We start from the raw sequence: 144,179 nt of genomic DNA, 5'->3' as shown, positions 1-144,179 counted from the left end.
TTTGCCTGAGGACCAGGCCATCTGCTGCCTGTTGGTGCAGCCAGGCATTCTGACTGGAGTCGGCACAGACCAGTCTGAACAGCGGAAAGCAGCTCGTTCTGTGCATCGCCTGGTTTTAACCACAGATTCAGGCTGCTTTTTCCCTTTAGCCAAACACTTTGCATTTGGAATACACTCTGCAGCCGCCACCGAGTTGTAAATAAAATGATCCGATCAAAACACAAACCGTACAGCAGCAGCAACACCCGTTTCCCTGAGCGCTCCAGCCTCTTTTTCGCACAGAGGGGGAGGAGAACGCTGGGGATTGAGAAGCAACGCTGAAAAGTTGTCAGAGAAAATTAGAGGAGGTTCCTGAACCGTGGACCCACTGACTGGAAAACAGGAACAGGATGAGAGACCCCAGACTTTCAGTCTAGTCATGTGTGAAAAGAAAAGAATCTCTCTCCTCCTTAAGCTTTCTGGCCACCCCCGCCCTCACCCTCGCCCTCACCCGCTCCACCACTCCCCCTCAAGTCCCTGAGTGCCAGTGACTTACAGAGCAGGCTGGAAGTGAAAGAAGCCTAAAAGTGCCAAGTCAACAGCAGCCTTGCCTGGCCTTAATGTATGCAGAGTTTATTGCTAACCCCTTGCTTCAGTCTGTTTCCAGGGCTCGCCTCCTTTGTACCTGACGCCCTCCACCATGCTGCCTCTGTGGCTTTCTGTGGAGAACCGTGGCTGGTCATTGGGGCCCCGTTCTGGACCACCCCTCATCTATCAGTGACACTACTGGCTGACAGAGCACTTATTCACATTCACTCATGAATATTCAATTTACTCCTGCTTCCTTCAAGGGTACAAAAGATACACCATATCTAAATACAGGAGAGAGAAAAGTGGCATCTCTTAGTTTGCCCCTCCCCCTTCTCTTCCTCTTCGTCAGTCTTTATACATCTACATCCTAAAGATCAGCAGGCAACACGCAGGCCTTAATTTCATTTCCCTGTTTCATCAGAGGTGTCGACCAGGAGAATCCCCCCTCCACCCCCTCACCACTTTGAACAAGCTAACACAATCCTGCACCGTTTGCGCGAAAGAAAAATCCCATTTGTCCTTTGTCAGCACAAACACTTTAATTTGAGGCTTTCACTCCTGAGTAAGCAGCAGATCTTCTCAGAAGCCCAGAGAGACGGAGGAAACACATGTGGGTCCTTCAATCTCACCCTCATCAGCAGAGGCACAGCTCGTTCGGCGTGGCCTCCATGTTTTTGTCAGTCAGCGAGGGCATGCATAAGTCAGGAGGGGAGGAGAGGGGTCTGGGCGCGTCAGCGGATAAACAGCCGCCAGGACCAACAGTCACATTTCTGTTGCAAAGTCTTGTAAGGCTGCTTGATGTGGCAGACTTTCTGGGTGGTTTGGAGCTGTGCTGTGCACGGTCAGAAGCGCACAGTGAAACTGTAACAGCTAGGCTTCTTCCTGTGGTGGCACAGGGACAGAGAAGACGGCAGTGGGAACTGAGCAAAATGACAATGAAGTGCTTGAACAGCATTGTCTCATTTCTCGTAATGAATAACTGACAGTGCGCAGCATCATCCCAATCACATTTTAGGGAAATGCAAAGACACGTAAATGTGCAACTCAGGTCTTATGGTGGTTTAATGTTAAACACACGGTGACCCTTAGCCTGCAACTGTAACAGAGACTTTAGGAAAAAAAATTCTGACTCTTTTGTGAAGCATTCTTTGTAAAATGGCATAAACGCCCAAACTCTACTGTACATAGTGTTCTCCAGGATTTTTCTCCTGATCAAACTACATGGAGGCCCTGTGATGGACAGTGAATCTGTTCAGTGGCCTGCTTAGTCATTGGCTGCAACACAGGTATCAGCGAGACCCTTCAAATTTTAATAAGTAGGTAAGAAAAAGGAATGAAGGTTAAAACATCATGCGATCAAATACGGCAACATGCTCAGTTCCATTTCTCTATCAGTTAATGAACACAAGTCCAGTTAGAGCCTCCATGCTTGTTTTAAATATGACCTGGATGTAAGTGGATATGTTGTTTTCATTACTATAAAATGTGTAAATTTCTGAAATTGTGCATGAAGAAAGCAACAGGAGATTGCTGCTATTGATGCTGTTTTTATTATGTTAGATGCGAAATTTAGACCTCAGAATAACCAGACTTATTTTATCCTGAGAAAATGAAAGCCATTAGAATGTTTTTGACACCTCTTAAAACTTTATTAAAAATGGATCAGGCATAAAACTAATCACAGTGGGTTAGCAATGAATGTTTGGCTTATTTGTGCTGGCTGGATTTAGATATATGGCACTTGCATATCCTCCCACTTAACTAGTAGCCTTGTGAATAACTGGCAACCCTGTCTTGGCGGCACTGTATTAACAGTGACTGTGGTTTGATTGGAATCTACCACACACTGTTTGTGACCAATGTTACCGCAAATATTGTGCCAGCAAGTTGGAAAGAGAAGCTCTGCGGCTGTTGAGGAGCACTCAGCATTAAACCATCCAGCTGCAGAAGAAAAAAAGAATCATTCTGCTTCATCTGACCTTCTGCTCTGCTGAAAAGGAATTAAATTACACCCAGATGATTTGATAGTGATAAATATCCAATCAACCGGATTTACATATTTGCATGTTGAGATGCAAATATCTAAATGGATGTTTATTTAATTTATGTTTATTTACCGGTCACCATTCCAATGATCACATAGCAACAGTTATAATAATTGTGGTCCCTTAAAGGCCTCCAGTCTATCAGTCTATTACCAGCATTTATCCAATTTACTAACTACAATGGAAGGTGATGCTTTTCCTGCCAGATAACTGAATCATGTTTGCAGTGATCAGAGCTCACAGCTCTCTCTGTGTGATGAGGACTTAATTAACTTAGTAAATTTGGCTGCAGCAGATCGCATTGTGAATTTTACCATGGAAGCTGGGGCAATGAGCAGGCTAAGTGCAAACCTCTGTTCTCATAATTGCACATCTGTTTTCCGTTGCTTGCTTGTGTAATTACCTCCTCCTCAGTCATCCCAGCGGAGGCCGGCTGCAGGTGACTGCAGGTAAAACGGGACCGGGAAACCTGTGTGCTCCCTGATAAGCACAGATGTACAGGAACAACAGGGATGGATGTTGTGACAGCTTCTCCTGGGCACGCATGCACATAAACACACACACAGGTTTAATTTTCAGCCATTACACCACAGCACCATCCAGTGGATGATGAGGAAGCTGCAGCCCAACGTGGTTATCCAAGTTATCAGCGCAGCTGAACTCACACACACGCGCGCGCACACGCACACACACACACACACACACACACACACACACACACACACACACACACACTCGTTTGTTTTGCTATCTTTGTGGGGACTTTCCAATGGAAATGAACTTCCATTCATTTCTACTCATTTCTACAGCCTAAACCTTACCTTTACCCTTTTCCTAACCCTAACCATCACATACCTAACCCTAACCCTATCCAAAACTCAATTCATACCTTAGCCCTAACTCTGACCCCTGACCCAAAAACAGGGTTTCCCCTCGTGGGGACCAGGCTCAGGTCCCCACGAGGAGCGACTGATCCCCACAACGTAGCATATGTCAGGAAAATCGTCCCCACAAGGTATTACAAACAAACGCACACACACACACACACACACACACACACACACACACACACACACACACACAACACACACAGTGTGGCCAAGCGCAGCTGTTTTTATTTATTTATTTATTTATTTTTGTCTCGTCGAATGTTTCTGAAAAGATAACTCTTCTTCAAAAAATGTTAATTATGGTGAGGATTCGTCCATCAGTTCAATGTAATAATGGGTTGATGACTCACAGAGGAAAATACAGTATCTGTCTTTTGAGGTACTGAGCTTGATAGAAACTGTATCATACGTTAAATCAAATTTGCACTAAACTGACAAAAGCAGTTAGAAGTTTATTTACACTCATGAATTAAATTTTTATTAATGTAGGACTTTTAAACCAGATACACCAAATATTATTTTGAAAATGTATTAGAACACTCAAAATATAGCTGTTTCACATGACAAATTTGTAAGTGTATATAGCTGCATCATTACATTGATGAATTATAGATGATTCACAGTGGAAAAATTTCAAATTCTAATCATAATATACATTTTTTCTAAATAACATTTAGATGAATATGAAAAGTAATACTTTTCTAATGATCATCAAACGAACAACTTCAGTTATTTTTATAAACAAAAATTTGATGCACAACTTTCAACTTACTATAGATCATTTTTAAATGAATACTGGCCTATAAATATTTAAGCTGGTTATGAGATGCTCTGCTTGATTTACCCAAATAGCAAATCAGCCAATCACATGGTAGTAACTTGTTGCATTTGGGCATTGAAGCTGCTGCATCCTCTAATATAAACAGAGAGGAAGGAATATTATAGGGTGCCGTTTCGAATAAGAAAAATTTTAAAAATTCAAAGTATGGAGAAGGAAAAAGAGAGAAAGGAAGAACATGGAAGAAAAGAAGAAAGAATGCAGTATCAGTCGTGTTTTTAATAGTAAATATTAAATCATTTTCTACTAGGTGTAGAACACTGTGGTGGGAACTCTTAAGAAATGGTTTTGTCCCAGACCAGCCAATGTTGTCAGGCATCCTGGTTGTTGGTGTTTAGCAGCCCTGAATATTTTAGAAACTGATAATCATCTTGGATGACCATTTCAACAGATTACAGTAGGGGTTCAAGTGATCAATTAACGTTGATTCATGTTACCAATCAACTAATTGATATGGCCATTTTCTTAAAAACTACAGTTTTCTCTTGTATCAGGTAACATACATTTTTCACAAAGAAAAAAATTAATTATTTTTTTGTGTCAGCTGCATTATTTAAAGAAGATTTAAAGAAAAAGGAAAAAAAGAGGAAAATTCATTGAGAAGCAGTTGTGTGTATAAAACACACACACACACACACACACACACCCCCCCCCCCACACACACACACACACACACACACACACACACACACACACACACACGTTTGTGTTGCTATCTTTGTGGGGACTTTCCATTAACTTCCATTCATTTCTACAGCCTAAACCTTACCTTTACCCTTTTCCTAACCCTAACCATCACATACCTAACCCTAACCAAAACTCAATTCATACCTTAGCCCTAACTCTGACCCCTGACCCAAAAACAGGGTTTCCCCTCGTGGGGACCAGGCTCCGGTCCCCACAAGGAGCGATTGGTTCCCACAACGTAGCATATGTCAGGAAAATCGTCCCCACCAGGTATTACAAACAAACGCGCGGGCGCACACGCGCACACACACACACACACGCACGCGCACGCACGCACGCACACACACACACACACACACACACACACACACACACACACACCCCCTTGTCTGTATACACTACTGGGGACTAAAGACAAGACCATGCTTTCTGGGAACCCCCCTTTCTGAAAGTAGCACAGCTCTGCAAAAAATCAAGTAGCATGCTAGAGGGGCAGTGAACAAACATATCACTTAAAATTTGCAATAAGACTAACTAGAGTTCTCAACATGATAAGAACGTGGCTCTTGGGGACTTGTCAGGTTTTTAGTAATGTGTGGGGAAATAAATACACACTAATTCGTTTTTATTACATTCTTAGTACCTGTAGCACAGTTTCAGGTTCAAAATGCTTAGAGAGCCACTGCAATGCACAATGAAATCTACAATTTGGAATCAAGCAAAAAATAAATTGAGTGGGCACTCAAACTATGTTAAAATCTAGTATTGAGCAGCATACTGGAACCGCTTTGTTACATTTATTCTTTTAAAGAAGTTACATAAAAGGATTAAAATGATGCATACATTTCTACAGAATTTTTTTTTTCTTGCAAATTAGATCACAATTTTGTGTTCTTCTGATTGACTGTAAATCTCTTATCCAGGAACAACCTGTGATGATGAGAACTGTGAGGAGATGGGTTACAGGCAGCTGAAGAAGCCTTGTGTAATTGTTTTCAGGCCATCAACAGGAATGCACTCTGAGAACGTCAATCTTACCACGTTCTCAGAGTGCATTCCTCAGAATGGGAAAGACTAAATACATTTTTGCTTAAATAGAACCTCAAGAGAGCACTGAGATACATGCTCCTCCAGAGTCAGTGAGGACAAAAAATTAGTCAAGATTGTCAGAAGCAACTCAAAGTCAAGATTAAAGACTGTAAGAAGGCATAAAGGAGCACACTTGACACCAAGGTCCAGCAGAACAATAAATCAGAAATGAAAGAAATAAATAAATCACAAGCAGGAGGATCGAATAAACGAAAGTCTGGACAGAGCAATGACCTCAAGACATACTTCAAGAGGTTGAGTTCAATACCAGTTTTTAAGAGTAAAAAAAAAATATCATACATTAAATGAGTGGTCAGCAACACACAGGAAAACCGCATTGGACTTCACTCTTCTGATTGTTTTCCACTCTGTGCAGGGCAAGTCCCACTGCTGTCATTTTCAGGATACTGAGATAGTATGCAGTTGTTTTAAACACTTATCACAGTCTGCTTTCCCTTGAACTCAACAGGTGTTGATGAATTCCATCAAGATTTTTTTGACTGCAAGGACCTCTCTTTCATCTGAAGTTCCCTTCTTGCATGGTTGGCGACCTTTAAAACCAAAATAAATAACACATGTATAACAAATACAGCCCTGAAGTAATACAAGTAATTAAAGACGATGAAATGAAATTACCAAACCAAATCATACTTAGTGTTTAGTAAAATTGCAAAATACAATCATGACTAATTAGACCCATCATGCTAAAAAAAGATAAATACAACACCTAAACCAGTATCATTACAGAATTTTACTCATCATGGAAAGCTATTTTCTCAACAAAGCCAAAAAGAAACATTTGGAAACATTTAAAGTAATTATTAAAGTTGACAGAGCTAAGTTTCAAAATACATGAAGAATAATTCTTCATGAAAACAAATTGATACACAAAATACAACATTCTTGTTAAGTTCAAAGTTTATAGAGCATTTGAAGAAAATATTACATTTCTTCCAATATAACTGTACTGACAAATCTCTGAGACATCTCAGTTAAGACTAGAAGACCAATGACAAGAAGTTCTGACATAAATACCTTTTCCTTAGAGGACTTGGACTTGGGTGGAACTTGATCCAATGAGCCAACATGGTCAGCACCGACACCCTCAGTCATAATTGGTTCTTTGACAACCTTAGGAAAAGAAGAAAAGTGATTCTTAATACTGTAAAAAGACTGGCTTACATTTGGGCAAATCCAATGACCACCTAAACAACAACATATAAAACCATTGACTAATCAAAAGAAATGCAGCTGTTGATTAGCATGGTACATTGTTGATGAATCTTAGCTGTAATGTTCAACTAAGAAACCATTTCTGGTTCAGTTTATCAGCGATCCTTCATCAAAATGTCTAAAATTTCTGTACCAATTTGACCGGTTCAAATGTTTACCTAAGATGACATCACATAATTGGCCTGTAAACATGTCTGCATTGTATTTTCTGATTTGAAACATACATGTTGTCTTAAGCCAGGTATGAGCAATGCTACTGAGGGCAGACTAGATCTGTAGTTACACAAACAGAGTTAAAATATTTGACCTAAAGAAACCTCAAACGGGGTCCCCACTTGTACTGTATACCAGAAATGTGTGCATGGCCCCAAACAGCCAGTCCATGGAAACAAATACTTCAGCTGCTAAAGACCCCACAATGTAATCAAACCAGACTAGTGTGTGTTACCAGGACTACTCAAAGAAACCTGTTAAATTCAGAGCATTTGAGGAAAATATTGCATTTCTTCCAATATAACTGTACTGACAAATCTCTGAGACATCTCAGTTAAGACTAGAAGACCAATGACAAGAAGTTCTGACATAAATACCTTTTCCTTAGAGGACTTGGACTTGGGTGGAACTTGATCCAATGAGCCAACATGCTCAGCACCGACACCCTCAGTCATAATTGGTTCTTTGACAACCTTAGGAAAAGAAGAAAAGTGATTCTTAATACTGTAAAAAGACTGGCTTACATTTGGGCAAATCCAATGACCACCTAAACAACAACATATAAAACCATTGACTAATCAAAAGAAATGCAGCTGTTGATTAGCATGGTACATTGTTGATGAATCTTAGCTGTAATGTTCAACTAAGAAACCATTTCTGGTTCAGTTTATCAGCGATCCTTCATCAAAATGTCTAAAATTTCTGTACCAATTTGACCGGTTCAAATGTTTACCTAAGATGACATCACATAATTGGCCTGTAAACATGTCTGCATTGTATTTTCTGATTTGAAACATACATGTTGTCTTAAGCCAGGTATGAGCAATGCTACTGAGGGCAGACTAGATCTGTAGTTACACAAACAGAGTTAAAATATTTGACCTAAAGAAACCTCAAACGGGGTCCCCACTTGTACTGTATACCAGAAATGTGTGCATGGCCCCAAACAGCCAGTCCATGGAAACAAATACTTCAGCTGCTAAAGACCCCACAATGTAATCAAACCAGACTAGTGTGTGTTACCAGGACTACTCAAAGAAACCTGTTAAATTCAGAGCATTTGAGGAAAATATTGTATTTCTTCCAATATAACTGTACTGACAAATCTCTGAGACATCTCAGTTAAGACTAGAAGACCAATGACAAGAAGTTCTGACATAAATACCTTTTCCTTAGAGGACTTGGACTTGGGTGGAACTTGATCCAATGAGCCAACATGCTCAGCACCGACACCCTCAGTCATAATTGGTTCTTTGACAACCTTAGGAAAAGAAGAAAAGTGATTCTTAATACTGTAAAAAGACTGGCTTACATTTGGGCAAATCCAATGACCACCTAAACAACAACATATAAAACCATTGACTAATCAAAAGAAATGCAGCTGTTGATTAGCATGGTACATTGTTGATGAATCTTAGCTGTAATGTTCAACTAAGAAACCATTTCTGGTTCAGTTTATCAGCGATCCTTCATCAAAATGTCTAAAATTTCTGTACCAATTTGACCGGTTCAAATGTTTACCTAAGATGACATCACATAATTGGCCTGTAAACATGTCTGCATTGTATTTTCTGATTTGAAACATACATGTTGTCTTAAGCCAGGTATGAGCAATGCTACTGAGGGCAGACTAGATCTGTAGTTACACAAACAGAGTTAAAATATTTGACCTAAAGAAACCTCAAACGGGGTCCCCACTTGTACTGTATACCAGAAATGTGTGCATGGCCCCAAACAGCCAGTCCATGGAAACAAATACTTCAGCTGCTAAAGACCCCACAATGTAATCAAACCAGACTAGTGTGTGTTACCAGGACTACTCAACGAAACCTGTTAAATTCAGAGCATTTGAGGAAAATATTGCATTTCTTCCAATATAACTGTACTGACAAATCTTTGAGACATCTCAGTTAAGACTAGAAGACCAATGACAAGAAGTTCTGACATAAATACCTTTTCCTTAGAGGACTTGGACTTGGGTGGAACTTGATCCAATGAGCCAACATGCTCAGCACCGACACCCTCAGTCATAATTGGTTCTTTGGCAACCTTAGGAAAAGAAGAAAAGTGATTCTTAATACTGTAAAAAGACTGGCTTACATTTGGGCAAATCCAATGACCACCTAAACAACAACATATAAAACCATTGACTAATCAAAAGAAATGCAGCTGTTGATTAGCATGGTACATTGTTGATGAATCTTAGCTGTAATGTTCAACTAAGAAACCATTTCTGGTTAAGTTTATCAGCGATCCTTCATCAAAATGTCTAAAATTTCTGTACCAATTTGACCGGTTCAAATGTTTACCTAAGATGACATCACATAATTGGCCTGTAAACATGTCTGCATTGTATTTTCTGATTTGAAACATACATGTTGTCTTAAGCCAGGTATGAGCAATGCTACTGAGGGCAAACAAGATCTGTAGTTACACAAACAGAGTTAAAATATTTGACCTAAAGAAACCTCAAACGGGGTCCCCACTTGTACTGTATACCAGAAATGTGTGCATGGCCCCAAACAGCCATCCCTGGAAACAAATACTTCAGCTGCTAAAGACCCCACAATGTAATCAAACCAGACTAGTGTGTGTTACCAGGACTACTCAAAGAAACCTGTTAAATTCAGAGCATTTGAGGAAAATATTGCATTTCTTCCAATATAACTGTACTGACAAATCTTTGAGACATCTCAGTTAAGACTAGAAGACCAATGACAAGAAGTTCTGACATAAATACCTTTTCCTTAGAGGACTTGGACTTGGGTGGAACTTGATCCAATGAGCCAACATGGTCAGCACCGACACCCTCAGTCATAATTGGTTCTTTGACAACCTTAGGAAAAGAAGAAAAGTGATTCTTAATACTGTAAAAAGACTGGCTTACATTTGGGCAAATCCAATGACCACCTAAACAACAACATATAAAACCATTGACTAATCAAAAGAAATGCAGCTGTTGATTAGCATGGTACATTGTTGATGAATCTTAGCTGTAATGTTCAACTAAGAAACCATTTCTGGTTCAGTTTATCAGCGATCCTTCATCAAAATGTCTAAAATTTCTGTACCAATTTGACCGGTTCAAATGTTTACCTAAGATGACATCACATAATTGGCCTGTAAACATGTCTGCATTGTATTTTCTGATTTGAAACATACATGTTGTCTTAAGCCAGGTATGAGCAATGCTACTGAGGGCAAACAAGATCTGTAGTTACACAAACAGAGTTAAAATATTTGACCTAAAGAAACCTCAAACGGGGTCCCCACTTGTACTGTATACCAGAAATGTGTGCATGGCCCCAAACAGCCATCCCTGGAAACAAATACTTCAGCTGCTAAAGACCCCACAATGTAATCAAACCAGACTAGTGTGTGTTACCAGGACTACTCAAAGAAACCTGTTAAATTCAGAGCATTTGAGGAAAATATTGCATTTCTTCCAATATAACTGTACTGACAAATCTTTGAGACATCTCAGTTAAGACTAGAAGACCAATGACAAGAAGTTCTGACATAAATACCTTTTCCTTAGAGGACTTGGACTTGGGTGGAACTTGATCCAATGAGCCAACATGCTCAGCACCGACACCCTCAGTCATAATTGGTTCTTTGACAACCTTAGGAAAAGAAGAAAAGTGATTCTTAATACTGTAAAAAGACTGGCTTACATTTGGGCAAATCCAATGACCACCTAAACAACAACATATAAAACCATTGACTAATCAAAAGAAATGCAGCTGTTGATTAGCATGGTACATTGTTGATGAATCTTAGCTGTAATGTTCAACTAAGAAACCATTTCTGGTTCAGTTTATCAGCGATCCTTCATCAAAATGTCTAAAATTTCTGTACCAATTTGACCGGTTCAAATGTTTACCTAAGATGACATCACATAATTGGCCTGTAAACATGTCTGCATTGTATTTTCTGATTTGAAACATACATGTTGTCTTAAGCCAGGTATGAGCAATGCTACTGAGGGCAAACAAGATCTGTAGTTACACAAACCGAGTTAAAATATTTGACCTAAAGAAACCTCAAACGGGGTCCCCACTTGTACTGTATACCAGAAATGTGTGCATGGCCCCAAACAGCCATCCCTGGAAACAAATACTTCAGCTGCTAAAGACCCCACAATGTAATCAAACCAGACTAGTGTGTGTTACCAGGACTACTCAAAGAAACCTGTTAAATTCAGAGCATTTGAGGAAAATATTGCATTTCTTCCAATATAACTGTACTGACAAATCTTTGAGACATCTCAGTTAAGACTAGAAGACCAATGACAAGAAGTTCTGACATAAATACCTTTTCCTTAGAGGACTTGGACTTGGGTGGAACTTGATCCAATGAGCCAACATGGTCAGCACCGACACCCTCAGTCATAATTGGTTCTTTGACAACCTTAGGAAAAGAAGAAAAGTGATTCTTAATACTGTAAAAAGACTGGCTTACATTTGGGCAAATCCAATGACCACCTAAACAACAACATATAAAACCATTGACTAATCAAAAGAAATGCAGCTGTTGATTAGCATGGTACATTGTTGATGAATCTTAGCTGTAATGTTCAACTAAGAAACCATTTCTGGTTCAGTTTATCAGCGATCCTTCATCAAAATGTCTAAAATTTCTGTACCAATTTGACCGGTTCAAATGTTTACCTAAGATGACATCACATAATTGGCCTGTAAACATGTCTGCATTGTATTTTCTGATTTGAAACATACATGTTGTCTTAAGCCAGGTATGAGCAATGCTACTGAGGGCAAACAAGATCTGTAGTTACACAAACAGAGTTAAAATATTTGACCTAAAGAAACCTCAAACGGGGTCCCCACTTGTACTGTATACCAGAAATGTGTGCATGGCCCCAAACAGCCATCCCTGGAAACAAATACTTCAGCTGCTAAAGACCCCACAATGTAATCAAACCAGACTAGTGTGTGTTACCAGGACTACTCAAAGAAACCTGTTAAATTCAGAGCATTTGAGGAAAATATTGCATTTCTTCCAATATAACTGTACTGACAAATCTTTGAGACATCTCAGTTAAGACTAGAAGACCAATGACAAGAAGTTCTGACATAAATACCTTTTCCTTAGAGGACTTGGACTTGGGTGGAACTTGATCCAATGAGCCAACATGCTCAGCACCGACACCCTCAGTCATAATTGGTTCTTTGACAACCTTAGGAAAAGAAGAAAAGTGATTCTTAATACTGTAAAAAGACTGGCTTACATTTGGGCAAATCCAATGACCACCTAAACAACAACATATAAAACCATTGACTAATCAAAAGAAATGCAGCTGTTGATTAGCATGGTACATTGTTGATGAATCTTAGCTGTAATGTTCAACTAAGAAACCATTTCTGGTTCAGTTTATCAGCGATCCTTCATCAAAATGTCTAAAATTTCTGTACCAATTTGACCGGTTCAAATGTTTACCTAAGATGACATCACATAATTGGCCTGTAAACATGTCTGCATTGTATTTTCTGATTTGAAACATACATGTTGTCTTAAGCCAGGTATGAGCAATGCTACTGAGGGCAAACAAGATCTGTAGTTACACAAACAGAGTTAAAATATTTGACCTAAAGAAACCTCAAACGGGGTCCCCACTTGTACTGTATACCAGAAATGTGTGCATGGCCCCAAACAGCCATCCCTGGAAACAAATACTTCAGCTGCTAAAGACCCCACAATGTACCGGGTAATCAAACCAGACTAGTGTGTGTTACCAGGACTACTCAAAGAAACCTGTTAAATTCAGAGCATTTGAAGAAAATATTACAATTCTTCTAATATAACTGTACTGACAAATCTCTGAGACATCTCAGTTAAGACTAGAAGACCAATGACAAGAAGTTCTGACATAAATACCTTTTCCTTAGAGGACTTGGACTTGGGTGGAACTTGATCCAATGAGCCAACATGGTCAGCACCGACACCCTCAGTCATAATTGGTTCTTTGACAACCTTAGGAAAAGAAGAAAAGTGATTCTTAATACTGTAAAAAGACTGGCTTACATTTGGGCAAATCCAATGACCACCTAAACAACAACATATAAAACCATTGACTAATCAAAAGAAATGCAGCTGTTGATTAGCATGGTACATTGTTGATGAATCTTAGCTGTAATGTTCAACTAAGAAACCATTTCTGGTTCAGTTTATCAGCGATCCTTCATCAAAATGTCTAAAATTTCTGTACCAATTTGACCGGTTCAAATGTTTACCTAAGATGACATCACATAATTGGCCTGTAAACATGTCTGCATTGTATTTTCTGATTTGAAACATACATGTTGTCTTAAGCCAGGTATGAGCAATGCTACTGAGGGCAGACTAGATCTGTAGTTACACAAACAGAGTTAAAATATTTGACCTAAAGAAACCTCAAACGGGGTCCCCACTTGTACTGTATACCAGAAATGTGTGCATGGCCCCAAACAGCCAGTCCATGGAAACAAATACTTCAGCTGCTAAAGACCCCACAATGTAATCAAACCAGACTAGTGTGTGTTACCAGGACTACTCAAAGAAACCTGTTAAATTCAGAGCATTTGAGGAAAATATTGTATTTCTTCCAATATAACTGTACTGACAAATCTCTGAGACATCTCAGTTAAGACTAGAAGACCAATGACAAGAAGTTCTGACATAAATACCTTTTCCTTAGAGGACTTGGACTTGGGTGGAACTTGATCCAATGAGCCAACATGCTCAGCACCGACACCCTCAGTCATAATTGGTTCTTTGACAACCTTAGGAAAAGAAGAAAAGTGACTCTTAATACTGTAAAAAGACTGGCTTACAATTGGGCAAATCCAATGACCACCTAAACAACAACATATAAAACCATTGACTAATCAAAAGAAATGCAGCTGTTGATTAGCATGGTACATTGTTGATGAATCTTAGCTGTAATGTTCAACTAAGAAACCATTTCTGGTTCAGTTTATTAGCGATCCTTCATCAAAATGTCTAAAATTTCTGTACCAATTTGACCGGTTCAAATGTTTACCTAAGATGACATCACATAATTGGCCTGTAAACATGTCTGCATTGTATTTTCTGATTTGAAACATACATGTTGTCTTAAGCCAGGTATGAGCAATGCTACTGAGGGCAGACAAGATCTGTAGTTACACAAACAGAGTTAAAATATTTGACCTAAAGAAACCTCAAACGGGGTCCCCACTTGTACTGTATATCAGAAATGTGTGCATGGCCCCAAACAGCCAGTCCATGGAAACAAATACTTCAGCTGCTAAAGACCCCACAATGTAATCAAACCAGACTAGTGTGTGTTACCAGGACTACTCAACGAAACCTGTTAAATTCAGAGCATTTGAGGAAAATATTGCATTTCTTCCAATATAACTGTACTGACAAATCTTTGAGACATCTCAGTTAAGACTAGAAGACCAATGACAAGAAGTTCTGACATAAATACCTTTTCCTTAGAGGACTTGGACTTGGGTGGAACTTGATCCAATGAGCCAACATGGTCAGCACCGACACCCTCAGTCATAATTGGTTCTTTGACAACCTTAGGAAAAGAAGAAAAGTGATTCTTAATACTGTAAAAAGACTGGCTTACATTTGGGCAAATCCAATGACCACCTAAACAACAACATATAAAACCATTGACTAATCAAAAGAAATGCAGCTGTTGATTAGCATGGTACATTGTTGATGAATCTTAGCTGTAATGTTCAACTAAGAAACCATTTCTGGTTCAGTTTATCAGCGATCCTTCATCAAAATGTCTAAAATTTCTGTACCAATTTGACCGGTTCAAATGTTTACCTAAGATGACATCACATAATTGGCCTGTAAACATGTCTGCATTGTATTTTCTGATTTGAAACATACATGTTGTCTTAAGCCAGGTATGAGCAATGCTACTGAGGGCAAACAAGATCTGTAGTTACACAAACAGAGTTAAAATATTTGACCTAAAGAAACCTCAAACGGGGTCCCCACTTGTACTGTATACCAGAAATGTGTGCATGGCCCCAAACAGCCATCCCTGGAAACAAATACTTCAGCTGCTAAAGACCCCACAATGTACCGGGTAATCAAACCAGACTAGTGTGTGTTACCAGGACTACTCAAAGAAACCTGTTAAATTCAGAGCATTTGAAGAAAATATTACAATTCTTCTAATATAACTGTACTGACAAATCTCTGAGACATCTCAGTTAAGACTAGAAGACCAATGACAAGAAGTTCTGACATAAATACCTTTTCCTTAGAGGACTTGGACTTGGGTGTAACTTGATCCATTGAGCCAACATGCTCAGCACCGACACCCTCAGTCATAATTGGTTCTTTGACAACCTTAGGAAAAGAAGAAAAGTAACTCTTAATACTGTAACAAGACTGGCTTACATTTGGGCAAATCCAATGACCACCTAAACAACATTAAACAAGCCATTCACTATTCAAAAGAAATGCAGCTGTCGATTAGCATGGTACATTGTTGATGAATCACAGCTGTAATTTTCGACAAAGAAACCATTTCTGGTTCGGTGTGGCAGTGATCCTTCATCAAAAAGTTTCAAATTTATCTTACTTAAACCTAGAACTCTACGTCGGGACACAAGGAAAACAGCTTGCATGACAGGTAGCTAACGCCATCTTGTTAACATAAACTGAAGTAAATCTTCAATTTACTTCTGTTGTATGCCTTTGTTTCGCCTTACAGATTTTTAAAAAGAAGCTCGGCTAGTCTCACCATCCATTAAATCTTTTAACTAAACCGGTACATTAAAATACATTTAAAATAAGAGTAATTACTTACCCTTCTGGGTGGTGAGCTGCTTTGCCCAGGGCTCTTTGTGAGTTCATTTAAAAGTGCGCTTCTTTTGTCACTCAGCGCGGCCCGGGTGGAGACAAGTAAAACACAAACTACGAGCTTCCACCCGTCCGGTATGTCTTGGTCTTTAAATCCAAATGATTCAATTATAAAGTAATTTAAAAGGACTGAGCGTTTGACTTGATGGATTGGACAATAATTAACTATTTACGGTTTTAAAAGTAATTTGTTTTAAAAGCAGTTGGAATGCAAAGAATTGTAAATTTGTAATTGGTAAGTGAGGATTTTTTTCCTCCTGTCTTGTTTCGGCCTCCTTAAGTTTCTGTTATGTGTTTACATGTAATAGGTACAATCTGTTTCAAAGTTATTAGTTATTAGTTTTCACAAAGCACATATTTTTTTCCCAATTTCTTTGTTTGATTTTAAATAAATTATATCAATTGGTACATTGCTGCAAATGACTATATCTGAAGAAGTGTGGTGGATTAAACTCGGCTTACTTAAGTGCTTGTACCCCTGCTCTCAACATTGATGAAGCATGTTGTACCAAACATGTGTTAGCCATAGCATACATTTACATGGTATATTAAATTAAATTTTATTCAGTTTAAAATACTTTAATTAAATATAAATGAATTAACTATTTTTTAAATACAATTAAGTTTTTTATGTGCCACTTGCACCTATGTATGAATCATTGAAACATTGTCCATTATTAATTTACTAACTACTGAATGACATCAAACTAGGAATTATAGAGCCCGCTCATTCTGCCCCAGATGTCCACATTGTTGGTTACTATATTTATTGCTGAAAGATTAAATTTCTTTTCTCCCAAACCAATAGTCTCATTCAGATCAAGAGGAAGGGTTGATCTTTCCAACTGCTATTTTCTCTTTCTGGTACACTTGTGGCTTTCTGTAGAGTTGGTTTTATGTTCATCTTTTGGTATCGATTCTGCCTTCGAGCAAATGGTTTTCTGAGTGTAAATGTCTGGTTACCTGATTCTTTAGATATTTTGTATTTCTTAACTATTTCATCAGTCCATCAATCAAGTTTATTTGTATAGCACATTTCAGCAACAAGGCAGTTCAAAGTGGTTTATGTAATTAAAACACAAAATACAAATTCATAGAACACACAGTCTACAATGAAAACTTTTTAACTATTTTTAAGATTCTGAGGATTCAGGTCAGAGTCCTTCACTACTCTCAGATTTAGGACTTGATCTCTAGTTTCTACCTGTAATAACTGAAGCTGTGTGCTGACTCTAGGTCATTCCTTTTTATGTCCAAGGATAACTTCAGTTTTGTTTCTGTTCAGCTGGATAAAGTTTTGACACATCCAGCCATTTTTTCTAAGCATCTTTTCAGTGCTTGAATGGGTTCTGAGTCACCTAATGACATTGTAATGTAGAGCTGTCTATCATCTGGCATAGGTTTATAATCTCTTCTAAGCTTTTGTAGTTTAGTGTATGCATCCTAGTAATGCCAGGATGCATACTAGGATGCATACCTAGGATGCATACCTAGTAGTAGATCTTAGATCTTGCCAAGATCTAAGATCTTGGCAAGATCTTAGATCTTGCCAAGATCTAAGATCAGGACCACCCTCTACTGTCAGATCCACCAATGTTATCTGAGGTGAAAAATTGTTATTCTGACAAAATATGTTCCTCAGAATGCCCCATGTCTTAATAGTATTAGTAATTAGAAAGTTATCTTTGACAATGAGTGGGAATTCTCGGTTTTGTTTAACATATTTATAGGGTGACAAGGTTTACAAACACTTTCCTCGATCTCAAGCCATTACAGTGTTTTTGGGTAGCCCACACTGAAATAATTCTTACATGTAAAGACAGTACATAGTTTTCAACCCTGGGCAGGCCCTATCAACTCAAGGTTTAGGGAAGTTGTAAGACTTTAGTTTTAATTTTAAATTTTCTACCTGAACAAATAAATTCTGATATTGCTTTATTGATTCCAGCTAAATCTTTAGAGTCAATAAACAAAAACAACATAGACATTGGATAAATTAAATTAGGGTGAATTATCACCTTAATAAGGCTAACTCCCCCCAGAAAGGATAAGGGGAGCTTCTTCCATCTCACCAACTTATCCTTAATATGAATAATTGTAGGACTGATGTTTTCGGAGTACAGCTGACTAATTCTAGATCCAATTCGTTTTCCTAGATATTTTAATCTTGTAGGAGCCCATCAAAATGGCTTGATGAATACTGATTTTCCCTGGTCACAAGCATTTAAAGGCATTATTTCTGATTACTATAATTTACCTTATACCCAGATATTTTACCAAATTTTGTTGACACAATCAATTAGAGCCGAGGTAGATTTCACAGGGTCTGTCAAAGTTTAAATTATATCATCAGCGTATAATAATATTTTATATTTTATACAATTTTGTTCCTATTAATATACCTTTAATATTATTGCTTTGTCTAATTGCAATTGCAAGTGGCACTACATCCAAAGAGAAAAGTAGCAGAGAAAGACAGCTTCCTGCGCCGTCCCCATTTCCAGGCCACAGGGTGTTGACAAGAGGCTATTTGTCAAGATGGATACTGTGGGCTTTTTATAATGAAGTTTTATCCAGTTTATAAAATTTTCTCAAAGTCCAAATCTTCTAAGCAGTTCAAACATATACTCCAGTTTGACACAGTCAAAGGCATTCTCAGCATCCATTGAGACAATGATGCCTGGTATTTCTGTCTGATTTTTGGTCACTATAACTGGGTTTACTTTTAAATGATGAGGTCATAGCTCCATCTCCCTCTCTACCCTGAATGAGCCTTACTCTCACAAATAAACATGCTGCCATTCTGCAGTCTTGTCAGATCTGAAATGGAAAAACCCGCCAAACTAATTTTAGTGTTAAGGATATTAAAATAAATCTTATGAAAATCCTCAGTTTCCTGTCAGCTCTGGAACAAGTTGTTTGATTTAATTTTCCACATCTATGGTCCATAACAAAGTTATTATTTTCAAGTTATCTACCATTATACTGTTGATAGTTGCTCTTAGTCATTTTTTCTGAATAGTATGTAAAATTAGCCCAATGTATTTGTAGTCAGGCAAAAACAGTAAATGTATAGTTTGCTTGAAAATGTACATTTGTGTAGTTATTCAAGTTTTATTTCTTTTGACTTGGTTTTTAGACACTACTACAAAGGAAGGTCTTGTGGCAATAAACTACTGACTTTATTTAAACAACATGGGCAGAAATATTCAACTAAAATTACACAAAATTAAACAAAACATTTTAATGACGACATGAATGAAAAAAATGGGAGAGCTGTACATTTTCCATTCCCTTTGAACTGAATTAGTTCCTGATGTTACCACAAGTCAGAAGCAATCATTTAAAGAATCATTTAATATAATTTAAGACAATAAAGTTTTTACGTATCAGTAATTAATGATGGTCTGAAGAGACAATGGTATTTTGACAAGACTTTTACCCTACAGTTTCTGCATGTATAAAACTAAATTATGCTGGTATATGAAGATTATGGCGGTTTCAGTAATAAGCTACCATGTCCTAAAATACTTTTTTTTTTTTACAGATTTTTAAGAATATTTACTACATTAATGACATAAATGTCAATGTAACACTAAGCAAGTTAACAACCAATCTGCAATAACGCTAATGATTCCAAATGTGAAGGTTATAAATCAACAAATAGTAAATAAAACTATTTCAAGTCATTTAAAACAATCCGCAAAAGTAGATTTTTATTTGTCCCTTCAATGTCACTAAAGTCAGATTAGTGTGTATAGTGTGTGTAAGTGTGTGTTCCTGCAGTACCACAACCCACCACTAGAGGCCGATACTGAGTGACTATCGTATACACACTTATACACAAACAGTTGGTTTTTGTGAATTCTAAGGACTTGTCTGAAAATTTGACAGAGCATCCTCCTGACCTTCTTTTCATTGAATTCAATGCAAACTTTGTGGGGACCAGGTTTTTGGTCCCCACAAAAAATTTGGTCCCCACACCGTGAGTGTGCTGTCTTGCTTTGGTCCCCTCTATGTAGCAAAAACAAACACACACACACACACACACACACACACACACACACACACACACACACACACACACAGTTTGATATCTGATTTCAGAGAATCTGCAGACATGTTTGAGATAGCAATACTTTTTACAAAATACATGAAACACTGTCTCTGAACACACATGTAGAGATGTGGTTCTCTTTCAGAATAATGCACCATGTCACAAAATGACAATGCATTCCTATGACAGCATTTGGCCTTCCAGTAGGGTGCGCTCTGCCCCGCCAACAAGCCCAACCCGCCACCCCAGCCTCGGTGCTTGTTCTCTGTTTGTGTAAGGTGGGCCCACACAATCTACACAGGCGTTGCTGGAGGGTTACTATTCTTGGGAGAAAATGCATGAAAATTTTTGGAGGAGGAAGATGATACCTGAACAAACAAAGTGATGGTGAAAGTACTCAGGCCCGGTCGTTCGGGTAGGCAGACCTAAGACACTGTTGCAGTAATTAATGAGACTAAAGATAAACTCATGCAAGAGTTTTTTTAAGGATGTTCAAGGAAATTAGTCCAGGAAATGTTCTTCAGGTGACAGAAGACCAAGTTTGTATCTGTTTTTATGTGACTCTGCAGATTCAGGTTCAAGTACATCACAACATCCAGATTTTGGGCCCGAACTCTAGTTTTAAGCTATAATAGCAGAAACTGTGTCCTGAATCTAGACTGTTTGTCTTTTGATTCAAAAATCATTTTACTTCTATTAAACTCAATAAAAAAAAAGACAAAAAAAAAAAACAAACAAACATTGATTTGTTTTAAGAATCTGCTCAGTGGGTCCATAGTAATTCAAAAATGCAACTTCAACACTATGCATGGAAATAACTTGGAATTCCTTCCAAGTTATATTTTTTTCTGGTAAATGCTGTGGAAACACAGGGTAGTAATGACCTCAGAAATGCCCCCTTGTTCCTAGAAAAGACTCCTATAATGAAAACATACCAAAAGATTCTGTTGCTCTTCTCTGTTACTGTTATGATATTTGGTACTCCATTAAATCTGTAGTATATAGCTTTTATAAACAAGATATATTTTTACATATTTGTTTAAACTGTCACCTTTTCATGACAGTATAACATAAGAGGTAATCTGTGAAAAACTCCAGCTCTTTTCCTTCCCCTCTGTTCTCCTACAGCTGTCTGCAGAAATGCTCAGGACCCGGTCAGAAACAACCAATCAGAGCCAAGGGTGGGGTCTTAGCGCTGTCAATCACATTCCTGTATATGCTACAGCTCTGAAAATGGTAGAGAAGAAAACCTAGCGTTACTGGAAACATGATCCTGGCTCTGAAGGGTTGTTTCTTACTGAACAGTGTGTTCTGGAAACAGCTGCAGGGCCATGTGGAGGAGGCAGAGGAAATCCATCTATTCACAGAACTTTCTCACATCTGTCACAACATAGTGACAGTTTTAACAAATATGTAAGAAACAAATTGTTCATAAAGTTACATACTTTGGCTTTAGAGACTACATTTAGACTAAAACGTTCAATCTTCAAACGTTACAGTTTCTAACTGAAGAAGAGTTTTCATATTCAACAGGGTCAGACAGTAAATCTGAGAAATAATTAACAAAGAGGAGAAGCTGGTTGAGTGACAAAGTTTTATGTTTTGCATTTTGGTAAAAAAAAAAAACAGGATTAGATATTCAAAAGAACTAGAATAAAAATTTGGCTTCGGAATTATCAACAGATGATTGAAAGATACTTGCTAGTTTTCCTTCTTGTCCATCGTTCTATGAAATGGCAGCATTGTGTTTTCTGAATCCACTGTCATATATAATCTTCCAGATTATACTAAAAAATCATCATAGGTGCGACACGGCCAATATGGATCAGATACAGAAAAACAGCTGAACTGATTTAGAATGTTTTTTTTTTTGTTGTTGTTTTTTTTATTTAGCAGACATAAATGTACTGAATTATAAAGTTATTTGATAATCTGCATCACTACAGCACACTGGAACACACCAACTGCTTCACAAGCTTGGTCAAACATGTAAAAACATTGTTAATCTGTTCAGTCAGTGCAACAGGACAGTAAATGTAAAATAAATAATAAAAAAGAAATGAAACTGATGAAAACAATATGTTGAATGCTGTGGTCAAACATAAAAATAAACTGCAACAAACCTTTCAAATGGTTCAGAACATGAAACTAGGCATTCTAAATATAATGTAAAATAAATAATAAAGCATGACATTGGTCAACGCACAAAGCACAGAATTAAACTGAATAGATCTACCCTCATAGATTGGTCACAATGCCACCGATACCCAATCTAGAATTTGTTCAATAGGGGGACCAATTCTTGATCAATATTTGATCATTGCATCTCTAGTTGTAAATAACTTGATGTTGGGAAACTTAAACTGTGTGAAACTCAACTGGTTTATGACTTTATGAAGCCTCTCTGAAAAGAAGGCAGTTTACTCCGCCCAACATTGTCCCCCTCCAGTCAAAATCTGTCCAAAGGGCAAAAAACTAACCGTGGACCTTCGGCCCTCTCCCCCTCTCTCTCTTTTTCTTTGTGTCATGCCAGCACCATATATTGTTTATATGGGTGTTTTTAAAGCTAGTCTCCATGGTAATGGCATGACCCCTGCTGCTGTTCATCAGTTGCAGGCCTGATTGATGGTAACCAGGCAGCCATAAAGGCTATCTGCTCTCTCCAGATATGGCCAGACAAACATGGTCACTGATTGCTGACCTACCAGAGATGTTTGTTAACAAGGATGGATTCTACAAATGTCTGCCTATAAATATTGGGCTTTTGGGCTAACCAACTGATTTGTGCCGTTTAAGTATGTGGTTGGATTTGTCAGGTAGGTACCATCTTTGCTCTATGGCAAAACTATTACTGGGTCACGAAACAAGTGCAAAGCAGATTCTCTCAAGTAGATGCGTGTTTAAAAATACATCTGCTCTCCTCTCCCCTTTTATGTTACCAGTGTATGTTGAAGAATCTTAGTTTTATTTAAGGTCTCTTCTGCAACAGAGCAGCTGGCTGAGATTAAAAATAAGGAGCCGAGGGGGCTGTCACCACTTTCTCCCCTGTCCTCTCTTGCTGGGCTGGTTCTTCTGGGAAAAGCCTTCATCCTCGCTCCACATGTATGTCACTGGCCTTTTGTGAGCAACGAAGCACGCCCACAGAGTGTTTGACGTTTCCATACCTCCCTTACAATCCACAGGTTGTCATGGAAATGCGCTGGGTGGCAGTGGGTGCAGAGTTACAGTGAAGTAACAGCCAGGGAAAAAGGGAGGTCAATTAGTCCACTTCTCTTTTGCGAGTCTCTGCTTATTACGACCTGACCAGAAGAGTCTGGTCAGAACATTGTAGATTGCTCAAAATACTGGGAAAAACCCAGACAGTATTCTACCTCAAGGGGGCTTTGGTGTGAATTGGCTCCCCTGAAATGTGGTCCAAACACTGGAAGATTTATTTTTGTTTGCTTGCTGTGTTCAACCAGCCCCCACAAAAATGAATAGCCCTCTTCTGAATGTTAATCTTCTGAAGTTGAAACTTTCTTTTTTGTTTTTTGGCTCTAGCAAAAAGACTTTGAAATAGCTTTTCAGACAATGACAACGAGGCCCAGATCAGGAGGACAAAATCTTTTAAGACGCTTTAAAGCAGTTTTAAATGCATGATCTTGTTAGTATTATGCCTTAAAATACCATAAAAGTATCTATTAAGAAATCATAACTCTGTAAAAAACTTAATAAAGTTTATGTCATTTGAAGCAATGTATTGTTGCTCTGTAAAAAGAATGCCTCAACAACATACACTTAGACTTGGAATGTGCATTGTTGGTCTTTTTAACGATGGTCTCCTCTATTGTCACTGACTCAGGCCTTTATGTTTGTCAGGTTTACAAGGAATTTACTGCAATTTTCTGCCCTGGGGAAGGAAGAGGCAGAAAGAGGATAACTGGTTTGGGTGATGATTTTGCTTGAGGAGTGCAGTGGAGATTGAGTGTTGCAGGGTGAACAGACAGGTAGATGTGTGTTGGAGATCCAGAGAGGTTCAACAACAGAAGGTCTCCAATCTGAGGGAATTTTTCTGCCATAATCCAAGAGCATACATTTTCAGTCTGAAAGAAAAACGTAATGTCTTTAGTTCCCAAAACCTTTAGTACTTTTGCTTACATTTTTATTTTGAAAGCAGAACTTCATGTGGTTTTTCTCAAAACTTGTAATGCTTGTACTCAAAACTTCTCCTGGCACTCAGACATAAGCCATGTCCAAATTCAGGATCTGCATTCTTCGAATGACCCATCCTACATAGACTGGGTCCTTCGAAGACCGCGAATAAACAAAGACAGGAAGAGAAAAGATGTGAGGTCGGAAAATTTCTTGGTATTCTGAAATATTAATAATTCCTTCCACTGGAATTAAGCCCAGCTCCTCTGGACCAAACTGTACACACATTGCAGTCAGGCCAGTACTGTTCTCCCTGCAGCTTGTCTAGACATAAACCAATTTATGAAGCTCATTTAAGCTAATAGGTTGTTCTTTTTCACTCTGTAGAAAGAGGGATATCTCCTTAGTGTCTCACCTTCCCCTTCATGGATGAGTTGCTATTGTTGACAAATGCTTCCAGTTTGTTCTGATATCACAATCTCCTACCTGTAGAAGATTGAGTGGAGTAGAAGTTTCACAACTAGACTTACTGCAAAGGTGGAATCAGATCATGATACCAAGCTGAAATAAATGGAGCCCTCTAGAGTTACAGTATGCACAATGTTTTTAGGATTTTTTTTATATATACCTGTGGTCATGTAAGTGATTGGAAAAGCTAAATTCAGTGATCTGGAAAGGAGGCTTCAAATATGGTCAAACAGCTACAATATTTTTTTCAGCTGATATTTTTAACCCCTGACCCTTGAAATAAAATATATTGAAAAATATGAGATTCAAAGGCAACAATGACTTTTAAAACTGTCACCTTTATCTTGTCAAATGTTTGGTGCTGTTTAGTGATGACTGCCTTTTTCCCCAGTTGGTAAGAATGGAAAAAATTTTCCTGACAAAAATCAATTCAACAACAGACCTTCAAAAATAATAACTGTTTGAACACTTTAACAATGGAAAGAGGATCGGAGGGTTTTCCTCAGAGGTTTGAGTTCATACCAGTGGTTCTTATTCTTCAGATAACCTTCATTTTTGGGTGAACCTGTTTCAACTTAAACTGGACACATATGAATCTTTCAGTGTGAAACAAAGCTTAGTTGTAGTTGCCATCACACAAAGAGTTAATATGACTCATTTTATGTTGATTCACTGGCTCTAACACTGTATGTTCTAAAACATTGTCTAGATGTTCTTTACTTTTTTTGTCAGTATGCTTTCATTGTATCTATGAAAGAATAGATTTCTGGCTTTAATGTGGCCTAATTGTATTACTGGAGAAAAGAAGCGCCCTGGTAAGAGATTTGTTTGTTAAATTTCTTACATTACATATATGAATCCTAAAAGCCCCATCATGGTCGGGCAAAAAGTCTAGCTGTTGGTGAGCGGTCACATGGTTTTCAGATGTTTGTTTTCACACAGACCTTTCATGATCTACATCATGGTGCAAAGATATAGTTAAAATAGAGATTATGGTAGTGACAAACAAGGATGTAATAATCGATGGGCTGGAAAATCTCTTATGTTTTAAGTTATCAAAATGAAAAGAAGGAAAGGCATTGGTGAAACGTTCTCCTGCTGCATCAGACCAGAACTGAGCAGGGACTTTAATATTTCAGGACATTCTTCCTCACAGCCTCAAACAATCACTCCTCAAAATCTGGCCATAATCAGATAATGTTCTGACAATTGGTGCTACCCGATGACCCATTCCACCTTGCACAGACAGTCAGAACTGCAGATCATGGAAGTTTAGTAGTGTTGTTTTCTGCATAAATAAATTGCACACCAATCACACAAAAGGTTCAGATATGGAGAGTGGGTGAAAAGTTTGTCTCTGGTTTGTGACAAGAATGGATGGATGACATGAGGCTGAGAACAAAATGAGGTGATTTTTGTTACTGCTGTGACAGCTGACTTGGTAGTTGGGCTGGACCATGCAGAGTTTCCTGAAGAACATCAACAGCTGTTCAGTGCTGGATGACAGAATCATGATGTGTAGGTGTTGTGCTGTAGGAGGAACTTCACAAAACTGCAACTTGAGAACAGAATATTATGCCTTTAAAAAATCATTTTGTTAATGCTAACTGACCTAAAACAGGAATTCATTGATGTCAGGAAATGAGAGAGAAATCTGTGTTTTTGTAGTTTTAGATAATTTATTCAAACATTTGGTTTCAGCTGTACATTGAAGTACAATAATAACATGAAAAACTCAGATGATTTTGTGAAATAATTACAATGAACGCTTTACATTTTATAGAATGTACTAATTATTTTATTTTTTGCACAAAATGATTTTCTGAAAGCCTTTACAAAAAACATGAAGAGGTTTTATTAGTTAATAATATGAGTATTTTCAGCTTTACTGTCTATAAATTACAGTAATGGAACTGATGGGACCATTAACTTTGGAGTGGCCTGTTGAAAGCATAGATAAGGGCAAAGTGGTGGGTATGTGCAGCTTCCTGCTGCTGTTCATGAACTCTCTGTGCCAAAGGCTTGACACCGCTTGCGCAAGTGGAGTTCTTTTTAAAAAATGACCCTCTTTGCATGACAAAAGCAGATTGCTTTAGGGTGGCTGGACGAGAGGGAGGAAAGCAAGGAGGAGTGTTGAAGCAGGAAGGGGAGGCAGACGGGGACTTGGGCAGATGCACTGGGAGCACTGGTTCTTTCTCTCTGAGGAGACTGTACACACTGCAGGACATGGTTGACATTGACACAGAGGTACCGTATGAGGAGCCAGAGTTGGATTTATGTTTCGCTGTTTGGCAATTATCTCCAGAGTGACGTGAAATGAATGCGGTCTCTGAGTGCAGATGAATCTGGCAATACCTTTTTGCAATTTTTGAGAGTCAGAGCTTGGGGAGAGTCATTTTAAAACTCTGCATGCGTGTTTCTAGTGCTGTTATTGCCAGTGAATTTTGCATAGTGATGTTTTTAAAGCAATCATTAACTGATGGCACGTGGATACAGTGAAAATACATTTTTGTAGCTCAACTGATTAATTTCTTCTGTCTAGAAATGGCTGGGATCTTGCTTACAGGACTCGTGCTCCTCTTGTTGGAGGTAATAATGTTCACATTATATAATATACTGTGTAACGGAAGTCATATTTTTAGTCAGTCTTTTTTTTTTTTGTTCTCCAAAGGTCACAAAAAATTAAATTGAAATCATTGTGTCAAATGTATCATAAATAGCCATGATTCACACAAGTGTGAACACTGTGGAACATTCTCCATAAGAACGATGAACTTGGAATCTTTTCTCTGTAGGTGATATGTGATGGTGAGCCAACACATGCTGGGCCAGAAACAATGGAGCAGCCCCATGGTGAGGGAACAGAGTGTTCATTTATTCTGGCACTTTTCTCATTTAGAAATTGAAAAATGTGCCAACTGATAATAAGATTTCTAATCAACAATCTGTAATGTGCTCAATTTTGTGTCTCAGAGCAAGTCAAACTCGTCCATCCTACATCACAATGGGTGCTGAAGTTGTTTAACGACTCGCTGCCCTTTTCCAGAGCTGAGAGTTTCTGCAGGGGTCAGTTCAGCTCTCTGATCACCCTGGAACGGTCAGAGGACGAGAAGGAGACCGTTGAGTTCCTTCAGCAGGCTGGACTTCGCTCTCCAGTCTGGGTTAAAGATCACCCCAGAGCAGAATCCAAGCCTGTAGCTCTCTCCAGGCAATGTAAGTGGAATTAGGGATCTGCAAAACTGTAATCAAAAATTTCCCTGAACTAAAAGTTTTTTTTTTTTTTTCTGGTTTCAGATTTGGAGTTCTCAGTGCTAAAATTTCCAAAGGAATCCCATGAAGGCTTTGCTCGTGTCAGAGTGTCTTTTCCTGCCATGTCGTCTGTCAGCGTGTGTGTTCGAGTTCAGTGGGACACAGAGTGGACTGATGTATCAACAGTCTTCTCCTACGCTGCACCTGTCCTGACCAATGAGTTCCAACTGCGAGGCCGAGTGGACACGCAGGGTCGTATCCACCTGGCCCTCATAATCCATGGAAAACACTTTCCATACAAGGCATCCTTTGCAAATGATGGTGCATGGCATCACATCTGTGTTACATGGAGTCAGATGAACAATCACTGGGCTATCTATGTGGACGGAGACAGGAAAGACACGGGCTCTGGTACAGACATGGACAGGGATATACACGGGGATGGTATTCTTATCCTGGGTCAGGACCAAGACTCATTTGGAGGAAATTTCACAGAACCCTTTTTTGGGAACATCACTGACCTGAATGTATGGAACGTTTCCTTGGAAACGAGGCATGTCCGTGCCTTGAATTTGTGTTCGGCCACAATACGGGAAAAACTTTTCAGCTGGAACCTCAGCCTCATAGACAGCCATCATGTGGTCAAAGAGGTGAAGGCCCCGTTGTTCTGTCCAGGTAGGATAACAATCTAATTATAAAACCATAAGTTCACAAAACATGTTGGGTTTTTGTTTTTCACAGCCAATCAACCAGTTACAAATTTTTATAAAATTCTCTTGAAGTGACAGTAAAAACCGTGGTAACAGCTGCTTCACTTTGCTTGAACTCTCCTTCATTCAGTGAAACACATTAACAGATGAAGTTTAATTAGAATTGAGTTTGATTACATTAAAGTAGAATTTGTCTCTTATCTCTCTGCTGCTTTTGTAGTAAATGTGTATTAGGTCAATATACCAAACAGAGCCACAGTGCATTACCAATCTCTAATTAAAACAACATTTCTAAATGTATTTTGCCAGTGCATTTATAAATTATGAATAGACTGGATGTACTAGCAGATATAAAAAAAATTGAAAGTTGCATAAAAGTACAATGTTTCTTGCTAGTCATCTCTGAAGTGAAACAGTCATTTTTCATTACACATAGTGTAAATTATTTCAAGCTTTAATATTTTGCAATTTTAATGATCAATGTAGATAAAAAAAAATTAAGGAAATTCAATGCCACAAAGTTAGAATATCACATTAGATCAATCAAAAACTGCTATTTTAAGCACAAATATAAGGCTCTGAAAAGTATGTACATTTCTGTACACTCAATGCTTTTACAGGCTGTTTGACACAACATTTGCAGGCCATCATTACCTGTGATGGTATACATTTCCTATATTACCACAGCAAGTACTGTAGGAATTTCTGCCAAACATTAGAAAACGTTTTTTTCAAACGTTTTCATGAGAGTTTGTAAATTAAAGTGAAACTCACCACAAATCATTTTTATGGTGAACTGTCTAAACTGGTTGCTTAGGATTCTATATTTATAATTCTGTGTGAATGTTAACATTTTTGTATAATTCTTTTAGTTTGGTATTATTTGCCTGAAGCCATCTCTCTACTGGCCTCTTTGGTCAAATGGTTCTTAAGCAGTTGAATTTTCCTTTAGTGGTTTTGGTTGGTACAACTACATCACTTTGGGTATAAAAAACAAAGTTCAGAAACCCGGCGTGTAACATAGTTAGAGCTGAATGGCTAAAAAAACAAAATAAAAATTTTTGAAGTGTCCTAGTAAACGTCAGGAGTCTGGACTATGATTTGACTCAGATGCTGTTGCTTGATTTTCATGAGAAATATTAATGCCCAAAACCCTACAATGTCACTGAATTACAAAGTCTCTGCAAAGACGAGTTGTTACCATGAGGTGGCCAAAGTAGTTGGAAGTGTTTGTCTTTTCAGATTTTCTTAAAATATGTTCAATGATGATTTTTTTTTTTTTTTTGCAGCTGTGTAGGTGAAGAATTGAAGTACCTTTGCAGTGATTACCTCAGCACCACTGTTGAGTCTTTTATGTAAAACGTGTGTAAACTGTCTTGTTGCTCGTGGAGCAGTCAGTAAAGGACAGTGAAAGGTTAAGACATTTAGAACTGAGCAGTCTGGCAGTCAGCACCTCCTCTTTCTGCTCCCCATAATTGTGAACCGTAAACATTCTGGAAAAATTCAAACTTTGCCAAAATATGTTTCAGAATAATCTTATAGTTGAAAGCTGAAGCCATTATTCTGCTACTGTGTGTTACATATATGTGTGTGTGTGTGTGTCTGTGTGTGCATGTTTGTAACAATTTGAATGCATGAGCAGCAGCGCTCCAGCAGATGGAGCTCCAGGGCTGCAGGACGTTGCAGGGCAGGTCGGATCAGCTGCCATCCTTCAGCTGGACGGACTGCTCTGATCTTCTGCCTTTTATCTGCAGGAGCAGCCGAGGTGAGCCTCTACGGTGTTTTTCAGAATGATCCATGATTTTGAGGCCTGTGTGGTATTGTTGAATGAATACTGGGCCTATAAATACCCATCAGTGACTCTGTAGGAGAAGAGTTGATGTCTTTTAAAATTTAGAAAGCAATGTTGAACTGGTTGAAAACAAAATATCCATGCAGAGGTCCTGGCAGAAACCTGAACCCAGAACCTTCCCGATTAATGAAGTTTAAGACCTGGTGTACTCTGGAGCTCAGTGAGGTCTTACCTAGTTTGTTCTTATTCTGGTTTCAGCTAAAAAGGTTTTATACCTGAATTCTTCACTATCTTTACTGTCAACTTTCATGTCCAGATGGTTAACCACAGTTAAAATGCGTACTTGGTCTAATAACACTATTTAGATGTGTTATTGGGGTTGTCACAGAAACTGTGGATGGTATTAAATGTAGATTTTCTCTTATTTTTTTGTTGGATTTTAAAATAATGAGGAATTGCAACTTCTCCTGGTACACCTCATCCTACCACCATCTGATCTATCTATCTATCTATCTATCTATCTATCTATCTATCTATCTATCTATCTATCTATCTATCTATCTATCTATCTATCTATCTATCTATCTATCTATCTATCTATCTATCTATCTATCTATCTATCTATCTATCTATCTATCTATCTATCTATCTATCTATCTATCTATCTGATGGAAGTTAAGTTGGAAATGGGGTAGAGATTGTAGTTGTTAGGACCTGATCCATGTTTTTTCAGGACAACTTGAAATATTCTCGTCATATTACATAATCCTGCTTTAAATCTTTCCGTTGTGTTCCTTGATCTTCGCTATGCTGATGTTCACTAATGTTTTCCAACAACATCTGGGTTCATCCTGAAATCAGAATACACACAAATGAACTGTTGACACTGAGGTTTATTTTAGAGTGATCATTTAAAGAGATCTAAAAACAAATGTATGCCACAGATTTGTATTTGTAAAAATGTGGAGACAGTGTATCATTTCCCCTAAATCACAGTTATACACTACTTTATATTGGTTTATATAAGAAAACATATTGAATGTAGTACTGTAACATGAAAATACATCAATTATTTATTTATTTTATTTTGCCTTGCATTGTTAAATGTTTTTCCAACAACAAATAAAGCAAACTTCAATTCAGGTTTTAAATTGAGTTGTGTGTGTGTGTGTGTGTGTGTGTGTGTGTGTGTGTGTGTGTGTGTGTGTGTGTGTGTGTGTGTGCGTGTGTGTGCGTGTGTGTGTGTGCGTGTGTGTGTGTGTGTGTGTGTATATGTGTGTTACATTTTGTTGAATGAATCAGCGAGAAGTTAGATTTTTCTCTTTCAGTTTTGCTTTCTTTTTACGAGATGTTTCTATTTAGAAGCACAAACAGGAATTTGTCCAATTAAATCAGTCACTGTTCCTTCAGGTTTGTATAAGTTGGCATAAATGACCTGAAAAACAATAGTAATTTTAGCCAAGTTTTTATGTTTTCTTTAACGTTAATTTAATTTCCTTTTAAGATAAAGGAAGTATTGAGTTGAAAGAAATTTAATTAAGTTAACATTCAGCATTCAATGTTTCATAACAACACAAAGGTGCTTCTTAATTTGCTTTATTTGAACATCAGTTTAAAAATAACCAATTGTTGCCTCTGTGCTGGACACTGGGTTTGTACAGGCAACATCTGAAATGTAGTAATTAACTGCAAAAACCAAACAAATTAAAACAGCGTTTTTAAAACACAAGGTTAACACCGTCAATAGGAACACATGTAACACACCTCAGTCTACATGGACTGTTGTGTGCCAACCTCTGAACTACAACATTAAATATTTTATCTGTATTTTAAATTACTCTTTTGTCTATTTTTAGCTTTTAGGAAATGTTTTTGTTAAAAAGTAATAATTTAATTTAGTTCAGCACATACAAACTATTTTAGGTTTTATAATATAAAGCATTTGCTCTTCTCCAGGTTATAAAATTAATTAAATATGACCTCAGGTGAATAAAAACACACCACAGATTCCAGCATGTCATTAATTTTTTAAACAAAGCTAAAACCAAATTGAAAAAAGTTTGTCAAAAACTAAATTCATTGAGTGATTTTACTTTCTTTTTACTTCACCTCTGTAAGAGATCCATCCATCCATCCATCCATCCATCCATCCATCCATCCATCCATCCATCCATCCATCCATCCATCCATCCATCCATCCATCCATCCATCCATCCATCCATCCATCCATCCATCCATCCATCCATCCAGCCTGGACAGAATATTAGGTCATTATGCAACCAACACAGAGGGCAACAAGACAACTAAGCACACCTGACCACACATTGACTATCCAAAGTCCGACCCTGGTCAACACACACATGCAGGTGATTACATTCTAACCCACCACAGTAAAAGTCACTTGCAGCTTCATTCCAACATCATTTGCAGACAGCAAACCTCTTCTTCTCTTTGCTCCCTCTGCTTTGACAGCTATGGTGGGAGATGCAGTTTTAACATGCAGATAAACTATTATTATCTACTACAGCAGCAGGTTATTATTATTATTATTTTTTTACTGAGATTTAAAAATAGACATATATTGAAGATATATACATCAAAAATGATTTCTATATCATTTTTGGCTGAAAATGATTCTTTTTTGTTAACTATTGAAGGGAAAATAGAATTCCTACTTAGATTCTGATTAAAGCTACAGATTCAGCTATCCTCAAAAACAATTGGATGTAGTAAAAGGAAAAAGGGGAAAGCAAAGCCTGGCAACCCACCATGCTGATAACGAACTGATGGAAACCCTGCCATTATTGATAGTTAATGAAATGTGGTGTTATGAGATGACCAAATTCAATATAATACATTTTCAAATCCCCAGTGGAATACATGCAAAACAGGCTGCATATGCAGAACAACTTAGGTTTGATTGCTGTCTTCCTACATATCCATGTGTTGTAACAGATTTGTATCAAATTGAAGGTGATTTCCACAGCCAGGTAACTCTGATGACTAAAACAAAAATATCTTCGTCTAACTGAATTTAGCTATTTTTAATAATGTTTTAATAAATCCAGTTGGTGTGTGTTTTTTGATTGAATTGAACTTTTGTGTTTGCATTTATTTGCATATCTCTGACATGACCTTCTTGTTAAATAATTAATTGAATTACTGCAATGTAAATGAATTAAAGTAATCTACTGAGATCTGGTGACCAGTAGTATTTAGTAGAGATTCTTATCTAAGCTTTTAATGAAGAGTGTTTAGTTATAGGTACCTTTACCAATGATTGCTTAATGAGATCTTTTTCTTTTGTTTTGCTCATTAATATAGTGCATATTCTCCCATACAGATGTTTAATCAGCAATCGGTATTGTATTTGTACCTGATAAAAGCAAGAACATCTAGATGACTAATGTAACATGCAGGTGTTCCATAGCTGAGAAGGATTTTATTCAGGGTATATGGGCCTTCTGCTGTCACTGAGAGCAGATATAGTAACCTGTCATAATGAAGAGAAAAACAAATGTTTTTTTTTTTCTATCTTAGGATTTATAGTTCAATGGTCTGTTCTCCAATCTGTTCATAACTGAAACACATGAACTGTCCTCTGTGCTGCAGAGCGGTACCACAGGATGGAGCAGATCAGTAAGTCTCAGGGCAGCCAGCCCTCTGCCTTCATGAACCAGCTGATGAAGCTTTCCAACAAGAGCCAGGTAGGCCACGCCTGCATGCCGATCAAACACCTGCTGATTCCTGATATCAAACAGCCGCAGCTAAAAGTTCCCAGTGGGGATATGAACATCCCCACTGGGAAGGTGGTATTTTCAAACAAAATTACAAAAGCCATTACATCTGTATCCAAAATCAGATTAATTGAATTATCAACAATACAAAAAAAAAAACACAATGTTTTTAAGACTATTGTGCAGTGTTTCTACATAGACCTTAATGTGAAAGTAAAAAAAAAAAAAAAGCTGATTTTTTCCTTTTTTGCAGTAATGCTTGTCATAAAATAAATTAGCCTAATGTTTCACTGAATTCAGACTACACAGTGGCACAGTTGATAGTGTTGTTGTTTTACAGCAAGAAGGTCCTGGGTTCAAATCCTGGCCGGGTTCTTTCTGCATGTTCTCTCTATGCATGTGGAAAGAGGCACCAGCTCCCTGCCCAGCAAGGACATGCGTGTTTAAGATAATAAATGGATGGTTCATTAGATTGAAACAAAAAAAGAGCTGAATTATTTTTAATCCTACAATGAAATGCAGTGTAGATTTTCACAGAATCCACCATATTCTCTTTCAGTCTGAGCTGGTGCTGGTGCAGCAGCCATCAGGGCTGGACAGCCTGGCACAGGCTGCAGCCCTGCTCAACGCCTCCATCCAGGCCATGGAAGACACGCAGCAGGACGGCCTGCAGCCAGCCGACATGGTGACGCTCATCCAGCTGCTGACACTCACTGCTGACGTCTCCTCTGAACCATCAGTCAGCGCTGAAAACAGTAGCCGTGACAACATCCAGGAGCTCAGTCAGCACTTCATCAGTGTGGCTGACAGCATCATCAGTGAAGACAATGCAGACAAGTGGCAAGCTATCAAAGAGGTAGCATATGATATATGAAGTAGATTTACTAGAGACTTGCCATTATTGCTCTACTGAGCAATGTAAGTGCTTGAAATGTTTCTAAAGCCGCGTCATCCTTCCTGCTGACATCACAGAGAAATAATGGGAACCATCCTTCAACCTTGACCCCATCACTTCAGGTTAAATCATTGAATGAAAACGTTACTTACAAAAGCATAGATGTTGAAATTTACAGCAACGAATCGTGACAGATTCTAAATATGTTTTAAAGTCTTCTAACACTGTTAGGAACTAACTTACAGATAGTTCAGTCTAAATTTTACCATCTTGCCAATTTTCTAACTCTGTGAAATTAGGGACTCTGAATAGCAAAGCTGGAGTTGTTCATTATAAAAAGAATGTTGTTTTTTTATGAAAACCATATAAACCACCGTTGATGTACGTTGCATCTTAGCAATGTCTCCTGGAAGACATTAGTGGGTTCTTCATTGTCTGTGTTTACATGGACTATACATTTGTGCAAATTTGAATTCCAAAAACAAATGTGTTTAATGGAAACACAGCAATAAAAAAAAATGTTTTCTGATAATAAAAAAAAATTGCGCTAGGATGAGGTCTCTTTTCAGCCAAAATTAGCTTGTTTTGCAAAACTGCAATGGAAACACGTTTCTCAACAGCCAGATATTACTACTACTGTAAAAGTCAGAGATGACAACAGGAAGTGGTAGGAGGAAGATGGTGCGGAATGACTTACCACATTAAAAGACTTATTCACATGTGAGTTTAATTTAGTCTCTTATTTAATGGAAACATTGCAATTGTGAATTTGTGTCTTTTTGATAGTAGCGGAATACCAACAAAATTTTGTGCACATTTGTAATGGAAACGCAGCTTCTGTTTGTGACCGAGTCTGGCCTCCCTGAGTGATTAAAATATGGGCAGAACTTAGAGGGTTCCATGAATGGGGGTTGTGTGAAGTAGTGTTGTGGAAATGGCCAGATAGGTTTTGTGTCTAGACTATGACCTCATCCTGCCTGCATCTTGCTGAAAACATCACCGTAAAGAAAACAGCTGCTTTATGCTTTGCCTCTTTCCACCTCTCTGGTTTGAGCTGAGATGACCACATCCACGTTGATGTGTTGAATAATGGCAGCTTCAGCACATTAAAGCAGCAGGTGCAAAAGACCGAAGGTCCTCTTGCACCTGCCATTAAAATATTAACGGGACTGACATTAAAATAATTCTGACTCTATGCAGTGAATAAGATGACATTCAGAGATCCAGCACACCACAGTGAACATCCAGCAGAATTGAGCACAAAGGAGACAACTGGTCTGAACTGACATGTAGAGCTGTCAGTGTGATTAATCTAAAATTTTAAAGCCATAATATTAAATAATGGAGATTAATTGAGCTACCTTTGTTGACCTAAAAGCCTCTCTCCTGAGGAGGGATACGTAGTCCACAGCAGTGTGTTATTAGTTCGATACACAGTAAGAGACAAGAAAGATAAAAGTTGAACATTTTCAACTTTCTTGTGTTGCGTTGCTGGTCTTCGTGTGGACATCGACTATACCAGCTCAAAGTTACATTGAGCTGAGTGACTGGAAAGGAATGGAGGGGGACATTTCTAAATTAGCATTTAAAACAAAATGTTTTAAGCCTCCCTGAATAAAAAAACCTGGAAAACTGAGAATCTTCAGACATATTTGATTTGAGACAATAAAACATTTTTTGTAAATATTTTTTGAAAACGGGCACACAGACATATGGGCCACATGGGCAGTTTGCATCTGCTACACAAATTTAAAATGACCGTCTTACTTAATCGAGCTTCTGTGTCTTTTTGAAGCTCAACATTCCTGTCAAGTTCAAAGACAGAAGGGTTTTAAACTTAACATGGTTTATAATTAATGGGCTTCTGTTATCCCAGACTGTTGAAAGTGACGTATGTTTTAGCTAAAGCTAATTCTAATCCATTGCTTTAGTTTTGTTTAGCTAGTTGAAATTAACTGGAAGAATCAGTTATTGTTCTAAGTTTTTATTTTTTCTTTTGTTGTCTCTGAACAGAAGCAGGATCATGGGGGCAGTTGATCTATATTTTTTATTCTCCAGCTTTCTGTGTGTCAGAGAATCACAAAACTACGTTCTGCTTTGTCTGTAACAACAACTTTCTGTCACACCCTGCCTGGTGAGCGCTGTACTTTCTGCAACGAACAAACTAACCTTGAGACGAATTGGTGGATTGCATATTTATCTGTTGGTAAAACTGTAAAATATTGTGTCAAGGATATGTTTTCCTTAATGGAATGTGTTCTGCTGTAAAGGGAACAAGGACATGATGAATGAGTTGACAAAAATGTGTGACACAATGAAAGTCTAGATTTTAAAGGGCTGAGAATATCCAAATAAAAAGCAATATCAGTTCAGAGTTCCTGTCGCACTAACAGTGAAAATTATAAACACCAAAGCTCAATTCATCAAACAATCACCAGTTTGATTATTACATTTTCTATTCAGCTTCAGAATCTTAATGTGTATAAAACACATCATTATGGTGATCAGAATGAAACTGTATGAATAATATCTATACTTCTGGTTCTGTGGTAAAAATGAAGTTCCATGTGTTGTAGCCACAACTGTTGACCTTTATATTTAGTTTATTTATTTGATTTTCAAACTATAACCACCAAGGTTAATGCATTTTATGGGGATTTTATGCGATGGACCAACACAATGTGATGTACAAAATTGGAGGAAAATGGCTCATGGTAATCACAGCTTTTCACATGTACATATATGAGAGTTGTGCCCTGTAACACGGTTGGATCAACTCTCTTAACCTTAATGTCCTTACAGAAACTCCAGTGCAACCAAACACCTTTGAAAGTGACCTAACTTGTAATGTAACTGAATCTGGGTATAAATCCAGCTGTTCTGTGAAGCCCTCAGAGGTTTGTTGGGGACCACTAGGGAACAAAAACATGAAAAGACCAAGGAACACATCAGACTGGTCATGGAGGAAAAATGAAGTTATTAAACAATATCTGATCGGTCCATCATCTCAAAATGAAAAGAGAAAAAGAATCTTCAAATCTTTAAAGATGTAGTCATCCACCTAAACTCACATGTCGTAAAAGAAGAGTAATAATCCAAGGATGGGAACTCAGGAGGAGCAGCAGCGATTCACAGTTCATGTGGGAGAATCAGCCGCCAGTTAAATACAGTCCAATCCTGAAACAAAAGCTGTTGGAGAACTCAGAGGACTTGAGAATTGGGTGGAGGTTCACCTTTCATCAGGACAATGACCCCAAACATAGAGCCAGATGGAATAAAATGAAATGGCTTGGAATGAGGCAGATCTATGTAGCAATGGCCTAGTCAAATTCCAGACCTAAATTCAATTGTGAATAATTTGCAAGAAGATTTTCACGTTTTTCATCCTGTGTGACTGAGCAGGAGCTATCTCACTAAGATTTCCTCTCTAGAAGATGTTAGATTTAAACCTCACAAGAATGAGAGAAGGAGAAGAAAATGTTCTGAATTTTTAGAAAGTAAATAAATGGAGTTAAATTTGAGGGTGCAATGTGATAAAATTAAGAGCTCAATGTGGCAGATGAACGTCACTAACACATGTTTGGTTCTCAGGAGGCAGGAAATAGGAGAGATGAAATTAGGAGATAAAATGGTGCATCGTTGTTTGGTAGGACAGTGATTTACATAAACCTGCACAATCATACTCAGAACCGATCTACAGCCGAAAGCAAAGGCTTTGCACTGAAATGTGTTATGTTCTGTTCAAAACACTAGAGGACAGTGTGTTTCTGTAAATGCAACTAAAAATGCACCAAGATCAGCTAAAATGATGAACACCTGAGTAGATCATCTTAAAGTCTTCCTCAAACATAATGCTTAATCAGTCAGATTTTGCTCTATGTTTTGACTGGAAATGTCAGTCAAAGAGAAGGCACATTGCTTCCTCTTGTTTATTTATTTTTTATTTTATAATCCTTTTTTGTACTTCTGCACCAGTGTGTGCATTATATAGATCTTTGCAAGAACTGCTTTACGTGAAAAGCTGTATTTCTCTCAGCGCTTTCCATTCCTTCTACCTCACCGCGCACCCCCCCCCCCAAGCCTCTTAGCTCTCCAAGGCCACCTCAACGCATCCTCAATGGATGAGAAGCACTCTGAAAAACCGAGGCTGCACTCATCCACAAACCTCCCGCGCTCTGCTCCCAGCTCCGTCTCCAAGGCTCAGCTTTTAGATGGGCACACTGAAATCAGAATGCGGTGTTTGGAAACAGACAATGGCAAAATCTATGAGGCATGCATTATAGGCCTGTCTGCTGAGCTTTGTGTGTCCTCCTCGGCTAATCTGCAGACTCTTTCAAACTGTTAACGGCACTTAAAGTATTTTTCAATTGTGCTGCAATGAATGGTCATTTTGAAGAGTCCTTAGCTCTGATGAGTGTGTAGCTCTGGGCAGGGTGGGTGAGGGCTGTCGATGCCAACACACTGGTGCTCTGTGGGTTTCAGGTGGTGAACGGTCCCATGGATGTTGTGAAGAGCGTGGACCGGATGGTGACCCGCTTCAGCCCACGTTTGACAGCAGAGTCTGACCATGTGACCATTCACACTCCCAATATCAGTGAGTTACCCAAATTTCCATTTTTGTTACAATAACAGGATTTATGAAGTTATGAATTCACAGGTTGGAGTCGGGATCCAAGTCTATAATCAAAGACATTAATGAAAGCACAGAAATGCAATTATGTAACAGCAGACCTTCAAAAATGATTCAATAAATTCTAGGATGGAGACAGAAATGCAGCCCTAAAACAACAATAAAGGCACAAATTTACATGCTTTGTCAAAAAAAAAAAAAAAAAAAAAATCAGAGATTTTGAATGCAGATTTCATGTTGATTTTAATTTCAGAACAAAAGACGAACTGAATTTGGCATCTTTGTGTGGTGCTGGTTTAATGAGGCTGTTCATTATGTGATAGTTACTCTGAAGGAGCTGCTGGATTGTTCACAGATTATAATACAACAAGTACAGCGCTGGTCGCTGCTTGTAATCTGAAATGAACTTTCCGAACCCAACAGAAATCCTATGTGTGTGTGAGGGATGACTTGTGTTAAATATAAATACATGGTCATTTTTTCTTAAACAGAACACATGTTTATATAGTGACTACTATGTGCAAAAAAAAACAACATATTTGTGCTGCAGTTATTATTTTATTTAAACAATTGTTTTATGTAGAAACACACACAACAGAATGAGCAACAGAGCAACATTGTCCATGCTGAATGTTATGCAGTTTTAGATACTTCTGTTTAGTCAGTGTTAGACAAAATTTACATAGAGCAGATTTACATTCATAAGTTCATTTCTATATCCCCACAATTCAATTAAAAATCTACAAGAAACAAAAATAATTAATCATAAGAAAGTGAAAGAGAGAACAAAATTAAACTTTGGATATTGTAGTATAATATGAAAATGAACAATATGAATGAAATGGAATAGTTTTTAAAGTCAAAAAAGAAAGCTTAATGATAAATGTGATGGTACATTGTCATATTTGTTCTGTACTAACAGGTAGAAACAAAAGCTTGTTCATCTTATGTACTGTTGAACAGGATGTGTGTTGGTGAAAACACACGTGCATTTTTTCCTTCTCATAAACTTTAATGTGACATGATCAAGCAATCCTTGATTTTAGCCACTTGAATTTTATTAACCATGCTTTTTTATTTAAAAACATTAGTCCACTAGTAGATACAGATACTAAATATGCATAGGAGAATTTCCATCCCAGTTTAGGTGTTGTAAGAAAAAACACAAAACTAAACAAAATTAAGCCTCAAACAATAGGCAGAAATTATAATCTTAGCCCAAAATGTGGCAAAGCCTTTTTAATACAAAAAGTGATCAATACAACTTCAGAAAATTCTATACAGAAATATAAGGATATTCTGCTGATATTCTGCATAAAACCATTTTTAATGTCACACATTTAAAATGTTATCTGGATGGTTATGTTCTTTGTAGAAGTGGAGCTGCAGCAACAAAGACTGGGTGAAGGATCTAGAGTGGAGAGTTTCTGTGGGCCTGGGTCAGAGACGCTCAGCCTTCTAGACTGCATTTCTGTTCCACGTCAGAAGATACAGGATCTGCAGAACAATGGTAGAAAATTAATACAAATCCAATCCTCGATTCATTCTGTCAAATGTTTTTTATTTGGTGTTAAATTCTACAGGTGAAATCAAAGGTATCTTGCTCTTCCTGCACCACAATGTCAGATTTTGCAGCAAATGTTGATAGAAAATCATAAGCTAGTGATGAATTGGATTTCTTTTAGTTTTATTTTGAGCTATTTTGTCCTGCAAACTGAAGAAAAGCTTTTGTGTTGAATGTGCAGGCTTCTATAAGATTACCTTGGTCAACATGTGGTATGGCTCTCTGCGACCTCTTTTCAATCCAGAAGAGAACATCACCATGGAGCCTACGGTCACTGACGGCACACAAAGGTAGAATCAACTCCTTACTGCCAGAACCAATCTGCAGCTGACATTTCAAAATAGTACATTTAACATATTTAGGTATTATGAAAATTTGTTAAATTAAGTATATTTGGGACAAACTCAGACAACTTATTGGCAGCAAAATCTTTCCTCTATGATTTTTGGTATGCACTGAATATACATAGATAGCCATTAGGTGATGCAGCACCCTTTCTGAATTGTGCTTAGATTGTGGCACTTAATGTGGCAGCATATTGGAATATTGTTATATTCATTCTGGTTTATACTTTGAAACTTAAATTCCCCTTTTTCTGATTGAAATGTTGTTTTTGTGGATGAGGATCCTCTAGTTTTGGATGCCATGTAGCTGGAAGAATTTTTGCTGATATTCCTTTACTTTTGTACAGTTTTTGTGTAACCACGGCAACAAGAAGATCTTTACAACAAGGAACTCAAATAATACCTCACATACAGCCCCGAATATGAGATGACCTGAAAATGACACATCATCATCATCATCATCAAGCAAAATTGCAAACAGAACACAGAGCACAACAAACAAAATCATAAAGGAGAACGCTTAAATACAAAATAAATGATTACCAGATGACATATTAAGATTTAAAAGATCTTAAAAATTTTAAGAAAGGGGAAAGAAAAACCACTGGGCCACTTGTAAATTTTGTCCACCACCAGGATTAAACATATGCGAAGTGAGTAAGAAAGAGTCTGCTAGCTCAAAAAGACAAAATAGGGCTTCACTGGTCTACAATGTTCTGCTGATCTCTAGTCTGAACTTCTTGTTCTGCTCTATGTTTGCACATCCACAGTGAGCAACAGATACGTTGCCAGTAGAATACATATTTTGTTTCTTTAATCTCTTCCTTATGGCTGTATGTTACCTGTGCCTTGTTAACTTTTAGTCCTCCCTCGGTAACAATAGTTATAGTAGTAAAAAGTTCTGTTATGAAAATGAGTTTATTCATCCAGTTAGAGGTTTTTAGTTATTTATATTAATTGAATTTTTAAATTTTTACTTTTCTCTTTTGTGTTTTGAATATGACTTATGGAGACTTGAAAATACGATATGTGAATGGATATGTGATGTGTTCTCACTTTTTACCGTGTGTGTGTGCATGGGTATGTGTGTACCACTGAAAACCAAATCTATTTTTGGATAACAATAAATAAAGTAACCCAACCTAACCGTAGCTAACCTCACTCAGTGTGACCACCTTCTAATCAGGTGGTCACAGATCTCGGCTGACCAGGATGATTGATCATCAGTCCATTCTCAGCCCAAAGCTGGTGTTTGTAAAGATGTTCTAGTTCTGAAACGATGGAGCAAAGTTTGGTGAAAAACCATATTTTAGGTTGTGAAAACGAATAAATTAATGTATTGCCTTGACTTTACTTTTCATTCTCTTTCACAACAGAAGAAGGAAATGTGTCTTGTATTTAGCATCTTCATTGAAAATCCAATCAAAAATACACACTTATTTAAAAACACTCGATAAATGAATCGATCAAACAAGTTTATTTATGTATCACTCTTCAGCAGCAAGGCAGTTCAAAGTGCTTCACATAACAAAAACACAAAATTACAATGTTACAAATAAAACACCATACAGTCAACGATTGAGCAAACATTACAATTTCATGAGTGTCATCACCAAAATCATACACATCAGTCATCTTGGTCGATGTTTCATTCACTGTGGTTAAAGTCTTTGTTTGCCCACAGGTATCTGGGCACTGTGCTGGGCTCGGCTGTTATATCCTCCACTGTGCTGGGAGACGACCAGCCAATCAGCATGGCGGTTCACTTCCAGCTCCAGCACAAAGCGCAGGTTAACCAAACCTCTGCTTTATATCTGTACTGTAAAAGTACTGGCCTATTAGAATGACATATTTATCATCTGATATTTTTCCCAGAATTCCATTGATTCTGTGTATGATCCTGTGTGTGCATTCTGGGACTTTGATCTCACGTAAGTAGGAATGGTTATTTTTAGGAGAACTTGTTATTTAACTGACTTGTAAAATTTACAGTAACAAAATTAACTGTCTAAGTGGATCCTAAGCAGATGCTGTGTCATTTATGTCTAAGCAGTTCGGAGGCTGGTGGATGGTGGAATACAAGAGGCTGTGAGCTTGTGTCCAAACATTATGGATACACCGTGTGCTACTGCAATCACACCACCAATTTTGCTGTGCTGCTGCAGGTTTACGAAACTCAGGTAACATTTGTGTGTCTGGCAACGGCTGTGGATTTCTGTAGCATCCTCATCAATAGGATGTGCAGCTGTTTAAACAGCATATGCATTTTGTGTTGCTCTGCACCAGACAAGCCCAGAAAACGAAAAAGCTCTGCAGGTGTTGACGTTCATTGGCTGTGGAGTGTCTCTGTGTGGCCTCCTCTTCACCTTCATCCTCTTCATTGCTGTGGGGTGAGTCACAAACATCACAGAGTGCATCCTGAAAGCATCAAGGGTGAAAAGCATTTCATAAATCCCTGCCAGATTCACATCAATAAGAAAAAAGCTGAATATTGTGTGGATGTGTGAGCATCCCTACAGGAAAACATTTTTCAATAAACGTGGGAGAGCTTCTCTCGCACGTCGCGGCTCACACATGATGTTATGTGTGTGCATGTGTGTGTGTGACTTTTTTAGAGTCCCCAAATCAGACCGAACCACTGTCCATAAGAACCTGATAGCTGCTCTGGGCCTTGCTGAGCTTCTGCTGATGTGCAGCGACTGGGCCGCAGAAAATCAGGTGAGACACTTTGATTAATCATATAAAGTGTTATAAATTTTTTTCCACCATATTGTAAAACCATGTATTGATAATGCATTCAGTCCAGTGCAATATGACTTGGGCTGTCAAAGTTAACATGTGAAGATGAGATTAATCTGAAAATGTTAACGCGTTAATATTACTTAATGCTGATTAATCAAACTGCCTACTGTGACCTAAAGCCTCTCTCCTGTGGATGGTTGTGGAGTTCACAGCCGTTATCGGCTCAACACACAGTGAGCGACGAACGACAGAGAAAGGTCTGTGACTGCAGACAGAAACACAAATTTAACATTTTTAACTTTCTTATGTTGCGTCGCTGCTCTTCATGTGGACATGAATGAACTATGCTGGTCGTTCAGCTGGATGAGGACAAGCGACTGTGGCCTCATCACACAAGTTCCATAGGAAGTGAATTGAGAGGAAGGTTTCTAAACTAACATTTAAAACCTAGAAAACTGAGGATCTTCAGACAATAAAACATTTTCTTAATAATTTAAAAAAAAATAAACATTAAAAAAATAAACATTGGTGGTTTTTGATATGGGCTATATGGGCGGTTTCCCAGGGCAGCATCAGAAATTGATGGGGCACCAAAGAGCTAGAAAATAAAATAAATCTTATCTGTCATCTGTCCAAGTTTGCTACTACTTGTGCACTGGAGTAAGTTTCCTATAGTTGCTCTGGAGTACTGGGAGACTACATTACTTCCTTGCTGGTGCAAAAATTAAACAGAAAACATCTTGCATTTTAATTGGCTGGGATGTGGCAGAAGGAGGGGTTCACCCAGGACACCATACCTGCAAGAAACACAATATAGATTTCAAGTTTACAAACTCAGGCAAAGAGAGACTAATGATGATGAATCACAGTGGTAGAGTGTGGTTAATCCAATTACATTTTTTGGTAACACTTTATTTGAAGGGGGTGAATAAGACTGACATGAGACTTTCATAAACATGACAACACATGTCATGAACATGAATAAGTCTTCATAAATATTTATGACTGTTGTAATAAAGTGTCATTCAGTAAATTATGACACTTTTAATACAAAGTTGACATTATTCAAAATGTCTTTGTTATGACAACTTGACATTAACCAAGAAATCATTACTGTTTAAACTTTACCTTTAATAACATAAAGTTACCTAATTTTTAAAGTGCAATCAGTAATACTTTTATAACAAATTTATATCAGTAAAGATTTCTTGGTTAATGTCAAGTTGTCATAACAAAGACATTTTGAATAATGTCAACTTTGTATTAAAGTGTCATAATTTACCGAATGAGGCTTTATGACAACATTCATAAATATTCATGAAGACTTATTCATGTTCATGACAGGTGTTATGTCATGTTTATGAAAGTGTCATGTCAGTCTTATTCAACCCCCTTCAAATAAAGTGTTACTCATTTTTTTTAATCGACTGACAGCTCTAGTTATGATAACTGATTAGTTAATGAAAACAGGTCTAGCACAGATGCAGCAAAGAAGGTGCACTGTTTTAATCAAGATGCACCCCACTAAGATTTCAGGATTAATTCCAGGTGTTTTTGTCTGTGTTTAACCCTGCAGGCAGCATGTTTCATAGTGACTGCTCTGCTTCATCTCTTCTTCATGGCGTCCTTCTGCTGGATGCTGGTTGAGGGTCTTCTTCTTTGGAGCAAAGTGGTTTCTGTTAACATCAGCGAGGACTGCAGGATGAAGCTCTACTATGTCATAGGCTGGGGTAAACTTGTTTTATTGATGATGGTCACAACTTAGCACTTCTCTGCTTCAGTCGCCAAGACACTATTCTGAAAAACACAACAGGACCGTGGGCTGGCTCTAAATAAACATCACTTTTTGACCAAGATTTACATCCATGATGTTTTTCTCTTATCCACATCTGAGTGTGTACATGTCACTACATATAGGCTCGTAGAAGACGGGAGTAGTAGCAACCCATGGTGACAAGTATATAGTAATTGTGACTTTTATTTATGAACAATTAAAACAATAAGCAATATTTACAATAACCAAGACTCATCTGTCTTGAAAAAATAAAAATGTCCTTTGGGGAACATTCAAACCGCTCAGTGAAAATTCTCTAGTGGATCCATTCAAATTCAAGTCTCTACATTTTAGGGAAAATTCAGTCAAGGAAAGAATCCAAAGGCCCTCAATGGTGTCAGGCAGAGAACTGACCCAGTCCTATCTCACCATCTGCTGATGGATGTTGTGAGGGGTCAAAGTTTGACTGTGAGGCTCACCATTGCCTGGACTCCCAATCCTAGGCTGCAGCATCAAATAAACTCCTGACCTGTATTTAAAATACAGACCTATCATCCTTCTTCTAATGCTCTGTCATAATATGAGGTTTATTCAACCGCCATACAACATGTATCTTTTCTTTATGTAAAATTACATTTTATAGTTTACAGGTAGGTAACTGTAGCTATTTTCTTTAGAACATATCATTTTAATAAATTGTAATAATAAAATGAAATTGTATGATTATGTTTTACCAACGGATTTTGCGTAACTCACACTCCTCCATGTGTGCGCGCTCTCTTTTTATTTCTTTCTAACTTCTTTTCACACAGGATTTTAGATTGTAAATAAAATCAGTTAGGTTTTAAATTAACATAGCATAAATTACAGCTCTGCTGCTTTTACCCATGCTCACCAAATTAAAAAAAAGCCACTCCTCTCTCAGTCCCTGAGGTGACTAAGGTTTAACCACCTCCCTATATGTGACTCAGCCTGAGTCACATAAGCAGATGATTCAGATTATTTCACAAGTTCCATAAAATGTTTGTTTCAATGTGAAAGGATTGCTTTAATTTTTGTGATGTTAATTTTCCATAAATATCCATTATGGATCATCTGTGTGTAATATATAGTATCATGATGAAATCTGTTGCTTGTGGTCTGGAGACATATTAAGAGCGTAGAACATATGAACTTTACCATGTCTGTTAACAGCTTTATTCAGCAGGTTTCCCTGGAAACATTGCCTCTGTTTCCAGTCAGGTTTTCTGGCCCTTCTGGTATTTGTTTCCATGTTCACCAAACAGAGACCGACCAGAGATCAGCTAACAAGACAGAACGCTTGTTAGCATCAAATTAATTGAGAAGCATATTAAATCATATTTAACATACAGTCTATACATACAGTTGTAGCTGAGCAGGTTAAGGTAAACTGATCCAGTAAATAGGCAATGTAAACACAGGTCATCTGGGATCACTTGTATGTATATCTTTTTACCAGGAACTGAAATGAGTCTTCTAAAAAAGTGTTGAGGTCAAGTGGTTGGCCTTGCTTCTTCACGAGGATCTAAGATTTTCTTTGCCTTACTGTGACATTGTTTCTCACTAATAAGGCTCTTAAGATTCAAAAGCTATCTTAGGCACTCACTAAGTGGATTATTGCCATCTGTGGCATCTGTGTGGATATAGGTTCACATCTGCAGTGATAATTTTCTTTAGAAAATAAATTGTGAAGGCTTTAGCTAAGATTTTTTTTTCACAGATTTAATGACAATGTTTGAGGGAGAAAGTGAAGCTTTTCAGGTGCTAACATTGCTTTTTGATCTGTACAACAAGCCACATCTACAGTGTCCTTGTAAAAGGATTTGCACTGCCTGAATAATTCTCAAAAATATGTAAATTTTGGTGATGAGATATATCCAAAACTTTGATACCAACTGATATAAATAAATAAATTCAGCACAACCAATTGCTTTCAGACATCACTAAAGTCAGGCTAATGTCAAATCTAATCTCAGTCTAAATAAACATCAGCTAACATCAACATCTATGAAACATCATGTTTTCTGTAAAGGGGGTATTATGTAAAATCAAATTTTTTGAGCTTTACATCATTTATAATGTTATCCCCTCATATAAAACATACCTTGAGTGTTGCCTTGATTCTTTCATGAATGTTTGAGAAATCATTTGATCTCCATGGTAACCTTTCAGCCATGCAAAACACTTGCTCTCTCCAAGCACCGCCTTTTCCATGCAGCTCCTCTTCAGAGTTTCGGTCTCGAGTCGAGCTCCTGCCTCACAGAGCAGCTCTCCCCCATCTCTTCCCCACTCAGCTCTTCTAGACTAGCTGCAGCAACAATTAGAAAACACCTGGTAGAACCGCGCATCTGCTGAGGTCAATGTATGAGCTACTTTTCAGTGAAACGCTACTTAGAATGATTATAAACGCCATAATGGAGAAACGTGATGACATGCCACGGGCACAGTGTCAGAAAGAGAAGCTTCTTAAAGAGACATAGGCCTAATTTTATTAAATTGCAAAGTTAAATTTCTTTAAAGTCATGTTTGAAATAAACAGTATTTTTGTAACTACTGAACATAACATTGTTACTACATTATGCTATAAAATGTTAAATTGTTGAGTGTGAGATTATGCAACTGTAGTAAAACCTAAATTCCTCTTAAACCTTTACATGCATATCTTTAAGCTCATTTTAAGTCAGTGTAGTAACACATACGGTGGTAAAAATCAGAGTTACTTGTAAGGTTCAGGAAAAAAAACAAAAACAGGAGGCTGGATAATTAAAATTTTCAAATATGACTCGCTTAATGTATGTAATCAACAAATCTAATAGTTGCCTAAAAACAATATATGCTGTGTCCTTACATTAGGTAAATGTATGTCTGTTCACTTGGCTGGTAAACCATGAGCTTGAATTTCTTCCTTTCCTCCTTTTTCATGTGTCACTTTGACAACAACATAAAAAGAATGTGACAGTCTTTTGCACAGTATTTGAAAATTTGTGAAATCAAGATTTAAAAAGAAATAAAGCAACAACCCTGTTTTAGAAGACATGCAGAACACTTTCCTCTCACGTGGAATAACACAGTTTGACTGAAGGACATGGTAATAATCTCACAGCAAGAATAAAAGTACACACATCTACAGTTAATGCTTTTTACCCAGTGACAGTGAGGGAAAATAAAACATGTTGTTTGTTCACAAATAAAAAAAAGAAGGCAGGAGCTGATAGAGGGACCGAGAGTGAGGAGGACACACACACACACACTCTGACCAAATGGAGATTTTCTCATCTCCTCTTCTAACTACAAAACAATTATTCTCCCTGCTGAGCCACATTTGCAATTTGTTTTATATTAATTCAGGATTTAAATTATATTTTGTAAAAAGACCAAACAATACTTACAGGTAAAATCAGTTTGAGCGTTTTTGTTGTTGTTGTTGTTATTGTTTGTTTAGTTTTTTTTTTTTTCTTTTTTTATGTGTTAGTGGCAGTGAGCGTCTCAGAGCAGACGCATTAGACTAAATTTTAGCTCAAATCAGAACTAATGTGATGGTGACCCATGTCGGGTTGGGGGTGTTCAGAGCGGGGTCTGCAGCCCGAACAGCCATTCTGTTTTCAGGACAGCCGAAAACTCGTTTAGAGCCTCAAATGTCACAGGACTTCTAGAAAAATGGCATTTTTTTTTAGACAAACATCTAGTCTTGGAAATTTCTTATTTTTAAAGAACCAGAATTTTATTTTCATTTCTAGGATTTAAAATAAATGTAAACATAGAAAAGGATGGATATTTTTCATATACTGTATGTAAATCATGAATTCCAACTTAATATAAGGAAAGCAAATCTTCTGGTACTTTTAGTGCCATTATTTATGGAAATACAGAACAATTATTGTAGGAAAAACTTAAAAATGGTTAAAAAAAGAAACCTTGCATTTGTTACAATATGTGTATTAACATTAACTTGCGTTTTGGGAGCCGCAGGTTGCAGACCCTTTGTGTAGATTGAGGGTATCAGTGCAATGCTGCCCAGTGTGTGAGAACTCCTCACACACTGGCAGCAGTACGGTACAATCCTCCAACTCCATTCAAACCCACAACGGCCTTCACCCACTGATTGCTGTAGACATGCCAGCTCATCATAAATTAAATACTTTATATTCCATTTTCTGGGCTGTAAATTAGATTTTCCACCACTAAAAATCTGTAATGCTAAAGTAATTCTGCTATGTTTACCTCATGCTTCCCACCAGGGCAAAGAACCTTTTATTCTCACCTGATTTGCAGCTTCACAGGTCTGGTTGCTCTTTCCAACATTTTCTGTTTATTCTAAATTTTCTCTGCTTATAATTACTTACATGATGTTGTGTTACACAACAGCCTTAACCCAGTTTTTATTTATGGCAGATGTTCTCGTATCCATTTGTAAGTGTGTGTTATGTCGCATGCTGAGCCGAGAACGCGATGTGAGTCGGTAGCACAAACAGTCTTCAGGTGTTACTCTGGTCTTTACCCCACAGACTAAACAGGAACAAAGAACAGGAGAGACAAAACATGGAGCTGAACCCTGTTGAACTGTGACAGTAACTGATGCAGATTCATGTTTTAAACAAGCTCTTTGTTGTTTCAGCACCATAGTTGATTTTATGTCATTGACCTATTTTTCAGGACTACCTGTTCTGATAGTTGGTCTAACATTGGTGATATCAAGGGGAAAATACAAGTCACATGATCACTGCTGGCTCAGTGTGCAAACTGACACCATCTGGGCCTTTGTGGGACCGGTCATATTGGTCTTGACGGTATGTATTCATATTGTGAGTTGTTCATCTGTGCACTGCGGTATGCTTAAGTCATGTGTACTGTTCATGCATGGATTAAAAGCTTCTTGACGCTGTTTATAGAATGAGTATGTTAGCTCCTCACTTTTATTTTATTCCTGACATAAATATAGAATATTTGTTCACTGAATGCAAAATGACATCTCCCCAGTCCAACTGTAGCAGCAACAATGGCAGTAAGATTAAAAAGAACCTTACAGAAAGCAGATCAAACAGCTAACTCGCAGTATTGCACCTTCCATCCAAAACATGAGTCTTCACATAAGTGTTTTCTTCTTCAGGTGTGTGCTGAGATGTATTTTGGTGCAGCTGAATGCTCCCGTCAGCTTAAGGCCAAGTGGCTCTGCAGTGTTGCCGCTGTTGTGTTCTGCCTGCAGGTCAATGCAGTTGTGCTGTGCCGCGTTGTCATGGTGACCGTTTCCAGCGCTCATCGCCGCGCTAAGATGCTCAGTCCAAGCTTTGCATCGAAAATGCAGACCTTTGACCTCACCTGGTGAGATACAAAAACATCTCTGCCTCTTTCCTTCACGAATTGTTTCCCGCTGTCTGCCCACGTTCTTCCACACTCACACACACACCAACCCACACACTATTTTCCCTTTTTGCTTGAGGAGCACTGGACTCAATGGAGGCAGTGTGTGAGACTGGGAGTTTACTGTGGGAGTTACAAGGGCTTATCAACTTAACACCTGGCCTCAGCACAGTTGTTTGTCTTTTCGTCAAGCCTTTCCTTTGCCATGGCCGTGTTTGCATTGTATTATTCATACTGCTTGGTATTAGAGATGCACCAATCCAGTTATTTTGGGTTTTAGTCAAATCTGTGTTGTTTTATTTTTAAATTTAAATATATGCCTGTACTAAAATGTCCAGATCCACAACATTTTTCATTAAAAAATGTTTCTGTCATGGGAACAATCAACAGGGAGGACAGAGACTCACAGGGGAACAGACTAATAAACACAGAAAAACCTCAAAATAAATACACAGAAAACACAGATCACAACAGTTTCTTATTGGTGATGACACCACACAAGCTTAAGTGGCAAAGACGACAAAGAAGACGACAGGAAGAAGGAGGATGATGGTTTGTTTTTGTTTTTCGGACAATGTGCAGCTGCTCCTCCAGGGCTCTCACAGCATCACAGTTCATAAGAAGTCGTGTGTCATTCCAACATGCTGAATCCAGAGCTCTTCTGTAAAATTCCCAATTACAATTTTCAAAAAAGAGCTGTACATGTATTATGCAGTATTTATGCAGCTCCTTTCATTTGTTTACGTCGCTTGTTGCTGCAACGCCTGAATATGACGCCAACTTCGTCTCTGATTGGCTGAACTATAAATACATTTTATGTGACTGCTTACATCCATGGCTGCCATAATTTTTAAAGACTTACTGCAGGAACAACCTTATTCACACGTGACTTTCATTTAATTTCTTATTTATCGTAACAATTCAATTGCAAAATTGTGTTTTGTCAAAATTAGCATCAGCATATAGACAATGATTTGCACACATTTGTCATGCAAACATGGCTATTATCAGTCTTTATCCTACAATTGTATGCATATTTTCAGTATTATTTGTTTTTGTAAGATTGACAACTGGATGATGAGCCATGTGAAAAAAACTTAGACACCTCATCAAACATCCAATCTCACATGTTGTCTAATCATCTTTTATCTCCTGAAGCAAACTGATTTATTTACATTTAAACACTAAAAATGATCCTCGTTTCACTCTTTACAGAGATAAACAGAAATGTGTTTTCTAATTGAGGAAGAGGTTAGGACACCCTGCCCTCTGATAGCTCTGAAGTGTGTTTGAGCCGTCCAACAGCGTCAGCTTGAGGAAAGTTTCACCTCTCATCACCAGCTTTGACTGTCAGGACTCGATTTGTTAACATTCAGTCAGTCACTGGTGGGTTTGCTGGTCCAGTTCTGCATCAGCGTTCATTTTTTCATTGATTGTCTTGACAAATTTCTGATTCTTGTTAAATTCATAGTGGTGTCTATGGTGATGATGGTCATGTCGTGCTTCATGATGCTTTCAGCTCCATGCTTCACAGCTCTTATTAGGTCCTGAGTTGTTTTGGGGGTTTTAATTAGTTGATCTGGTAACACTTTATTTGAAGGGGGGTGAATAAGACTGTCATGACACTGTCATAAACATGACATAACACCTGTCATGAACATCAATAAGCCTTCATGAATATTTATGACTGTTGTCATAAAGTGTCATTCGGTAAATTATGACACTTTTAATACAAAGATGACATTATTCAAAATATCTTTGTTACGACAACTTGTCATTAAAAATCATTACTGTTTAAACTTTACCTTTAATAACATAAAGTTACCTAATTTTTAAAGTCCAATCAGTAATACTTTTATAACAAATTTATATCAGTAATGATTTCTTGGTTAATGTCAAGTTGTCATAACAAAGACATTTTGAATAATGTCAACTTTGTATTAAAAGTGTCATAATTTACCGAATGAGGCTTTATGACAACAGTCATAAATATTCATGAAGACTTATTCATGTTCATGACAGGTTTTTATGACAGTGTCATGTCAGTCTTATTCACCCCCCTTCAAATAAAGTGTTACCGTTGATTCTAGTTTAATTATTACTCTGCTTTCTTAGTTTCTTATTTTGATTGATTACCCTTCTGTTTACCTTAGTGCAGTCCTTTCTTAAGTTACTCTGGTTTTATTACGTCTACTCATTCTTTAACATTAGATTCATTCCCTCGCCCCTGTGCCATTTTCTCTCTCCCCTCATACCTGCAATAAGTCTGCCAGTCAGCCCAGGTTATTTGTTCCATCATTCTCTCTCTCAGTGTTTAAACACATCTCCTATTATCACTCCCTCCTGGGCGACAAGCGGCTGGGCTGCTATGCTGATGCGGTCTCCTGTTACGGTCACGCCTCTCTTATTCTGTGGTGGCGGCGGCCCTCGACCTCACATCCCTTCTGTTGCTGCTCAACCTCTGACTGGCTGTCAGTAGTTCATACTTTCAGTGCAGGCCGTGCCGTCTCGCTGTCTCTGCCACTCAGCTGCTTGGTGTCTCGATGCTCCGGGAAGCAGGGCGGAGCTGGTGACGCCCTGGTCGCTCCGTCTCCCATCCTTTTATTTCTCCAGCCACACTCTCGCATCATAGCTGATGGGAGACACCTGGGAAACAACCCCCACCAAAATAAAAAACACTTGCAACACAAATCTAAAACCAAAACATGCATGTAGAAAACGACCACCTTGCCACACATACTCAAACCTTTGAAAGTCGTTGTTCAAATGCAGAAAGTGCCACACTCACAACATTGGTGTTTATGATAAAAGAAAAAAATGTCAAACAGAATGTTCCTTGCAGCCAGAATTTGTATTTGTATTCATAAAGCCTACCTTTAAGACGCACTTCCACCTTTACATTTTTTTTTATTGTATGTTTGTTTGTAACTAATGGAAATGCCACAATGCCATTCCTTTCCCTCTACAGCCGTTTCTCTTCATTCCCTCACAAACAGGCGGATGTATGTGCCAGTCGTGTTACATCAATTCAGGAGATTGGAGGGAAAACAACTTTCAGAAATAAAGAGAAGAGTGAATCGGCTTTGTCCTTGCTGACACAGTGCAGCTGAAAAACTCAATCTCTCCATCCAGGTGCAGCAGTATGACAACAATGGTGGTTTAAACAAAGGCAATGTTTTCTGCTTTGCCCCATGAAATGGTTATTCGCCGTATAAGAACCAAGATCACTGAAAGGATGGTTGCAAAGGAGCAGGAGAATGAATGCAGTTGGGCGGAAAATCTATACTTACACAGAGATGTTTGGTGTGGATTCGACAGGGAAACATCCAACAATAAACTGTCTTTACAATACGTTCAATGATTTTCTTTTCCTTTCTTTTTAAGACCTCAAGAATGAAAACCCACACAAATGCGAGGCTGAATATGTTTTAACCTAATGCATACGAAGGAAAATAAGGACAACAAAATAACTGTTGAAGACTTTCTCTGAAAAATGTCCATGTATCAATGCATGCTCTGTACGAGGGATTGCTGTAAGCTCAATGCACAATGCAAGCAATCATCTGCCGTCACTGTGTGCTCATCCAGGAGGAGTGAATCCTGCAAGTCAGTGACTCAATGCCATCCCCTGGGTTTACTTAGATTGAAAACGCACTGTCTGATAACGAGGATCAAATGTGTGATTCAATTGAATTTTTTAATTTTTAATTTATTTATTTATTTGTAAAGTGCTTCCAGATGACATTTGTTGTGAATTGGCTCTACATATACATATTTTGTTTTTCAGTTCAATTTGGTTTGTAGCACCAATTCACACAAAATGTCCCAAGACACAAAATCAACAGATCCAATCTTTGTATGGAAGTGTATGGTGAGCTTAATCAAATCATAAAGACAAATTCATATTAAGTTGCATACATTCCAGTTTGATCCCAGTTATTTTACCGGATCACTTCTTAGGCCAGTTGGTAAAAAAGAGATCTGTTCAAGGAAGCCAAGCTAACTGCATCGAGTCACTGAAAATGCAGCAATTGCTCCTCCTGAACAAGCATTCGGTAATAACACATTATTCAATGCTTTATGTTTACAGCAACTCACGTACCATGTGATAAATTAAAATAGCATTCAAAAGTCCATTTATTTCAGTAACTCAACTCAGTCACCAACGAAAATACATTATATAGATTAATAAGACAAAAACTAATTCACAAAACCTCAATACTATAAGGATGTGAGCTTTGAATAGGCCAGTCCTTGATGGATTCACTTGTGAGTTTTGGGTCATTCTGGATGATGTGGTAAAGTTCTGTTCTGCTTTGGTTTTATGTTTTTTACGGTTGCCCTCATATTTTCTGCAGGCTCCTTCAGGTCCAATACAGTAAACCATGACACTTTCCCCTCCAATGTTGCACATCTGAGTTTTTTTGTTTTTGTTTTTGTTTTTTTCCTGCAATACTGTGATTCACATTCAGCATCTCCTTTGTTCTGGTGTCCTAACAATTTTTGACTTAATTTGACTCGATCGAAGATTATTATAAGTGAAGTTCTGTCTTTGTCTTTGGAGACTTCTAGCAGCTTGTTGTGGTCCTCACCTGAAGATGCATTTTGTTACTGCTGGTTTTAATTGATTAGCTATAGTCTGTAGATACTAATTATAACACCTGAACCACCAACAGGGTTAAAGCTGATACTGTCTCTGTGTGCTTTTAGGGCAGTGACCCGTCCAGTTCTCATCCTGCTGCCGGTTCTGGGTCTGACGTGGATGTGTGGCGTGCTGGTCCATCTGTCTGTGGTCGTCAGCTACATCTTCATCATCCTCAATTCCTTTCAAGTAAGCAAGACTGAAGTGAATTCTGATTGTGGTGTGTATATTAGGGATTATTTGAAAAAGGCAAGATGAAAAAAATGTGTGACATCATTACTGTCAAAAAGATGCAACAGATGTAACCTGATATCAATATTATTTTTGTTGTTGTTTTTTTAGTTAAGCTATGCAACAAAGTACAATTAAAACTTTAATATATGACACAGAAAGTGTAGTCTGGTAAGAACCAGCCCTTGTTCTGTTTGAGGGTCCAGGTTCTCAGCTGTTGAGAAACGATTGCTTCTCAAAGACGTGACCTTTATTGAGATTTTAAATTTAACCCTAATGTTTGCCGTTTTTAGCCAGTTTGATGCTAAGAAGCTACCAGAAGTTGCCTGTGGTGTAAACAACCATCCTCCACTGTGAAGAGGGAAGAGCCAATCCAAACAGGGCTAATCTTAATCAACGACTGTGGCTCCAGCAGTCTGTGTTGGAAGCGTGACCAGCAGGGACTGAACGGTTTCGTTCATTTCCTTAGCTGCCATTCCTAAAACTCCAAGCAAACTACAGTTCTGAAACAGTCCAGAAAACCAACGTCACCGTTCACGATTTCTCCTTCTGTTCACTGATTGATATGGTAAAAATCCACAGACTCTGCTGTAAGCAAGAATTTTTTTTAGCAGAATTGCACTGGAAGGCTGAGGTCAAACGACAAAACGTATAATTTTTAGTTTGAAATTGTAATTACAAAAGTATTTTCATCATAGACCTTGAACTTCTGAATAATCTGTGGAGCTGTGGGCATCAAGCCACAGCTTCACAAATGGTCTGACAGCCTTTACCTTTAACATCCGGTCTAATCTTTTCTCTAATCTGGAACAATTCTCTTATTTGTGGCCCATGTTCAGTGTGGCGCACACACTGTCACCAAACAGCTACGTTTCCATTGTAAATCTTTGTTTGTTTTCTGTTTAAAAAACACAATTTAGCAATTGTGGTGTTCCTATTAAATAAGATTTGCAATTAAAATTTCAAGTGAGTAATTGTGTTTATGTGATAAGTCATTAAAAACCATGTCGCGTTGTGATCCTCCAACTATTTCCTGTTGTCTTTTTCTTGTGGTTTTCTCCAGTGGCAACATCCTGTTGTTCATCACTTTACCAGTTGCAGTTTTGCAAAATAAACCAATTTCAATATGCCTAAAAAACCACCTCATTCTAGCACCAAAACTTTTTAATGAAAGTATTAGGGTTTTTTTGGGGGGGGGGGCTTTGTTACTAAATCGGTGTGTTTCCATTATGCAAATTTATTTTCAAAATGTAAAATTGCGCAATTAAATAGGTAGTGGAAACATAGCTGTTGACTACTTGTCACCCTTTAAATAGGCAGCCTGACTGGTTAGAAGCTTGGAGACAGCTGTAATGCTGATTAGAGGACAGCCTCAGTCTAACATGTCCCTGTGGTCACATCAGGTCAGTCTTCACTAGAGGTACCATCATGTTTGTCCAGGCCTGTTTCATTAGTTTATTTTTTAAATGATTCAGTTGAACCACATTTCAAAGCAATGTCTAATTTTCATTGGTTCATTTTTGCTAAGATATTATTTATTCATGTTCATAATAATTCTCTTTAATATTAATGTCAGTTCAAGTTAGTACGGTGATCTTTGTGGCTTGCTCGGATATTAAGAGAGGGGTACCAACAATTATCACATCCATATGTGCAAGTGTTTTCAGTATCATAAAATCAATATTAAATCTTCAACAATACAGCTGCCTTGACTCAGCAATGCCCTTGTTGTAAAACAATATTTTATCAGCTAAGCCATTTCAACAGCAAAAAATCATTTTAGTCCATGCATTTATATATGATGTTTAGTAGTTTGGTACTTTTAGCTTCTTCTAATTAAATTTCTGCATTTTCATGGTATGAATGATTTATCTATTTTCATTCATTTGCTCTCTGTTGCTTCAGAAGCCTGTTACTTTCACATTCAGATCCATTTCAACATGAAGGCTGTTGGCAAAGCTTTGAACAACTTTACATCTACATCCACCTCTCCTCCCCAGATAACATGGCACTCATTTCCTGCATCTCACATGCTTCCTTTTTTTTGGATAAATTCCCCCTCCATGTTTTTCTTGTTCTTTTTCTGTTATGTCCCTTCTTTTTTTTATCTTGCCTCTCCTTTCCTCTATCGTCCCTATTTGCTCTTCCCTGGTCTTTAATCAAAATGAGTTAGCCCTTGGGTGACCCCAGAAAGCTGCTAGTTAATTTAGATTTACTGTCAGTGTCCAGTTGAGGCCAGATAACGCTACAGTAGGAGTTTTTCCTCATGGTGGTAGGAGGATGATGCAGAGCCAGCAGCTTTCCTCCTAACTAATGAAACAGGAACAAAGAAGAAAGGTAGAAAGAGCCAATAATAGAACATTAAAGAGCTCCGGTAGTTGTTGGACATACTCTGGAATCTCAGACATGGATTTTAAACATTGTCGTTGTCCCTATGAGTTGAACTGTTTGATCAGATTTCCACCTCTGTAGCACAGACCAAATCCACATGAAACATGAGAATTGTGATTTCTGCAACATGAACTCTTGCAGCTCAGTGTTAGGGTGGTCTTCTTCAAGGTTCTGGGTTCGGTTCTTGTTCCTGCTGATGAGCAGCACACTCCAGGAACTAGCACAGACCTTTAAAGAGGCGGTCCCTCAAGTTCTAAAAAGGGAAACACATTTTAAAAGACAAATTGAGCGTTTTGTTTTTGTTGGAGATGTTTACATCTTTCACATCAAACCTTGTCTGTGTTTATATATATATATATTTATATATATATATATATATATATATATATATATATATATATATATATATATATATATAAATATATATATATATAAACTTTTCCCAAAGCGTAACTTTTCACAGGCTTAGAAGCAAAAGCTTTATCCCACTATAACCCTGATCAGTATCCATGTGTTAAGCTGTAAATCTTCTGAATCCTTTTTACAGAGCACGGGGGGCTTACATGCATTAAATAAGTTTAACTGTTTGAACTTGTTAACAGTTTTAGAAAACAGTTTTGTTGATTAAATTTCAACACTGGATTAACAACTTTGTGGTCAGGGTTGCTTTAAACCCCAAAAGCTTTATCTCAAAGGTTCCTCTAACAAATCCACGTTTCTTCACTATTCTTTATAAACAACCTAAACCTGACATGAGATAAAACACAGCTGTGGATGTAGCAGCTAAAACCAGCCTCTTCCTGTGTTTGTATGAGGGTCCATTAACATCACAACATCAGAACTGAGTTTGTTGGGTTTTAGATTGTTTTTTTTTTATTATTATTTTGCCACCATGTAATATCAATTTTACACTGAGGCTGTAAGCAAAGATCCTGGCTGCTTCCAAAAATTAGAGAGTGTGTTTGGATGCACGTGGAGCAGAACTAGCTTCTGAAATCCTGTCTGAAATACAAAAATCAAATGTGTGTATTTATTAACAGAATCACATGTAAAACACAAAATGACTTGTTGATCAGGTAATTAAGAATTTTTGCTGATCCCAGTCTAAACAAGCCTACTGATTTTAACCTTGGGCTGTTAGAAAGTTTGAATTAAATGCTCACATTTTCCCTCAGTGGGAACTTTTAATGCACTCTTGTGCCTTAAAATATTTGGACATATGCATTGCAAGTCAGAAGATTCTTGCCTTTTGCCTTGAAAATAGTTGAAAACAGCCTTTGTGTTATTATCCAACGTCAATTTTGGAGACACAAAAAGGAGGTGAACACTGCAGTCGCTATCAGGAAATATCGCTGCATGTCCTTATAACACAGGTTTTATGGAAAGACCTGAGAATAAGTTTAAACAATTCATAGAAATTAATTCTTCTTTCAAGTAAGAGCCAACCTTGGTGCCACCACAGTTGCATAGCATTGATAGTTGGGTGGAGGGAAAACATTTCTACTTATCTCAATGTCTGGAAGAACTCAAGGCCAACAAATATCAATCCCTGAAAAATAGACCATTTTATAATCTGTCTGCCGAAGATGTCACCTCGTTATTTAAACTTAGGAGATCCATTGTGGACTTTGCTGTGAGCTGAAAACCTGACTCTCCTGAATCCAACTGCAGCACAGCATTGAAGGAAGCACTAATGAATAGGAGTGAATTTGTAGTGAATGCTTTTCTTTTATTAGTGGAGAGAGAAACATAGTTTTGCAGAGGTTTCAACTTGGAATGCTAAATAGAGATATACTGTCAACAAAAGTTTGTTTTCTATTGCTTGTTCATTATTTCTCTTATCCACAGGGCCTGTATATCTTCTTAGTGTATGCTGTTTACAACAGTGAGGTAAGAAGGCATTCAAGCTAATGAGCTTGAGTAAAGTAGCTCTAAAATGTTAGAGCTACTGTTGGATCTGCAACTAAATGTAAAAAATAAGCTGTGTATTTGTACAATATGTGAGGACAAAAGGAGTGATAATAAAGCCTGAATCTGATTTAGGTGAGGAATGCCATAAAGAGGATTAAAGAAAAGAGAAAGGCTCTGTCTTTCACGGTAAGTAGATCCACAACATCCACACACAGAGCTGTGCGTGTCACATAGCCCTTTATTTATTATTACATAAAATATTAAACTTTATGTTCTTTTCAACATGAAGCAGGTCCTATAAAGAGATCTGAATATGACACATTCAGACAATTATGTCGTATTTAGTATGAAAATATGCAAAAATGAAAAATCATTCTGTCCAATTTCAGCTGCCAGGCTGTAAAACACTATCCATAAGGTATCCTTTTCATTATGATTTTTGTTTTAAGATCTACATGGTTTCCCCCTAAAAAACGTGCTAAACCCGGTGTTAAGGGCTCCAGGGCTAACTGTGGTTTTTAACACAATTAAAATATATGCAATTAATTAATTAATTAATTAATTTATTTATTTATTTATTTATTTATTTTTGCTCATATCCCACTGAGGGAAACCCTGGTCTAAAACATTTACAGTCCAACAAAACAGAAAAAAGAGAAGAAATGTGTAACAGAAGTCCTAGCGTGATAGGTGGACTGAGCCTGGTGCTGCGAGGTTGGAGACCTCGTCCTGTTAGGCGACTGGGCCTGGATAATACCCGTGTTAAACGGACAGCAGAGTCCGGCGACGACAGGCGCTTAAATTCCGTAACAAAAGTATGTTTTTATCTTTTTTTTAAAATCATTTTCTTTTTTTTTTCTTTTTCCAAAATCTCTTTCTCTTTCTTTCTGTATATTCAATGTCACATGCTGTTTTTATTTTGTTTTTTTAATTATGTAAAGCACCTTAAAATGCCTTGCTGCTGAAATGTGCAATACAAATAAAATTTGATTGATTGATTGATTGATTGATTGATTGATTGATTGATTGATTGATTGAACAGAGAAACTGACTTGTGTTTTGTAGAACTGCTCCCAGCCTGCCAGCTTCCTTCCCTCCCAAAGGGCTCCAACAACCTCGTGGAGTCGGAGCCCCCCAACCTCCTCCAGCCCAGAAACAAGTGACACCTCTGGACCCCTCAGCTCCACTTCCACATCACTGGTCATCAAGAACGGTATGCTACAAGTAACATGGTCTGGGTTCCATTGATTACTCAGTAGAACGTCTCTGACTGGGAAAAGAACATGTCGGCCCACCAGGGATGACTCCACCAATGTTCAAAAAGAAAAAAAAGAAAATCCCATTTCTTTAGAGAAGACCCAAGAGAGATTTTCTCTCAGGCTAAAAACCATCTTCAGCTGGTGAATTAGGAGGCATGAAAAGGAAAAACTCTTCAGCTTTTAAATCAAACAGTTTTTTAATTGGAGAGCAGATCTGTTTAGAGACCTGGCTGGACTGATCCCTGGGACCATGTGGTTTGTGTAGTAACAACACAACATGTGAACAATATGTGAACAAAGTCTGGAACATGTTCACACATAGTCCTGATGCCACCTGAACATTCAGTGTGTTTTACTTGTTTCATGTGATTTGGAAGCACAACATGGTGAAAAGTTATAAATTAATAATGATCCATAGTTTACAAGAACAACTTCAAATACAAACTAAAATATGTGGTTCAAAAATAGCTTAATTAAAGCTTGTTGACAAAATGAGAAACTTATGAGAGAATAGCTTTGCATGGAGGTAGTACTATGTGTTTTCCAGGCACATAGGGCCATCTTAGAGCACAAACAACCATGTTACCTCTAGTTTTTATTAAAGAAAACTGTATATATCAAATGTGATTTAAAAGAAACTTGATTTTGTGATTTAGTGCCTTGAATTTGGCCTTCTGTCTCTTCCAAAATGCTAGTTTTTTTCAAACACCAGCATTATTGAGCTTCAAAAAGTTCATAATTTACACGACTGAGTCGTATTAAAGCTGGTTTGATATTAAAGATGACATAAGAACTGCAGCAGTAGATTATGGCTCATTAATTGCATGAATATGCTTTGCTTTTCTCTGATGTAGGAAATGCAGATATCAGTTAGTACATTTAACACTCCTGTAGTTTTTAGCTTATATATAATTGCACATTTATTTCATGCTGCCAGCGCAGTCCAGAAGAGTTTGAATAGTAAAGCTCAAAACGTTGTCATGTCAGCATCAGCTCTTAAAATGCCTAAAAGGTGTCATGGCCTCAGGGCTACCAGCAGATACAGTGTTCAGGATTTAATCTTTTCCATTCTTCCTGCAAACAAAAGAAGAGAAGAATAAGAAGTTTGTCGCTTCAATTTTAAATCAAAATTCTCCAAAAATTCTCCGTCTTTGGACAGGTCAGTAGTTAAATGCTGCCTGTTTAATGCTGGTACCTTTTTACTCTCTTGCTTTGACAGTTTGGGCAAAATGTGGATTTATTGGTTTTGTTGAAAACTCAACTGGTGCACCTCAGAGACAGAAGAGCAGCTCTAAAAAACCTTTAAGTCACATCTGAAGACCCTTCATACTGTCTGACTGCGATTCAGATGGAGACTGAGGGCGACGCCAAGGGAAACAGCCACAGACCTGAAGTTTGAAATGATCCTTTCATTCTACTAGAGGCTCCAAATTAGATTTCATTACCCACCCTCGTCCTATGTCCATGTTTTATATCAGTGTTCTCTCTATAATAAGTGCCTCAGAAGGTAACAGTGTGTTATCGTTTCAAACCGCTGTTCCGTCTGTCTCAGTCTTTTTGTCCTTGGGCGTTTGTCAGTCTGCCTACAAGGTAGCTTCCCACCATCAGTGTGTGAATGTGTGCACAAATGGGTGAATGACTGAATGTAGTGGAAGGTGCTTTGGTGTCCTTGGACTTGATAAAGAGCTCTAAAAATGCAGACCATTTACCATTTACTGTGCCTCCAGAAAGCATTCACAGATCTTCACTTTTTCCACATTTTGTTATGTTACGGCCTTATTCCAAATTATATTAAATTAATTAATTATAATTGAAAACTAAGAAATCACATTTACATAAATATACACAAACTGCCATCAAGCTAAAAATTGAGCCATTTCCACTGGTCATCCTTGTGACATCTCTGCGGTCAATTCAGTTGATTGGACTTGATCTTGAAAGACTCATACTTGTCCATAGGAGGTCCTACTGTTAACAGAGCAGGTCAGAGGTCAAACACCAAGCATGAAGTCAGAGGAATTGTCTATAGACCTCAGAGACGGGATGATCTTGAGGCACAAATCTTGAGAAAGATCCAGAAACATTCCTGCTGCTCTAAAGATCCCACTGAGCTCAGCGGCCTCCATCCCTGGAAGTCTGCTGGAAGCAGCAGGACTTTTCCTGAACAGAGTGATCGGGCATGAAGGGCTTTAGTCAAGGTGGAGACCAACAACTTGATGGTCACTCTGTTAGAGCTGAAGGGTTCCTTTGTGGAGAGAGAAGAACCTTCCAGAAGAAAAACCATCTCTGCAGCAATCCACCAATCAGCCTGGATGTTAGCATGACTAGATGAAGGCCACGTCTTAATAAAAGGCTCATGGCAGTGAGTCTGGAGACAGACCTCAGACCAAGAGAAACAAGATTCTCTGCTCTGATGAGACAAAGATTGAACTCCGGTGTGAATGCCAGGCATCATGTTTGGAGGAAATCAGACACAGATCATCATCGGGTCAATGCTGTCCCTACATTGAAGCACAACAGTGGAAGCATCATTCTAAGGGGATGTATAGCAGCAGCAGGAAGTGGTAGTCTAATCAGAATAGAGGGAAAGATGATAGCAATACACAGAGACATCTTGAATGAAAGCCTGCTACAGAGCATCTTGACCTCAGTTAGGACAACTACCCAAAGCACCCTGCCCAGATCGCTAAGGCTTCAGAACCTCCCTGGGAACGTCCTGGAGGAGGCAAGCCATCTGATAGAACATCTCTGAGATCTGAAAATGGCTGACAGACACCTCCATCCAACCTGAACATGGAGGAGTCAGTTCCCTAAAGCATAATGCATGCGATCACCGGCAATTTGGCACCAAGATAATAAAGTAAATGCATCAGTAAAGGCATGTAGAACTGACAGATTTCATTCTTTTCCTGTTAGACTGTTTACGTTTTAGCTCCTCTTTGTGTTCTAAAAAGCTTTGCTTGTGTTATATTCAGGCTGACTTACTTTTTTTGACCTTGCATAAACAAATATGTGGATCTCGAAAGACAAGCCCAAACATTCAGCTGAAATAAATGATTTCTTCTTATTCTTTCAGAGAGTTTTGAAAAGGAAAGCTTTGTCAGTTTCTCTTTGAGACGTGCATCAGGAAACCAAGTGAGTAATGTTTGGGCCACATTAACATTTTCTAAAATCCTAAACAAAGCAACAACTAAGGAAATTGTTGATTATTTCTTTGTTGTAACAATGCTTCATGGCAGTCAGTCTTATTCCATTGGAAAGCTTGTTTATTTCCTTTTAGATGAAGACATCTTTAGAAGGAAAATGCATTTGTGGACTAAGCAGCAGAGTTGAGTATGTGGACTGCACACAGGAAAAATGCTATAAAATTTGTACTGCTACTGACTAGTTTGGTGTTATTTTTTATGAATAACTAAAACAGGAAGTCATATTTTGAACTTAACAATCTATAATTGGGAATCAGGGGCCTCAGTAGAGGGAAGGAGAACTACAACCATACCTCTGAAGTTTGACCACACAGTGCTGTATGATGGCAGAACCAGTTGCTGCCTCTCATTCTGTGTTTGTGTTGCTTGAGCTGATTCCTCAGGTGTTCAATGGGATTAAGGTGAAGAAAACGTAGCATGGAATGGTTGGAATCTCAGCTGTTCAGACATGATTGACTTTGTTGAGGTTTGAAACATCTGGATCTGATTTTACCCAGTCACTAATGTTTGGCTGTGACGTGTGTAATGCACCAACTCGATGCTATGCTGTGATGGTAAACTGAAATTGGATGAGCTGTAAACAACTGTCCCAATAAGAAATCTTAATGGAGCCAGTCATGGCTCCTTGAACTAGTTAGGACATGTTCATTACATTTTTTGCAAATAGTCTTTCCCAGATGATGAGATTTCACCTGGTCATTTCTGTCTAATGACAGATCAGTTGCTGATCAGTGTTTACACTTTATACACGTGGAAATGGCTGTGAATTGACCCCGACATGCTGTGACTCTGTCTGTTACCAGGACTGAACAGAGATGAGATGAGAATGGAGCAGCATTGTGTTGGGGCAACGACCAGGATATGTGGGTCTGGGAGTTAGTCTGTCATGTAGTCCACTCTGTGGAGACGAACACTGACATCTCATCACCATGTCTTTATCTAATGATGACAGCTTTAGTCCTGAAAACCTTCACTGTAAATCTGTAGAAGACTGCCTGTGGCTTCTAAGTGCAGACGCAGCTTTATCTCTCACTTCTATCTCTGATGTCCCCCATTAAATAGAACCTGGCTTTTCATTTGGAGTTTGCTCTGGCGATTCCTCCACATAATGCTGCAGCTTCTTTAGAGGAACTACATCAATCAGCATGGCAGAGCAGACACCAAATAACCATGTAGGATCTGTGTTTATAGGTCCTGCTGGTCATTAACCAATCAGGTTCCTGACCCTGAGTGTCTGTGCCTCAGGTACCAGAAGCTCAAAGAAAGAGTCATTTGCAGATTATGTTATTTAGCATTACCCAAAAAGAATCGGCATGTTCTTCATGCAGTCAACTCTGTTCCTCAACCCTCTAGTGTATTTTCTTTACAGATGAGGAACCATATAAAGGCAAATAAACAGGATTTTTACCTGTATTGATTGATAAGCCTGAAGTCTTGTTTCAATAAAGAAACAATTGACCACAATGTCCTTAGTTCTTTGCCATGTTTAGAAGTTAAATATGAATACACAATGTTTGTTTGTTTGTTTATTTATTTACAGGTGGTGCAGCTGACTCGGTTTAAGCCATCAGGTACAATATTAGTTTGTTTCAAATTTGTATCAGATGTTCGCACTACACTATGTAACTTTTGTAAAAATAATATGTTTTTGTACATATTTGTTAAAAGTGTCACCATGTTGTGACAGTGTGTAATGAGACAGTCTGTGACAAGATGGATCTCCTCCCAGAGCTTATATTGTTGTCTGAAGAAGAAATGCACGGCTCTTGACTTTGTAGCAAAAAATGCTCTTACTGATGTTGAGGTCAGTTTAATAATCAGAAGATGTAATCTGTGAAAGAAGGCCTAAAAAATGACCAACCTCTTCATCTCCATCTATTTTCCAAATATGTATTTTTGGATTTGCAGGGGTGGACCTACCCTTGGCAGTAAGACAGAGTTGACATGTTGGACACTAACACGTTCAACACTAGTGTGACATGGAGCTACTCACTAGACACATTTTTGACATTTTTAGTTGTTGTTTTTTTCAGGCTTATAGTCTGAAGCTTAGAATTAGGTGATGAAAATCCTGTCTAGGCTTTTTTGTGATTTATAATAAAATGCCCACTGTTTCTGGTGCTTTAGCCCTTTATTTGTTGTTGTATGCATTCTGAGGCTTAACTTCCCATCTGGTTGTGATTCAGGAATGGGATCTACTTACATTTGTGGCTGTCCCTCTATTCTTTTTACATTTTGATCAGGAGAGTATTTTCTGCACATGTGAAAATGGCTCCTTGTGCACAAGCTTGAGCTTCTCAGAAAACAGATCACACATGTGCAACAAAACTTGACTTCCAATGTCCAAAGCTAGGGTAATGTAAGCTTCCTCAGAGCTGGGGAAGCTTGAATCAATGATGGGCTTTTTGTTCACTTGAGCAAACTGGTTTAAATCGCTCCAAGAAATGTAGGAGTGATATGCTTTGTACAAAGAATATTAAGAAATCTGCATATAATTTTAATGCACAAATTTGTATTTGATTGTCTCCAGGACACGCCACTGACACTTTCAGTGCTGGTTTGAAACAGGTTTCCAGATGCAAATAATGCATCTCAAAAGGAAACCTTAACCCTAACCCTCTTAAACATTTCTTTCGTTGTCATGTTTATTGTGCAACTTTTAATATCTAGCAAAGAAATCCTGAGTAAATACAAGAAATAGTTTCTCAATAAGGATTTTATCTATGATGAGAAAGAAGCATATCCAACTAACCTGGCCCTTTGTAAAAAAAAAAAAAAAAAAAAAGTCAACGATCCCCAATTTCAGTAGAAATTTTTTAACCATAAACAGACAGTTTAAGGTCAGGCCACAGAATCCTCATCAGAATTTAGATCAGACTCCAACTACAGACACTCCAGACTCTGACTGGATAAAAAAGTGTCTTTAATCAGACACTTTTTTATCCAGTCAGAGGTGAACTTCCTGCTGTCCTGCTGCAGAACTCCAGTCACAGACTGATGGGTGGATTCTCTCCATCAAGGCCGTCAGCAGATTTCAGGGTTAAGTGTGGCAGGTTGTTCACTTCCTGAAGAATCAAAGCAGTCCTACACCTTCACAACCTCCATCTCTGACTGTTGTCATTAGCCATGTGTCCATCACTGTTTTTGAAATATCACATTAGAAAAGAGTGATGAAAACAATACAATTTTAAATAATTTTCTTAGCTTTTTTTAAACTAATTTGAATAATTAACTGAGCTTATTGTATTATATAATAACTAGAATCAATTATATTCTATATGTGATCAAATTGAAATTATTTCTTGTAACATTTCTATGGTGTTGAGGTTGCTGTCAACTCTGTTCATTTAAGTGCATAAATTTAATTTATTTATCAAATTAAATATATGCATTTATTAATTTATTAATTTTGGTTTTAAAAAGTACTAAAAATTGGAATCAAAGCTGGAGTATGTAACTTTTATAAAAATATGTTTTTACTTATTTGTTAACCATGTCATGTGCGTTATGAGACAGATAATCTGTGAAAAGATGGATCTCCTCCATCTTGTTCCTGAGCTGCTATGGATTTCTGAAGAAATGCATTGCTCTGACCAAAAACAACCAATCACAGCCAGGAGGAGGGGCTTTTTTTCACAGATTATCTGTTTTTTATTATACTATCATAACATAATGACAGTTTTAACAAATATGTGGGAAAAAAAAAAATAAACAGAAAACCAGGTGCCATCACATTTCTTTTCTTTTCTTTTCTCTTTTTTTTACATGTGGCCAGCTTGGTTTGGATAGCTTTATTTGATCAAATAAATGAAATCATCAATGATAATCTGAACCATTTATCCACGATAAAAAGCCAAACAGAAAAAAATCTATAAGAGAGTAAATATGTTTGGCACAGTACTGTGAATTGATGGTTACGTTTATTACCAAATTGTTCATCTTATATTGTCCTCAAAACACACAAAATGTGTGAAGTGGCCTTGAAAACGTAGGATGTGCCAGCATTTTCATCTGGTCTGAGCTGAGTGTGTCAAGTCAATCTAATATATTAGTGTACATTGATTTTAGTTATGCAATATATAAAACAGCCTAGGTGTTTTGGAGTATTTCTGTGATGAGCAAAGCCTCAGACAGGAAAGAGTCACCTGTGATGCAGAGAGCTGACTGGAGGAGAAGCAGAAAAATAGGCTTTTATTTGATGCTGCATCCGTTCTATGTGAAAACTGCGCCCTGTGCTCTTTGTTGAGGTGAATGTAGAGGCAGACACAACAGATGGGCTCCATACTTCCAGAGGGTTAAATCGTTGTCAAATGTTCTAAGTGGACAGGCGGCACTGACGAGGAAATCTTTCATAGCTTCATTAAACGTCGAGACGTCTCCCAGAAGAACCCGATGGACGGAGTCTGAGTGCTGCTGCAGCGCTCAGTCTGGAGACAAAGCAGAAGTTCATTCCCTTAATCTGGATGGACCAGCAGTGGCCATTCACACTATCAGCCATTAAGCACTCCAACACCTGCTCTCTTTCACTCTGCCTTTCACACCCCTCCCTTCTTCTGTCCTCCTTTGTACACAAACACACTCAGAACGCAAACACACAACACGTGAGACAGAGCCAGGAGACGCTGCTAATGCCTTTCACTTTTCCTTCACACAGGTTGTTGAGCTGCAGATGGGGAGGCTCGTCTCTGTATGCTACACACACACATGCACACACACACACACACACACACACACACACACACACAGGATGGAGAGCAAGAGGACAAGAATGGAAAAAGGAAACTCCACCTTCTCCCGTAGTCATCTACTCAGCTGAACCCATCAGCTCATCAAATTCCTAATAACTCACTTATGTAATAGTTTACATTTCTTGTGTGTAGCTCAAGTAGTGATGAGACTTAAACTCTCATTGATGAGTTTGATTCATCTTCCCAACGTTCCGAAGCACAACATTTTTCACATTCTTCAGATGAAGACAGGAACGTCTGGAAACTGTAAGCAGAACCAGGATTTGGCTCATCCATCCCGTAACCCGGCAGTGTGGACCTGGACCGACTCACCACTAACTCACTTTAAAGCGTTTTTATAGTTTAACGTTTGTGTTTCTACTTGACACAATTTCCTGTGGTCTAAAGAGACAGAACAGGTGTGTGAGTAGTCATTATCTTACCAGCAGTCAGAGCTGACCTAGTTACACTTCCAATCAGAAGTTTACATACACTAATCCTCAGGGTCGACAGCAGCGTTTCCATTGACCATGTAATTGTGGAATTTGATATTTCAAAAATAAATTTGTTTAATGGAGACTGGACAATTAGAAAAAAATACTCATGTTTTTCAATAAAAAGGTTTGGTGTGAGGTGGGTTGTTTTTTTGGGGGGGCCATAATCAAAATTTATGTAATTCACAAAACTGCAATAGTTTTGTGAAATAAATCATGTGACTCGGCTGGCATCGAGTCACATGACTGGCATCAGTCGAGTCACATGATCAACAACAATGAAGAACAAGGTGACAGGAAGCAGTTAGACAGTGTTTTAATGACTGATTGTGTTATTCACATGTGATTTTAATTGCTTTTCTTATTTAATAGAAATGCCACCATTTTGAAATTGCATTTTTTTCAACAAGTTTTGCACACATATATAATGGAAACAGAGCTAGAGCAACATAAACTACCAATTTTGATCTCATTTGCAAATTATAAATAAATTACACACATTCTGGACCCGTCTTTACTCCAAAACCAGTTTCCAGTTCTGTTTGGAATCATCATCCTGCCTGAACCTTCAGTTGGTTCTCTTGTTTAAATTTTTTCGATGTTTATTGGAGATGTAGTTGAGGAATTCGAAGATAGTTCTTCATCCTTCTTCGTCCACCTGCTTTGTTTGACACATTAGTAACACTGGCACTAAAAGGACCTTCAGTATGATGCCACCAACACTATGTCCAAAAGCTGGTGCAATGTTCTCTGGTTTAAGACGTCCAGCTCGTTTCATCCATTCCTATTTCTTGTTTGTTATATCCAGACCATTAAATCTTTGTCTTGTCTGAATGAACTTTGACCTGCCCAAGAGCTGAAAACTTCAGTAGAAGTGAAAGAGGGACATTTTACTTCTCAGTTCATGTTGATGTTCCACACTGCAGACAATGTGTTATCTTCCATTCTATAATATCCTTGATTCTTTATAATTTCTTGGTTGTTTCCAAAAAATCCAAAACATTATTCTAATGTATGAAACATGAATCAGAGAAACACTGCATAAAACTCAGGCTTGTTCACACAGTTATTCTTTCTCAATTAAATTAAGGGTTTTTACCAACTAATTGTTCCACTTTGAAAAAGGAACAGTTGAATTCATGATTAAAATCTCAATTAGTATTATCTTGATTCTGATGATGAGTGTATGTGAGCTTTTCACTAGCACAGTAAACATATTACCATGTAGTCTTAACCAGCAAGTCTTACATTTGTCAGCTCTACATGAGTTTCTCACTGCTTCATGTGTTTGGGGGGGATACTGTCTACACACTCTGTATGACGTATTGATGAAACGACCGAACAGTAACCTGTCTGAGAGCTTGTGTTGACAAACATCAAAATGTAATGAAAAATGTTGAAATAAAGTACGGAGCAGTTAGCTGACGAGCTAACACCCGTCTAGAGTTCCTCTGTTACGTGTCGGCCTCTTTCCTGTTTTGTTGCATTTTTTCTAAGGCCAGATGAACTGATGCTGCTGGTAAAACACAATAACATCTGACTTTGAAAACATTTTAGAACAACTGTATTTGGGGAGAATTCAGCCTTATTTATTTAAATAGTGACCATTCTTAGTAAATTATGTGAATAGCAGGAAGTCTGATTCATAAACAGTTTTCTATAAAGTTCATCCCAGATTTTACTTTAAATGTACTATATGAAAAAAGGTGAACATCTTTTCACAGGCTGATGTTAAACTATAGTGAACTTTTCTTGTTTTAAGGTCAGTCAGCATTACCAAAATGATTTCTATTTTCTGCATGGACTGCACTCTGCAAAATCTCTGATGTCAGATAGTTTTGCAGCAGCACAAGGCCTCAAACTTCTCTACCGAGCTTCTGCTGCTTCAGTCAGGCATGTCAGCGGCTCCCCGGAGTGAACCTGTAGACACACTGAGGAGTGCAACAGAACTGCCCAGCTGACAATGAAGCTGGGCCGTCGATCTAAAAAACTTGTCTCACAAACCTGTGGAGTCAAAACAAACAGCTTCTGTGGCGCTGATTACAAACTCAGCAGTCAGGAAACAGAAAAGCCTCGTCTGACCGTCTGTCCCTGCTGGTGCTTCATAAATTAAATCTCCTTATTTGTGCCTGGCATCCATCAGCAGTGAGCAGCTGTAGCTCTTCATGCAGGGCCGGTCCACAGTGATATAGGGGCCTTAGGCAGAAACTGATTTAGGGGCCCCTTTTCCTCCTAAGAACATTATCATCACTAATTGTGTTTAAATATGGATTTGATAAAAAGCAATCACTGATAATTGGTTAATATTTGCGGTGATGTATTTATGGACAAACCGAGTTCAAACACAAAGATTAAATATGAAGATGATTCTTTGCACATATAAGTCCTAAATCCTACATTTATAATTATGTTTTTAACTTGTCTCTGCTCAAACCAATAAAATCAGGTATTGACATTCTCAATAAACAACGCTAACAATTTTAGATCTACGGTCTATGTTAAGCATTTAGAGGGGCCCCTGAAGGTCGAGGGTCCTAAGCAGCTGCTGAGTTTGGGCCAGAAAAAGAAACCTCTTAGAGAAAATGCAGTAATGAAAATCTTCTGACCCGTCTGGTCCTTCCTCTGGTTCTGGGTCTGATCTCTACCAGACATGAGAAGTCAGATGATACTGCTAATAGCAGCATCTCTCTGTGTGTGTGCATGTGTGTATGTGTGTTTTTTCTCTAAAACATGTTCTATTTTTGTTCCCGGAGCCTTGCTGTTTAATTATACACTACTTTAGATGACCTCAGTGGAAATGTTCAGGAAATGGCATCACAACCCTTTTTCATATTGATGGGAAGCAAAAGTTCATCCTCCAAGGTTGATGCTAATGTGTTTGCTCCTTGTCTTTGGGCTAGCATTGTTGCTATGCTTCAAATCTACCAAAAGTCCAATGTTTATAGAGTGAGTCTCTGTGATGATCAGTAAAAGAACATCTGATCAGCAGCAGCTGGCTGCCACTTTCCTCTAAGATCCTCTAAGCTGCAGTTGCTTAAATGATTCTTTATACACAGATTTTATCTTTAATCAGCAATAAATGTATCCTAAATAAGGAATTTGCTGTGTGTCTCCTACACTTGAAGTTCGATTTATAGATGTTTAGAACCTACTGGTGACTGGAATTTTATTGTGTCCCCTGATGAAAAATAAATAAGTACAAAAAAAAAACTAGATATCCATGCAGATGTGTTTTTTTTTTTGTTGTTTTTTTACCACGACTCTATTTAAGTTCCTCCCACAGTCCAAAAACATGTCAGATTAATTAGCCTCTCCAAATTGCCCCTAGGTGTGAGTGTGTGTATGCATGGTTGTTTGTCTCTGTGTTGCCCTGCGACAGACTGGTGACCTGTCCAGGGTGAACCCCGCCTCTCGCCCGGAACGTTAGTTGGAGATAAGGCACCAGCAACCCTCCCGACATCACTAAGGGACAAGGGTGTAAAGAAAATGGATGGATGGATGGATGGATGGATGGATGGATGGATGGATGGATGGATGGATGGATGGATGGATGGATGGATGGATGGATGGATGGATGGATGGATGGTTGGATGGATGGATGGATGGATGGATGGACTCTATTTAAGCATTTTACAGTGTTGCAAATTAAAAATCCCATGATGTCAGAGACTGAATTGAAAGAATTATTGTAATTTCTGTGAAACGTGGTGCAGAGCTGCTGTGAACCGACCTGCAGACTCAATCCAATAAACGCCTTATTAAGCATCCATGTGAAGCTTTGACGTGTTTGCAAAATAATAATGAACACAGAGCACAAGCTTTACTCTTTGTTCAATTTATTGATTTTTTGCTATTACAATAAAATATATCTAAAGAAAAATGTGGTCAATTTCTCTGTTCAGAGAAAAACATTTCAGTTTAAGATGGATTCACAAGAAAAAAGGAGAACAAAGCGAGAACCAAAAACAATACCAAGAGAATCAGTTCCACAACAGTAGCGCTTAGACCTCAACATAAAGCAGATATTTTTTTGTGTTGAATGTGTCCTCATATTGTAGTAGATATTCACTTCACAACATAAATATACTGTACAGAGTGATGGCGGCTGTCTCCACTGGAAATCCAAGGTGCGTGTGTGTGTGTTTGTGTGTGTGTGTGTGTGTGTGTGGGGGTGTGTGTGTGTGTGTGTGTGTGTGTGTGTGTTGTGTGTGTTCAGGCAGTCACTGAATTAAGGCAGACGGAATGATTGTCTACAATACCTTGAAATGGCAAACAAGGACTAATCTGACATGGCAACAGTAAGAAAGTTGAGCTGCACAATAATACAAACACCACCGTGTTTCTTTGTTTTCACTGACTGGTGACAGACGGGAGCAGAAAATATTGTCACTGTCGATTTGATTGGAGTGGTTTTAAATGTTTTTTTGTTTTTTTTATCTTTCCTTTTTTTAACACAACTTAGGAGACCAGTGTGGGACAAAACACAAGTGTTGCTGTTTAACAAAGTTCCACAAACAGAGGAGAGTTTTTGGGAAGGGAAGGTCGTGGTTGTTCGTGGCCTCACAAGTGCAGCCTCACTGTTTACTTGCTGTTTAACTTCAGTTTGCAGCTCAGACGCTGAGTTCCAGTGATGGTGCTGGAACTTAAATCCAAACCGTGCAAATTTTGCATTTAATGAGTAATGGTCACAGCGCTAAAATCTGCAATTTTCTTTCACTTATTTCCTCGTTTTGAAAAGACTGAAGTTGTGCAAATTTTGGAGACTAACTAGCTTCCCCTCAGCTACACGACTGCATCCTCCAAGGCAGAATAAAAATCCCAGCTCAAAACTGGATCATCAAATCATTCTACAAACAGATCGAACAAACCATAAAACCCCTTTGTCAATCAGTAAAGTAGTGAAACAGGACAGATGGCCACACATTGCTATATGTGAAAGTGATAAATCAGTGAGCACCAGCTGATGGAAGTCAGGTTAACATGGTGATGTGTTCCTGCTAAGTCTTCTGTCATACAGGAGTCATTTTTTATTCTGTTTGTTTCGATGAGTCAATTCAAACTATTCCTCCAACCACATAGAAAGATTAATGAGAGATTGGCTTACAAAAAAAAACTTATAACATTGTTATGATGAGCTCATCATATGCCACCTGCTGACAAAAACGGGCTAAATTTGGAAGAACTAGTGACATACTGGTATAGTATACACATCATCACAAGTTTACAATACAATGTGCAATGTCTTGCAAAAACAATGGTGGCGGCAGCATCATGATGTGGATGCTTTTCTTCAGCAGGGAAAGATAAGGTGGAGTTTTTTGGAAGATGGAAGGAACTCATGAAAAACCTGCTGGAGACACAAACCATGATCAAATGAAGTTCAACTTCTCCTTCCAGCAGGAAGCCCAGCTGAGCTCACAGCCAGAGCTGCAGTGGAATGGTGAAGATTACAGGACTGCCATGTGGCTGTCATGTGGCTGGGCCCAGATTTAGATCTGGACCCAGTCAAAGCCCAGATCTAAATCTACTTGATGATCTATGAAACTACAAATGTGCTGTTCACAGATGTACAGACACTCTGTAAAAATAACAGAACATTTCAGTGTCTGTGTGTAAAATCTCATTAAAGTTTTAACATTTCTAAAGTTTGTAATGTAACAGATGCTGTACTTCTTCTGTGAAGTCATTCTTTTTTCTTTATTTCAGAATAAGAAGTAAAGACGCTTAGGAGAGCAGTAAATGTGGGTAAGGTCAGAGGTCACCCTGAGGCATGGCTGTTTAGTCTTTTTAATTTGTTTCGTTGCTGTAAAGCAAACAGAAAGCCAGATTTAGTCGATGTTCACACAGAAGAGTCCATCTTTGCTTTGGTGTGTTGAAAACTGAGTGTGTATGAAACATCATCATTTCTGAGGTTCAATTGCTTTCAGGACTCAATTAATAAACTGTGTAAATAAGAAGGAGTCAATATGTGGCCAAAACCCCCCTCCCCCTGACCCATCTGTGCTTTCAGGGAAAACTGAAGGATGCAAGTTTACACAACCTGTCTTTACTGTTCGCACCTTTAAAACTGCTGCCTTTTTTATCTTCTGTCTCCTCATATTTGCTCATAACTTTGCCCTCTTCTTTATGTTCTTGACTTGCACATAGTCAAGAACTATGTGCAAGTTCTTGACTTGCACATAGTCAAGAACTTGACTATGTGCAAGTCAAGTTGCACATAGTCAAGTCAAGTTGCACATAGTCAACTTGACTATGTGCAACTTGAGAGCACATAGTGCTCTCAAGTTATATCATTTTTTGATATAAAAACCAAAAAATGTTTGGTTTTTATATCTGACCAAACATTACTGTTTTCTTAATTTCCTTCAAATTACTTTTATTTTAATTAGTGTCCAGTTTTTTCCTCGTTCTGTTTCTCACTTTTTCACTTTTGTCTGCGTTTTGATGTTCAGTTCATAGGAATGTTTTACAATAAGAAAAGTTTTGGATATATAATGTTTTAAATAAATAGATGAAAACTCAACTCTACAGAACATGATGATGCTTTTACATTTAGGCTGCATGTAGAGTTGAAGATATTAAGTGCATTCCTTCCTGGTCTGACAAGACCAGTGTGTCATCTTATTTTAAAGTATGTTCAAAAATTGGACACAAGCATCACACAGTCCATCTTCAGTTGTTTTTTTTGTTTTTTTTTTTCTACTTTGGCAAATATTTAATTTACAGCTTCCAGGCCTTAAAAAGGGACAAGATTCTATAAAGCTTAAAACTGCTCACAGGAGTGAGGTGTGTGACATTTAGATTTTTGATTGTCACAATGATCAGCACCTCTCTGTAGTCCTTGATGCTTTATATCTTTTACAACAATAATTATAAAGTCTGTTTTTACTTAAATAAAATAATCTATGTTCCGTGTCGCACCCAGAACAAGCTTCTTTATAGGAGACATTGTTGCAGGCAACTGCGATTTCTGAAGGAAGGAAACAAAATGTGTTGTGAAAAGGGCCTGGAAAACAAGGCAGACCTCCAGCCAGTTAGCAGAAGAGTTCCCAGCTGAACCTCAGAGGCATCAGGAAGTGGGAACTTACAGGTAACTGCAAAGCCACAAAAAGACATCAGCTCAGCTGTGGAATGTACAATAAGTTGTTTAACGTGTTATTCATGTTTATTCTAACTTCCCTCATAAGCCCAATTTCAGATGTTTGTAATAAGAGTAGAAAATCCAGTTTTAAGGTCATGTTAAAGTAGCTGTGCAGGATATGAAGATGGAAACATTCAAAACCTTTAAATTCCAAACATCTGAAACATCTTTTTGTTTTCAACATTAGGAAAAGCCCTAACAAAGATGACCCAGTGTGAAACCTTTTCACCTTTTATTTTTCATTCCCACACACATCCTCACACACAGGCACACATGCATACACACACGCTGTCTCACACAGAAATGTAACACTTAGTGGTAGAACGTTGGTGTGTGTGTGCATTGTTCACACACACGCTCTCTTAGCGTGCAGCATCTCGATGAGCAGGTTGTTGCAGGTCACCTCTCCGTTCAGGTGCTTGAAGCACAGGTAGTCCTCAGCCTGTGTGCTGAGGGAGCGCAGGTCAGGCAGCTGGACCACCAGCTGGCTGAACTTCTCCTGAAACTGAGGATAGGTGGACAGGATGTACTCCAGCAGAGCCCCGTTCACCTGCTCCTGCACACCCTCAACAAAGGCCTGGTTCTCCAGCAGCTTTACGTCTGTAGAGACACAGAGGACAAATGGAACTCAGTGGAAGTTCTGAGAGATGAATAGTATCATATAGTGCTGTCAATCAATTCAGAAATTGAATTTGATTAATCATACTGGAGCACTCTGATTAATCACTATGCCTAAATTTGAGAGTTGAAATATAAATATACACCCAATTTTGCTTACTACAGGAATAGTGCTTCGGACACGCCTCTCTTTTTGCTGCACTCCAACAGATTCATTTGCTACATGTAATATTAATGTGTTAAAATTTTCAGATTAATTGCCTGCATTGACATGTTTACATTGACAACCAAAGTATTATATTAATCAAATTAATCTAAAATTGATTTGACAGTTAATTTTATATAAATAGAAACATTGGCAATTAGAATAGTTACAAGAATCTATGGGCAGAGATTAAGACATCACTTTTATTGGACTATCAGTAAGAAAAGTAAGAATTACTGTATTTACATTAAGCAGGAAGACAGATATAAATCTGTGTGCACCAAATGTCTGTGTCCCTGCGGGATAACATTGTGGTCGATATAATTTGTGTGTATTTGTCTGACTTAAAGTCCAGTAAGATAAACCCACCTTCACCAAATCCAATTCAAATAAATATTCTGTTTAAACTGTGACATTGTTACAGTTTGGGCCAGCATGCAGACCATGCAGGTATCCTAGTAACAGTTTAAGCTTTAATCAGTTAAGCATTTTATGTCATAAAAGCATATAATTTCTCAGTGTGTGTGTGTGTGTGCGTGTGCGTGTGCGTGCGTGTGTGTGTGTGTGTGAGACAATAGCCTTGCCCTGCAGCTGAATAGCATTCAGCATCAGCTGAGCCCATCTCAGAGAATCCATTCACACAGTAATTAAATGTTTTGAATCCATGCTCTGAATCATCTTTTCAAACTGCTTAAGGGCAATTAAATTACCCCCAACAAATCTGACTCTGAGGATGAGGGAGAGCAAGAGCGTGAGCAAAGAAGCTGCTGGCAAAGACAGCAAATATTTTCTGTGTATAACGAGTGCTCTCCCTGTTCAAAAGCTCTTTGTTCCCTGTTTTGCCAGCACTGAACAGGAAACACTTCTGGGAATCTGGCGAGCCACATCTATGCTCTCTCCATCTGCACAAGCCACTACATGAATGTCAGTCTTACTATCAAATGATAGACCCATCCATTACTCTTCTTTTGAATGCCATTAGTGGACAATGGATAAGGTTGCTTTTGTTAATATTTGCTTTTGTCAAGCTTAGAAATTTAATTAAGTGAATTTATTGTGGGGAGAGAGGCCATGTTGGAAAACACTTAGATTAATAGGAAGCACAGATTATCTGCATTTGTGACATTTTTTCATTAGGATGTCAGTGTTGCTATTCAAATGCTGCATCTGTACGGCAATGTCGACCCAAGAACTCGACGGATTTGCATCAGGCATTTTTCTTGAATTCATCATCTCTACACAGGCCTTTTATAGTCATATGCAGAACAAGAAAATCCTCAATAAATATGAATGTCCTGATTTCAATAATCAGGACACACATAACTAATATTATGATGTATCTCTTGCTGAACATGACCTATGCTTATTCCAGTGAAGAAAGGTGATCTAGAGGGTGACTTACTGGGATTGAACAGAAGGAGGAACTTGAGACAGGCCATCTCCCTGCGGTCCACCTGCAGCACCCGCAGCCTCGCCGCAAGCTCCTGACCTCTCTGGACCAGACTGGAAAGAGTTGTCTCTCCTTGTGACAAAATTGAGGACATTTCAATCTGCAAGAATATGGAGAAAGGAATTTTTTTTTGTTATTAGCTCATTTTCATGTTTTTGTGCACCTGAGCTTTTGTTGGGACTCATCTATAGAAAAGCCCTTACAAGCGAAATCTGAAGTAGGCTTGTCAACGCAACAAATTTGGCTGTACGATAAAATGTCCCAGTAATTATTGCGATAAACAATAATATTGTTGTTTTGAGACCATTTTCATGTAATATATTCATAATGGCATATCAATATATTAGATTTTACTCTCATAAAGTCTAATAAACTGTAATCCAGTAAAGAATATCAAGCTCTGTACATAGAAGATATTTTAAATATCCAAAATAAAACATAACAATGAAAAACTATAAACAAAACGGAAATAAAATTTACTTAGAACCAAAATAATGGATGAAATGGATTATGAAGTCTCTGTAAAGAAAACTGCCCTTCAAAAAATATTCAGTGTCAGAATGGAAATTATTATGCAAATTTTAATGTATCATGCAATTCATTGATTATGATATTTATATGGCTTTATCTAAACTGCTATTTAGAAAAACTTTAGAAGTTCATGCTGGAACCTTTTGTGTTTTTATAGTAAATCAATAATTGTTTTTCCATAACCGAAATTTGTGTAGTTTTTATGTTTTGTACAGGATATGTTGCATGTAAACCATTTCAACAGTACTGAGAATTTTAGATTTTTTTTTTTTTTTTAACAGAAATATTTTTAAATATACTCATGAAACATACTCAAGTTATTTTTGTATAATTTTCACTGATCAAGAAAGCATACAATGAAAATATGATTCTAATATTTTGGTAATTCCTACTCGAGAACAGTAATTATAGTTAAATTGGCTCAGTATCTGCTGTGTGTCATACAACTATGACAGTTGATCTCAATGGACCATCAAATGGAATCTGATGAATATATAGTGTGCACAGAAACAACATTCTTGGCCATCACATTGCTTATTAGAAAAGTATGTTTCTAGCAATATAATTAACAGCTTAATTTATGGATGAATTGATACAAAGTCAATTACAGTCAGTAGGAAAATGGGCAAAATGTGAGAATCAGGCTAAAAACAACAGGAGAGAATCTGTAAAACAGGCCGTAGGTCAGAAGTAAATGATATACATCATACAATTTTAGATGAACTTTTATGCTCATTGCTGTTTGTAGATATTGTTCTGAAGACTTTACATTGTGGCTGATCTGGCTGACAAATCTGAAAGCAGCTTCAGACTGAATTCTCAGACAGTTCTAATTACAGTCCTTTTGTTTAACAACTGATGGAAGAAGAAGCTGTACAGGGTGAGTATCCCTTTAACGTCCCACCATGTCACTGGTTAGAACTTCCTTACTTCTAGTTCTGGTGTGAACTGTGTTCCTTTTTCAGTGAATGATTCATAATGGTAAAGTGAGTTGATTCTCTGTATAACTAGAGCAAAACTGTATCATTTCTGTCCATGTAATACCTAAAACTTAATTTTTCTTGGCATCATTACAAGTTAAATCCTAAATTATTAGAAACTTTTTAAACTACTTTTTAAAACTACAAACAGAGATTTTGTGTCCCAATCTCCATTTGGAACACTAATATTCCACAGTATTATTAGAATCTGCAAAATTTTATAATTGCTGCACCTATCTATTTAATTGCTTTGATTCTGTCTTTTTATTTTACTTACTTAGTTTTTTTGTTTGTTTTGCTTTTGTAATTCATCAATTAGTGTATACAGAACAAACACTACAGACTAATAAGAAGAGGTATTGATCTACCTCTTTTTGTTCTGAATAAAAGAATAAATAACAAAAATTCAATAAACAAGCAAACAACAACAAAAACAACATAAAAATGCTTAGAAACTTTTCTTTTAGTTAAATCAAGCATGTAGTATAATGCTGCTGCTGCTGCTGCTGCTGCTGCTGCTGCTGCAGTGCAGTTGTCACTGAAGTGCTGTTAAACCTTAGTAAGTGAGGCAGACGGTTTATGTGCTGGTGGGAAGTTGAGCGAGGGAGTGTTACCTCCTGGCCAGTCACCAGCAGGATACTGTCTTCCTTTCCATGTTGAACTTGTCTGAAAATGTGATCCAGGACCAGGAGTTCTGACCAGCAGTTGTGAAGCAGCTTCATTTGATCTCCCACCTTCAGAAAATAGAGGAGAGGGGGGGCAAACATCATAAGAGACTGTGGCTTCATTTTAAGCAACTCAGTATGTCTCTCTTTTAAATCCTATTCTATAAAATCCCATAAAGAATCCTAACTTTATGGTGAAGTTATTTTCCTTTATTTTCTGTCATTACAGAAAACACTTCAACATGCGGCTGTAAAAATCTGGGAAAACTTCCACAGAGGCAGGCGATCATAAAGCAGTGAAATAGAGGTGGTACTTGTGTGTGTTGTCCCATGTTGTGTATTTACGAGCACATCTTTGACCTCTTCAACCTGCTAACCCTAACAGTCCCACCTTGAACAGTCACATCTGTTCTGTTCTGTTTGGGGGGGATGAGTGTGTGTTCGTAGATTAACCTTACCCCACCGCAGTATTGACAGTAAAGTGAAGGACACGGCAGACAGTAATTCTGCAGTCGCAGCTGCTAATAGGCCCAGACACACATTTATCTGACACAAGCTGACAGAATTACTGTTCATCTGAATGAAACTATATATCAGTGGCAGTGAAGACGGTCCAATCTTCTGTGCTGCACTCATCTAGGCCGGTGAAGTGGTGGGGGTCTGCATGTGCGGTGATAAAAGGAAGGGGTTAAGGAAGCAAGAGGTCTTGGTGACCTCCTGTGCTTCCTCTCCAAAAGGAGTTGGAGGCAGCAGCCAAAGACATACTTGGAAAAAAAAACCCTCAAACATACAAGAAGCAGGGTTCAGAAGGGTTTCATTTTGTTCCCCACAGGAAATGTTGTTTTTCTGAATCTCCATGTTTGATCCATGTTAAACTGGATTCAAATACATATCAAATAGCCTACCGATCAAGTGGCATGATTTACTATTTAGACACACAATATTTTATAAAACACTTTCTCAGGAAAATATGTCTGATTTATGTCTCTTTAAGAAGCTCCTGCTCTTTCTGACACTGCCATCACCAAGTCCACAGTAAAAAAAAAAAAAAAAAACTCCTCCATTTTGCTGTTTCTAGCTCTTCTTAGGAGCATTGATTTGAGAAGACGTTCCTATGATGAGTTCAGCAAATGCATGGTTCCTCCAGGCATTTGCTAATTGCTGCTGGCTAGGCTGGAGGAGCTAATTGTTGGCGTCGTGGGGGAGGGGTACTCTGTGAGGTGGAACCTTGGAAGCTGCAGCTGCAAGGAGGATCTGTGTGGAAAAGGCAGCGCACGGTGACAACAAGCGTTAAGGCACCTCCAAATGGTTGCCACAGGAGATTAAAAGAAAGAATCAAAGCAACACTCCAGGTGAGTTTTTGCTGAGGGAATAACATTATAATATAATGTAAAGCTAAAAGAAGCTGATATTACATAATACCCTTCAAACTAATTTCTGCCTGCAAAAATAAATATGACAAATACTAACGTTTGTCAGAATGATCATACGTTTTCATTCTTACTTTTAGAACAAGATGTTCCTTTAAGACTTTAAAATGCATTTTGTCTTAACTGGGATTCTGCAGCAGACTGCATTTTCTAAAAGAGCTGAAATGAACAGCATGCTCACATAATTTTGTAGAGAAGTGGAGGAGGTTGTGTTGATATGCTGCAGCCAGCCACATCATGGCTAAAAAGCTAGCCCTGCAGAGACAGTGAGTGGAGCTGAAGGGGTCACTGAGGTGTTTCTACCCTCTGCCCAGGAGGTGTTTCAGGGCTGCAGCAAGAACAGCACTCCAAATATCACCAAAGACTACTCACACACTCCCATCCACTTTTTTGAAGTGATGCCAACAGTACTGTATAATCAAAAGCAGATTCAACTCAGCGATACACAGCTTTCAGCCTTCAACTGTTAAAATGCTCAACTGCGGTTCAGACTACAAGGCTCAACGTTATTGCTCTTGTTTCATAGGTTTTATCTGTTTGGAGTTTGGGAGGGTTCAATTATAAAATATAAATAAATTTAAAGAATCATGTTATATCTATAAAAAACACTCATATTTTGCACAAATATACACAATAGATACACAGTATAGATAATATATATATATATATATATATATATATATATATATATATATATATATATATATATATATATATATATATATATATATTAAATGAGCTAAATCCCTTTGAGTGATTTATTGTTTTTCTCTTTCTACCAAAAACTGGATGATAAATATCTGCAGTCTGATGCTTTGGTTTCAACTAGGCTTTTTTTGAAGGATATTTTTGTTTGCAGAGACTTTATAATTAATTTTATTTGTTCATCCTGTTATTTTGTTTATTTATTCTGGATATTTAAAATGTCTTCCAGTTCCAATGTTAAATGATCATTATAATTTAAAGTTTATTTATCTTTGAGAATGTAGTCTTGCATTATTATGCCATTACCATTATGTTACTTGCAGAGAGTTTCAAAATAACAATATTATTTTTTACCACAATAACTTCTGGGATAATTTATCATCCAGTAAAATGTTGCTATAGTGATGGGCCCAGGTACCCATTCTCTTGTATCTCTCATCTTGTTTCTGTTGATATTGCTGTACTGGTGAGTGCAATGCTGCAAGAGAGTTGCGATGTTTCATCATATATTGAGTTATGCAAACAAAATCTATGTGTTATAGTAAAAATGCAGTGTGTCATTAAAGGGTAAGTACATAAAGCTAAGTCCGGTAACCTGTGTAATAAACAACCAACCTTATCTCCTCAGACATCATTCTGGTGGAGCAGGTGATCCTAAGGCCAGTCAGTAAGGACAGACAAACAGCACCACTGAGGAACTGCAGCAAAAAGTAGTTTCCATTTTGCAAACTATTTAACAATGTAGGCAAGCACGAAGTAAAGCTGCAGTGAGAGCTCACATTCCCCCGTTATCATCTGCATGGAATGTAATTATCCAGCCCAGGGAAAAAAGTCATTTCAACAGGCTCTTCTTGGTAAAATAGACACAGCTTTATTCTCACAGTTTTGACCATCAACTGTGCATAAAAGCAGCCTGGCTCTCAACAGACACGCCTTACTGGGGTTTAAAAGAAGGTTCCGAGTGAGCAAAACTTTTACTCATTTTTTTAATCTACAAAACATTTCTAAATTTAAAGATAATAAGCAAACAAGGAAAGTGTGGCTATCACTGCAATAAGAAAAAAGAAAAAATAAATTATGGGTCCTAAGTGCTTAATATATCTGCAGTGAGGAATAGTATTTTATTGGAAGGTTCCAATTCCATCTAACCTCAGATCATTAAACAACTAAGTCTATCAATTTAACCTTAACTTTTTAATTTGTCACCTGTGTACAATTATAGATTCTCCTGCTCTTAGTAATATCCTTTGTTGTCCATGGCAGAACATACACAGGATCTAATCTCTTGTGTCAAAGTCACGCTGAGGGCATGAAGGTATCATTAGTATAATTATTATAATAGTATTTTATCATAAACCAGATAAAGACGACTGTGACTGATTTAGTAGCACCAGAATCTGTCTTCCAGAGATAATCACTGCAGATACACTGCAAACACAACAATGGAGCACAAATCAGGCAACAGCAGACAACTTAGGCCTTAGATTAAAGAGACTCATACTTACAAAGCATTATGTCAAAACTCTGCATCATGCTTCAGTAGCGTGGGACAGGAGATGTGAAATTACAGTACAGTAAATACACAGGAGAGTACATTTGATAAAACATTATACTGGTTTCTGATTAGCCACGGTGTTTCTTTCCCTGAATTTTAGCATGCAGGAAGACATCCCTTCAACACATTCACAACAAAGATACCTTGTGCAACAACTATCAGAAGGTGCAACAACTATCAGCCCCAACACAATGTGAACTTTGTTTCTGAGACAAGGAACACACAAAAGTTGCAACTAAACACTATAATCCCTGTGAGAGTACTGAGAAAATCACACTTCCATCAATGTTTTACTCCATTCTGGACATCTGGATTGAATAATTCATTATTTTATGTATGTATTTATTATCAGGTGAAAACTGTTGAGAAACTGAATAATGACGGTTTTACATATGTCGCTGTCAGCATCAATAAGAGACCTAGCTGATTTGTATGGTATAGTTGCTATAGAAACTAGATGTGGTTATTCCGAAAGAGTGGAACAGAGATTAAAAAAAAGAAGCGAAATTAAATAATTTTGCACACTGCTTTTCCCTCAAGAGTTCAAATCCTGTTTGCTTACATGTTCAGAAAAAAGGACACATTTAAACATCTAGCGCACATTTCCTTTCAACATCTATTATTTAAAAAAAACACACAAGCAATAAATAAACTAAAATTTAAGAGTAATAATCATGTGATCTCGCTAATATTAGATGAAGAAAACAAGCAAAGCTAAATAATCAAATAGCTTCAAGTTTTAAAAAAATGACTACTTCATTCTAACCTTCTCTCAGCCTTGTGTGTGTGTGTGTGTGTGTGTGTGTGCGTGTGCGTGTGGGTGTGTGCGTGTGTGTGTGTGTGTGTGTGTGAGATGATCCTGTGTTGAATGCTTGGTGTACATGCAGCGCTGCAGTTTGCTGACAGACTGCTCACAGAATACTTTTATCGTCCATATGTGGAAAATACCCCAGATCTGTAGATGCTGACCAAAACATGATGTATCACGTGGAGACCTGTATGTACCTTTGGGCAGCTGACATTTACTGTGTGCATATCTATATCCCCATACCATTACCTGTTTTTCTGTTTGTTGTTTCAGGTATTTTACCAATACACACTGTGACAGTATTTCAATGCATTTGTTAATTTTTTTTGTTCGTTTGATTTGTAAGATGCTTGTTTTTTAAAGAGAAGCTTTGTAATCTCCACATAAGAGTAGACAGGGCTGCAAGTGATCCACGTGTCCTGAATCAAACAGGGGTTCTGACAAATGACTCCAGTATCTGACTCCAAGGTAAACAAAAAAAGCAACATTTCAAAATAAAAAAAAACACACTTTAAGAATTATAATAACTGAATGGTATCATAGTGATTTTGATTCTGCAGACAGATTAAATCTTTCAAGGTTTGTAATACAGTCTGCAGCGTGAGCAATGGTGTTCCTACATGTTGAACATGAATGCATCATTTTGCATCATTAATTCAAGTGAACATGTACACATTTTCTCTCCAAGACAGGACCTGGGCAACTGCTGTGTGTGTGTTTGGGTATGTGTGCATGTGTGAGTGTGTGTGTGTGTGTGTGTGTGTGTGGGGGTGTGTGTGTGTGTGTGTGTGTGTATTGGTGCAGGCACACTCCAGCTGTTATGGACACACACAGCAGCTGTGTTTCCATTGGCTGTAAAATTGCACAAATTGAAATTAAAAAGATAAATTTGCTTAATGGAAACATGGCAGTTTAGAAAAGCCTCAAGCATTCCTCTAAAAGGTTTTCGCACTAGGATAAGGTGGCTTTTCACTTGTATCAAAATTAGTGTATTTTTCAAAACTGCAAAACACTTTGTTGGCATTACACGAGTCGTGATCAACAACCAGACGTTGCTAAGTGAAGAAAAGACAAAGATGACAGGAAGTGGCTGGAGGATGATGGCACGGCATGTTATTAATGGCTTATCATGTTAACAAACTTATTCACAGGTCATTTTAATGGTGTTTCTTATTTAATGAAAACACTACAAATGCTAAATTGTGTTTTTTCGACATTAGCAGAATATTGACAAAGCTGTGAGTACATTTGTGATGGAAACACAGCAGTTGTGTTGTTGAAGGCCCAGCTATGGAAAGATGACAGTTGGAAGGTCAATGATTATTTCTGGTGACAACAACAATAGTCTGGTAAAGACACAGTCAAGCAGAGTGACTATGAACTGCTTGTAAGGTGAAACAACAATATGGGAACCTGGTGAGAATAATCAGGAGAATGGAGAGAAGCCAGATGAGGGAGTAAACTAAGGCGCTAATAGAAGATGACCAATAACAATTACAACTGCAACCCAAAGACAATCCAAACACTTGATAACCAAAACACAAAGACCCTCAGATCATGATAGCCAGTCTTTGTGTTGACTTCTCTGTCCATGTTGAACTTGACTGAAAAGACTTCTCCTTCGCTTTACACTCTAACAATTTAAACTGAACTTTATTTATTTATTTATTCATTTATTTATTTGAAGTTTAACTTACCTCCTCACCAGAGTCGGGTTTAATCAGAAGATCAATCTTAAAATGTTTTTGAAATGTCTGCATTTACTTGGTCTGAAGGGACTGCCCTTCAGTCTAAATCTGAGACTCATTTTGATTTTTAACAATGAACAGAAACTAACTGTCAGCTAAGTTAGTAATGGAATATATACAGATTCAAAAACATGCCCTTTACTGAAAGGACAACACTCTCAGAGCAGATAATAAGCCAAAGCTGTATTTTATTTATATATATATATATATATGTATATATATATATATATATATATATATATATGTATATATATATATATATATATATATATATATATATATATATATATATATATATATATATATATATATATATATATATATATATATATATATATATACATATATATATATATATATATTGCATTTACTATAAAAAAATCCTTCTTTATCTGTTGATACATTTTATCTGAACTCATTAAGTAGTAGTATAGTATTAGCAGACAATTGTTCAAATTCTGCACATTAAATTAAGCACCTTTTCCAATCCAATTATTAATAAAAAAAAATTAAAAATCACCAGATCAGCTCTACACTATTGATGCTAAGTCGAGCAAAATGGGTTCAGCTTTTTAAATGTTGATGCTAGAAGGATTTTAATAGCTGCATTCTTTGCCACAAATGATCAAGAGTTCACTACAGGAATATTGTTATTGCATTTCATGCACTAGAAAGTTTATTTTCCTAATTTAAAAAAAAATGAAACAGTTGTTGTTGTTGTTATTTTTCATTGTCCTATAAAGTTCTATTTTATAAAAATGAGTTTAAGTGGTTAAATGAAATATTCACAGAATGTGCCAATTTGTTTTTTTTTAATCTAATTTATTGACTAATCGTCGATTTTGATTACTAAAATAATGGTTAACTGCAGCCCTATGTTAGATTTGTGTCTCTTCTAAATGAGGATAATTATCCTTTCTTGTCCCTGCTCTGGTGGTTTTGCCTAATCTGTCAGATATATAATCAAATCTATTAAATTGATTAGTGGTGGCTGTTGTGTAAGATAATATCTTGCTTACACACTCTTCACACAGCCATCAACATTAAAGATGAACTATTAATTTAGACAATCAGCTAATTCAGATTTAGCAGGAATTTGTGACTTTTGTGTTTATTTGTCCAAGGACAGCACAAAATTCACTCCTGACCGAGATCTCTAATTTTGGCACTAATGCTTGTGAAGGGCTTCCCCTGCCAGATAGTGATATTTAGAATTTCAGTAAATGTTTTATAGTGCATTTCTTTGCTAACAGTGTCAGTAGTAAATATGGATAAAAAGAACGGCGTTGCTACACTCACAGCTGCATAATTGCAGCAATTTGTCTGTAATAATACAGAAGAGTTGACAGATGCAGGACAAACGTCATTAAGAGGCATAAAAAGACCTGATCAGATCAATGCTAAAGCAGCTTCTTCTGAATTGAATACTCTTATTTTTTAGATGAAGTGCAAAATATAATAATAATAATAATAATAATAATAATAATAATAATCATAATAATAATAATAATAATAATAATCATAATAATAATAATCATAATAATAATAATAATAATAATCATAATCATAATCATAATAATAATAATAATAATAATAATAATAATAATAATAATAATAATAATGATAATAATGGTCTTACTTACCAAAAATACATTTATGGTAAATAAAGCACATTAGTATGCATTATTATAACATTACATTATAATGGCTATTGTGGTTGCAAATTACTTTAAATCAAGTAATATGTAATCTTTGCATTTCTTGTGTTCATTAATGATTATTGTGACTCATACCAAAAAATAAATAAAAAAATAAAGAGTGATTATTATGACATTGAATACAACAAAATATTTACATTCAATGTCTCTGCAGGCCCTACTTCTATCCCTTCATTTCTTGGTGTGCCCCTTGAAAATACTGAATTTTTGATGAGCTGGGAAGCCACCTCCCCCCCTTAACCACAGAAACATTTGGTACAGCAGGTTTAGTGGATGGGGTGTAAGGAAGAAAACAGCCTTAGGTTTTCCTCTTTTGATTACTATCTAAGAAATAAAACTCAAATTAATGAAGACAATCCACAATCATGGAGGGAGTTTCATAAAGTAATCATTTTTCTTCCTAAATATTCCTCTTTGACCTAAACATTACTTTTCTGTTTCTAAAATATAATCAACCAGCTCTTCAACATTTAGTTCAATGCATCTAGGAGTACACAATAATTTGTTTCAAGCAAGTACCCTGCATTGAAAGGAAAACGCAACATAACTTTGAAGTAGCAGAAAAGCAGAACATTCCTTTAAATTTTGTTAATTTATATAGTTTCAATTCACAACAATCTCATCAACAATGCACTTTACAACTGAAACAAAAATCTAATTTACTGTATATTCAGAAGAGCATATAGATTCAATCAAATCATACAGCAAATATGCTCTGAATGTCCCTGAAATGAGACCACTTGTTGCTGAGATAGCACAGAGCTTCACCAAGTCGCATCAAGGCCTACCCATAGTTCGACCATTTATTTAGCTGAGGACATCTGACCAGAGCAATAACTGCTGGTTGTCTACACTGGAAAGACCACATCATGACTCACGCAAGGTAAACTGATAGGTGGCATATTTCAATTAGACAGTCATAAATGTAGAACGACAGATCTGGAAAAGAAATTCAGCTGCTTTAAGGGATGTATGAGAGCTACTTCGCTCACCATCCTCACAAGGATGGAAATATTCCAACATTCTCCTACAACACAAGCTATTTGCTCCTCATAGTTGGTGCAATTTGCCTTTAAGGACTGAAATGGCAAACGTAATGCTGACTAGTCTGAACTTGGAGCAAAAGTTTCAGTGATCAGGGTTATAGTGGACAGTGTTGTTATTTTTCTGCATCCCTATGATTGGCACTAAATACTAATTATGTTTTTTTGTGTTCACTAATTTTGTAATTTCTTTTTTTTTTTTTTTTACCAATTATCAAAATGTAATTTTATAAAGTTAGAGCACATCTTCCTCACCACAAAACCCTTCACATCACTACCAACTCTCACTCAATTTTATTTCTTTTTAGAAAAGCCAATCTAATGTGACCATGATGTTCTCAGAGTTTTAATGGAATTAAATTGTAATATTGAAAAAGTTAATTGAAATTTTACAAAAATTTGACGTGTCGTCTCCTGAGTAGAAATAAGTATTGATGTGTCCTTTTTAATTATGCATTGCCAAATGTTTGTTCATATTAGCTGTTGTCGGGAGGCTTTTTCAAAAGTTGTGTTGGATGTAATTTATAGTGAATGGTCCATTAGGGAAAAACTATGGATTTGAAAATCCTAAATTAAATAAAATGTACAAAACACAAAAATAATCAAACTGCATAATAGCACACTAAATTATAAAGTATTTTCCAATGTAAGACACAGTACCACTGCGATAACCACCACCACTTCTTGCCAACAAACACAAACTTGAAGAAGTCAACAGAAAAAGAATGAAAATGTCAAACTGGACCAAAGACTTTTTTGAAAACCAGTCAAATCTGTATTGTGACATCTTTGTGTATTTGTAAAGATCAACCTTATACAGTCTTCTCTGTTTTAATTGAGTGCAAGTATGCTTGTGAAATGCTGAAGACTCACCCTCAACTCCTTGAAGAAGATGCAACTCCGAGCCCATTCCACGATGGAGAAGAGGGTCTGATCCGCCATGCGGCACATCAGGCTGAAGGTGCTGGGCTTGTCAATCCGGCCCCTGCCGCTCTGCTCCTGCTGCAGGTGAGCCACAATCTTGTTCTGCACCACCAACTCGTCTGGGTCGCAGCGGAGCAGCTCCAGCACCAGGGGTGGCAGGCTGGGTGGCTGTGGAGAGGCTGAAGGGTAGACCTCTGGGTAGGGGTATCCTGTGATGGACTCAGGGGAGCTGGTGTAGTCTGGGCACTCAGCTTTAATTGCCCTGTTGGGGAATGCCGTGTACTGGTACTGGGGAGTCAGGGGCACATGGGACTGCATGGCCATGCCCAGTGATGTAGGTCCATAGAGGTTGGCCTCGTAGTCTGTAGAGGTGATCGAGCTCGGGGTGGATGGCAGAAGACTTTTAGAGATGGTGGGCAGAGCATGTAAGGGGCCAGTAAAGCTGTAGTCAGTCTGCAGAGGGGAGGCTGGTGGGGGGGCCGAGGTCTCCAGCTTGAACCCGTTGGATCGTATCAAAGCCTTTTTCTGCTGCTTCAAGGCCCTGTCTCTCTTGTACATGGGGCCAAACTTGTTCCTCCCCCCACGCATGCGATCTGCACGCACAGCTATCACACAACACACAATAGGTGAAAATGGAGTTCCAGGTAAAACCATTTTTCTGACACACAGTTTTTGTAAAAGAAGAGCTTTTAAAGCTCAGCTGGAGCCAACAAGAACAAGCTAACTGAAAGCTCTTGTTTCAGCTACATCTAGAGTTATTCTCATGGAGTAAACGACAGACATGATGGTCTTCCTCACTTCCCTTTTAGGGATAAGAAGAATCCCCTTAGAGTCTGTGAGCAGCTCTACTCCTTCTTCCCTGGGGAGTCTCCAGAGTTTTATCAGTAAGTAAAAGAATGTGTGTGTGTTTTTTTTTTTTTTTGTTTTTTGTTTTTTCTGCTACGGAAGCAGGTGCTTTCCTTTGGACTGCTGTCTGGGAATTAATCTCATCCAATGTGTGTGTGGGTGTGTATGTGTGTGTGTGAAGGATATAACTAAAGCCACCAGGCAACAAGAAGGAAATAATTTAGGTCACAAGACCACATAGCTAAAATTAATTCAAAATAACACAAAACTGGACGATGGCACTATACCGGAGTTATTGTTGTAATTGTATTACTCTAATAATACATAGTAAGAATAGGAACATAATTTTCTTTTCTTTTTAAATGTATTATTATTATTATCATTATTATTATTATTAATTTATTTATTTTTCTATTATTATTATTATTATTATTATTATTATTATTATTATTATTATTATTATTATTATTATTATTATTATTATTATTGAAGGCAGTAAATATGAACATACCCTCAAGGCGCATCCCGACGTTGAGGCATTTTTGGAAGCGGCAGAACGGACACCTCTTCCGCTGGGTCTTGTCTATCTTACACTCCTGGTTTTCCGCACATGTGTACCTCTTGTTGTTCTGCACCGTCCGCTTGAAGAAGCCCTGAACACAGACGGAACACGAGAATGAAAAGACGAGACGGCAGAAAAAAAATAAAGCACTGGGCCCGACCAGCATGTCAGCTGCGGTCAAAAAAATAGCTCCACATATTAAGCGTTCCAGCCGTTTTTTTTTGTTTTTTTTCTTTTGTTTTGGTTTGTTGTGTGTTTTTTTGTTTGTTTTTTTTTTTCGTTTACTTTAAAGCAAAATTGGTTAATTAATAAACAAGACGAAGTAGCAGTTTAAAGAAAATGTATTTAGAGTGTAAAGGAGACCGAGGGGGTCATGTTTCATTATATTAGTCTTCAGTGAATCTGAACGACCATTTAGACCCAGCTCAGTGCGGACCGGGCCGCGGCTGTAGAGCTGTCCTACCTTGCAGCTTTCGCAGGTGAGCAGACCGTAGTGGTATCCAGACACTTTGTCTCCGCACACAGGACACAGCTCTTCCAGGTCATCATCGTATGTGTATTCCATCACCTTCAAAGTCACGCCTGGATTACCGCAAGCACACAAAACTGTAGCGTTATTTTTTACTATATTTTTTTTCCACCTAATTCAAGGATCTGGGTTGGCTTTCAATATTCGGCTTATAATTTTTAACACAAGTTAAAAAAAAAATACCATAAATCAAGACACTTAATTCATAATTTAAATCGGTTGTAATATTTTTTTTAGAACTTCATGCACACCTACTGTGCTTTTAAATGTTGCGCAATTACAGCATTTTTTTCTATTTATTTAATTTTTAGGAAGACTAATCTATTTTCTATTACTAATAATATTTTAAATAATGCAAGCAGACTGTAAACATGGTCATTTCGATGGAGATTTTTCGACCCTATGGCTGCAGATCCTACGCAGTTATTTAATATAGCCTGCAAATTGTTCTTTGTTGTCAAACAGATTTTTAGCTATTATGACGGTTCTACAAATTTTCAAGAAACATATAGTTTATCACTGGGGCTAAATTAAGACTTTACATTTTAGAAAACATTCGTTCTTTTCACGTAATTAACATAGCGGCTCAAACAAGACATCTTTTTTCCCCACAAGTTTCCGCCTGTATACGTCTCAGATTTAGCCAGGCTGTGTCTCCCGCTCGGTATCCGGGCCAGCGCAGCGGGAACAGCCGTGTGTTAACGGTACACACCAAAGACAATATGACAGATTAAAAAAATAAAAATAAGTAAAAAAAAAAAAAACAACAACAACAACAATAGGCCAAGCTAAGCCAGCTAAGTGAAATAAATTGCAGCAGAAATGGGACTAAACAAGAGCAGCTAAGCAGGTGGACCAACAGTCGGTACCGGAGAGCACGAGCTCTACATGGCGGACAAGAGGAGCTTCAAAAAGAGATGCTGCTCGGCTTCAGTGGCACGGTTTGAGAAATTATTAAGATAAACCAGTAGACTTCCTCTCATTATTACTATCATTATTATTACTATCATTATTATTACTATTATTGTTGTCGTTGTTATTGGTAGTAGTAGTATTAATTATAAAGTGATGCTCAGAGCTTTATATGCAATATTCTTAAGTGATTTTTTATTATTTAATTCTATTCTTTCTATCCAAACATAACTATTAATATGCATTTTACTACATCCCTTCTTTACTCACTTTACTTACTAAGTTTGTCATGTGCATTCTGATAATTAATTTACTTTTTTGATGCTATTCTAGAATAGGACAAAAGATCATTTCCGTCATTATAATTCATCATGTTAATACAATATCTATCTATCTATCTATCTATCTATCTATCTATCTATCTATCTATCTATCTATCTATCTATCTATCTATCTATCTTATTGTTTAGCTATTTTTTTATTTTAGAATAATTTTTCATAATTGTTTTAACAATTATATTCTACCCAGTCAGATCCTTAATTCTGAAAATTCCAATACTTTGTTAATTTCATTTTTGAATTATTTTCCACTTTGTGTGTGGAAAAAAAAATGCTATAATATATATAAAAAACGATATGAGCAATTTTAATTAAAGAATAGGAGTCGTTGCTCCTATATTAGCCTGTCTGGCTGATGTATTGAGTTCTTAACTGGGACAGTAACCGAACAGGAACACACTCCATCAAATTGATGGCAGCCGGTGTAGAACATGCAGAGCAGGATATGGTCTTACCGTGAGCCTTGTCTCCCAGCATCTGAGCTACAGACAGCCGCCAGTCACAGAAGATTGTCTAATTAAACCAAAGACTGAATGTACTGTGTGCTGCTGCAGCCTCGCATAGGCTGCTTAGGGGGGAAAAAGACCAAGATAACTCCAGGTGGACTCTGTCTAAACCTTTGCTGCTTTTGGAGCCGGTGTGTCCAACTGTAGTCTGTATGTGCGCCGATGATCATTAACGAACACAGAGTGAAACTCCTTGGCTCTGATCGCTCTTTACTGCCCTTCCCTTATGGCCAAAGTTAAGTTCCTTTGCTGCCATTGGCTAACGTGGTGTCACGTGACGGATGTTCGCTGCCTCCTCAGAGAAAAATGCCTGGACAGGAGGAGCGGAGCGGTGCAGACGGAGGAGTCACTCTCTCCATGCACACGTTAGGCTGTTGTCAGGCAGGCTTTTAACTGAGGGAATTAGCAGTCAAATTAGATGGTACAGTGTAGAATAATAATAATAATAATAATAATAATAATAATAATAATAATAATAGTAGTAGTAGTAGTAGTAGTAGTAGCAGTAGTAATAGTACTAATAATAATAATAATTTTTTTGTACAAACTATTGATTGATACACTATAGGCCAATTCAGGCCTATAGTGTGTGTGTGTGTGTGTGTGTGTGTGTGTGTGTGTGTGTGTGTGTGTGTGTGTGTGTGTGTGTGTGTGTGTGTGTGTGTGTGTGTGTGTGTGTTTCTTAACTCATTAAAACAATGGCGGCCTTATGTTTGTTTCTATATTTATCTGCACTGTAGATCACTACATGTACATGGAACAGATTAATAATAATTGACTCTGACCGGACATTTTGCTTGGTAAGCGCGACTGATAGTTAAAGTGCCTATTGTTAGCTGAAGCAGGATGCAGCGTCAGGCCGCTGAGGGTCACTGCATGGAAACATGAACAAAGCAGTTCGGTCCTCAGCTCTTCAGATACCGTAGTGTTGTTGCTGATGAGAAGCGGAGGTGGAGGAGGAGGAGTGGGGGGGCGGGGGCGGGCTAAATTTAAAGACTGATTTTCTGCGTGATCTCTGGAAGATTAAGATTTCTTTGTACTACAGTCTTTATTTTATTTTGATAATGTTCCTTTAATTGTTTATTATTATTATTATTATTATTATTATTATTATTATTATTATTATTATTATTATTATTATTATTATTATTATTATTATTTGCTTTAGCAGGCCTTAAAAATCTTTATTCAACAAGACCAAAAATCTCAGTGGTCTGACTAGTTGATCCCTAAAATTGTAACTTAGTCAAATTAAGACATGACAGATATTTACTCATAGCGCAATAATTATTTAAAGCAATTAGACTGTTTTTTTTTATTTTTATTAAGACCTCTGGTGGTTTGTTGAAGGCACGCGATCTCAATGGGGCTCCCCCTAGTGGTGAGACAAGCTGGAATCACTGAAGATTTCTGATGAGGATGTTGTTCTACTGCCCATTTAAAGCTGAGTAAATATGTGAACAGATGTATTTAAAAAGTGACTGGATATAATAGATGGATACGAGATGAACTGATCAGAATAGATGTGACGAATTGATTCTGATAGCTAGGGTCAAAGGGCAATCAAGAATCTCTTGGGATGATTTCCAAAATAAGGGAGACATAGGATTGTAACATGGGGAGTGTTGTGACGCCATTCCACCACTTTTAGGGAACAGATAGAAGTCACGTGATTCTTTCAATATTTAGCTACTCCTGCATTACATGGTGGATGTCAGTGCAGAAGGTTTGTGTGTTCCAATTTTAATGAGAAAAAAAATGATTTAGAGATAAGAAAGTAATTTTTTGACCAAAGGTAAATTTCGTTTGGTACTTACACCATTGGAGCTACAATCACGAGTGTGAGCTGAAAATGTAACTTTTCAATCCTCAGATTTTCAGCTGAGGATTTAATTTTCCTCAGCTAATTTCAAAGCACAGTTAGCTACTACAGCTAATACAATTAGCTGCACTATGGCTGACAGAAGTATGGTGGGTTGTAGACCAGTAGGCCTGTCACAATAAGCAATAAATCCATTAATCGCTTGATAAATTAAAACACCTCAGTAATTTCCATTTGCATGATTTATCATTTTTCTCATTTCTCTCTCTTTCTACCAAAAACTGGATGTCAAGAGGCTTCAGCCCATTTTTTGACAATTGTGTTTACACAGATTTACATAGATTCCCTTCAGCATTCTTGTCATTCTTAACATGGCAGGCCTATTTACAAACCTGGTCTTATGTATTTAACAGCATAAAATGATTGTACTCTTCATGTATTTCATAAAGATGACATCAGTCAAAGTGATACATGCCACTGTGGATCTGTTACTTTATAACTTTAATTTAATAGAGATGGCCAAAGTTACTCCAGTAATTAAAGCAGAGGACCAAAATGTTTTCACTAATAACAGAACAGCATCATCACTTTTCCAGGTCTGTAAAATCCTGGTAAAACTGATCCACATCCATGGCAGATGACAGCACGGACAACAAATCTTTTGTCACTGATTTAGTTTCAGATCAAATCAATATGCTTTTTTTTTTTTTGTTAGTGAATATGCAAATGAGTACTGTCCCCTTGTTCATGTGTACTCTTTCTCACATACACACATAAATTGAATGGAAGTTAAAGTTATGGCCCATCAAAAACAGTGACAGATATTGTTCTGGGTTCTATTTCTCATTTGTTGTAAAATGGAATCCACAATGTGGCCTCTGTTTTTGCTTCTTTTTTTTTTTTTTTTGTATTATTGTTACAACTCACTTCACCTTGTATTGCAACGTAGCGATCCCAGTACTGGAGTAAGTTGTAACAGAGGAGGTCTGTGTCTTTGACATTAACTCAAAGTCTGTGATATACTTAAAGGGTTTTCAGTCAGTACCATTTGTAGTAAACACACATGAGTATTTTGCATAGCAGTTTGAGAAGACTATCTCCAAAACTCAAGGAGTTAGATATGCTGAAGAAAAAAGTGTTACAATCTCGGTCTCCACTACTTTTGAAAATTGTCATTACTCTTTCAGGATGTTGATCATAATCATTAAAATAAATGTTTTAAAAAACCTGTGTCAAAAGTAAATTAAAGTAGGAAGGAAGGTAATTTGCTGTTAACATGCTCCTGTTTGGTTTGCTTGATCACAATATTTTTTTCAAGGTCAAGCAGTCAAAGATGAAGTCATGAGTTGTAGTAGTTTTCTGGTCAACAGCCAGAATGTTTGACAACCACTAAGCTGAATGAAAATATCTCCATTGAGATACTGAGAGTTCTCTTATAATATTCCCGAGTATCTCCACAGCTACAGGTGTAGGGACTTGGTCCCATTCTACAAAATTAGTCTACAGTATATATCCAAATTACTCCAAATAAGGGAATAGTGGACCAACAGGATCATGAATGTCAGGCCCATTGATTAACATGGGGGCCACAAAGATCAACCCAACATATGAGCTGTTGTAGTTCAGACTGCTGAAGAAGGTTCTGTCAGAAAGGTGTCTGGGCAGTTTACTAGGTGTGTGGACTAGCTATTCAGACCGCCCATACTGAAAGAACCAACAACATAACGAAATGGGACTGTAAGTACAAGAACCAGATCTCAGAGCAATGGAAGAAAGTGGTCTTGTCCAATTGAGCTCATTTTCCAATAAATTGCATGTTTGGTCAGATGTTTTTCTGAAAAACACATAGTTCCAGAATCTTTTGTAGGAAGAAGGCAAACTGGGAAAGGTTATGATGCTTTGGGCAATATTCTGCTAGAAAACATTGGATCCCTACTATCAATGTTGAAGTTTCTTGACACATATTTAAAAAAGCTAATTAGAGACCATATACATACTCTCATGGAAACAGTATCACCTGAAAGTGGTGGCCTCTTTCAGCAGCTGTAAAGCAAAGACACTCCTGAAATAGTTTGAGGAGGGTAAGAATTTGTTGAAGTAGTTCACTTGGCCTCCAGTTTCCCCAAATCTTTCCAATCAAGCGTCTGTGGGATGAGTCTGATTCATGAAGGCTTCACCTCACAGCTGCAGAACTCAAAGGCTCTGCTGCCAACGTCTTGGTGCCAGATAAAACAGCACTCCTTCAGGGGTCGTTGGACATAGCTTGATGGGCCAGGGCTGTTGTTTCAGCAATAGAGGTACCAACACAAGTCTAGGCAGGCGGTGATAATGTTATCCCTGGCCAGTGTTGTTTCTTTATAAAGGTAATGTATGTGGAAATGTTCAAACAAGTGTAGTCCAAACCTCATTAAGCTCAGCACATCACATAATCTGCCTATGAAGTGTTTGCTCAGCAGAGGGTCTATGGACAGAGGACAGCTCCTATTTATCACTGTGTTTCACCCCTGACCTCCCACAGTCACAGTTTGGTCTTCGCTCAGCCTACAACTGCTCCTACAAATATTAGGGAGCACAGGGGCAGAAAGCACGGCCCTGCCCCGGGGGGTGGGTGGCGGGTGACGACTTCAGACTATCTCCTGTTTGTCTCCAGCATGATTTTGTTTTGCAAGTGTGCTGTGGCTACTGCTCAGCACAGACCTGCATCAGACAAGCGCTGTCTCTGTCTCCCAGATATATTTGTACAATAAATAAAGGGGAAGGGCTACAGCCAGGCTGCTGTTTTGACTTCATCATTTATAATTTGTGCAGTTTATTCCCCGCACCCCCCTCTACACACACCCACAGAGATTTTCTGCTGGAGTGGCAGGATCTTTGTGGATAAAAGCAGATAGTGGTGCAATCACTCTGGGTGAAAGCTACAGGAAGATGAGTTGCTGTGTTTAAAGATAACTTGAGAGATTTCAGATTGTGGGTTAGTTAATATATCATTGCTCATCAGTGACCAGTACCGCAGAGTTCCTGGAGGTTTTCTTACTGGGAGAAATATTGATAGACAAACTAATCTAGAAATAAAAACAGAACAATTGTATAAAAGAAGGATGAAGTTGGATCATTTCAAAAAGGGTTGTTTCAGTGCAGAATGCATCCCAGTATGACAGTATAGTGGTCCAGAGAAGGTGAAAACATTGGTTGGAGATATTCAGGACCAGCCCATAATTTAAGCCTACAAGGGGCCATAATTTAAATTGGGGCCCTTTTTGTCAGTGAGCAGTGAGCACCCACCACAATGTCTCCTATATTTTCCAGGTTGATTTGTGTAAGCAGGGCCTTAAAGGTAAATCATTTAATTGATTGCTCATCAAATTATCTGTTACGCATCATTAACTAAAAAAAATAAATAACATGTGATTCTTTCAATATTTAGCTCCTCAGGGTAATGTTATTTATTGAGGAACTGCAGAGCAGACAGACTTCACCACCATCACCATGGAGAAGAGATTCCCTACCTGAGCATCACCACCACCTTTCACCTGTGGTAACAGAGGGGTGATAGTGGCAATGGTTGTAGGAGTTTGTGTTGCAGTGGTGGGTTGCTGGTTTGATCTTTGTCCTACACACCTCTGTTGTGTCCTTTGGCAAGTGGCTACAATCCATTACCTTCCTATCATCAGCATGTCAATGTGTCTATGTGTGTCCTTGAAAGTGCTATGTAAGTCTGATGTAGTTTCATATAAGCGTACTCAAGTGTGTAAACTTATAGCAAACTTAAAAGATTATTTTCAGGATACTGCAAATCCTACTTTTTTTAACTAAAACTGAAAAGGACACTAGAAGTTTACTTTTAGAAAACTAATAACATACAGTACTTTCAGTATACTTCAAAGTGTACTTTCTAAAAGTAAAAGTAAGCTTGAAGATTTAGTAAGTAAACTTACAGTACACATAGTCTTAGGTCAATTTAGTCCTAAGAAAGCATACTTGCTAAGTTAAGTGTATATGTGGACGAATATTACTATATACTTAATGACATGTACTTGAGCTATGCTTCTTTTTGGGAAGGGTTCTCAAAACTGAAGTGGGTCAATTTAGATTTGAGTTCAAAACTAAATTGGAGAACCTTGACAGGAGAACCAATTCAGTTCTCCTGGTAAAAACCTCTATTTTCCTCACCTCCCCACCTTACTCTGTCTATGTCAGTTCACCAGTTTCTCCACACTGATTCCCATTTCTCCCCCTGCTTGTCCTTGTTTCTTTAAGTTATTTTATCCACTCTGCCTCACCTGTCTGCATTGGCTCCTTATTACGAACATGAGATTGTATGATTGTGATATCTCAATGCTCCGTTTAATAAATTAATTAAATTAAATTAACTTAGTGAAAATTCTGCTATATCACATGACTTGTGTGACGAAGCACACAAACACAGGAGGCGGATGCAGGAAGTGTCTCAGTCAGATGCATACAGAGTTTTTAAATTAACGGTTTTCTTAGAGAAAATGAAAAGGATGAGATTGCTTACAAGTGTTTTTTTATTCTGACATAATTCTGAAACTTATTACATTTACTGTAGCCTACCTGCATTACTAACTTATTTGGAAACAATGTTGCAACCTTATTCCTGTAGTCACATGCTGTTCTTAAAGTCTTCAGGAATGCCTTAAAACTTAAAAAAAAAAGGTCAGGATGCAGAGCTCTGTTAACTCCTGGTTGCCAACAGAGAAGGAAAAAAGAACAAATGTTTTTTTGGGGACTCTCTTGTTTTATGCTCTACCTGTTTTCACCAGCCACAGGAAATACTCTTTCAAAATAAAATGTCATATATCAATATACTTTTCCCAATATTTTTTATGAATCTGTTTTTTCAACTACATTCAGCAGATAACAAACAATTACGAATTTTAACCATTTACATGTCACTTTTGCTGGCTATATTATGTCACATGTTTTTGGGAAAAAAAAAAAACTGAATATATTTGGAAACAAAATAATCTACAAATGCCTCAGAATGGTGGCAGAAGGCTGGTGATTTGGGCTTGTTTTGAAGTCACAGGGCCTGGGCCTTTGCATAGCAGAGAACCGTAGAGTGAACTGAGAAAATGTGTCAAACAAATCTGAAGCAGGTAAACCCCCAAAATGTCAATGAACAGAAAAAAAGTTTACAGAAATAATAGCAATAATGTAGTTTGGCTGTGGATTTGCTCTCTAAGGGAGGGCCAGTTGTCCCACACTTTGAACGACAACAACAACCTTTTAAAACAAAATTTTACTTTGAGTTTAATTTTTGGCTGACTTGTGCATCTGGAAACTTGATCATCTCGTTTACGAATATGGATGGATGGATGGATCTTTATGAATGTAACTATGTCAAACATTTGAAGTCTGTATTCTGCTTGGAAAGTTGAGAAATCTTGGGCGCCCCCTAATGGCTTGGAGCATTTTTAGTTCATTGTGTTTTGGGTTTATCCTGGTAAAAACCAGCTCCTTGTCCTACACTATGTGAGGATTTTGGGCTCTGGCTGTTGAAAACGATTGCTTCTTGGAGGTGTGCTCTTTATGAAAGTTTTAAATGTACATAATGTGGCAGTTTGACACTAAAAGGTGGAAGTTGCCTCACTGTAAACAATCATTGTCCACTGCAAAGAGAGAAGTGCTGATCTGAATAAGGTGCCTGTTAATGATAATTCAATATCATCATTGATAACGGCTTCGTTCACGTTCTCTGCTGCCATTTCTAAAACTACAGACAGTCAACAATTCAACCACAGCGCAGAAAATCAACATCATCTTTCACATCTTGTCCTTCTGTTGTGGCCTGGTAGAAAACTGACTGAAGAGAATCCAAGTCAAAGTAAGAGAGCCCCGACTGAGCTGGAGCCGAGTAGCAGAGGAAGACAACGGACCAGGCTGGCCTCGGGCTGCTTCTGTGACCAACAACATGGCGCTACATGGATTTTGTTTTTACACATATCTGAGGACACTGAGGAAGAGAGCTTTCAAATGTATATCTGATATGATTCATTCAACCAATTGACTTGATCAGAACAAAGTTGTTTTATTTCAGGAACTAAAATGAAACATTATTCATCCTTCTCAGACTGATGTTTCCAAGTCTTTACTACAGTTAATTTAGATAGTTTTCTGCTTACATCCAACAAAAAGAATAATATCTAAGATTAAAATGTTACATCAGACCAACAACAAAACATTTTTAATACAGAAATGTGGACTGAATGAAATTTGTAATATTTGATCAGTTTGTTTTTTTAAAAACAGCACTTTTAATCTGACAAAGGGGACACATTTTGTTGAATTCTGAAAGAGTGAACATGATTGCTAAAAGTCCCCATGAGATAGCTTGTTACTCAAAGTTAAAAACACTGGCAGACCAAAAAAAATGAATGAATCATGGCAGGACAGGCCAGTTACTGAACATGGACCTTTGTTCCGTTTTATTAAAAAAATCACACTGACAGCAACCAATGAAGCTACGTTTTACAACCAAACACTGTCTTATGTTTTTACAGTCTTCAACCATCAGTGTCACAATTTCAACTTCAACTCTTATATGTGGCTAATCCAGTTGTGCTCAGTAGTTCACAGCCAGCGCGCACCATAAAGGAGTAATGCGTCACTTTATCTCTCTGTAACTGAAGCAGGATACAGAGATTTTGCTCTAACCATCTAAATGTTTAGTGTCCTCACATTTGTCCTTGACAAAGCCAGGGCACAACTACAAAAAGCACTTGGAAAAGGGAAATTAATAAGAATGACTACAATAGCATTGAGAGAAAGCAAGCTTGGCAGGGGGTTTTCCTCAGAGTCATCCAGCAAGGTCATACAAAAAAACCAAACATGTTCCTCTGATCCCTGTAGCACCCTGCCTTTCAGAACTACTCAAGGCTAACATGTACTAGACTTGCACTGAATGGTGGATTCCTTGAAGAGGGTCATAAATCACTGCTGTGGATGAGCTCTGATGGGCACATGCCCCCTGTTGGTCAATGGGAAGCGTTGCTTGGTAAAATGTAATGCACCGAAATCTTTCCCTTCAATGATGTTAATCATAACTATTACCTAATGAAGTGACAGGAGGAAACTTTTTCATTCCATTTTGAACAATTAGACTTGAAAATATGGTTACTGCAGCAAACTATACTGTTTTTAAAATTTGATCTGACAGTAGTTTGTTGTTATTGTACACACTCTGTGTTGCAAATGTTTTCACCTTTTTCACATTTTGACAGTTTAAAACCACAAACCTAAATGTGTTTTATTAGGATTTAATGTTAGAGACCAACAAAAAGTGATGTATAAGTAGGAAGTTGGGGAAAAGATAGATGACTTTTCACGAATAATAACCAACATGTGTGTGATTTATACTTGCCCTCAGTCTTTCTTACCCTGATGTCATTTCAGAAGTCACCTAAGTAAAGAAAGTCCATCTGTTTTGTTTCACCTTAACAAGTAACTGTTCTGTGTGTGTGAGATAAGTTGTTCTGTCAGTCATGTGTTTATTTTTTTACAAATTAAAATCAGAAAACACTGGTGTGCAGCTCTATTCAGTCAATGCTGAGTTGAACTAATTATTGCACAAAGGACCACCTACAGACTTTGCACTTTTGAAGACCAACATCTTTGTCCATCTTCTTTGTATGCTAGCAGAAACTCAGACTGGATATGAAGCATCTGTCAGCATCAAAGTCTTGCCACAGATTCTAGCACATCAATCTGCTTTGATCTAAACCAAAAAAGTCTCAAATCTTTTCCATCCTTTGGCTGATTATTTTCCAGAATGGTCTTCACATTGACTCTGAACCAGGGGGCTATAATCATAATTTCCCATCACACATGACATTTTGAATAAGTTCAGTTTTGTTCTCTGAGCAGAACACCTTGTACATGTTTGTTGTGTTTTCTTCTTCCTACTCTTCTACATACACAGTCAAATGTTGTTGTCATTGACAGCAGTAGAAGCTTGTCATGTAGCCGGTGGGTTGTTGGTTCAAGTCCCTGCTCTGTTTGTCAGAGTGGTGGTCAGACTGTCCCAGGTCAGCTGTGGAAAGGAATCGTGACAAATTAGCAATTCTTACACAATTCTGCTCAGTTCTCATCTCCCTTCAGTGCTCCATCTGAGCTTTCTCCCACTGAAATGGATTTCTCTGGTAGAATTTCAACTGGGCCAATCAGAGAACAAAAGAGGTTTCTGCAGTGTCTTAAAATTATAGTCTTATTTTTAGATTCTTAACTAGTTTTAGCAATGGCAGCCGAGGAAGTGACCGAAGCCGTTCAGTCTTGGCCGTACTTCCAAATATTAAATTAACATTAATAAGTTCTTCTCTCTACACAGTGGAGGATGGTTATTTACAGCAGGCAACTTCTGCTAAGCTGCTTAGCATCAAACTGGTGCATCATATACATCACTGACAAATGTTAGAAATTGGGTAAAATGTAAAACCTCAGCAGAGTCCATGCCTCCAGGAAACAGTTGTTTCTCAACAGCTGGAGTCCAGACCTTCTGGATGAAGTGAGATGTGGAGGGAAGGATGGTCAACTCCAGGGAACATGAACCCCAGCGCCTTTCTACACCCTCATGTTCAAAACAAAGTCTTTAGAGCTGGGGTGGCTAATCCTGGTCCTTGAGGGGCAGCGTCCTGCAACTCTTAGATGTCTGCCAGTTTCACCAAGCTTCAGTCAAACAGCTGAATCACCTCCTCAGTTCTACAGAGTCGTACTGATGACCTCATTATTTGACTCAGCTGTGTCGAAGTAGGGACAAATCTAAAGGTTGGAGGACTTCAGCTCTCGAGGCCTGGAGTTGCCCACCCAGCTCTAAAGGAAAACTATCTATTCTTGTTGTTACCTAATTTACTTAATGAATGATACACTCAGATTTAAATCCCATAAGATTATTTTTCTGGATTTGTAGTTTAATTCTATGAATGAGTTACATAAGAAACTTGATTTAATGTAAAAGTTGTCCTGGCGACCGGTGGGCCACCATATGTATCTGAACCCATGAGTGTTTAAGTTGAGGTGCAGCAAGTTTTCCTTCTTTAGAGTGCAGGTCATTTTATAAACTGCTCACTAATTCAAGTTTTAAGTAAAACTGCTCATTTCTTTGGAGCTGCTTTCAGTTAATCTGCACCAATACAGAGGATGTTAGTAATGGAAAAAAAAACCTGACAGCCCAAATTCAGTCCTGTCAGAACTTCTCTATAAGCATGTTTACAGTTTGTGAAACCGAGGGGCCAAACACTGTCCAACCCCCCAAGGTGACCCTTGACCTGTTTCAGTGTTTAGAGAAAGTTTCGTCTACATTTCTGAGGTGAAATTGGAAATAAAAACCAAACCTCAGTGGCCTTGTTAATTCTTCTCTGCTCAACACATATTAGCATGCATAATCACTATTTGTGTTTAACATGTTTTATTTATTTGTTTTACTTTTTAGATGCGGGCTGCTGGATAAACTTATCTGGACACCAGATGTTCAAGTGTAGATTTATGCCAGAGTCACATTCAGTTTCAAGGCTGCAGCGGGCTGGCTGCTAATTAGCTGTCATGAAAGAGGCCTTCACAAACCCGTAGATATCTGACTAAAGCCCCAGCAAAACAATGGGAAGTGAAAAGCTACTCTGAATGCATTTAGTTTCCCAACAGAGCGACAAAATGTGAACTCAATTAAAGCACACTGAGCTGATGTGTTCCCTTAACCCCTCGGAGGTGTTGGTTCAGATGCCACCTGAATAATTATGTCCTCACCAAGTTCATTCAAAGACATGATGCTGGGATTCAGAATGTATAAGTCAGTGCATGTTTCCCTTTCAGACAGAAGACAGCATGTCGCTACAATGAAGCCATGAATGTTTTATTTCTGCCAATTAAATGATTTTTAATGTAATGCAAACAAAAAGAGACTGAAAAGTTTCTTGCATTGTGGTGGAGGTAAAGTCCTGTGAGGAGAAATACAGGAGCAACAGTTACTATAGCAACAGCGATTTCCACAGAGATCGTAGTTCAAACAAGTTTCTGCCAATATCTTAAAGGGGCAGTGTTATGTATTTTACAATGCAATTTTAGAGCACAATCAAATAACTATTTTTATTTCAGTTGTTAGAGAAATGCTGTATGTATCAAATATAGCTTCAAAGAAATTTGACTTCATAATTTAACTCCATGAAATTGGGCCTCTGTCTCTTTAAAAACTCCTGCTCTTTCTGAAACTCCACCTTCATGCAGTTATCACAACATGGCTCCTCTATTAACCTTTTAACAATGTTTTTGCTCTGAGAAGCAGCTCCTATAATGAGCTCAGCTGATGAGCAGTTCCACCAGGAGTTTGCTGATTGCTGCTGGCTAGTCTGAAGGAGCTGATTAAGGGAGTAGCTGGGGAAGGCTGCTCTGTGAGGTGGAAACTTGGAAGCTGAAGCTCTGAGGAGGATTTGTGTGGAAAAGGCAGCGCTCTGTTCAAGTGTTTATACATCTCAGAATGGTTGCTATGGAGATTAAAGGATTTCTCAAACATCTGCAATGTTTAAGAAGGGAACAACACTCATTAAAAGGACAAAATAATAGGAATGTGATACTGTGTGTATATTTTTTGTTCTTATTTTATCATTGCTTAACATTGTTCTGTGCCATAAAGCATGTTTTATTCATAAGTATTACTTAACCTAGGCGTGTGTCTCCATGACAGCGCGCTCAGACGTAGCGGTTCGGATCTCCTCTCGTCACCTGTGTTTTTATGGTTTCATTGTTTTTATTAATATGTCTGGGATCACTTACAGCCAAAAAGATCTTTTCCACTTTGGATTTACACCTGCACAACATTCCGCCGGTCCAGAAACCTTCTCACTTCTCGTCGACACTGATGGTTAAAATCTCCTGCCGGGAGATATGGAGAACGGCATATTTCTGCTGTATTTTATATTTATTGAAATATACTCAATATTTGTATTTCAAAATAATAAATATTGGAATATTTATTGAAATAAATATATAGTTATTGAAATATACTTATTTATTATTATTTATTAATATATTTATTATTATTTATTAATATGCACTGGCTTCAAGAGTTGCTGTTTTTTACATCCCGTTGTGCTTTCTTGCACGATGACAAAGAAATTCTGATTCTGATTCCCCCTCCGTCTCTGTCTGCCCCTTTCCTGTCATATTATTATGAATGGCACCGACCAGCAAAAATAAACTGAACTACACATTTGACCCTATTTCCATAATTTATCAAAAATACCAAACATTCAGGAGAAAAAGACTGACATGCATTGATAAAAACATAATTTTGAAATGTTCACATGTACTGAATGAAAATAAGAAGGACAATTTCACCAGGAGCCATTAAGATATTTACATATAGTACATGAAAAAACCCAAGCATTCCCCTCACTGAGATATAATCAGACTAAACGCTTCCAGTTCAGATTACCAAGATTACTACATCTTACTAAATGTCAGAATATTGACAGTTGAAGCCACTCAGAAAGGAAGAAGCCACAACTTCAATAGCAACATAAAATCCCAGACATCCTGTGGTCCCATGAAACTAAAATGAAAGTGTTGGTTATAGCCAATGTTATATTTAAAGCTGAAAATAAAGGGAGACGTTTGAGTTGTATTGATTATATTTCACCCAAACATTTTCTTTTGCTGCAGTGCAAAAGAAAATGTCTAATTAAACGTAGACAGTCGGCTGGAGCCCTCAAATAACACCATGAACGGGTTGGATGAGTTCTTTCAGGTCTGAGGCCTCGAATGAGTTGAAACGTAGAACAGACCCATATTTGCAGGCCGTTGCTGATTGGAAGAAGTGTGTGTGGAGTGGTGGGGGGAGGGAAGAGGGGTTGGGGGAGCTGTAGTGGAGGCCCTGCAGAAATGTGGAGGAACAAGGTTATGGCCCTCCTGGAAGTGTGTCAGTTGGCGACGAGTCAGGAATGGCGGCTGCTGTCCCTTTATCAGCGTCTAGGTCGCAGCTTGTCAGGGTCAAGGGGAGCGAGATGAGAGAGAGATGGGGGAGATGGGGGCCGGAGGAGGACCACACCTGGTGAAGGCACGCTTCTGGAGCGTGCTGGACCATACGCGCTCTGTTAAGACGAGCCAGGAGCCGGCAGAAAAGGGAGCGCTTAGGCCGGGCTGCACAGCCAGTTCTGGCCTTGACATGACTGACGTAGATACAGACGGCCAACACCAAACTGAGCTGGGTGGAGGGCCTGGACTTCACCTTCTGAAACATCTTCATCTCGTTTGGGACTTACTTCAGTTGTATGGACAGTCTGACACCTTCAGGAGCGATGCCTCCTTTAAACTCCAGGGCTTTATGCATTTTTGGGGTTTGTAATTTGTTCTGCACAAACTTATAGTTTTGGTTTCATCTTTGTTTAGGAATATTCAATTCAGTTTATTTCTATAACGCCAATTCACAACAGATGTCCTCCTGAGGAACTTTGCAACAAAATAAACAAAAAACAAATCAATCACATATACATTCAAATTGATCCTAGTTATCAAACAGAACAGTAAGTTCAACTGATTATTAAAAGTAGATAAAAACGTTTCTATGTAAGGAAACCCAGCAGACTGCATCCAGTCATCGACCTGCAGCATTCACTGCTCCTGGATGAGAATGAAGCGACAACTGCTTATGTTGTGTTGTTGACTTTACAGCAATCCCTCATACCTAGTATGCATGTAGCGACAGAAGGAAACATCCAACAGAACCAGAACCGGGCTCAGTACATGTGGCCATCTGCCATGACAGACTGAGGGTTATTACTTAGGGATGATTGGAACTGAATTATTTAAGATTTTAATTTTAAAAAAAGACAGATTCCTCAGTTCATTTTAAATGTAACACAGGGGGCAGTGGGGTGGGGGTGTGTGCTCACATTAAGTATTTGCTTACATTAAGCATTTGCAAACAATATCATAAATAGCAGTAAAATATATTTTACAGAAGGGCTTAATGATCTCAGAATGAGTGCATCCAGGTGCTGATCAGCTGACAACAATTCAAGGTAAAACTCAGCCTCTGAATAAAAAGACAAAGTTAATGTCATTTTTAGAAAATTCAAGTCATTTAAACATGTGGGAAATGTTGTCAAATATTACCTATTATATGTTTTATAAAGGAACGGCTGGATGATAGTTTAATGGCAGGATGAATGAGGAAACCCCTCTAAATGCTGCTTCAACAGAACCTGCTGAGACTTTTCCGGTCTCCGGTCTCCAGAACTACATGGAAAAGTTCTGGGATGGGAGGAAGGAAAGTCTGACTGAGTCTGAGCTGCTTTGCAAGAAGAATGAGTAAAAATATCCACCTCCAACAAAGAATGAGACAAATAGATCTCTGAACAAATCAAATTTAAATCACATGTTTTAGATTTTTTTTTTTTGTATAAAAACAATGAAAAAAAAAAACCATAGGCCATTTTTATTTTAATTAATAATCCCGTTCTACTTTGTGTTTTCTATCTCATAAAAAAAACCAACTAAACACACTGATGTTTGTGGTCGTTTCATGACAACATTTGGAAAAGTGAAAGGAGTCTGAATACAAAACTTAATATTATGCATATTGTCATGAATGGCAACCAGGAAACCAGGAAATGTTTGTGCACCTTTACAGATATTATTAAATTAATATTTTCATGGTAAAAAAAAAAAAAAGTGAAAGGTATGGAATATTTATGGCTGAACTGAAACTGGGTTATCAGTTTGACTCAGCAGTGAGTTCATGACCCTTAGCACAGAAACAATCATGCAGGGGGACAAAATTATGATTTCTATCCCACAGGACAAATGATTTTCTGAACAACTGGAGCTGCTGATTCAGCCGCTGCTGTTTGGTGAGGTTCAGCAGATTTGATGTCAGAATCTCTTCATGAGCGGGACCAAAGTGACGCAGAAGGTTTCAGGGTCGCCGTGGGAAACAACAAACAGCCGTATCATCACACAGGAAGAAGAATATTAATAAACAACAAACATCCTGTCTGGAGAACATGCAATGACTGGCTCTGGAGCTGACCACTGGCTGCCAACGATGTTCTGCTGGGCAATATTTAATAACGTCAGGTGCAATATTAAGATGAGGTTCCCATTGCAATCAGGGCTACCAGCCGCACCGCTGTGCAGCACAGGCTCCTTCAAATCTAGACTGAAAACCTCCCAGATTAGAGATGATTTTCAACCACAATAAATTAAACATTAACCAATGACTTTGATGATGTCACTTGGCAAAATGGTTGTTACTGGTTTCTGTATGTTATTTATTTATTTATTTATTTATTTTGGTCTTTTTATGATTTAAAGCACTTTGAACTGACCTGTTACTGAAATGTGCTGTACAAATAAACTTGATTGATTGATCATCAGTTCATCAGAAGTGACCAATTAGTCAATTCCAGTTTCTCATAATGCTATTTTTTTGTTATAGTAATATAAAAATGATTTCATCTTTGATAGGTTTAAAACGTATTTAAATCTAACCTGAGGAACATATTCTACAATGTTTGCATTATCAAGCAAAAAATAAATAAATAAATCTAACTTTGAAAACATGTTGAAAAAAGCATCAAATGCTTTACGGTAGCATCATTAGGTGCTACTGCCTCTTCAAAGCAGCATACAGGTGTGTTAACAATATGTTAAGACAGCAGCAATTAACCTGAGTGGAGCAATTGTAGCTGGGCATCAATCTGGGAAGAGCTAAAAACATTTGACTAAACTGTGTCAGATAGATGCTAATCCTCCTGAGGGTTAGAAGCATAAACTCTGTAACTCTGAGGAACTGAAAAATAAAACATCCAACCATCAGTTTCTGACCTCATACGATGTGGCAGAATTCAAATAATTCTCCAAAGACAAGTGGCTTAAAATCCACTGCAGTGACGTCAACGACTCGCTGTTGGTTGTTGGAAGACCTCATGGTAGTTTTGTAACCACGTTGACACAAAGGGTTTTGGGGTGAAATGACAGAGGTCAGGTTGTTCTCTTTGTTTGTTTTTTTTTTTGTTTTGTTTTTTTGCAAAGTCAGCACGCACATCAAATCCGTCGAGCTAATCATATGAAGGGACGCATATGACTGGAATGTTTTAGAGTTCCATGATCTGATCAGCATGTGCTGAATTGACAGTCACATAAAGTGCTGGGACAATTTTCAAATGAAAGTACCTTTGAAAAATCCAATTTTTCCTGGTTTGACTCCGACAAGTTATCAGCTGAAATAAAAATCTCTGTTCAACTAACTGGTGGAATAGAACAGGTAAGATGTGAACTCTAATTTAAAGAAATGTGAACTATCTCTTTAAAGCAGGACTTTTTCTAGCATTAAACTTTAGGCGTGTTCTCAGAGAAAGGTCAGAATTTGCCTTCTTTAGTTTACTCTCTTGTTTTCTGGTTTAATTGATGGCCTTGGTCATCAAATACATGCTGCTCATTCCCTCAGAACTTCAGCTGTAAGCAGGTTTAATCATACAGAAGTTCTATAACCTTGGTTTAATTACTATCATATTTTTTTGTGTCCTGCTTAAATCTGTACAGAAACTCCTGGAGCAGCCAGCCTCCCACTGCTTTACCCTCTGACCTGAAATTACACACTCCTTTCATATGTTCGCCTTACTGAAGCATCTTTTCAAATCAGAACCATAAAATAAATGAATGCAGCCATCAGAGCTGAATGTTAAGCAGTCATCGCCGATTTCCATCCCTGATTCTCATCAAAAGCCGCGGCAGAGCTGGAAGTCTGAGGCCAGGAATCTTATCACCGTTCCAAACATCCATGTGCGTTATCAGAGAGAAAGAGGATGCAGATAGCACACACCACAGGGGCCGGCGAGGTGAAGGGCGGCGACTGATGGCGCGCGCCAAGGTGAAAGCAGACGGATCAACCGGGCGGACAAATAAACACGTTGCACACTGATAATGCCATCTCATGAGAGATAATCATCTCACAGCTGATAGTGATGCTGGGGTCGCGACCTCTTGCATAATCATGTGTAGAAACCATCGGCCAGCGGCTCCCCTCGGTGGTGTTGTTGTTCCCAGGAGGACCGGCAGCCTTGACTGGCCGTGGGAGGGGGGTAGTGTTAGGGACAACTCGTCAAAAAGCCACTGCGTCAGCCTTGAGGAAATAAAGTGACGCCCTCTGGACCCGTGGCCCGCTCCACTCATGATGCAATCAGCAGTGCAAAGGCGGCCATCCGTCAGCGCAAAGGCAACCTGACTGACTGTAGAGACTCTACCTGGTTTCATACATCATGCAGCCCAGATTCTAGAAGAAAACATGCTGATTCCAGTTTTAGGAAGCTTTGCATTTTCAGCATCAAAGTAAAGATTGAGTAGATAGAAAGGAAAAACAAGGAGTTCATTTTCACACACAAAAAAAAATCTCTGGGAATTTCTAGAAAAAATCTTGGAGCTTAGTTTCAAAAGTCAAACATCTTCAACTTGTGAAATTCAGGACATTTCTAAAAGTCAAAAACATTCTCCGATTTTTCTAGCAATTTTTTTGACCTTTCAAACTTTTTTCCAGAACGTTTCTGAGATTAACCTCAAGCATTTCCTGGTGAAAATTTCCTCTTTTGTTTTTCTGTCTACAACGGCCCTGATGAGCTGTCAAAGAATAAGACTGTTTTGTGCTTTGGGTTATATTGCAGCTTTAATAGGGAAGCTGTAGTGGTTCTTGAATAACAGCTACTACTGGCTGAGCTCCTCCCACTGTTACATTAAAACTGTTATATCTGTAAAAAATGAATGGCATTTCGATTTAGATTTGACATTCAGACGATGAAAGCTTTCACTTGTTTCTGTCCAAAAGCTAAAAACACCTTCATTTAGTTTAGAAGTAAGCTGATGAGATTTCATCAAACTCATGGTTTCAGATTTTCAGATGCAGCACATTTTTTATTCTCTGGAATCTGCGGCTGCTTCTGCAGCCACAACTAGTCACAGATAACCTTCTCATTAAACTTCACTGCCATAATATTCCTCAAGTATAACGGATTTCGTTTCTCTGTGTTTCATTATCAACATAAAACTTTTGTGCGTAATGTGCAACAGTCTAACGGCTGCAAAGTCAGTTTCATCAGTAGTTCACTATTTACAGAGAACTTCTAATGAATAAGCAGCTCTTGAGAATAAAAAAAGATTAATGGTATACAAATGCATTTCAATAATTTAGATTATCATCAAAGAGGGAAACTCATACATTATACACAGAGTGATACAATTTCAAGCACTTATTTCAGTTCGTTTTGATGATTATGACTTAGAAAATAAATAACACAAACTCAGTTTCTCAGCAAATGAGAAAATTATAGGAACAGAATAGAAAAAGTACATAATGATGCCAACATATTAAGGCTTATCCAGTAGGCACAATGTGTCAAACTCAAGGCCCAGGGGCCAAATCCTGCCTGCTGCAAGGCTTTTTGAGGGCCACATGAATGGAACCTTTAAGATAACAGCTTTGTGCTCAACTATTATCATATCAATCAAGTCAAAGCAGTTTTTATTTGGACGCTTTCAAGTTACATCATTATGAATGAATTGTATTAATTTTTTCATAAGAAGTGCTCATGAAATACATAGACTGTCGGTAAACTGGGTTTTCTGAACTCCACAGTCAGTGATGGTTTGAGTTGCCATGTCCTCTGCTGGTTCTGGTCCACTGGGTTTTCTGAGCTCCACAGTCAGTGCAGCTTAGCAGGAAGTCTCAGAAAACGTCCTGCTTCCCTCTGCTGACCAGCTGGTTTGATTTTGATCTGGACTTGGTTCTGACCCACATTGAGAAGGGTACTGAACTGGTCCAATGATCATGGAGTTACTGTGTTTGATTGCTCAACAAACTCCCCTGACCTTTAACCCCACAGAGAATCACAGGGCTGTTATGGGTATAGTTTTATGTTGTGAGCTAAATCACTGAAATTATTTACATTTTTGAGATTTTAATTTACTGAGAACAACCTGCATTTAGATCACCAGGAAACAGGTGTTTACTGGAAACAGTTATCTCCCATTAGCATTCAGACGGCTTGACAATCATCCAGTTCAATATCATTCTTATCGTTTCCTCTTCTATATATTTAGTAATATTTTAATGTGTATATTCAATCTATTTTTTATATTTTCTATTTATGCCAATAACACTGGTAACACTTTATTTGAAGGGGGTGAATAAGACTGTCATGACACTGTCATAAACATGACATAACACCTGTCATGAACATCATTAAGTCTTCATGAATATTTATGACTGTTGTCATAAAGCGTCATTCGGTAAATTATGACACTTTTAATACAAAGTTGACATTATTCAAAATGTCTTTGTTATGACATCTTGACATTAACCAAGAAATCATTACTGATATAAGTTTGTTATAAAAGTATTACTGATTGCACTTTAAAAATGAGGTAACTTTATGTTATTAAAGGTAAAGTTTAAACAGTAATGATTTCCTGGTTAATGTCAAGTTGTCATAACAAAGACATTTTGAATAATGTCAACTTTGTATTAAAAGTGTCATAATTTACCGAATGACACTTTATGACAAGAGTCATAAATATTCATGAAGGCTTATTCATGTTCATGACAGGTGTTATGTCATGTTTATGAAAGTGTCATGACAGTCTTATTCACGCCCCTTCAAATAAAGTGTTATTGTAACACTTGTATGTATATGTACTCTTAATAGTTTTTCAGTATTTTTCTGCGTTCTCCTCTAGCCAAGCATCAATGCTCTGCTGAGGACATGATGTCAGATGTTGGTCCAAAGACCTGAACTCGTGACCCTGAGACCATCTCAGACTGAACCATAAAGAACAAAGAGACCAACAGCTTTTACTTGCATAACATTCACATTTATTTGGTTTCAAGTCCTAAAACATTCTAAACATGCTTTAAACACGTAATGGATCACATTCTTCACAGGTAGTTACAGTAACAAGAGCAGACAAGAGATTTCTGAAGAGGGAGAAAAAAAAGACGTTTCAGTGAATTGATTCAATCGTGTAAATGTATTTAATCCCTGAGATATGTCAACATTCATTCACTCCTGCAACCCATGCTCCTGTTCAAAGGTCATGGCAGTGTCACGGCTCTGTTTCAGATTCCAGGAGTCCCCGGCTTCATGAGAACATCAGACCCAACGGTGAGGACTTCACACTATGAAGTGGGCTGTGTCATTAGTGACGCCCGGCACTTTGAATCTGAGGACATCAGGTGGGCGGAGCTGAGGCCTGAGCAGGCCCCGCCCCCATCCGCATCATCAGAGGTCCGCTCACAGCAGGTCTGTACTCTCGTGCCACAGCGCCAGGGTCACACGAGAGCGCCGCCGCACGTCAACACCAGGAGAGGTCAGTTTGACCACAGCTCCATTCTCTCATTGATAATCGATCACAAGCAGCATTGACAGTCAGATATGATAGCGCTCTGTGTTGCCTTGAAGGAACAATAATCAGGGAACACAATGGGGATTAAAAAATAAACACAAACACACTGAGGCGTATCGTGATGTGGAGAAAATGCAGCCGTCGGCATGATAACGCTCTGATACGGTGGATGTGGCACCGCCACTGACGTTCTTTCATCTCAGGCCTGGATTTGTGACGAGAGGGCAGGAGTTGGAATATGAAATGACGCTAATTTAACAAAAACAAAAGCAAAAACATAAAAGGAAAGTCAAGGGACACGAGGGACTCTGAGTGTTTTCATAATAAAAGCTGCCAAAGGACAAAAGGAGTGTCTGAGGTAGAACGTAAGGAGAGGTTCAATGTGTGTCTGGATTTAAGAGTTTGACATTAATGCGAGAGCACCAAGTGAAAAACACAACAGAACAGAATGTAGTGAAAGCAATAAATAAGAAAAACACAACGACAACTTAGAGAGGTAGTTTCAGCACAGAAATGATGAATGACTTTGCCCTCGTCTGCACATTCAAATCACAAAAACAGGTAAGAAAAAGAAGCCTTTGTCCAGAGAGAGCAGGAGGTCGGAGGTCAGGCAGCGATGCGGCTGCTCGGTTACTGTCTGATCTGGACTCCGATCGCTGGTCAGAGCGTTACCGAGGTGACGTGTCAACGGAGCCTTTTCAAACAGCCTATGTTTGACACTCCCTTTCTGTGCAGACAAGAAGTCGATGACAGTGAATGTGTTTGTGAGGCAGTCAGTCGACTGAATTTCCCTTCAAAAATCACTCGCTATTGCTCAGGTTTGTGTTCACAGAAAGTGGTTAATCCTTGAGATCATGTAGTGGAAAGAGTCAGTCGGGTACAAAGATGTCCTCTGTCCAAAGGTGAGTGAGCAGAACACAAAGCTGCACAGATAAACCTGAGCTAGATAAAAACAGAATCCCCACGCTCCTCCACGCAGCTAAACACTATCAAAGAAACAGAAAACATGGAGATTGGCTGCAAAATAAACACCATTTTATGACGGCTTATTAACCATTGTAGATTTTAAAATAAGAGTAGTAAATTTCTGCCATAAACACTCAGAAATTTTGAGATTATTCTCAGAAATTTTCTGGAAAAAAAACTTGGAATTTTATGAGTTTTGAAAATCAAATATTTACAGAGGAAAAAAAACTCAAATTTTGAGATTATTCTCAGAAATTTTTCTAGAAAATTTAAGACTATAATGTCAGGAAATTTTAAGACTAAAAATTCTCACTTCTTTTTCTCGCAATTTAAAAAAAAAAACTTTTTTCATTGTCTCTTCTGGAAAATTGCTGACATTAATCTAAACGTTTGTGAGTTTCTTGGCGGAAATGTACTCCTTTTCAGTTCTTTTCTATGATGGCCCTAATGTGCTGCCGTATATCTCTGATTCCTGAGGTAGACGACACAATTTTCCAGATCAGTCAAATGTAGAAACAGGTCGCATGTCTAGAGGAAAACATTCTGAACAGAAAATCTCCTCGAGTCCAGAGCTGTTCCTTTCAGAGTTCTGAACCACCGACTGCTGCGATGTGATGAACGACACAAGGGAAAGAGTTTGGTTTGAACATCTTTTTAAAACTTCTGAATAGGATGGAGATCGTTTTGACCCACTGCCAAAAAAAAAAAAAAAAAACTGGGAAAAGAAAAGAAAGCACAACAAAAGAATAAAAAACCCTGAAAACATTCGGAATAACTACAGAGGAAAACACATTTCACACAGCAAGGATGGAGTGAAGGCTGACTGGAGGAGGACAGGTGGCATCTGTCAGACATGGGGGGAGGTGAAGAGGACCCCCGCCCCGGTCCTCACCTTCAGACTACAACCACTGTCTCTCAAAGCTTGAGTGAAATACTGTGAAAAAGGGGAGAAAAAAAAATACATTTTCTAAAAGAGGACCTACGATGTCCCCAAACCTACATCTACTAACACTACAGGTACATCAGCACAGTCACTGAGGAACTCCTGAATGCAACATAAAACACTCACTTTACCCTGTTTAGATCCAGGTCTGCAGGGACCTGCCAGAGGAACACACTGGGAGGGCAGCAGCCATGGTCAAGCGTCCAGGTCTCTGAACCTCATCGGTGTGTGCAAAAAAAAAAAAACAACACAAATAAAAAAGGAAAAAAATTCCAACAACAAAAAAGAAAGTTGTTGCAGAACAGTATCTTCCTGCGCTTTTAATTGTTCGCATATTGTGAAACCGCGAAAACCCCAAAGAATCCACGAGGAAATATTCAAGCGGTCTGAAATGATCATCTCACATTTTAAAAATAAAGACCTTTTTTTTTTTCTATGGCTATTCTTTTAAAACAATGTGCATATCTGTCCCAGAGGCTCATCCAGACCCGGGTCACCTAAATTCCATCACTCAACGTTGATTCTTTAAGACGTGGGCCGCCATCAGGAGCTACATTTCAGCTCACGGTCAGTTGTTCTAAAACTTCAAGGTTTGGATCAGAAAAACATGCTCGACCAAATGCTGCATTCAGTGCTAGCTGCAAGCCAGAAAGTTCTGGTTTTACTTGTGAACAATCAGGACTTTTAGTTAAAGTTGGAGATTTTCTCTCAAACACAAAATCAAAAAAGAGAGCTGCATGAATAGAGCAAATTGGGATTTGTTTGTAGCTTCTTTAACCTGCTGTAAGGATTTTACTGCACAGCCTCTGCTGCTACATCATGTTGCTGCAGCTGAGGAAGACCTGGAGCTACATGAAGAACCACAAATCTTGTTAGCTGTACAAGTTTTGATTTGTGACCAGAACAGAAAGAGAATCCAAGCAGCTTCCCGACCTGCATCCGGAACGCTGTCAAAATGTGTTTGGATGTTTTTGACCCCTAAGATCAAGTCAGTGAATGCAGCATTATTCCCATTTTCCTCTGCTGTGGTTCTGTTAAAGATGAACATATGTGAACTGGTCCAGTACAGCAAACACAACCTTTCAAAAACATGGAGCTACTAGGAAAACCTGGGGCTTTTTCCCAGTCTACCTCTAATTTCATGCCATTTTTAAAAAATATTCTTATTAGACCTTAAAATCTGATAAATATCAACATTATTATATTTGGCTTGATTTACAAAACCACAAAATCTTACCAAGTATTTTTGTCTAGTTTCTAATGCAAATATGTTAATAAATTTGAAATAAGATAAAACTAGCTGATAGATCAGCAATACATAGGAGCTTGTTCTAAATCAGTTCTCTAATTTTGATGAAAAAGTTTGTTTCACTGACAGATTATTTTACTCGTAAAACAGATTATAAGTGAAATAATCTGCCTTTGGCACTTTTCATCAATATTAAGGAATTATTGACTTACAACAAGCTCCTGTATCTTACTGCAGCAAGAAGTTAGTTTTGCCTCATTTCAAGTGTACTGAGATGTCTGCATTAGAAACTAAAACACAAACACATGGTGAGATTTGGTGTTTTTGCAGAACTTCCAGCTGGTTGGCATATAAGAAAACAACTAAGAGCTCAGCTGGTGTAAAAGGATACAAGAGGTTACAACAGTTACATTAGAATAATGTCTGATATGCATCACACATCGGACTTTATCGTCCAGGGTCGTGTGAAAATGGTTTTCAACATTAGCCTTTTATGTTGGAGGCTGACATTAAAGGGAATCCAACTGATGGATTCTCTTTCTGTTCTGGTCACATGATTACTGACAACGTGATTATTGTGAAGTACTTGGCAGAGCTCCACCAACATGATGAGGCTTTAGTGAACCAACTGCTCTGACTGCAGCCCATTTGTTGGTTTTTCAGAACAAAGTGAAAGCTTCCACATGAAGGCAGTGTTGGTTGAAGTCTGTGAGACTGAAGCCACTTCTTGCAACTGAAACATGGCTCTGATTAGCAGCATTAAGGTGGAATTTTGGTGACCAGTTTGTCTGCCCGGCTGAGGGTCTCTCCTCTGTGACATATTGATTAATTTCTTATCACCATCCTTCATTGATAAGAAAGTTCTCCTTTATATATATTCATTCTTTGTTGAGCTGTCAGCTCCCTACCCATTAGTGGGTGTTTGAAGAAAGCATTGCATAACACTTTGGTCTAGAAAGAAAAGTGAAACAAAAACAGCAAACCTAGCTACCCTCCCCTTCCCCTGCAATAAAGCCTCACATCCCTAGTCTATGATTGTAAAAAATACCCGTATGCTCCTTTTTCAGTGATCCCACAGATCCAACAACGGCCAACTTAACTCATGGAATGTTAAACGGACAGGACCGCCTCCCGAATACAGGATAACTGAGAGTCCATGCATATAAAGTAGCTAAAATTCTGCTAATGGATTTTGCATTTTCAGTGCAACACAACACTGATGTTTCTAAACTCTGATTTCTGCAGCTCATTTTAACATTCAGTCTCTGATTGAGATGTCAAAGCATCCACAGGTTTGATTTTAGACCGGGCAACTTTTCAATTCAAAGCAAGAAAAGGTACCTGAAAATAGCAACAACATCTTCCTGAGGTAGTCACAAATCACAAATGTGTCCTGCTGCCCTGTCTGAATAAAATAAGCTCTTTTAAAGTCTAGTCTAACAATGGCAACGGCGACACATTGAGCAAACTGGATATACACTTGTAAACTCCAAAGACCAATGCATCTTTGAGCATTTGTTTTGTACAGAAGATGTGCACAGTGTAAATCAGCATACATTCAGCTCTGTCGTGTAATAAATATATAAAGAAAAATATTACAAAAAAAAAAAGAACTAGCTGCTTGTCACATTCACAGGAGGGGAGACCGGTCCCTAGGCTCGGCAGTCGGGATAGGTTAGTTTCCAGAGGGGGCGGTCGCGCAGGGCGACGGGCCGGTCCGGTAGCTGGTCAGGCTGGATTTGCAGGAGTGCAAGACTGCTTTAAACAGGAGGGGGAGCTGCTCCAGGGGGACGTTCACCAGCTTCCCTGGGAGGACAACCACACAGAGGCAGGTCAAACTCAGAGACACAACATCACATCCTCAGTCATTTATCCTTCAGCAACTTCCTGTAGGTAACCTTCCATGATCAGAACACAAGAGCAAGTTAAACAGAACTGTTAGATCTGTGAGCCGACGTCAGGAGGCATCAGGGATCAATATCTCTGCTCCAGGTAGGAAGGTCAAAATTATTTCATGATAACAAACAAAAAAGTGCTTTGCTACTAATTGTCAACACTAAGACAAGTAGATAACGAGGTCAGGAAAAAGTTTTAGCGAGGGAGAAGGAAGTAGTTCAGTTATGCTTGTAGATGTAGATGTGATGTGGACTTTGGTGTGTTTGGGTTCAGTTTCAAAATAAAAAAAAGCCACCCGCACTATAGAGATACAAACAAATCAAACATTTCAGTTCACTGTTATTAAAAATGTCTTGTGATAATATTCTACATAACAGGAACAAAGTCAAATAAAACCTGAAAAAAATATGTTTTGAAAATTCTCTCTCACACACACCTTACACACTCGATACACCTGATTGGTCAAAGAAAAACATCCTCCAATTTCACTAACTTTAACATATAAAGAAATAAAACTTTTTATTTCAGATACGCAGATCAATAAGTAATTGAGCCAGTAGGAATAGTAATTATTACATTAAATAAATCAGTTTGTGCAAGTTAAATGTTTAAACACAATATAAATAATCACTTGACTTTCTGTAGGGAGTCTTTCCTCCTTACAGGAGGAAGTTTGGGTATTTTAATCTGATGCTGAAAACATCTGAATTTGCTGTTGGCCTGTTCCTGTCCCCAATGGCAGCATTTTCTGTTTTATGGAGCCATGAATTAATTATCAAAAGTAATTTGTGACACTTGTCGTCCACAGGTCTGATACTTATCCCATTCCCAAGAAACCCAACCTGACTGGCAGGATCCAAATGAGAGACCGCTGCTGTTTCTGCTTTATATGCTGCTTTTATAAAATATATATCTTTTAGTAAAATATATATGTAAAATACTTTTATATATTTGTTAAACTGACCATTATGTCATGACAGTACAGTATGAAACAGACAATCTGTGAAAAACATTGAGCTCTTCTGCCTTCTTCCAGCTCCTCCCACCACTAACTGCAGAAACACACCGCTCAGACAGAAGCAGCCAACCAGAGCCAGGAGGAGGGTCTTAGCGCTGTCAATCACTTTGCCCTGCCTGCTCTTTTCTGCGCAGCACCTGGTTAGCTACAACACAGCCTCCCACCAATGCTAAAGCTAGTTAGCATGGCACCAAAGACAGCGGATAAACAGTTTTCCAGGAACTCTAAGTTGTTTCTCAGCCGTTACAACATTGAGCAGTGAGTACATGACGTTGACTGACAGAGCTAAGCTCCTCCTCCTGGCTCTGATTGGTTGTTTCTGACTGGGACCTGTGCATTTCTTCAGATGGAAGCTATAGCTCATGGAGAAGGAGGAGATCCATCTTTTCACAAATGATCTGTGTCATACTGTTCCAACATGGTCACAGTTTTAACAAATATGGAAAAAACATAATTGTGTAAAAGTTACATACAGCTTTAGGTTAGACCCTTTCCTCTGGAATTTGGATCTAGAAATATGTCTGAGGAATGGCGTGCTGCCCTCTGGCTGCCTCAGGTCTTACCTGCGATGCAGCGGATCTCGGGCAGACACATCATGATCTCAGGAAAGCGCTTGGGCTGGTGCGGGTACTTGTACTCGGTGTAGTCCTGGCACACGTACCAGTAGCGCTTGTTCAGCTGCTCCAGCTGGGAGACGTTGGACAGTCCTCTGATATCTGGACAGAGACAGCAGCGTTATGGTCATGCTACATGGTCACGACAGTTTGGACTCAGGGACAGCAGACAGCTGTTCTTTATCACCTTGGTTGAGGAAGTTGATGGCCTTCATACAGGCGTACTCCTCATTGCTGATCTTCAATTGGTGGAACTTGCGAAACAAATATATCAGCCTCTCCATCACTTCCATCCCATCTTCACTGAAGCTGTGGGATCACACAAACACACTTGACAGTTGGACAGAAAAGCTTAAAATGGTTTTGTTTCTCTACACAGAATCTGTAAAAATGACTGCATTTTTACAGATCCAGTAAAATGTTTGGGTATTTTTACTGCGAGACAAATGCTCACAGTATTTTGTCTGTTTCAGAAAAGAGGGAGGATTCTGTCAAATCCACTCAAAGAGCTGAAAACATCTCTTTCTCCCACAGATTTTTGGAGGAAATAGAAACATTCATGAAGTTTAATTTTCCTCATCATCGCCTCCCTGATTCTGTGGCTCTTAAACTCCTAATCTCTATGACAACGTTAACCATCGCTGCTGTAAATCAACCCCCCCCTCCTGAAAGCCCTAAACTCAAAGGCCGGCTGTCCGGAGCGGCGCAGCACCACCATATATCACAGGGATGCGTGTCATAAAGTCAGATAATTCAAGCATGATTTACACATTCATCTCCACCCCCCTGCACCCCTCATCCCATTCTACCTGCTGTGTTTTTCTCATGCCAGACGGTGCTAGTCACAGCTCTGGCTCGGGGAGTCCTCCTGTTCACAGATTCCTGCTCTGGCCCTTCACCAAGAAAAATAATGTCCCTGCTGAGAGACGCAGGGCCCCCAGAGCAGAACGACTCGCCTCTGTAACGTGGAACATGGAACTCCTGATATCTACATCCTTCTTGGTGAATCATTAGGGCAGAGGTCCAGCAGGCTACCTGGGAAAGCCAACATGTTGTGGATGCTAACAGCCTGCACAAGACAGCCGTGGGAGACACTGATTATTGTAATGAGTGAGATAATACACACACACACACACACGCACACACACACCCGCCCCAATGAGTTCTGACATTCATGAAAATGCTGCAAAGCCAATGACCCTGATCACAGCAGCTTCATCTGAAGGCTCCTCCGGCTAAAGCATTTCATGTCCGTAAAAACAGAAACCATGTTAAATGAAGCTTCTTCTGTGGTCGTTTGATTAATAAAGGCTAAGTGATAAAACAAAACTGACAATGAACAGCTCTGCTAAACTATTACTGAAGTGAAACATTCTGTACAATGGAGTATCAGGTTAAGGCTACGAAAAAAAATTTTGATTACGAGAATAAAGTCGTAATAATATGAGAAAAAAGTCAACGATACAACAATAAACCCGTTAAAAGAATAAAGTCGTAATATTAGAAGAATGAAATGCTAATTTTACAATGACTGGCAAAAAATATAACAAAAAATGAAAATGATTAATGTTGAGCACCTTGTGAAGTTATCCTTTGGTGTCAGTTTTACTAATAGAACCTACTTGATCTTTTAATACATCAGGATTAAATACTCTCATTAAAATGTCTTTTTCTAAGTAATTTTACAACATTGTTTTGATATGTTTGTACCTTTGTTCTGATAATATTTAATAATTTAAAAGAAATCTCGTCTGGAACTAATACTTGTACTTATTCAGTCAACTAACATGGAGAATACAGGTGGCTTCTAACACTCAGAAAACACCACAGTGATGGTTTTAGAGAAGCAACTGTTGCTACCCATCAATCTGGGAAGGGTTGTTAAGTAATTTCCGAAATATATACAGTGACTTATGGACTATTTGAACTTTTTTCAAACATTTTGAACACTGTCTAATATATGGATGTTTACATCAAGACTGAAGAGAAACTGAGGAAGTGTGTAGATTCTGAGGCTGTTCAATTCCAACCCTAAAGAGAGAATTCGACTTCAGTGGATTAGTATGCAGGAGGAAACTGAAGATGGCTTATATTCAGGCGAGCTCAAGAGAGTGGAAATTATGCTGGTGCTCCTCATTTTAATAAGAAACAATATATCAATTTGGCGTCCATTTTGCCATCTACTGAAAGATGATTCAATTAGGACTGGGACTTTAACATATCCATTATGAATAACATTCAAATATTAAGGCTTGGGACACTTGGGATGTTGGTGGTTTGCCCCACAATCGGCAGGTTGCCGGTTCAATCCCCATTGCCTCTGTCATTGTGTACTTGGGTAAGAGACTTTACCCGCCTTGCCTGCTGCTGGTGGTTAGAGGCCACGGTGGCCCCCGGTGGCTCTGATGGCCCCAGTGGCTATGGTGCACGGCAGCCTCGCCTCGCCTTTGCTCTGCCCCAGAGCAGCTGCATTTACTAACAGTAGCTCACCACCATCAATGTGTGTGTGTGTTTGTGTGTGTGTGTGTGCGTGTGTGCGTGTGTGTGTGTGTGTGTGTGTGTGTGTGTGTGTGTGTGTGTGTGTGTGTGTGTGTGTGAATGGTGAATGACTGAATGTAGTCTGAAGCGCTTTGAGGTCCTGTGGACATGATAAACGAGCTGTTTACCATTTAACTGTACTGTGGAATGTAAATACATGTGTCATCCAACGTAAATTTTTTACATATTTGTATGAGAAAAAAATGACTTACTTTAATAATAACTTTATAAAGAAAGCAGTGAGTAATGCCTTCTGGCAGTGTTGTGGTACTCGAGATCGGTCTTGGTGTCGAGACCGGTCTTAAGACCATTTTCTGATGGTCTCGGTCTCGTCTCGGACTCGACCGCATTTGGCCTCGGTCTTGTCTCGGTCTCGGGCGTTGAGGACTCGGCATTTTATTTCAAGACCAGTCGAGACCGCAACTGTGAAAATATCACTAAACGTGCAGCATACTGTCCAGTTTATTTGTTAACATCTTTGTTTTCAGTGGATGCAAAACGCACCAATTAAAATCCAAGCAACTACGTGTTTCTGTTACCCCCTCCCCCTCCCCTCCCCTCCCCACCTTTCACTCGCGCGCGGTGCTCCAGGACATGCACAGTAGTTTTCTCTCAGCGGCAGAAAATGTTTGTCTAATCGTCAGTAATATAATAGCGCTGCATAAATAGTAAGAAATCCGATGGCCACAGCTAACTCAGCAGCGCTTCGCTTTCACAGACGGTGGGGACAACGTCTTACTATTTTCGTCACTTAGAAAAGTAGCTCAAAGAAGGTAAGCTCCGTTGACGTGATGTTAGCAAAGCTAGCTGTATAGACTCACATAAGAATTTGTGATGAAAAAAGTCACTCACTGTCTGAGTTATTGTGCGGAGGTGTTGACTGATTTGTCACATATATAGGACAACGCTATGTCCAAAAGTCTGCAATATAGTGAGGTGACATTCAGAAACAGTCGATTCTTCTCCAAGGCTCTTATTAGATAGGACTGGAGTGTTACTCACTGAGAGCCGTTGTTCTATCAGATAGCCATACGCTGTCAGAATAGCATACATGCAGTGTGTACCATGCCTGCGCATGCGCATTAAGAAGTCCAACCGTCAGAGGAGTTGTCAGTTCACATATGCAGCAAGTTATGACGAAAATAAGTCATTAAATTGTTTTCAATGATAACTATATAGATATACATGTGTTGTCATGGTTTCAAAGTGTATTTAAAGCAGGTCTGGCTGCAGCTGGAGTCAGCTACAACACACGCCCGTGTAAAACTCACTTAACCGCCAAGTCAGGATGCCATACAACTGTTAATAACAAAGTGTATGACGATCTACGTCATGATTCTATGTTGCTAGCATACATGCAGTGAGTACCATGCCAGCGCATGCGCCTTAAGAAGTCCGACCGTCAGTGGAGTTGTCAGTTCAGCATACGCAACAAGTTATGACAAAAATAAGTCATTAAATTGTTTATAATATGACATAATTGTCATGTTGTGTGGTTGTGAGTGGTGAGGGAGACGCCGGAGAAACCAGGTAGTCATGATGAAAATTATGATTTAATGACGAACCAGGAGAACAACTCAAAATCCAAAAATATCTGGCAGCACAGGGTACAGAAACAGACGTTAGACGAGGACCCGACAAGAGACAAAGACAACAGGTGGGTTTAAATACAAGGGAGGTAAACAAGGGAACGAGACACAGCTGGGAACAATCAACGTGGAAATGCAGAGACTCACAGGGAAACAGGATAACAAATAAACATGGAAACTACTCAAAAATAAACAGAAAACTTCCGATCCTGACAATAATATGATAACTAGATAGATATACATGCGTTGTCGTGGTTTCAAAGTGTATTTAAAGCAGGTCTGGCTGCAGCTGGATGCCATACAACTGTTAATAACCAAGTGTATGATCTACGTCATGATTCTATGTTGCTGATTAAATAAAATCATATAGTAATGACAGCGTATGCATGTCTGAGCTAAGCGTACGTCTATCTGACAATGTATGCTGATCTGACAGAACGCGAGTTCGTGCTAAGCGTACGACGATCTGACCTGACAGAACACCCGTTCTTTGTTCTAGTAATGCTCTGTGTACACTGCATCATTATTTAATTTAATTATGTACGTTGTTATTTAAATTAAATAACTAAAACACAAGAACGAAAGAGCACGCAGAGCATGCACATTGCTCTTTGATTGTTTTTGTTCAAAGTGGCAGCTGTAATGTCTGCCATGGTGTCAGACTACCTGGCTTCATGTACTGGGATAGAGAGTGAAAACAGTCATGGTGAGCGCCTTCTGTTTGGTTACTTCTTGCTTGTTGCTCCTTGGTCAGTGTTCATAGTTGAGCGTTATTTACCATCAGGGCATTGCCTCAATTGCTATTTTAATGGTGCAGACAGTGGTGGTTTCTTACATGAGCAATATGGGCAAATGCCAAATGATGGGACGAGACCATCACACATTGTAGCACAGAAATGGAATATTTAATATTGGTAAAATGTATTAAGTATTTAATATCTAGGTGTTCTTATGGGAATATGGATCTTTCAGATTATTTTGAGAAGCAATTTCTATCATATTTTACATTTTATTGTGTCATGTAGCTGTAGCTGGTCTTGGTCTTGACTCGGTCTCGACTTTCCTCGGTCTTGGTCTTGACTTGGTCTCGGACCCTAAAAGTCTTGGTCTTGTCTCGGTCTCGATACACTCTGGTCTTGGTCTTGTCTTGGTCTCGGGTTAGGTGGTCTTGAACACAACACTGCCTTCTGGGTACGTTCCAGGATTCCTACATGATTCCTTCACATCTTTCAGTTGTTTTCAGTCAGAGGGACAATTTTATGTTATAAAACCAACATTTATAAACTTCCAATACATGCCAGGACTTGTGTCAGGGTTTTTATTATCTCTACCTGCTGACTGTTTCACAAGAAAATCTATTCACAAGAAAATATATTTATATCTTTGAAAACTGTTCTAGTCTTTTTTCTCATGTCTTGTATACAAAGTTTCCCACTGAGAATAACTATTTTTTTATTGTATATCAAGAATAGAAAAAGTGAATCTATTTATATGGAGAACCATATTAAGAGAGTAAATGTTTTTTTCAAAGTTGTGTTTCACTTTAACCTGTACTTTTCCAAAGCTGGGAAATATTAAAAACAACTCCTACACTTTCAAGCATAGATAGGAATCCTGTTGTTCTGTTCCTGTTTTTAACACAATATGTGGTTTGTAGGCTGATAAGCACACAGCTAGCTTGCTGCCAACCTTGCCTTCTGGCAGAGGACTGGGTGTTCTGAGTGTTTGTTTCACACAACACATTCAAACTAAAGCAGCTGACTGCTGCAGCTGGCAGCCTGGTTCCAGACAGAACTGAAGCTGGAACAACACAGATACTGTCGTATGTTTGTAAAACCCTGTGGATTTAAGGGGGTCAGAAGTGATCGCTCCTAGTGACATCTTTGACATTGTACAAAAACTGGTCAAGTCATTTCATCACCAGTACTGTAGATACTATGTTCTAGTTCAGACCGGTGAGACTTTTCTTTTCAAATGCGAAAGATAAAGCAACGCAGCACCAAACATGACTTAAGGTTACTGCAGCTCAACACCTCTCCACACCACTCACCCCTGCAGCTCATCATCAGACGGCGTGTATTTGGCAGTGACGTCGGCCAGGTCTCCGAAGATCTGGGCGCTGTAGATGGTGAGGCAAGACAGCAGGATGAGCTCCTGCCAGGTGGAGCTGAGCAGGCAGGTGTAGTCCTCTATGGACAGCTCACAAAAGAAAGGCAGCTTCTTGATCCAGGAAATCTGCCGGAAGAGCAGTTCATCCGCCAGGCGACACAGCAGGGCGAACAGCTCCACCTGGGTTACCTTGTACCTGGGATGCACCAGGCAGAGCGACAGATGTCACACTGCTGCTGAATGGCTGTAGCGCCCCTCACAGATATCTTCTGGTTTTGCTTTACTCTTACACTTTGTTTCAATTATCAATTTCATAGACAAAGACACATTCAAAAAGACAGTTTTAAATGGTGATTCTATTCATAACGGAAAAATAAAATATCCGAATCCATGGTTCTATGTGGAAAAAGTAATCCTAACAACTGGCCGGGTCATCCTCTGTAGCAACAACAACCAATCAAGTGTTTTCAAACCAGGAAGTGAACTTTTACATCGCTGCTCTTTGTTGTTTTCATGAAGCGACATTGGAGGGTTTCTGAAGGAATGGTCTGTTAAAGGTTAGCGTCATGTCACAACATCTCAATTGGACTGAAGTCCAGACTTTGACTAGGCCATTCAGTTTATAGAATGCTGTCCATAACTTGAAAAAGCCAAGCAGCCTTCCACCATCACACTATTGCTAGGCCTGTCATGATAATAAGTTTTGCTGGACAATAAAGTGTTCCAGTAATTATTGTGATAAACGATAATAAAGCTACACACACAATGTGTTCTGAGACGTCTTGATGAACATCAATAAGGAACTGGCTTTTGTGTTCTTCTTGGTCAGCAGAGGTTTTCAACTTGGAAACTTCCATGGATGCCATCTTTACCCAGGGTTGCTTTTTTTTATATCCTCAACTTTGACTTTAGCTGATGGAAGTGAAGTCAGCAGAACTTTAGGTGTTTTCCCTGGTTCCTCTATGACCTACTCCCTGAGTCCTCCATATGTGAGGAGAGTCATCAATCCAGGGAATGTTCTCCATTGTTCCATGTTTTCTCCATCTGTCAATAACAGCTACTGCTATGGCTCTCAAAGCTTTAAAAATTACTTAGCAACCGTTTTCAGACTGATAGATTGAGTGACGTTTTAATCTATTTGGAATTTAACATAATTGGCTTTTTGGGGTCTTAGCCCACTTTATACAGTCAAGCAGCTTTCATTAAAGTGGTTTCTCAGTTCTACAGCTCTGACAGTAAACAGGCCTGAGTGTTCCTCTTGAAAACATATTCAATCACATCTAAATCGTTATTTAACGAGGAAAGCAGGTACTTTTCCACATAGGGCAAGAATAGTTTGGAAACTTTTATTGCCTTAACACAAATCATTTGAAATCAGCTTTTTGGATTAACTGGTTATCTTTATTAGACATGAAATTTGTTTGATGATCTGAAACATTTTGGTTGTGAGGGCTGGTGGGGAGCAAAACAGAACAAATCTGTGACTCCTTCCAGCACTGAATGTGTTGTGTGTTGTGCAGTCAAAGACTCACCCGTCCTCTATGAGCATTGGGGTGGTGAGGGGGGACAGGTCCTCAGCAGCCACAAGCTGCAGCACCAGAGGGTGGGACTGTGGATAGAGGCCGCGAGGCTGAGGGGTCAGCAGGCCTGACTGGGCTGCGTAGCTGAACAGGTGAGGCAGGAGCTGGTAGTGTGTGGACATGGAGGTGTTGATGTACTGGTCCCTGAGCGCTGCTGTGTAGCCGTTCATCTCTACGGATCGACTGGGAGCATGAAAAGAGTCCGCAGGTTAACATGGATAGCATCACCTGTTTAAGTCAGGGTATCTGCAAGTTTCAAATTTAAGATGTTTTAAGACATTTTTAATATCAAATTAAATTAAAGACTGAAAAACTATAAACATACGTTATGCTTGGGGGATCCTGCTGTATTATAATCAACCATACCAAATGTGATATTTCTGGGGTCTCTTTGTGGCCAGCAGCTTTGTGCTTGTCACACTGCATATGGATCTCTGCAGCCTTATCCCTCCATAGTGCCAAGCTAACAACACTTTTCTTGGCAAAGAATGCAGTAGAGAAAACAAACGCTGTCCAGACAACTGGCGATAACTTAGCACTAACCCATGACAGATGCAAAATAAAAATAAAAAACTAGCTAGCTAGCAAGCAAGCAAAGGCATACTAGTAACTAGTTAGCAGTAGCCTTTAGGAGCCTCAAGTCACAGAATTTAATGAAGACGTCTGCACGTGACTCAAAACTTTTACCTGACACAAGACGACTTATACGAGATTGAGACTTGCAACTGATATTTAAGGACAGCTAAAACTGACCCTTCACTAGTCTTACAGACTGATCTGTCAACATCTGAACGTGTTATTTTTGATCTAAGGAAGCACAGCGGAGCAGCTCTCCTGTTTTTATTGAAAAATGTTGAATTGTTTCACAACCTTCCAGACAAAAATTGAACATTTTGTGCATACTGAAGCCCAGGCTTTCTGGGACTGCTGTTCATTTCTGCTAAGATTCACTCCGATAAAACAACTATTGCTCTGAATAGCAATCAGACAATGAGAATGCTGAGATAAACTGAATGTTTACACAGAATGAGACTAAAATAAATGCCGTCATGCCGGTGCCCAGACAATATTTGTCCTTGATGAGTGCAGACGACGCGCTTAACTACGCGGCAGGAGAAGCAGATAGTGCAGCAAGTTCTCAGAGTTTGCCATCGTCACCAAGCCTGAGCGAAGGGGGGAATGTTCAGGCATTCTCTGACTGCTGAATGCCTTCTTTAAGTTGTAGGTGAGAAAGTGTTAGACTGTCAGGGCCGGCTCATTATCTCAATGATGGGGGCAAGTACTGGCACCGCTGTGCAGAGTGGGTGAGCCGATCACTCACTTGGACGACAGAGTGGAGGCGGGTGACGGCTGGTTGCCCTCAGAGGCTCCGTTGCTGGGGGAGCTGTGGTCGCTGTCGCCGTTGTTGCCCCAGGTGTGCTCCGGGGCGTCCTCCTTGAACTCCTGCCCTGACATGATTCGCTCTATCTCCTCTTCTGTGATCTGAAACACACAAATAAACCCGCTTACAGAACGCTCAATGAAAATCAGTGTTTTTCTCAGCTTAATTGAAAAACGGTGACTGGCAGCGTGATGCTTTTTACTCAAGCGGCGAGGAGCAAGGACACAATCGCACAATGAAACAGGGAACTAGAGGAGAAAGAGAACGTGTGTGTGTGTGTGTGTGTGTGCGTGTGTGTGTGTGTGTGTGTGTGTGAGATAGTGTTCAACTGAGTGGCACACAGGCCTAAAATAATAGGATCCTTGCAGGTCAGAGCAGCCAGAAACACAAACAAAGGCCTCGATGAAAGGCCTCAGCACGTGGGGCATCGTAGAGATGACTGGGGTCAATTCGCTTTCACTTCCATCAATTCAGCACATAAACCAAAACAGGCCATTTATTCCATATTAATGAGTGAAAGGTCCTCCTTCCGGTGGGGGGCAGAAATAAAAGGGATTTTTTTTAATGGAAGTGGGCACTGCTGTGTTTTGACTCTGTGAATTGAGCAGGAAAGAATCGAACATATTACTTTGGTGAATAGCGCCTCAACGCCACTTATCCTCATGTCCACTCAGCTTCTCTCACTCTCCTCCATAATGAAGCTGCAGCTGCATAGGAATAATCAGCAGCTGCACGATGGTGATATAACAAGGTCAGGGCTCGTTCTCATAACTCCACGAGCCTCCCTACGGTGAAACGAGTAGTGCTGCACTACTGCGCCACTCAGACCATTACAAGCTGTACAAGCTGTCATTTAATGAATGGTTCAGTCTTTAAAGGCGCTCTCTTTATGCCAGGTATTTCTGGGGATAAAACGGAATAGAATTGTGTGTAGAAGCGGTTGTATGTTGGACTGGGGTCAGAGCAAGTCACATGAAGCAACATTTGAATTGATTTACCTGCACAGGCCCGATGCTTTTGTTCCTCCCTCCTGGCATGCCGTCCTCCCTGATTGCTGTGAGCCACAAAAAAAAAAAAAAAAAAATGAACCCACATTTGTTTATATGAGTATGTATAAGAGCACTACCTAGTAGCAAATATAGGAATTTTCTCTATGGTTCTGGTTTTCATCATAAGCCATGGATGACTTTTATTTCTTCTTCCTCCCTATTTCTGAGTGAAATCCAGGAAGAAATTCCCTGCACGATTTAAAACTAATTTGGATTTAGTTAAAGTCACTGCAGACCCAATATAAACTAAAAGGTTAATCATTCAGGAAGCCCATATAGTTAGTAAAACTTTTACCCCACCAGGGGGCAGCATGTGGCCATAAAAGGCCTCAAGCCTGGGGAATGTCTCCCTTCCTGAGACATTTCTGCTTCAGGAAGGGAAAAATATGACAAAAAGCTTGGGGGAGGTTTGTTTGGTCTCTAAGTTCAGAAGCTTTGAGTAAAATGAAGAAACTGTTTCCTGGCTTCACAGCAGAACTGATTCACTGGCTACTTTAGGAATCATGTTGTGAAGGCTTTGGGTTTTTCCAAAAGTTCCCACAGTGCTACATACAACCTGGTGTTAAAGCTAGTTTCTAGCTGGTTCTACAACAAGGAACCAGATTAGTTTTCTGTAGCCAGATACCCAACATCAGGCTGTCATCACATGACCCAAAACGTCTTCTCCAGTAAATATTTGATGGGCAGGGTCACAGGGCAGCAGGAAAGTTTATCTACACAGTCTTGTTACCTCAGCAAACATAAGTGCTAGCTAGCATCACCAGCTTCATTTTTAAACACTGTTATTAAAAAAAAAAATCTGCGGGCAAAAACTCTTCTTAATGCAAGTCAATTTCTCATCCAGATTTAGAAACAGCAGTTAACAGTTATATGAAGGAATAATATAGACCAGCTGGTAATAAAAGAAACAGACTAGGCATGCAAAAATGTATCAGGTTCATTGTGATGAATCAATTATTGAAATAATTGTCAATTAATTTACTAGTAAGGTAATTATTAACTAGAGTGTCCAGATTCAAAGTGCATTTGCTGAGAGAATAACACAGTCAGAGTAGCAATTAAGCCAAAACTGTACAGTATGTAATTTTGCATTTAAGGTAAAAAAGAAAAAAAAAATCAATCAAGTATTCCCTAAAGAAATGTTATTGCATTTAGGGGAAATGAAATGTTTATTTTCTTATCTCAAAAAGGAATTGAATGATTTTTTTTTCTATCTACATATTTTATTATATTTATATGTATAAACAGTCAAATGAAAAATATACAGAATGTGCCAATTTTTTATCCAATCAATCAATTAATCATCAGAATAGTTAATTACTAAAATAATTGTTAGTTGCAGTCCAAACTGACAGTTTATAAACTAAGAGAAACTAAAGAAACTAAAGGCTCTGCACTTGAATGAACCATCCGGCCAAGTCCAACTGTAAAAATATTTTAATATTCTTCTGCGTTTATTTGCATCAGATATGATTCATAGATAATCTATTTGCTTAAACTGATATTATTTTCCTTACCTTTGCGGTTCATCCCCATTTGCAGACACTTGAGCAGACGGCAGTACTGGCAGCGGTTGCGCTGCTTACGGGACATTTCACAATTCTTGTCCCGGCTGCAGCGGTACACCCGCTTGTTGCAGATGCTGCGCTTGAAGAAGCCTTTGCAGCCTTCGCAGGAGATGATGCCATAGTGCAGGCCTGTGGCCCGGTCTCCACAAATAAGGCAAGTACGCTGGTCAGCTGCATCATCTGCACATAGGGTTTGGGGGATAACATTTAAAACCATTATAACAATACATTTTGATATTTTAGTCGCAGTTACACAAATACCAATTTTATAGCAGGTGCTGAAATCTTTGTGAAAGCCACATTTTTTTAACTGAGATCATGAGAGTTGTTTGGGATTTGGTAAGGTGACCCAGCAGATACCTCAGCTAAGACCATGGTTATGTGAAAATTGGGCAGTAACAGGAACTCGGATGGAGAACTGAGATGTCTTAGGCATGTTTTATTCAGGAGCCCTGATGACTCAAAACGACACAACTGACTTCTTCACAGTCTCTCCCTTCCCTTCTGTCAGCAGCAGTATGGTAGAAGTGCAGTGGCCTCTGGAGCACAGAACTGTTCAGCTGTAGAAAAGTTGCCCAGCTAATCAGTACAAGTCAACCTGTAGCATCCAGATTAGAAATATTGTTTATTGATTAGGATTCCCATTAGTGGTTACTAATCTTCCTAAAGTCCAATGGATAAAAACATAAAAGTATTCATATGACAAATAAGACAATTTCAACATTAACTTATAATATGCATAAGATTAGTCGGACCTCACATTTGACAAATTGCACACATGAACCTAGATATAAAAAAAATACGATTTAAGACAAATAAGACCTCTGTGCTCTTTTGTTCCATCCCTGAGTTGCTCTGTAGACAACTCATTTTTGTAGCAAGTTTACAATTAAATTTGTCTCACAAGAGTATCTGGTTAAATGCTAATGTATCTGATCAGGATAAATAGGCTTTTTGTAAAATGATTGTTTTTCTGTTAGTGTAACTTTCTTTATAATGAGTAGATTATACTGCAACCTAACCTTCAATAAAGGCCACAATATAGTGGGGTGTATTTCAATAATACTTGTAAAAAAAACTGACATAAACACTAAGCATACAACATTAGTGATAAGATGTACATTAGAATAAACAATTCAAAACTGCTTTTTGTATTTTTTTTATAATTTCTTAATCTGATATGGAAATCAGTCAGATGATCAGAAGGAAAATCCAGAGAAAGCTGGAGAGGTAAAACAGTTCTGTGGGTGAAACTGGACTTATTGTTTGGATGTCAGTGCAGAGAATGGGTCCTGAGGAGCACAGGAAACCTGGAAAGGTTTTCACAAGTCCGACCAAAAAACGGCTTCCAATGTTGTTGTCAATTAGAAAATAAGATGTGGAGAAAGAAAATGGGAGACATTTTGTGCAGCAAATCAAACAGTTCCACACGTACAGCAGAGCATGAAGCGGATCAAAGAGAAATGAATCCTGCTTAAAATCCACCGGAAAAGCTACTGTGACAATCAGAAAAGTGCTGTGGAACTTTAAGGACTTCACAGGAAGGCAGCTGCTGGAAATCTCTTCTTAATCCCCCTCATCTATCTCAAACTCTGATGGAGCCAAGAATAAAGTTCAGGTGCTTATTATACATATCCACAAACGCTGCAGCTTTAAACATCTTGGTCTTTCTGAGCCATCTCACATTCAGATTTGACATTTTCCACACAAGAGATGTTAAATGTAAAATAACTGAATTAAACTTTTTGATTTCAAGCAAAACAGAAGAATGAGATACAACAGATCTGAGATGTCTTGTTTCCACTAAACCTGGAGATAACCAGACATCTGATTAATGTTAGACTCTGATGTGATGCAACAAGATGCAGTAAACACACACACACGCATGCAGACGATCAGACTTTTACCCGTCTCCTGAATTCTGGTAGGAAAGCCAATAACCGAGGCAGACAGACAGGTTTCCTAAAACTGACTCTGTAGGCTTCCTGCACTGTTTCATTAGAGCTGCTGGTTTTAAGCCATACTTACAGTTTCAGTTATTGGAATAGGACACATTACCAGACCACTGACTTGTTGCTGTCTTCATGCATGGTGCAGTTGGGAGCATCACAATATACCAGGGATTTAAAAAGTTCGCAGATTAATAATTGTAAAGACTCTCTCATAGGGCTGGACAGATTAATAGTAAAAGTCTGTTCCTGTACACCACTGATAAGCTGGCCAAAATAAGGATTCTATTTTTGGTCGCTACAGAGATAAAAAGACAGTTGGCATGGAAATGAAGGAGCATCACCCACCACTCTCCTACAAAGTTGGTGCTATGTAGAAGCTACAGTTGTGAAGCTACGAGTAGCATGTTCATAAAGCAGACAGTCCAACTGACTAGCTAATGTTAGCTTATTATACTTAAAATGTTAACTCTGTAAAGGGTATTCAAAACAGGAAAATATTCTGTAGAAAAATAACAACTATTCATTTAAAGCCTGTCAGAGCAAAGAGAATTAAAAGCAGACTGAAGAATTCTCCCCGTCAGCAGTCATGAATGCTAAGGCTAGCTAGCATGGCAGTTGCTTCTCTGCCATTAGTACACAAGGTTGCCTGACAGCAGTGAAAGGAGGTGGAGAAGCTCAATTTTATGACAGATTAAAATTGTCTCATAATTTACTGAGGGACTATCATTATACCATGACATTATGCTCAAAAAAGTAGACTTTACATAATACCTCAACTTTAAGTATTTTAGATTCTTGCTGAAGTTCATGTATCAAAATCAAATTGTTACAGATAACATTACTATAACAATTATACTGACTTGTTAATGTAAATTGTTATTACTAAAATTATTTTAATAGAAGTCAGAAAGCTTGATGTTTTTCTGCTTGAAATTAAATTAATTTGATTATGTTTAATATGTTTGTGCATTAACCATTTCCTGCCCGTGGATCTTGTATGAAGTCTATCCAAGACTGTCCAGATGAGATTTTGAAAGGCGCACTTATACCCACAAAATATAAATGAGAAAAGTATCTGTAATGCACACTGAAACAGTAGCTTCTTAAGTCAATGATATCGAGGCTTTTTAACTCCTTACTGCTCCTTATATTTAAATTGCATACATGGTATTTTAGCAACTGTCATCATGGTCAGGAATTTGACCTGTGAACCTTGTGTGTGTGGATGAAACAGTTGAGAAATCCAAAACACACAAGGAGAGAGATGCTGCTGTTTGCTTCTCAAGATTCCTGACATTTTGACTGCAGTACCACTCCCCTCCCCCTCCATAAAAGTTGATCAAGCTAAGCAAAGGGTGCAGTGTTTTAACAATAAACACATCAAAATTACATTATCTTTATTATTGAAATGAGCACCAGTAAGCCCTTCTTTCCATGGATGTGTATTCTTAAGAAAGACAGTCCACCAGAGGCATGCAGCTGAACCCAGAGCTAAGCCTGCCAGAGAAAAGAGGTTTTCATAGGAGGCTGAAGGGCTGATGTACTAAAGCTAATTAGAAGGATGCGGAGGGGGTGAATTGAAGGTTTGTGGGGCATATCACATAAAGACCCTCCCAGATAATGCATGAGGACTAGAGGTCTTCTAAAGCCCTGAACAGATTACCATTTAAATGGTTGGAGGTTTAAGTTAAGGCTGTGATGGGAGTTCTACTGTACAGAGACAATGGGATGTCACACTGAGAGCCCATCCTGGGATTGGAATTTAACTATTTCTCTGATTAACCTCTTACAGAAAGGAGGTTAAGACCGTTTAAATGCAAGCTCTACAAGTCAGACACCGGATCTGTTCTTGACTCCGTCGTATATGCTCTGCGTGAAGATGTGGTGCAACATGAAGCTCTGTGAACAAAGCTGAGGAAATGTGTGTAAATTATTCCCCCTGCAATGTTCCTTTGACTCAGATCTTGGAATGAAACAAGACCAAATTCAACTATGTTCTAGTCTCCAGTTAAATGTTGTTGTGGTAGCGTGCTTAATGCGTTTCTCTGTTTTCTTGCATCCAAAACTGTAGCAACACCATCACAAAATCAAAAAGACAAGCAGTAACACACACCACTGTGTTAAGAAGAATCTCAGTACAATCATGTGAGTAATAAATTCACATCCACCTCATAGGCACCTCTGCTATAGATTAACAGCTACAGTAACATTTGTGACAGCATCATGTTGGTATTAAAACGGAGTGCAGCAGAAAGAATGTCCTTGTTGTGTTGATGTACAGGTTGAAATCTCATACAGATAAATTGACTGGCAAAAAAACGACAATATATTACTCTGGGAATGATAACACATCTAATCGCTGTGTGGTCACCGTCTGTTGACGGAGATTTCTGCAGAGTATTTACTCTCCAACATCTACAGGCTCCTCCAGAAAAGCACACCATTTCTGACAATTTCCTTGTGCCAAGTCTCAGCTAAAAAGTATGACAAACTAAAGATTTGCACCAATATTCCTGCTACCAATGCAAGCAGGGTTGGTTCACAGAGTAGGTGGTGGTAGTAAGTTGACTGAGGATAATGGCTATCTGGCTTTCTGAAACCAAAAACTCAGGGTATGCACATAGTTACCCCAGAACTTACTCAGGATTTTCACTTGTCCTGCTTTCTGAAACAAGGCCCTGCAGTTTATTAAATGATGCTTATAATGACGCCACAATGTTTATATAGAGAACTAACTATGAGTGTAACCATGGCATGACTGTTATCGTTTACATCTGTGAATTACACTGACTGCAGTACCTGTACTGAACACATGGCATCACTGCTAATAATATAACACAGCTGCAAAAAGAGGTAACAGGATGTACACTCAAACAGAAACAAAATGGGACACAGAGGCTGAATTCACACCAGCTCTCTTTAGTCCACTTTAATCCAATTTCAGTCCTTTTGCCTAGAAAGTCTGGTCCATTTGTGAAGGTGTAAATGTGTAATTGAACTCTGATGTGGATCGAAAAAGTGAACTTTGGTCCGCCAATAAAGTTCACTTTAATTCGATTAAAGTGAACTCTGCCGTGGTCCAAATGCACATGTGGATGCAAACAAACCGGAGACTGTTCCAAAAGCAAGAAGAGGACTATAACGCAGGACATTCTGGGAAAATACAACAAAAATAAATATGTGAGTCTAGCGAGAGAAATGACTTGTGGTCTTTTACCAAAGATGAAAGGGAAATCCTACAACTGCTAAAATCCAACACCACTACATTGCTGTATAGATTTGTGGAGAAGGAAGAGGGTTTTGCTGAACAGTATCGTGGGAATGCAAACTGTACCAACTGAAAATGGTTCCCCCTTGAAATGAATCTAACACCCTTTGATACATTTTTGCTTGACTAAAATATGTGGTACTTTTTAAGTGCTAGTAATCAAAAGCAGTCCACTCATTGCAATTTTGGAATATCCAGTATAACACAACAAGTTTCTGTTTTGTATTTTTTAAGACTTTGTCTTCCTTATATGAGTGACAGGATTCTGCAGTGAGTTTAGAAACAGGTCAACAATGAAGAAAAAAAGCCCACCTTTAGTGTGCCCTTGCTCAGAAACACAATCCATTCTCACTGAACGCCTTATGTGAAACTCCCAACTTCTTTCATCACGATGGCAATTAGCCTTCCTCACTCAGGCTTATTAGCCTAATGTATGACCCCCTCTTTCAAGTGCATGGCCACCATATAATCAGGCCAATTCACACCTTCACACATTTGATCTCAGCGTGTTACCTCCTATGACTCCTCCTCCTGACCTTAGATGACACTTAAATATTCATGACATTAATGTAGAGATTTTACGATGAGCCTGGAGCTTCCTCGACTCCGTGGTGTTGGAGTTTCATGTTAGACATTTTCCCACAGCGCAAAAAAACCTCAGTTTTAAAAAATGAGTTGAAATGAAAAAGACACCCCTGACAGGTTACATAATGTAGTGTAAGTTATTGATAATCATAATACATTTTACTTAAGGGTGCTTTTCTAAAACCCAAGCTCACCTTGCAGAAAAAAATAAATGAATAATTATTAAAAACAGCAGGTCTGTAAACATTACTTAACAGTTAAAATCTGTTTAACGCAAATAAGCCAGTTTGAGCAGATGTGTTTTGAACTGTGATTTACCTGCATTCCTAAAGACTGAAAGAAGTGAATTCCAGTCGAAAAGCAGAGCCACTGACAGTTCTGTTTACCATGGTGACATACATGTGGATGCTGGAATATTAATAATAATAAACTGACAAAAGTAATAATACATAAAAATGTACCAAAATTTAGCCAATGAAAATCAGACATTAGTAGTCACTGTGCTGTTCGGTGGCACAGTGGACATGGAGCCCTGCAAACCAAGGAGAGAGTTGTCTTAGGTTATTAGAAAGATAATGATACACCAGCATGGTAAAAGGTAAAGGCTACTACACCATTTTCAACAGCTTGATGTTTCAGTGACCACAGCTGCACATATTATTCAGGAGTTAAAGGTCAGTTGGACTGTAGCCAACCACTGAGGCCACAGCAGGAAAACTGATGACAAACTAAAGAGAAGGATAATATGAATGGTAACCAAAGAGCCCAACCTTCAAAGAAATAAAGGTGAACTCCAAGGTCAAAGTATATCAGTGTCACATGGGATCATCCATCATTGTTTGACCCAAAAAGAACTTTATGAGAGACAATCAAAGAGGAAAGCAAGGCTTAATACAATGAGACTGGAATTTGCCACAATGCATAATGGCGAGCCACAAAGCATTCTGGGAGAATGTCCTTTGGACATTTGAAGCAAAACTGAAGCTTTTTGACGAGGCACATCAGCTCTGTGTTCACAGACACTATAATAATGCATAGCAAGAAAAGAACACTGTCCCCACTGTGAAGCATGGAGGAGGCTCAGTTATGCTCTGGGAGGATTTGCTGCATCAGACACAGGGTGCCTTGAATGTGTGCAGCAGGTGATGAAATCTCAAGACTATCAAGGCATTCTGCAGAAAAATGTGCTGCCTAGAGTCAGAAAGCTTGGTATCAGTTGCAGGTCATGGGTCTCGACCCAGAACACAACTAAAAACACCAAAGAATGGCTAAGAGAAAAGCATTGGACTATTCTAAACAGGCCTGCCATCAGTCCTGATCTAAATCCTGTTGAACATCTGTGGAAGGAGCTGAAACATCTGGAGAAGGCACCCTTCAACTGGAGACACCTGGAGCAGTTTGTGCATGAGGAGTGGACCAGAACACCTGTAGACAGGTGAAGAAATCTCTCTGACAGAATTTGTTTGGTTGCCTCAAAAGGCTGAGCATATTAAGTTACAAGTACCATCATTTTTGTCCAGTTCTGTTTGCATTCAGGGGTTTTTCTTTTAAACTCTGTTGAATTAACAGAGGGGTACCAAAATCTTTGTCCACATGTATAAGACCTCCAAAGCTAAAAAGATGTATAACAGAAGAAGATCTAAGAGAACTGTGGCAATGTGAAGCAGGTCACACAGATAAGGAGGGGCGAAACTATGGATGCACTTAAACATGAGGATTACATTTTTTTAAAGTTTGTTATGGTTACTGAGGAAAACCAGTGAAGCTGTTGAAGAACTGGGGTAATGTGTCCTATTGCAGAGTTCTGAAGGAGTTGTTTGTGCAGAGACTATCCAGGGAAACCAAAAAGAGAACTTTGCAATTATCAGTCCAAAAGGTAATAAGGCAGCAGTAGGGACAAAGTCTGTTAGTGCTTCATAACCAAAAGTATGCAGAGTGAGTGATGTAATTAATAAGATATTACTATCAAGTTTGACATCCAGACTCTTTACCTGGAGTTATCAATTTATCTTAATTGTATTTTTATTGTCCCATAAAACTTCAGGGAACATTTTTGGATTCTAATAGAGTGAACACAAATCTGGGTTAAATAGCCTCATCCTTCATTTTCAGTCTAATACCGGGACTGTAAAGGAGCAAAAATAATAATAAATGCTTAATATTTATTCACTTAAGACATGAAAATTTGATTTGTTAATCTAAAATAGTCTAGATCTCTAAACCTTTTTGTGCCTAATATTTATAGTGTTGAACTCAACTGACAGCTGTGGATTGACAGCAGGAAGAAGCTGTTTTAGGACACATTCTTATCAAGTCCTTGTCAAACATTTAATAACAGTTTCAATGAAAATGAATGGCCTAAAAAGTTGTGTCTGAAGGTAATCTCTAACAAAAACATCAGAGAAGCAAGAAAAATGTCAAATTGAAGAATATTTTCTTAAGCACAAAACTTTCCTAAAACAAGTTGACTATATCAGTTTGAGAATAAGAATGTCCATCTTTGTTAAAATAATATCCATCAGTGGATTAAAAGAAGGCCTTGTATGTGGAGCTTGTATTCAATATAGCTAAAGTTATGAAAATGCTTTGCATCATTTACTGCCTATCGTTCTTTCTTTACACGCCACTTGTGTACTTAGTAAGGGAAGGACAGTAAATACA

At 38.3% G+C, this 144,179-nt stretch overlaps 3 protein-coding genes and 1 long non-coding RNA gene across 4 annotated transcripts; 2 read left to right on the top strand and 2 right to left on the bottom strand.

Moving 5' to 3' along the window:
* Positions 1 to 5,278: 5,278 nt before the first annotated feature.
* Positions 5,279 to 6,320, top strand: LOC148157763 (uncharacterized). The gene is made up of 2 exons (XR_015764312.1): positions 5,279 to 6,029; positions 6,082 to 6,320. It is a non-coding gene; the product is annotated as an uncharacterized LOC148157763 (long non-coding RNA).
* A 21,316-nt stretch (positions 6,321 to 27,636) lies between these two features.
* adgrd2 (adhesion G protein-coupled receptor D2) lies at positions 27,637 to 67,324 on the top strand. The gene is made up of 25 exons (XM_088008469.1): positions 27,637 to 27,687; positions 27,894 to 27,951; positions 28,072 to 28,311; positions 28,393 to 29,022; positions 30,700 to 30,822; positions 34,462 to 34,556; positions 35,152 to 35,442; positions 39,964 to 40,075; positions 41,487 to 41,621; positions 41,857 to 41,965; positions 43,704 to 43,809; positions 43,895 to 43,950; positions 44,073 to 44,199; positions 44,306 to 44,409; positions 44,635 to 44,737; positions 46,338 to 46,491; positions 51,210 to 51,343; positions 51,760 to 51,875; positions 56,625 to 56,745; positions 61,027 to 61,068; positions 61,222 to 61,275; positions 62,155 to 62,302; positions 65,425 to 65,483; positions 67,095 to 67,125; positions 67,242 to 67,324. The coding sequence occupies exons 1-25, from the start codon at positions 27,643 to 27,645 to the stop codon at positions 67,322 to 67,324; spliced, it is 3,276 nt and encodes a 1,091-aa protein (XP_087864595.1). The 5' UTR covers positions 27,637 to 27,642.
* A 10,154-nt stretch (positions 67,325 to 77,478) lies between these two features.
* Positions 77,479 to 96,324, bottom strand: LOC106926342 (nuclear receptor subfamily 5 group A member 2). The gene is made up of 7 exons (XM_015001185.2): positions 95,940 to 96,324; positions 94,168 to 94,286; positions 93,654 to 93,795; positions 92,246 to 92,901; positions 82,315 to 82,434; positions 80,142 to 80,289; positions 77,479 to 78,516 (listed from the first exon to the last, which is right to left on the bottom strand). The coding sequence occupies exons 1-7, from the start codon at positions 95,959 to 95,961 to the stop codon at positions 78,263 to 78,265; spliced, it is 1,461 nt and encodes a 486-aa protein (XP_014856671.2). The 5' UTR covers positions 95,962 to 96,324; the 3' UTR covers positions 77,479 to 78,262.
* Positions 96,325 to 116,660: 20,336 nt separating this feature from the next.
* On the bottom strand, positions 116,661 to 135,930 carry nr6a1a (nuclear receptor subfamily 6, group A, member 1a). The gene is made up of 8 exons (XM_088008468.1): positions 135,663 to 135,930; positions 134,095 to 134,150; positions 133,037 to 133,197; positions 131,668 to 131,898; positions 130,077 to 130,331; positions 124,087 to 124,208; positions 123,849 to 124,001; positions 116,661 to 122,177 (listed from the first exon to the last, which is right to left on the bottom strand). The coding sequence occupies exons 1-8, from the start codon at positions 135,928 to 135,930 to the stop codon at positions 122,047 to 122,049; spliced, it is 1,377 nt and encodes a 458-aa protein (XP_087864594.1). The 3' UTR covers positions 116,661 to 122,046.
* Positions 135,931 to 144,179: the final 8,249 nt, after the last annotated feature.

This window comes from Poecilia mexicana, unplaced genomic scaffold (genome assembly GCF_051168715.1).
Source record: "Poecilia mexicana isolate PSO_F unplaced genomic scaffold, ASM5116871v1 scaffold_9, whole genome shotgun sequence".
In the NCBI taxonomy this organism is placed as follows: Eukaryota; Metazoa; Chordata; class Actinopteri; order Cyprinodontiformes; family Poeciliidae; genus Poecilia; species Poecilia mexicana.
The sequence above is the reverse complement of the archived record's forward strand: the minus strand, read 5'-3'. Positions and strand labels throughout refer to the sequence as shown.

Excerpts from the sequence above, each read along its gene's own strand:
- LOC106926342 (XM_015001185.2), bottom strand. The coding sequence starts at position 95,961 with ATGCTGGGAGACAAGGCTCACG. Across the intron at positions 93,796-94,167 it reads TCACCTGCGAAAGCTGCAAG|GGCTTCTTCAAGCGGACGGT; the intron begins GTAGGACAGCTC and ends GTCTGTGTTCAG. Across the intron at positions 92,902-93,653 it reads CGTCGGGATGCGCCTTGAGG|CTGTGCGTGCAGATCGCATG; the intron begins GTATGTTCATAT and ends GTTGTGTGATAG.
- adgrd2 (XM_088008469.1), top strand. The coding sequence starts at position 27,643 with ATGGCTGGGATCTTGCTTACAGGACTCGTGCTCCTCTTGTTGGAG. Across the intron at positions 28,312-28,392 it reads TGTAGCTCTCTCCAGGCAAT|ATTTGGAGTTCTCAGTGCTA; the intron begins GTAAGTGGAATT and ends TTCTGGTTTCAG. Across the intron at positions 44,410-44,634 it reads ATCCTCTTCATTGCTGTGGG|AGTCCCCAAATCAGACCGAA; the intron begins GTGAGTCACAAA and ends TGACTTTTTTAG.
- nr6a1a (XM_088008468.1), bottom strand. The coding sequence starts at position 135,930 with ATGGTTTTAAATGTTATCCCCCAAACCCTATGTGCAGATGATGCAGCT. Across the intron at positions 131,899-133,036 it reads GCCTCCACTCTGTCGTCCAA|TCGATCCGTAGAGATGAACG; the intron begins GTGAGTGATCGG and ends TCATGCTCCCAG. Across the intron at positions 122,178-123,848 it reads CGAGATCCGCTGCATCGCAG|GGAAGCTGGTGAACGTCCCC; the intron begins GTAAGACCTGAG and ends TTGTCCTCCCAG.